This window comes from Gasterosteus aculeatus, chromosome 6 (genome assembly GCF_964276395.1).
Source record: "Gasterosteus aculeatus chromosome 6, fGasAcu3.hap1.1, whole genome shotgun sequence".
Lineage (NCBI taxonomy): Eukaryota > Metazoa > Chordata > Actinopteri > Perciformes > Gasterosteidae > Gasterosteus > Gasterosteus aculeatus.
In genome coordinates, this window is record NC_135693.1 from 15,551,595 (window position 1) to 15,688,158 (window position 136,564).

The 136,564-nt window shown below is 44.5% G+C and overlaps 6 protein-coding genes across 23 annotated transcripts; 1 reads left to right on the plus strand and 5 right to left on the minus strand.

Annotated features, from left to right (window-relative positions):
• Positions 1 to 12,334: 12,334 nt before the first annotated feature.
• wapla (WAPL cohesin release factor a) lies at positions 12,335 to 27,476 on the minus strand. Its single transcript, XM_040178713.2, has 20 exons — positions 27,240 to 27,476; positions 26,023 to 26,418; positions 25,202 to 25,904; positions 22,998 to 23,311; positions 22,718 to 22,848; positions 22,043 to 22,138; positions 21,619 to 21,783; positions 20,737 to 20,873; positions 19,817 to 19,928; positions 19,447 to 19,677; positions 18,848 to 18,959; positions 18,640 to 18,737; positions 18,281 to 18,357; positions 17,735 to 17,910; positions 17,410 to 17,525; positions 17,075 to 17,299; positions 16,337 to 16,553; positions 15,058 to 15,146; positions 14,876 to 14,971; positions 12,335 to 14,036 (listed from the first exon to the last, which is right to left on the minus strand). Exons 2-20 carry the CDS (start codon positions 26,390 to 26,392, stop codon positions 13,971 to 13,973), a joined length of 3,531 nt encoding a protein of 1,176 aa, XP_040034647.2. The 5' UTR covers positions 26,393 to 26,418; positions 27,240 to 27,476; the 3' UTR covers positions 12,335 to 13,970.
• A 2,338-nt stretch (positions 27,477 to 29,814) lies between these two features.
• LOC120820762 (serine protease HTRA1A) lies at positions 29,815 to 47,530 on the minus strand. Its single transcript, XM_040178898.2, has 9 exons — positions 46,206 to 47,530; positions 40,656 to 40,755; positions 39,964 to 40,168; positions 32,952 to 33,146; positions 32,838 to 32,870; positions 32,638 to 32,752; positions 31,934 to 31,991; positions 31,726 to 31,821; positions 29,815 to 30,501 (listed from the first exon to the last, which is right to left on the minus strand). The coding sequence occupies exons 1-9, from the start codon at positions 46,663 to 46,665 to the stop codon at positions 30,333 to 30,335; spliced, it is 1,431 nt and encodes a 476-aa protein (XP_040034832.1). The 5' UTR covers positions 46,666 to 47,530; the 3' UTR covers positions 29,815 to 30,332.
• A 1,450-nt stretch (positions 47,531 to 48,980) lies between these two features.
• On the minus strand, positions 48,981 to 61,984 carry LOC120820763 (pleckstrin homology domain-containing family A member 1). Of its 13 annotated transcripts, none has more exons than XR_005712428.2 (15): positions 61,620 to 61,949; positions 59,036 to 59,255; positions 58,164 to 58,220; positions 58,005 to 58,050; positions 55,799 to 55,896; positions 55,352 to 55,483; positions 54,967 to 55,107; positions 54,705 to 54,773; positions 54,080 to 54,144; positions 53,866 to 53,929; positions 53,690 to 53,779; positions 52,705 to 52,778; positions 51,923 to 51,997; positions 51,007 to 51,259; positions 48,981 to 50,875 (listed from the first exon to the last, which is right to left on the minus strand). XR_005712428.2 is itself a non-coding variant. In XM_040178899.2 (14 exons), the coding sequence occupies exons 2-14, from the start codon at positions 59,174 to 59,176 to the stop codon at positions 50,644 to 50,646; spliced, it is 1,284 nt and encodes a 427-aa protein (XP_040034833.1). In that variant the 5' UTR covers positions 59,177 to 59,255; positions 61,620 to 61,949; the 3' UTR covers positions 48,981 to 50,643. The 13 variants fall into 13 exon arrangements, 7 of the variants coding, with proteins under 7 accessions (XP_040034833.1, XP_077961090.1, XP_077961093.1 ...); XR_005712429.2 differs by having other exon boundaries at positions 51,923 to 52,581; XR_005712430.2 differs by lacking the exon at positions 51,923 to 51,997.
• A 1,077-nt stretch (positions 61,985 to 63,061) lies between these two features.
• On the plus strand, positions 63,062 to 92,816 carry phactr2 (phosphatase and actin regulator 2). Of its 6 annotated transcripts, none has more exons than XM_078104960.1 (13): positions 63,062 to 63,246; positions 81,491 to 81,676; positions 82,037 to 82,111; positions 82,247 to 82,387; positions 83,366 to 83,611; positions 84,634 to 85,105; positions 85,748 to 85,923; positions 86,229 to 86,385; positions 86,780 to 86,835; positions 87,352 to 87,413; positions 87,725 to 87,862; positions 88,514 to 88,590; positions 89,193 to 92,816. In XM_078104960.1, the coding sequence occupies exons 1-13, from the start codon at positions 63,108 to 63,110 to the stop codon at positions 89,206 to 89,208; spliced, it is 1,941 nt and encodes a 646-aa protein (XP_077961086.1). In that variant the 5' UTR covers positions 63,062 to 63,107; the 3' UTR covers positions 89,209 to 92,816. The 6 variants fall into 6 exon arrangements, with proteins under 6 accessions (XP_077961086.1, XP_077961087.1, XP_040034829.2 ...); XM_040178895.2 differs by lacking the exon at positions 63,062 to 63,246 and adding an exon at positions 68,218 to 68,357; XM_040178894.2 differs by lacking the exon at positions 63,062 to 63,246 and adding an exon at positions 74,459 to 74,757.
• Positions 92,817 to 97,393: 4,577 nt separating this feature from the next.
• On the minus strand, positions 97,394 to 98,564 carry sf3b5 (splicing factor 3b, subunit 5). Its single transcript, XM_040178906.2, has 2 exons — positions 98,410 to 98,564; positions 97,394 to 98,076 (listed from the first exon to the last, which is right to left on the minus strand). The coding sequence occupies exon 2, from the start codon at positions 98,045 to 98,047 to the stop codon at positions 97,787 to 97,789; it is 261 nt and encodes an 86-aa protein (XP_040034840.1). The 5' UTR covers positions 98,048 to 98,076; positions 98,410 to 98,564; the 3' UTR covers positions 97,394 to 97,786.
• A 3,977-nt stretch (positions 98,565 to 102,541) lies between these two features.
• Positions 102,542 to 118,394, minus strand: oprm1 (opioid receptor, mu 1). Its single transcript, XM_040178905.2, has 6 exons — positions 117,776 to 118,394; positions 107,490 to 107,839; positions 106,552 to 106,727; positions 105,802 to 105,980; positions 105,375 to 105,558; positions 102,542 to 105,137 (listed from the first exon to the last, which is right to left on the minus strand). The coding sequence occupies exons 1-6, from the start codon at positions 118,030 to 118,032 to the stop codon at positions 105,132 to 105,134; spliced, it is 1,152 nt and encodes a 383-aa protein (XP_040034839.1). The 5' UTR covers positions 118,033 to 118,394; the 3' UTR covers positions 102,542 to 105,131.
• Between the last annotated feature and the right edge of the window lie 18,170 nt (positions 118,395 to 136,564).

Consider the following 136,564-nt stretch of genomic DNA (forward strand, 5'->3'; position numbering starts at 1 on the left):
TCTCATCCAGCCACAGCCAAGTACCCATTTTAGCTGGCGAGCTCAAAATACGGGTTTCAACGACAGTTCTCCTCCTGCGCTTATTTGCAATTCACACAGGCGGTGTAGTTCTTCCCCACATCATACTTGCAAATGATGCATGGGAGTGTTGGCGAGTGGGTTCACGGGGATGTCGGGAGGTGAGCACGAATCCCCAACCAAATCAAAACCAATATTTCACGACTCCATTGAGTAAAGCGCCGCATGGTGAGTTCAGTCGAGGCAGTCGGGGATTTTTTTTTTTTCTCGAAGCCAAAACAAAAAAGGAGAAAGAAAATTTCACTCAGACAAATATTACACACGACATCCGGTATCTTTTCCAATGCGTGGTTTTGGATAAAAACAAAAGTAAGAAGCACTTTGGTCTCATCTGAGCGGAGGACTAATGAGGCGGGATAAAAGAAAACACCTGTTTGGACTAAAGAGGTAGTGGAGCAAACACACAGCGAGTCGCCTTAGATAACCACACTTGACAAGGGTGTCCTATTCGTTTACTTTTCAGTATGGTTTTGGTTTTTGGAGGAGAGAAAGTGTCATATGTGCGTTGTGCGAGATATCATTTCTGATCACATTCTAGGGCATCTTCCACTATTGTTTGTCCCCAATCAATTATTTGTCTTCAAATTTTCAGACGGACCGAAAATGTAACTCAATCACAGCGATGAAAGAACAGAAGCCGGCACGTCGTTGCTATGGTTGCAAAGGGCCGTTCTATTTATCACAATAAATAACTAATAAGAAATACATGCAGTTTAAAAAAAGAAAAAAAAAGAATCTCATCACAACAGCAGGCGAGCCTCTAATTGATTCAGCAAAACAATGTGTGGAAACAGCAGCGAGGCAGAAGCTGAGTGGACTATGCACAATTCACTGCAACATCAGCATCAATGAATCCCACATAGACAGGTCAATTTCACGATGGATTCATCAGAGTGTGCGTTTGACAGAACATCCTTAAGCTTCTTGATCACCGCGTGGCCCCTAAAGCCTGATTCTCCACTACTGCATTGAGTTAGTCGGGGGGGCTTTTTTCTCTCCTGAATCAAATTCCAGTTCACTGCAGGGCAGAGATCATCGTGACTGCTTCTGAAGCCTCAACATGAAAGCTTTTTTTTTTTCATCACTGATGCCCACTGGATTTTCCCAATACATTTGAAAGGCCCCGTGAGGTGGAGCATTATTTTAGTCTAGTGGAGTATGACTTCAGGTGGGGCCCAGAATAAGCGTTGCTGTGATTGGCGTAGTGAGTGACAGCACAGCTATAATTGGGAGACAGATATGGAGATAGACGGGTTCAGAATTACAAACATTGGAGAAGAAAAAGACATGCAGCCACAAATAACACACGGAATCACACCGAAAAATCCGACTATTTATCTTCATAGGGAGCTCGATAGCATTGAACTCCGCACGGGATGTTTGGCACGATTATAAGACTTAATGAAACAAAATCCTCGAGCAGTCAATGAATCATCACCTAATTTGTCAATTCCGTAGGAAGATGACAAAAATGTTTAGTAATGATGAGGTACCCATCAAGTAACAGCGTGTTTCTTGAAAGCTTGTGATGCATCGTTTTATTTGGGGAGGCATGAAACTAGAAAGTGTTTGCGCGTAATAAGGAGGTGGTGATTGAGTATTCCTTCTGTGCCATCAAGTAGGCGATTCGGAGCTAATGAGGAATGATTAGGTGAGAAAATGGTAAGGATTTAAAAATTGGTTCATTAATACAGTGTTGAATTTGTTATCTGGATTACACACCTTGATAGCACACACTTGTTGCTGTATTTAGAGTTACAAGTTCATGCCTGACCCTCTTCTGGACTGGAAATATAGACGGAGGAAACCAGACAGACGCTTAAGTGGTCCACCTGGAATACACAATGATGTCTCCTGGTTTCGTCACAGCAACAATGTGTTATAACCCTGCGTTTCCCATTCCTTCCAGTTTCCAACATTCCCTTTAAATCACAGCCCGTCTCATCACCACATGCCTGCAGACTCACTCCCAACTCCCTTCACCGGGTTCCCAACGTAAAGACCTGCTAACAAACACCGGCTCTTTGCCGGATTACTGTGCCACTGTACCCCGAAGGGGTCCGGCCTCTGATGGAGAACTTTGCTTTCAATTTCAACCACACAGACCTTCTGTGATCCGAAGACTTAAGCACCTGGAGACATTAAGTACTTTTGAACACTTGTACGGCTTGGCTTTTCATTCTTTATAAACGCCGATGGTCGAGCTGAAGCTGGAGCCCATGATCGGTTCTGCGTTACCGATCGTTGAGGCATACGCATCACGTCTTGAGGAACAGCTTTGAAGGAAAATAAGACAAAATGTTTGTGCAGTAAGCACAAGAGTCTACTGAATAAGGTGCCCACACTGCTTTACTATTGCAAAATATTACTACATATTTACTGTTACGTCATTCCGTCTGTGACATCATTTGAGGAAAATCCGTTCTAATTATTGTTTAACTCACAGGGATCATTATGGCATTCCTGAGGCGACCGTAATGAAATTAGTGGTCTGATTAGTGATTTCACGCGGCGCAGTGTACATTCTGTTTCTGTCTGGTTAAAAGCTAATGAGAAGATTTGTCCACTGAATCAGAGCACTCATGCATGTCCTCCCCAGGTGTTCCCCGTACATCTAAAATCCAAATTGTTTTCTTCAACCACAGAACCTCTGATGCCCGATTCGGGGAGTCCAAAGCACCGGCTTTCACTCCAGAGTCTGTGCATCGTGTGCAGTTACCATCGCTGGCGAGTGCACGAGGCCAGCGGGAGGTTTGTCCGCTGATCCCCCTCGTCACATGGTCCCTATGGCTGATTACTGAGCTGAAGCCGAAAAGGGCAACTAAAATAGATGAGAGCATTAATTCTGCATAAGAGCGGTTTGTGCGCATGCACGGTCCAAAACGTGTCCCAAATGTATGTAAGAACACACAAAAGGCATTTAGAAACCCACCGCCAAACATTCATTAAGCATACTTGAGACAAACAGGTCCAGGGGATCAGTCAGAGGAACAGCCCGGGTTGTTTGTCTTACATTAACAACCACCACTGCAGCTGCTGCCATGGCAACCAGCAAGACACCCAGAGACATGATTAATAAGAACACAGAGCACATTCACACGAAAACAGAGTTCCCGTCGACTGGAAGCTGTGTAATTGCATACATGTTTGGAAACGATTGCGCGGCAAAGACATGAGTTTTTTTCTTCTTCACGGTGTTTCATTGATCGTTTTTCCAGCTGTCGATGGCAACACCTTTCGCCGTCTCGGTGATGGCAAGGGGCAGAATATGAGAAAGCAGTTTTCGGAAACGCTGCAAGCGGTGCGATTGTGAGAATTAATAAGAATGTGTCAGGTGGCGGGAAAGCTAAGACAGTGGAAAGAAAAGCAATGTATTCGACTGCCGCCGCATAGTTTTGGGGGGGTTACGGTGTAGCTGGACGAGCGAGCACAATCAGAGCATAAACGGTGAAACTTTAAATGAACTCCGCAAAGTCTATCAGGCTCTTTTCATGCAGGCAGAAGCTTAGTACGAGCAAGGGGAGGCCCACATTGTTGTCTGGATTTACCATGCAAATGTTTTTAGTCATGCATGAATAAGAACAACAAATCCATTTCAACACCGGAAACCTCAAGTTTAATATGTTTTCACGGCTGCACGACCCGGCTCCTGGAAAGGCGCTCTGCAGACAGACGATGCATACGTTCGCCTTCACTCGTAGATAAGATCTCCGCCTGGATGCCGATGATTGTGCGAGACGAATGAGAGAAACTTGCGACATGTTTAAGTTTCCTCTCCACAAAAGCATTTTGATCCAGAGATATGATTAGGATGTTAATTAATTAAACTTCTGTCTTTTCTCCCCTGTAGGTGTTATGTCTCAGACCCAGATAATACCAATTAACGCGCTCAATGCAAAGACTCATTTTCCCCAGAGCCGTTGTCTGCATGGGGCAATGGAACAAGGGAGCTGAGCAAATTAACATTTCCCATGTTCATGAATAAACCCTAGTCTGCTTAATTTACAGTAGCTTCCAATAATCCAGGCTTCTTTTGAAGACATCTATTCAGGGAAACAAGAGAGATTTAATGCACAGAAGGCAATGTATCCATGTAAACGTATCAGAAATGAACGTGTGAGCACTGCGGTTTGAAGAGAGAGGTGAGTTGATGACACGGCTGCAGCTGGTTGGTTAATAATCACTTTGTAGTTTCAAACTGCACAGCAGCCACAAAAAAAAAACAAATGGGTTTTGGCTTTCCGCATTTCCATACATATTTGTTTTTCTCTGCAGCGCATCAGAAATAAACAGTGATGGGTTTTCTTGAGATGGGCAGACCAGGCCATCTTTTTCTAATATGGTCGTTCATCGGCTCAGATGACATCAAGGCCAATAGGCATAGAGATTACGTCTAAAAAAAAAATAAAGTAAATTGAAAAGACCCATTTTTAGCCAAAATTCCGGCATATCTTTTAGGATGATTTACTGACTGAAAAATCTGAACTACTGGGATGGATTGCCATAAACCTTCATGTCATCCTTATAAAAAAAAAAAACCTGACTAATACAACAATGCGGTTCACATTTGTGGATTAGAGTCTCTTTAAGCAGCGGCCCGATTGTTGTGAGATTTTATTTAAATATCGTCAGCCCCGTCAGGACGAATTGAGATTGCTTTACATGTAGCACATTCATTAACGGGTTGATATCAAGTACATACATGTATTTTTTACATGTTTCAACGTTAACAAAACTGAAAGGTTTTCATACTTTGTCTAAATAAAGCCAAATTTCACTGTCCTGAATGTTAGCACTCCAGAGACATGAGCCTTTAGCATGCTAACATGCTAAACTAAGACAACTACAACATCCGCACGTTAGCGTGCTGAAGTTAGCATTTAGCCTAAACTTGTGTACTACCTTGCGTAGCTGCTTCACTGCACTCTTGACTGCATATTGTCTGCATGCCTGGTGCGAGACTGAATGACTTTAACGAGTGGATAGTCTACAATAGACCACAATGTGCCAGTCAAATGTCAAAAGAAACATCCAACCCGGATGCTCTTAAAGCTGGTGTCAGTTGTTGGTTGATACATACATTTATCTTGGTATGGTGGAGTATTAAAAAACACAGCAGACAGCATATAGACCACCGTAATAACACACTTTTGGTACCATAAAGTGTCTTGGCTACAGTACAAAACACTGCAAATAAGTTTCACACCATGTTTGTGTTTTCCCTCATCATGAATGACAGCCTTCTCTTCAACCATCCGCAACAACGCTTTCATTTTTGGTGTAGTGTGAACATTATTTCAATTATCTGTCACCACAGCGCAGGACGACAGTGTGCAGAGATGCCACAAAATCTGCACTCCTCACTCCTACTACTATTTCCGATCTGCCTAAAACTGTCTTGGCTACATTTTTACATCAGACGTCCAACAAATTGTAGGAAAAAAAACGTGAAATTTAGCCAAGAGCAATAGTGGAATGATACATAGTTATACATCAGCGGCATAACCAGCCAAAGACGTTGGCAGTTAGGAAAAGAAATGCAGGTTTTAAGCACTGCATGTCTTCTTAATACTGCACACATTAAACGGGCATCACTGCTGCTTATATGATCTCTTTACTAGACAGGCAGTTTAACCAACTAAGCCACAGCACCTCTATAGATTTTTTTTAAACCAGAATAAAATTGAATTTCTTTTCAACAAAGTTAAAATTATGGAAATCAAGTCATTAGCAACAAAGACCATTGATCATTCTTTTGAATATTACAAAGATCATGGCATGTGGGAGGGGAGGAAGAAAACCTGTGTTTGCCACATATCTTGCTTTCTACAAAATTGCCAGGAAAACAAAAGAAGTGATCTTCATCGGGAACCAGTAGGTTAATGGTTGGTGAAAAACATTCAAAAACAACATTCAAAAAGAATTCAAATAAACAGTCAAAATATATTCAGAAGAATTACCTAAAATATTCAAGAAACATTCAAAAGATTGATTTATTACAAATATTATATATGTAATAAGGGGAGGAAGAGAACCTGTGTTTGCCACATATCTGGCTTTCTACAAAGAAAAATCGGTTTTACAGCCATCGCCATGTCCTTAAAATGAGCATGACACACGGTTGTACATTATGGATCCTTCTTTTAATTGTCCAACAGAATTGAGAATTTTTCCATAATGCACTCAGCAAAGATAGGACAATGAGTCAACTGGAGAGACATCACTTTCTTCCTTAATTCCTTATTATACATCTTGAGGACTAAATTTCAATTTTCTGCAGGACTTAAAATGGAGCAATAAGGAGGGGTTACAAATCCCAAAGGTAAAATCTGAATAAAGTTCTAGTCATGAAACTAGAATGTGTAATCAGTAAGGCTATGAGCAAAATATCACACTCGGGACATGGCGGCCTGAAAGTTTGCCACGCTCTAAACTGTTAACACTCTCTCAGGGAATGAACTATACTTGTGTGCGAGTGTCAGCAGCTTAAAGTGAAATCCAAAATCCCAAACAGTGTCCTGAAAGAAAAGGAGCAAAAACTGTTAAGAAAATCCGACAGCAGTCCAGCAGCAAATCCATTCAAGCTAAAAAAAAAATGCAAAAGATATTCCACTCAGCGACGGAAGATGCAGAAGACGCTCCCAGATTGATGCTTTCCCTTTGTTAAAAAACATAACCACAAACTTTTATTCACCCTCGGGGGGCTTAAATGTTTATAAAAGTTTCATTACCTTTTTCCTTATTTTCCTCTCTTTATTCTTCCTCTGGCTTTGCAGTCGACCAGCTGCATCTCAGGAGTAATGTTGTCCTGCACCAGCCAGGAATACGTTTCCCTAGTTCCACTTTACATAATGTTGCATTCATGATATTCACACTGGCAGCTATTCATTGTATTTATTCAATGTAATGCTGCATTTATCAAGGAATCACATTCATACTCTAGGGCAGGTAAACACATTGAAAGGACGTCTTACATCCTCTGCAGACTACCTTGCAGAGGAATTTATTTATCGCAGGACTGGATTGTCCACATAGTTGGACAACTAAGTTCCCCTGAACAGAGATGAGAAGATGTTCAGTGTCTTTATGTCCTTCCCTCAGGCACGACTGCCTTGAAACGAACCTACTACAGTAAGGGATTAATATTCATTTTGCCCAAATTACCAGATTCAATTATTCAAGATAATGCAAATAGTATTTCGGTTCAGACGTACTTCCAACACACCAAAAGTAGGATTTACCAATCGGAGCTGCATTGTCTCACACGGTAATTTGCTCCGGTGGCTTGTGTGTCTGTTTCCTCTCTGGTAATCACATCGTGGACATGTTGCCATCTGCTGCATATGTATTATGCAACCACATTTCTGCCATCATGTGCAGCTTCGGTATCGAAACGCAGCCTTCGCCTCGTCTTCTCTCGGCGCTGCATTGAAGGTTTTGCCTCAGTGAACGCCAGCCTCCGGGGATGAATCACAGGGACCGTTAGTTCGGAAAAAAGGAGGTCTTCAAACTCCGTTTAGAGGCTTGTGCTGCTGATGTTTTCATTTGCTTTTCTTGAAGCCACGGGGGGTCTCTACTAGTTGGGCTGGCGTGCCCTCAAATGCATCACACTGGCAGTTAATCACTTAGATCTCCAGTAAAAGAGGGGAAAAAACAAACAGCCAGGCTAAGTGAAATAGAAGAAAGTGCACGACAGGGGAAAGAAATATTGCAGGTGGCTACTGCAAATAGAAATATATGATATACAACAATTATTTTTATATAAACTGTACTTTTTATAGATCCCTGCATAGATACCTGCATTTAGAGTAACTTATGAACTTAAGGAAACTACTGGCATTCTCTTGATGAATGACAGGCTGAAGTTATGTTTACTGACACCCCGGAAATTGCAGCTCCAACAGCTTTTAATCAGGTTCGCCAACTGAAGTATCATCTTTGAGTAGCTACTGGCAATACGAGTTACAACAGGGGAACGGTTTGCAGACATGAGAAAAGGAGGTTGAAGTGACCGGTGAGCTTGTGCTGCTTTTGCATTTCAGCTAACAAACCTGCTTGTTGCTTGTGAAATGAATTTGTACGATAGCAACTAACACAAGAAGCTGGTGAATGTCTTGGCACGGCTTAAGCAGCTAAGCTAACAAGCAAAATAAAACTATCATTAGAAATAATATTTCCCTTAATAAAATCCTGAACCTGTGTCAAATTGGTTACAAATGATTTGCGAATAAATGTTGGAAAAAAAGAAAAGGAAGCACCATGGAGGTCTCTCATCTGAAATAAAACCAAACTAAAATAAGATACACTGAAACTGCATGATTCAAATGTCAGTAATCTCCTTTTCCTCACAATGTTTTCAGTAAATCCCCTCAAATCAACCTTCAACAAACGGGGCACAATATCAAAATAATAAGTACGGGCACGCATTGCCTCATAGTTTTGCAGCCAGGAAAACATTCCATGTCATACACACCGAGATGCATTTCTACAAGCCGTGTAAATTGATACCAATTTATTCTCTCTGTTGGACAGATTTCCCTCCGACTCCCCCTCGATGTGATGCTCTCAGGTCCAACAGAGGCGCAGATGCTGTGAATGAGCAAGTGTCTCTGAGCTCCTCGTAACGTCCGCACAACCCAACCCACACACACTTAGGCTGCTCTCACACAGCAACCTCACGTGCAGTCGTGTCCAAAACAAAAGGCAAATATCAACATCTCAATGGAAAGCTTAAGAAAACGAGGCCTTCGTCTGCGGTTGATTAGGGAACGTGCATCTCACATTGTGTGTGTGTGTGTGTGTGTGATGTATACTATGCACTGAAATGAAACAAATCTCTTTACGGTTGATGGAGGGATCAACTGAAGGCGGTTGCAGTCTGCCACACACACACACTCTCTCTCTCTCTCTCTCTGAATCCAGCCCTAAGACATGAACACAGATGGACACACACACGGCAGCCCTGCTGAACCCCCCCCCACTAACCAGCCTCTACAGAAGGGGGGCCGGGTGGGGTAGCAATACCACGGCTCTCCGCTGCTCCTCATCTGGCTCGCCTGTGGACAAAGCGCCTGCGTTAGGAGTGCAGGTCACGCACGCACAGGAATACAGATGGGCTGCAGAGCCTTTCCGTCCCGCCACTCAAGAGAGACTCTGGGTGTTCAGAGCCAGATGAGCAGTGTGAGCACACGGCACTGTGGCCTTTGTTTGCGGCTTTCGTTGCGAGGCTTCCGCAGGCCTGTGTGTGTGTGTGTGTGTGTTTTCATTCGCCTGATTGCCCGTGTGTACATAAACCTGCAAAATGTGTGTGCAAGCAAACAAGACACCAGTAGAAACGGCCTTTTCTGCAGCGCCAGCAGAGGTGCACAAACCTCGCAAATAAATTGTTGGTGGTAAAAAAGAAAATAATTCAGGACTGTGTCCACGAATCAGCGAGTGTCGGCTGCAAAGTACAAAGTTCTTCACTCGGCTGAGGCTCCGGGTCGGCGCCGACGTCTCCTGCAGTTTCCAGATAATACGCTCGGTGCAGCCACAGTTTGGCCCTGTGACTTAATCCGTCTTGACGTCCAAATGGAAGCACGGTGGTTAGAGCTGCTCTCGGCTTTAACAGCAGTGGCGCAGAGAAACAAAGTAACAATTACTAAAGCACCGTTGTTAAGTACACATTAGAGATGCTTATTGCACTTTTGACTCTCGGAACCACCTGGAAAGAGGAAACTAGAAGGCTAAAAAAATAAATAAAGGAAAAATGAGACATGGGGGCGGAGGGCAGCTGACCTCACGGGCTGCAAGGGACCAGATGGAGGCAGAGAACCGTGGCCTTATGAATATTAGACGTTGGTCAGCGGAAAGCTGACTAACTACGACATTAAAATACTGCAAACATGTTAAAGCATCCGTATTGATACATTATTTTAAAAGTAAAAACCGAAAGAAAGGTAGTTGTCCAAACACCTGTGCAATGAGTCGGCTACTCATTTTATGCTTTCAGAGATTTTTCTTGTGAAAAATGCCATAGAAGAAAGCACAGCCAGCCACACATTGATCCCACTGACAATTATCAACTGACCGACGATCCAAAAAGCACCGTGACGTGTCCTTTCATTACGTCCTTCAACGAGTCCTTTACAAGTGCACTACTTCATCGTGACTGAAGTGATTCTAAAAAAAAAAATCAGTAGTCTTTCCTTTAATATTTTGCATTAGTAACAGCGGTTAGCTCGTCCAGTTCTATTATAAAACCTGCTTTCTGTTCCTAAATGATCCAGTTGATCTTCTGAAAGAGAATTAAGTCGGTTTAGAATGCAAAACGTGAAATATGGTGATGTGAATGAGCCGCGTGACAGTAGAAAGCCATTAAATGGAATTGATCAGAAGCACTCGGAGGTCTGATGACTCGAGAGATGGAGACGCTCCTCCACGTCCTCAGCTCGTTTTCTTGCGTCGCCACGGCGACCTCAGACACGCGACGGCTCCGGTTTTCATTTTACTGAACGAGGCCGTCGCAGAACGCCACGGCAACTATTGAGCTCCTTCGTCAGCGTTTCACCGTTCTGCTGAGCGACTGTTTCAGAGCGACGAGGCCGTTCATCTCAACAAAGACAGCAGAGCTCCTGCAGCTCAAGGGGGAAATCAGTAGGCAACTCTACCGATGAGGTGTGTGTAGCACATCTATATGTGGGTGTGTGCACATTACACTTCAGCTGCGGTCAGAGCACTCACACCACCTAGTGGCACCGAGGCCACGAAGATGAAAAGACAGACAACACGATCCGTGCACATCCTTTGAAGCTTCCCATTCACTACAAAGCAAGCGTGAGGTAGAACATCAAAAAGAAGTCACACGGAGTTAAAGAAGGATCATTTTAGCAGGGGGGGGGGCGTTAAAGTAGTGAAAGTGCTCAGGAGGAAAGGCAAAGGTGAAAAAGACAAATAAGTCGAGTGAGGTAGAAACTGGTCCGGAGGGGGGGGAGGGGGGGGGGGGGGGGATGAAAGGGTGAACCGTGGTCGCGCCCCCCCCCCCCAACATCCATGTGCAGCTCTCCACCCCCAGGCCGCGCAGCTTCACAGAGAGGCTTTTTGATTGGCAGGACGGGAGAACCCTAATCCCGTGTTCTGCATCCTTTTGTCCGTCCTTCCTCACTCCCTCCCTCCCACATCAGAGGGAACACTCCGCCTTCAACTTCCTACAGCTGAAGACATGTATGATGTTTAGCGTCTACATAAATCCCTCCCCCCTCCCCCGTGTAATCGCATGTTTGCACGTGGTGGTCTGAGACATAAACACATTATTACGTTATTTGTGCGCCGTGTCAGATTTGGAGCGAGCATCCGTCCCCGACTCAGGCCACATTTACACATAGCCGGGTATTTACAGAAACAAATATTTTTGCCCCTCCGTTTTCCAAAAAAGTTTGTTTATATGAACGCATAAATACGGCCCCGGACGCCATCATAACTACGCCAAACCTGTAGTCGGCAGTGTAACAAGAACGATAAAGACATTCAAACCAATCAGAATTCTCAAAACCAACAAGTCGCATACTGTGACGTTTGACAACCTAAAACGCCGTTGGATCGAGTTCACACGCAAACACAAAAACAGAGTTTTCAGAAATTTCCACTTTGGCCGGAGTTTTTAGAAATGATCGTTTTCCGTTATAAAACCTCCGTTTTTGTGTAAATGAAAAATATATACGTGTTTTCCTGTCGTGTAAACAGGGTCTCAGTGGCATCGCCGTCGACACAGCGGCCTCCTCGCCGGAATCAGTGATGCCGGATCGTATCTCACAGCCTTCCCCAGGGCCGCCCGCCCCCCCCCGAGCTTATTTTCGTACGTTTGACTCCAGTGTGGCAACGTGAATCTTTTTGTTTCCATTATGCAGCAGTCAGTCAAGCCGAGAGCCCGTGGCCTCGAGAGCCGTCACCGCTGAGTGCCGTTAAGTACAGACGTTCACTCCATCCCCTGCCAGTTTGTCAGAGACGCACGCACGCACGCACGCACGCACGCACAACCTTTCACTTTAGAGTCTTGAAGGATGGAAAGGAAAGCTCCAATACACAGTTAGGCATTCAGCGGACGCCACGCGCTTGGACGGCAGAAGCAAAGTGAACGTGACTGGTGTCGGGTAAAGTCGGGTCCCCTCCTGCACCACTAAATCCTGACAAACATTGGACCGAGCCGCGAGGCCGAGTGAAATAAATCAGTCCCGTTTAAAGGATTCAAGGAAGAAAACAAAAACACACAGGGGAGGTGTACTGAAAGTAGCAACTTTTTTTTTTTTTTTTTCTTTTTGGAGATACAACTATTTACATGTAACCAAAGACAATGTCCTTGAAACGGGTACAAACTTTTTTTTTTTTTTTATAATCCTCTTCCTGCAGTTTTTTGTTTTTCCAAATGACAACTCAGAAATATATAAAATAAAAAATATCAGCTTCAGGGAAAAAAGTAGTCTAAGCATTTAGTTTCTTTGAATGTCCATTAATCACTATGTACAGGAGTATTTACATTCTACAATTCCCTCCAGACCAGATCTTTGCAAAGTAATTACCAGTGACCACAAACCAGATAGCGCTAATCTGCTTACCCGGGTACGACTGTCATTCAAAATCCGTGATGGTACGCGTGAGCAGTAAGAGACAAGCGGCCACCTGAAGGTTCATGAGCATCATCACAGGTGAAACGACAGATAAAGAATAAATAAGTCGCCAATGCGGTCACATATGCGATACGGGTAAAAAACGGCGCTAAAACGGTGGCTGGACACACGGAACGTGGAGGCCATCGGGACATCGTCCACAAGTCGAAATGACCTTTATATTAATGACTTTTCCTTAAAATGCAGTTTTGATGAAGTCAAGCCGAAACCGTGATTCAGCCAAGTGCGTTGCGTATTTCCAGCCGCTGAGCCGTGACTCATGGGATACATCTTATCAAAGCGGGATGTGAAACTTTAGACACCAACGGCATTTCACTAGGTTAAGACTCGGTATTCACGAACAAGGAGACAATTAAATTAAATACAATTCTTAAAAAAATAAAATAAAATAAAATAAAAGAAGAAGCGAAAGAAATGAACTTCATTATTAATTCAAAAGGAAGCACAAAAAGCATGTTTTTTTGAGTGAGTCATCACATCTGTTAAACCTGGGAGTTTCAATGCATTCTGTACTTACATACTCTTTGATGAATTGGAATTTAAAAAGAAAGTCGAATGGGGGGAAATTGATAATGGGAGGAATGATGTTAATCATTGAAATTCATAAAAGCAGGTGATTCTCAGGTGCCCTCAGTCAATAAAGAACATTCTATCAGTTGTGATTCCTTTTAAAGTTATTAATAATTCAGGTGAGAAAAGGAAAAAATAACTTTTCAGCGATTTGCTAACTCGCAGTTTATAAAATGAACGGGCACAATCTTTTGCTAAAAATCAAAAGATTAAAGATTCCCTTAAACATTCAAGCCAACTGCAAACTTTTAGTTAAATGGATGTATGCTTTTAAAAATCATTCCACACGTTTCCACAGAGACGGCATTCTAACATCCGTGAAAATGATTGTTGCTGTTGTATTTCTCATGCTAATCAATGATTTCATCCTTAGCTTCGACGATTAAAACGTAACGATGCAGAGGTTCACCCTGCAGCCAAGTGACCCGGAGTGGCAGCGGGACGGGAGACCTCGGCTTCAGTAGCTTGTTGCCGTCGAACCGTCCCAAGAAGAGTCCATCTTCACGCTGGACACGGCGACGAGGGTTCTGAGACTTCACGCCAGCATCTGACTGTTCAGTCCGCGCTCCAGAGACGGAGGGGGGGGGGAGTGGGAGAGGGGGGAATGGGGGGGGGGGGGGGGGGGGCATGCAGCACGTGATACCCCTGTCTGGCTGTCTGTTAACAGTGCTCCAGGTAGTCGATGACCCGCGTGATGGACTTCTGTCCCGTGGTGCCCATCGCACACTGTGTACGAAGACAGAACGGGGCGGGGGGGGACAAAAACAACAGTGTGAGAGAGTGCCGACATGTGCGGATGTACTTGTGAGGTCTAGAGGTGCCGACAGTGAGGATTTTCGGAGCTGCTGTTCGCTTGGAAAGGCGATATTTAGGAAACAGATGGTTCAGCTCTGACAAGGAGTCACTTTTCAAAGCTGCTATAAAATGCACATCTGGGACCTTGTAACCGTTTGGTGTGTTATTAATGCCAGACTCATTTTTATATCACTACTAACTGGGGTGCTTGTGTACAACAGAATCAAATCGATTACGTTTTGGGCACATTACCGCCAGAAAAGTATGTAAGGCTGTATTTACGACGGGCTAAGGAGCTATTAAGATGCTTTTCAATGAGACAATCCTACAGGCTTTTTGTGTACTCTTTGTACTCTTTTCATCTAAATTAAAGTGTTTCCTCAGAAAGGACCCAAATGGTGCCGAGGAATATAGAGAAGAAAAGGCTAATTATATTCCAAATAAAATAAATGTGGAATTAGCCAGTCATTTGATCTAAGCCACACAATGGGGAAAGCCATGTGCTGAAGAGAACAATTGGTGGGCTTTTTGTAACCTCAACAAAATGTGGAGGGAGGATCGCGTGTTCACACAACGTACCTCTGATCTCAAGGTAAAAAAAAAAGGTCACATGGCTTTTGGAAGGGAATTAATCTAATGTTTTACTCCAACGCTACACAATAGTTGCATTCAAATTTTGTTTCAGTTCTATTTCTTTAAGCGTGATGGTATGGCATCATAATCGTGCACCGCTGATGGAAGAAGGGTTAGGACTTGACCTCAGTACTCACAGTGAGGTTCATGAAGCTCAGGAACTTCTTCAGCATTTCTGTCATGATGGAGAAATCCCCTTTAGGTAGATTCTCTCTCACAGTAGTCACATTTGTCTGAGAGGGACAGAGAGGTGTCTGAGCATCGATATCTTCGAGTAGGAAAACAACATTAAATAGTGCGCGCGGTGGGACTTTCTCACCTGGTTTCCCTGGCACAGGCAGCCCAGCAGCAGCGCGATGTAAGAGGCAACGATGCTGTCCTCCATATGTTTGCCTGCATGCTGCAGAGCTACGGCAAACACGAGGGAGAGCGAAAGATTCAGAGATACACATGCATGAATACATTAGAGGGAAAGGGTTTTAAGGGAGGGGGTGGGGGTTGGCCGAAAAATGCTGAATATAAATGTTCTCTGGAAAGAGGATTTTGTTTTTCCTGCCAAACATACTGGGGATCTCTGTCACTGGCCGGCTCGTAGAGAGCTTAGAAACAAATCCACATCCGCAATAACAACTAAATAGAATTATTTGTCTTCAGTCAGTACGAGTGTCTCGATTTTAGATCCATGGAAAAGCAACTGTTAATCGTGAAATCAAGCTGGGAAGCGTGTTAAAAGGACAAAGGACTATATCAATAAAAGAGTTTTTTTTAAGACGAATACTTATTGGGGCAACTTTCCGCATTGAATTATGGTGACATTTTATACATGCCTACTCCAGCTGCGACTCGGACGCCCCTCAAAGCGGTTTATCACTCTGCATGAAGATTTATTACCGGAGATAATTACAATACTCATCATTGTGAGCTGTACGCTACGGCTGGGTGGTGTGCTCTCTCTGTAAGGCCTCAGACTCTGAATTCCGTTTATTCATTTATGAGGCCCTTACCGTTCCTTTTGGTCTCCCTATATTGCTCCGTTGTTTGCTTTTCATGTAGGCCCCTGTCAAGCATGTTCAATGATTGAATTATGCTGCAGCTGCTGGGATTTCATATTTCTGAGGTTGGTGAACCTCATTTCTCTTACCAACAGAAATTCAGAGCTCAAATCACTTTAGTCCTGAAGGCGATTACAGTTTTCTAGTCAAACTTATTTCAGAGTAGCTTTGTTTACATTTTAGTTGAGTAATCCACCTTGTACTAGAATTGCTTTATTAATAACGTTTCATTTTTCATGGTGCCTTTTATTTTTCTACCTCAATGTATGAAATTAAAATAAAAGTTGAATAAATACTTTATTTACTATTCTTATTGGTGGCCATTTTAATAAAAAGTCCAAAATCTAAACATGCATTTCTGTGTTTCCAAGGATTACAACCTTAAGGGGGCGGAGTGGCCAACGGGGGAGTGGCGGAGGTATAAGGGGACCTTTCTAAGCCAGTACAGTTTTGTGAGGTAAAAAACAAACATGAAGTAATTGTCACTGCAACATCAAACCCATCCATCAGGATTATGATTTTTGCTAAAGCTAAACACACGTCTACCTTTATTTAGATCCAGCTCCTCGTCCTCCTCCTCTTTCTTCTCATTATCTTTATTCTCAGGTTGGCTGTCGTTGGGTTCGGCCGCCACCCACTGGATCTCTCCAGACGTCTCCTGCCACTCGCCGCTTTGGTCCAGTGCCGGCTTGGGCGCCTCACTGATGAGGTCGTCAGTTTTAGCCTCGGCCTGGATGGCAGCACGCTCCCTCTCCAGGAAGAGCTACAGTTGGGGGGGGGGGGGCAGATTTGAAATGCAAACTTTTTAATTGGCACCAAAGTACAGAGCAGGTGTTTTGATGAAAAGGGAATAAAAGGATAGCAGTTAATCATGAAAGCAAAGGTATTTCTCCTGGCCAGGTCAAAAAGCAATTCACTAGACAGTTTAAGGTAAATTTTGAAGTTAATCACTACTTTACTTTGAGATTCTCTTCAGGCTTTCAGAAAACTACACTAATAAGTCACTTGGGAGTTTGGTCAAGGAATATAAATTCTAAAGCACCATATTAATAAAATAAGGTATACTATAAATAACTCATAACTAATATCTTAAAAGTCAAATCATGGTCGGCATCGATTTAGACTGGCTTACTACTTAGTGTTCAGACCTTCAAATATTTAAAGTGCAATCCTTTTTTTTTTTATCCCAATGAGTGCTCATCAATATTTCTGCTCGCATCCTTAAAATACATAATTAAAACAGATAACGCTGATGAAAAAATAAGTAAATTGCAACGTTCCTACCTGCACCAGAGCAGCCAGGGCACCGGAGGGCCTCGGCTTGACGGCACCGTCTCCGTGAGCGTCAGCCGTGCTCGGAGGGGCTGACGCCGCGTCGGACTCCGCCGGGTCAGCGGGCTGCACCAGGCTGTCTTCCAGACAGGATTCGTCCACGATGTACTCCATGTCCACCAGGCAGTGGCGGTTTCTGGCGCTGTACTCCACGAGGTTGATTAGTAGGCCCAGACCCTGTCGTACACAGTGAAATGCACACGCGTACATGGAGGCACAGCGCAAACGCGGCTTAGAAAACCATCTTTTTAACGTCTTTAACGGTTTTCTTGCCCGGGGCCTCTTACCAGCACTCGCACGTCAAAGCGCTGCTCCTGGGGGATGAAGCGTGGAACTCGGAGGACACAATTCAAAGCGGTTGCGGTTAGCTGTTCCTGCTCACCTGTCTTAGTGCTCCCCCACTCTGCAGATAAATCGAACAACGTTAATAAACTCATCCTACTCAATACCCGGCTAAGTGATACAGTTAAAGTCTATTTGAGCACATTCAGAAGAACGTCCAAAGCCGTTAACTGTGCTTCATTTGCCTCGCACCGCACAAATAAGACAAAGACTGGCTCCTTGTTCAGCTGTTAATAACCAGAAATGATCGATATAAGCATCGAAGAATACCGTTGTCGTGAGTCAGGTTGAGCAGCACTCCTATGATGGCCCTCATGCAGTCCTCCACGGCCTTGCCCACGTTACTGAAGCTGCAGTGGGGCAGCGCGGCTCCCGACAGAGACAGAGAGCTGTTGTTTAACGCCCTGCTGTATCGCTGAATCATATCCTCACAGTACCGCAAAGCTCTAGTGAACACAAGAAAAACATTCCCATCAGAGAAACGGAAGAGCAAAGTTAGGTTTGGAAGAAAACAAGCACCATGATGACAGAAGAGGAAGAGATTATAAATATCTGGTCTTAATGCTAAACATAATCATATGTTTAGCATTAAACATAAACGTAATCAGAGAACTTGTTAAATTACTGCATATTATTTGGACAAACTTCTTTAGACAAACCTCCAACACCCTTGAGGACACCGTTTGTTATGATGGGTGCAATCGTGTTACAAAAAAGTACAAAGGTAAACTGAATGAACCGTTGTCATCTCAGTCGGGGCCTCAGCATGCCGTCGCGTGCAGTCAATAATGGCTCCGAGCTGTATCTAGTGCTCACCTGGCAGAGGACACGATGAGTTGTGAGTCTTTGTAGGCAATCAAGTAACCCTGGTTCTCTGGATTCTGCACGGTCACCTGTTGGCAGAGGATGAAAGAAATAAAATCAATAGAGGGGAAAGCACACACAGTGGCTCAAAAACTAAATCAAGAAACGGATTATTGAAGTAAAGAGACTTTTGATTTGTTGACTTTCGACCGGAAAGTCGTTAAACGTTTCGTCGCACTCCCAAACACAGACTTTCATAAGAGGAAACACTAAAAGTAACGATCCACGTCACAGTCCTTAATTATTCTTGAGTTTCATTCTTGTAAAACTTTACTGAGAGACAAAGCCAAAACCAACAGAGCAGTACTTACACTCTCGAGTACTCTCAGACACCTCTCGGCCCCCCACAAAGACGCCACGAGGTTCTCCTTGTCATCCTCTTGGCTCAGGTTCTCCACACACTCTTTAACTGTGGAAACACAGAAAACGGACTATTTGCTATCCTAACACATGAAAGTCAACAGCTGCGACAGTGGATCTTGACTATAGGGACGTGTGCTATTCATCCTCGACACCAACCTTTGTCTACAATATGGTCCAAACCGCCGAGGAGGCGCAGCTCTTCTTTGAACCAATCGCCTGCTCTCTTGGAGGTGAGAGAGAGCAATGTCTCCATGGCAAGATGGCCCGTCTACATCAGAAAAAAATAGATTGTTTCAAACCAGAAATCTGACAAGTAGAATAAAAATGCACACATTTTTCATAATTATGATAATATGGTCTGCATTACTATTAGACTTATCGTCACCTTTGATAGAAGGACACCAAAAGAGGCTGTTATGGGTTTTAGTCTTTAGGAATACTTGTGAATCTTCAGGTTGAGTTTCAACATAACCGTCAGTACAAGTATTAATTTCAATACACAATATATTATACACAACAAGGTGCTATGTATTTGAGAAACAGAATAGAAAAGAGTAAAGTGCACTAAAAACAAAGTACTTTTTGCTAGATCATACATTTTTGACGGCTTTAATTTCCAATGAAGGCATTTAATGTATTTATGAAGTCTTACTTGTTAAAGAAAGACTCATTAAATCCAGACACGGTTGTTAAATGATGCACCGGCTACATCCAAAAGGTGAAGTGCATTTTTTCTTCTTCATTTTCTAACCCACCGTGATATTTTCCAAGTCGAGGTGCTTGTTGTGCACCGTCTCACACAGCTTCCTGATCTTCTCCTTGACCTTTTCCACCTCCTTTGCAGTCAGCTGATCCTGGTCGGGCGGGTAGTCGTGGTCCAGCTCCAGCAGCTTGATCATGAGCTCCAGACACTCCCTGTCCAGATCCATGTTAAGTCGATCCCGACTCAGGATGTACATGAGCGCAGCCGTGCACAGAGCAAGGTTCTGATGGAACAACGGAGACAGACGTTTTCAAAAGTGGTGCACGGAGGCAAAACGTGAGTAGCTCCCCACTGTTACGACAACATTCTATTGTTCTATTTCACATTGAAGTAAAAAGGAGACAGCAAAGACAATTACTCACCGGGTGTTGTGGAGCGTCACTGATCATTTTGAAGACCTGCGCCACTTTCCCTCTGGCCCGCAGGTGCATCCTGAAACCAGGCATGGCACACCGAGTGGCCAGGCTGATTATACTGCAGCGGCGAGAGATGAAGAGAAAGGGAGGATTACAGAGATGTTGGGTTGAATATTTAGCACTAAACTAAATATGAATGAGTCACTGTGTGGCACAGGCCGCTTCCAAAACAAATCACGCCATTGTTTTTTTACTTTCCGCCTTCTGCTCTCGGCATGTGTCAAATAACTAATACTAAAGCACTAAAGGAGGCTGGACTCCATGCAGCGTTTACTGAAGTCAAGGCGGTCTCTCCTGAACGGAATCCATTTTCCAAACAGGATGGCTGTGTGATTTATTAGACCAGAGGAAAACAAAATGGGTTTATCTTAGCACATTGCCCCATAAGAGGGAAGATAAAAGGGAGATGCATAAAGAAAAAAGGGCAGAGGATAGCAAAATATAAGTACACAGATACGGCATCTACGGGGTTCAGTATTTTTCCCCAAAAAACTACAGAAATACTATAACTGCTCAACCTCCTGCTGCTCTCTCACATTAGTATCACTTTTTATTGATATAATGAAGTATACAATTTCAAGCTTTGATCACCTAAAGCGAGTGTGTAATTGATTTACAGATAGCCTGCTAATACATGGACAAATGTTAAGTGACAAGTGCTTGTACCATTCAAATCAAGCTAGGGAGGTATTTGGCACAAATCAGTCCAATCAAAATGCCACTAGAAAAAAAGAATAAAACAGGAAAAGAAAAAAAACAGGGAAAAAAACAAAACACTACAACAGAGCAAAGTTGGAACATCTCAGTGGTCCTCTTTGTAATTGCACAAAAGAAAGTCAGGCACTTAAGTGTTTTGTTCCACTTACCTAAGGCATCTTGTGTTAAGTGGCTGACTGCTCTTCAGCCCCGTCTCCAGGTACTCAAAATCATCTGTGAACTCTTGATTCTCCCCAAACTCCACAACGTCATTGAAGTGTTTCACATGCTGCACCACTGTGTACAGCTGTTGAAAAAGGGGAATGGGGTTAATTACAGCAAATCTATCCAGGGTCCCATTCCACTCCCCAACAGCAGCCCAGTAACCAATTGTGTAGCATCGGTAAAACGGCAGAATTTTGTAAATTTCTCCATTGTGGCACTAATAAAGGATTGATTATTATAATAATTAAACGAGGACAAACCAACGCTGCGGGAGAATTGCTTTAATTGTTAAAACCCTCTTTATCGGTTCCATTACCAGAAATGGCTGACTGTGCTAATGCCCCATTATCAATAAAAGATCAGCATGTGGAGTTACGGCCAGATCAGCAGTAGACTGTATGTTTACCACAGTCAACAGTCGTGCTGTGTGTGCACAGCAGGATCCGGGGTTTAGATAACACCAGAGGGTGGTGACAGCTCAGCTTGAGCGATTTTAGCTCAGGGGGTCTGTGGCTAACAGCCTGATCTAAGGCCCAGAAGACCCATCTGTAAATGAGACGAGCTGGAGGAAATTTTAAATTAACAGCTACGGTTCTTATTGCTGCCGCCAATCCACAAAAGGAGTTCAAACAGAACAATGTGCTTGACGTGGATGCAATAAAATGTCATCCCGTCGGTGTATAATGCTGCATCAATGGATAACAGAAGCTTGGCTGAGTAAAAAAATAGAATTCAAATCATAGCAGCAAGCAAACAAATGCAGCAGAAATGAAATAAGCTCCATTTATCAGTAGACGTCGAAAAGCATCCGTGTGCTCCGGGCTCACCTCCTTGTGCTCCTTCCTGCATTTGAGCGCAGTGACAATATCCTGGTTGAGCCGCGTGGGGAGGGTCTCAGATTTAATGACTTTGGGCGGCGGTGGAGGGGCTTTGAACAAGCCATCATCTTTATGGGAGTTGCTGTCCTTGCTGCTGCTGCTCGATAAAATTGCCTGAGGAAAAAAAAGACGGGAAAATGGGGCTCAAACCAAAGCAAAGAAATCTGTTTAACTACATACACAAGACTGAATAGACAGTTTGAACCGGTATACCGCCCAGCCCTAACATCACTAGATTCATACATAATCCTGTGATATGAATTTTTGGCCATAACGCCCAGATCTAATGTATACATTTCAAATTTAACCTTCAAACAAACAAATTAATTTATAATAAATAAATAAATAAATATTTAAAACAAACGCATCTTACCGGAGCAGTCTGAGCTCGAGACAGTGGCGGCGCAGGTACCTCTTCCTGCTCAGGTTGGTTCCAGTGGCGAGCGTTGTACACAGCTTTAGCAGGGGACTGGAACCAAGCAAGAATTTACAAGAACAATTAGTTAATCCGAACAGGGATGACGAGTAAATCCAGATTTATTCATTTACTGATGAATAACTCAACAATGTGTGTAAAACATTTCAGTGCAGTGCTTAAGATTAGCACAACTCCACACATGCATATTGCATTCACGATGAGCCCAGAGCCACTACAAGACATGATTTAGATAAGCGGCGCAAGCACAGTCATACACAAAATATGGCAAATCAAAGCGGAGTTCAGATGAATATGAGGAAATGTTTTAAAACTTCTTCACAGGACCACGTAGGGTGAGCACAAAAATATCCATTCTATTGAATTCCGAACAAATTCATTGTATTTAAGTTTAGCTTCATTCTAGCCGTAGATCGATTAAATAACTATAAACAAGCCAGGCATTATCTTATGTACATGTAATTGAAATATTAACAACATTATAGAAGAACGCGTTTAAAAGACAAATCTTCTCAGACCTGAGATCAACTCTTCAAAGGTAGGACGGACATGAAGGCAGGTGACAAAAGGTCACAAAATTACTTTTTTAAGAAGTCTAGCATCATCGCACACCTTTTTGGGTCCGCTGAAGATCTTTTTGAATCCACCGACAGTGTCCTTGGATTTGTCGCTTGACTTTCCTGAGCGTCCTTTCTGCCCCTCAGCGCCGCCAGGACTGGAGTCCTCGGAGAAGTCAAATCCATCTGTCGGATAAACCACAGAGAGAGAAACGAGCATCAATGTGTGCAAGTCAGGCTACAAATGTCTTATTTACAATATCAACGACTGCTCTGAAGTAAACCAATCAATCAAGAGCATCCAGCCAAGTGTCTGTAGATTAAGAGCGGCTCACCCGTGTTGCTGCTGGCTTGGCTGTCCTGGGAGTCACTGGTGTGAGGGCTGTCCACGCCGGAGCTCAGAGCAGCGAGGGCGGCCGCCGCCTTCTTGGCCTTCTTCTCTTTGGCCTGACAGCTCTCTTCATCGCTGTCACTCTCGCTGAGGTCGTCAAAGCCAAAGTACTTGATCTTGTAGCTGCTCTTGCCTGCCATGGCACCTTCTGGACCCTCCTCACCCCCCTGGTCCTCCTTGTCCTCAAAGCCAAAAAACTCGAGTTTGGTCTCCGTCTTGGTCTTGGTTTTCTTGGTCTTTGTCTGGGCCTGTCTGAACCTGGGAAGATACAGTGAGCTCAAGTATTTCCTGTTTGTATTTGCTGTTGTTATTTTTGTACTCTTGGGGGGGATTGGGAGAGAAGAGCAGGACAAGAAAAACAATAGGCACCGATGTAAGCTGGATAAATAAGCTAAATAAATAAAAAGAACAGAAATAGAGTCCAAACTTTTGTAAAAAAAAGAAAATCAATAGACAGAAGACAACAATTTAGACAACCGCTGCAATGTTATTGTTTTGAAACCACTACAACATGCATAATAGAACTACCATAGACCACACATACCACTTACGATAATGGCAGTCTCTAAAGAGCTGACCTCAGTGAAAGTGAAAATGATTATTCCCTACTCAGGCATGAAAACGGGTCAAGGGTGAAAAAGGTGAGAAGGATATTACCCCTCTAGGGGTTTTCAACTGGTTTGGTCCCAGGGATCATTTTTTGCGTACCGACGAGGGGGGGATGGGAATTGACAACAACTAATAGGGGACAAGTCATTAAATACTCATCATGCATTAAATTGCATTGCATATAATGTGTGCTTGTCAACTAGTCTAAAATTAATTTTAGACAAATTTTTGCGTAGTTTAGAGTGACAAATCGCACCAGCGTACTTTGAAGTCAAACTGCGTATCAGGTTGGCAGGTCTGCTTATTGATAGAACCGTGGACCACTTTACCTTCTGCCTCGTCAGTCCCCTCACCTCAAAATTTACCTCCTCAAAAACGGTAGCGTTAGCTAATTATTTTCCACCGGAGCTTTAGCTAGCTGGCCAACTTCGCGTTCTGTCCTGCTGTGTTAAATGACTCAACTCATCAAGCTGTAGCTAACGTTAGCTAAGTCTATGTCAACAAAGCTCCTGGGTAACTTAACTTAGATATACCAGAAAATATTAAAATTATTGAAACCATCACGCTCCCTTCTGACACGCGCACCTGTTCGCAATTCACTGAATATGAATACCCTACCCCCCCCCCCAAAAAAAAACCTCATCGAATCTACACGATTTAAGTAGGTCACCTATTTTGGTTTCAAAATGGCGAATTTCGCCGAAAGGTGGGGGATTTTCGTGCCTGCCTACTTACTAACATTAAAGTAGATTCAGTCATGGTGGGTAATGTGACATTGTATGCAATACTATTGACATTAGTATCCTGCTAGAAGTATATAATTTACAACTGGGCTATCCTAGTTTTGGTTTAAACCAAGATTTCAGTCTGTTATAGTTGACCAATATTATCAGCTTGCTATATTTCATCCAATAAGAAAATATAATTTTAAAACTGATCCACCTCACAGAACACAGCAAAAAAAAAAAAAAAGATCTCCAACATGCATCTAATTTATCAAGAAGCAACGTCAACTTTAGTAGTGACACTTCCAATGAAATTACATGGCTTATAGCAGCAAATATTCATAAACAATTCAATTCAACAATTCACATCACTGTGACACTGCAGACAATATGACAACAACATACTTGATAATATTTCCTTTCAAACATCAATATTAAGGCCTATACTGCTCTTTGAAACCTGAACAAAAACACTCAGTCCTAAGCCACACTGCTATATTGTGTGTACATTTTAAGAATGAGTGTAGAATAAAGTGTAAGTAAGGGTGATGGTCATTATTTGTGGCAAACTTATTTGACTACGTATGCCAAATACAAAAGAACTGTGGAAGCTGATAAGATAATCAAGCTTATATGACAATCTAAATTATCTATTTTGCCGCACTGTAAGATGTAGAGTATCTATTTTATCCATATCACCCATTCCCACAATTAAGAAAACTAGACTACCATCTTAGATGAAATGATTTCAGACACAAATCTTTTGAAACCTTTCTTCACGATGCAGGCATTGAGAAACATGTAAATGATTTACCTGGTAGAGGTCGATGCAGGAGCATCGGTCTTCTTCTTCATCTGGCCTGCTTCTCCAAGGTCAGCAGGTGTGGCTGGGGTGACTAGTTCGTCAATGCTCCGCTCAACTGTGTCCTGGATGGTGACGTTGCACACCGACAGACAGGAAGGGTGCAGAACCGTGTAGTCCCGTACCCTCCCGCCTCCCCTGCCTGTGGGCTTGGCAGCTGGTTTAGCATTGGCAGCAGTATTACTTGCGCTGGCAGAAAGGGCACTGTTGGGTTTTTCATGGGCAGTCGCTGCTTCAGCAGGCTTGTTGCTATTGTTTTCACCAGGTTCAGATGACGTTTTCTTGGACTGGGTGGGTCGCAGGTATTTCTTGCAGTTAGAGGCCCTTAGTGTGAATGGAGATGGGGGAATGCTGTCCACTGGTTCTGGTTGCGGCTCCGATTCGGCCCCTTTCTTATCCCCCAATGGCAATTCATCATCAGAGGGAGAGGTCTGGAAGTCTCTGCTACCTCCTGGTGCATCGATGGACAGTTTAAGGGAGGTGACTATGTTAGAAGCAGAGGGGACTGGCCTCTGCAGCGCTGACAAGTTATGTTCAGCAGAGGGGACTGTGCTTGTCAAGGATGCCTTGCATGCAGGTTTTTGGTTTGCTTCTGAAGTACTTTTGTACCGGGACTGGGTATTTTTAACAATACCGTCTTCAGATGTTTGCTTGGCTGCGGATGGAGAAAACCGAGCACAAGTGGTTACACAAAACAGCTGGGACAAAATTCTTATCAATTATATAATTGAACGGAAATGTATAATGGAATTTCAAACACACAAATGACTTACTTGCGAACTTGGCGGCTGAGTTTGCGGACCCCTGTGCAGAAGTAACAGTGGCTGTCCCACCGCTCTGCACTGCAGTGGTCTTTGTCACGGCCCCGTCGTGGACCCTGCGAGAGGATAAAATCTTGGACTCATCGTCGCTGTCAAACCCAAAGGGGTCTTCATCGCTGTCGCTGTCCTCAAGCCTGGGCCTTTTGGAAAGCTCAGACGCTTCTGATTTTAAAGTAGGCCTTTTGGCCCCCAACTGAGCCTTGTAGGTGGTCTCCCCCCATTTGGTGGTCAGTGTGGGCTTTTTATTGTTGAAGACCTCGTCAAATTTGGAGTTAGCCTCCCCTCCTTTGCGGTTGTATGTTTTACCGAATCTGGATGTCATGTTGGATGCTTTATGTTACATATTCCCTGTAAAAAAGAAACAGACAATCCAACATTTTAGAAATAAATTGTGCCAACGTCAACAGCGCAGCTATTAAATGAATGTGTGTCTGACTGGTAACGAAGACTAAACGTTAAATGTTGCGCTCGACAAGCGGCACAGAACAACGTGTACATGCATGTAAAACATACAATAACCCAGCGTTAAAGTGGCCCGGTTGGATTCATTAACTTGCCATTAGTTCGAAGGTGAAGTGTGAACTATCGGTTGACAGCACACCAAGTTCGCGTGGCTAATTTAGCTCGCTACCTCGAACAGCAAAGCTAGCTTGCAAATTAACTGGATCGCTCAAATGTGTGAAATACGATAAGGAGCTCGAGCGACGTGGTTGTACTGAAGCAAAACTTTAAGTCAATTACAGTCACACTGAGCAGTTCATTTACCTACGTCTGTTATCCCTGGCTAGGCCCGCTCCAGCTTGTAAAGTTAGTATAAAGTTAGCAATTACCCGTTAGCTCCACCGCTGCTAAACTGCGCTTACGTTAGTCCCTTGTTTACATTTCCACTGCTTTAAATGTTTTAAAATATGAAGAGGTAATTAAAAACACGTTTAAATACAGAGTTTGAGATTCCAAAATCGTCTCAAATGCAAGAGAATAGTGGCACACACAACTCCGACGACTAGCTTAACGTCCGCTTGTTTTTTAGCCAGCCGGCTAGGCCTCATTTCCACTCGCTCACAAATCAAGCGGGTAAAGTCCGTTTAAACAACACCAGAAACACATTGCAAACCCCGAAATGTTTCAACGACAATGTTAGATATCAAATAAAATCATCCAAAACTCACCCGTATCTAGTGTAGTCTAAATATAGTGGATAATCCGCACTTTTTGCATTTTGTAGCGCTATTGACGGCCATTAAAATATCCCCTCCCTCCTCGTTGCTTGGCAAGACCCGAATATACTGCGCCGTGAGAAGGAAAATGGCCAATCAGCGGAAGGGAGGTTGCCCCACACTCCAGGACTCCTTCAGCAAACTGGATTGTGATTGGCTAACAACTGAAACCATAACAAACGATAGGGGTCGCCGGAGGTCCACTTTATTTGACGATTTAAACCTGAAGACGTGCCAAATAAGAGCATTTCTCGCGAGGTCTTTGGATTTCACGTTGCGTAGGAGCGAGAATGATGGCATCTCTTTTTTGATATGTTGTTACTAACTGGAACAACGCAACAAAAGACCCGAATTGGAAAATATTTCAAAAATTACTGTCGTCACTGTGGTTATTGTTAATTATTTTTATATTTGTTCTTGACTGTATTAGAAAAAATAAAAAAGATACATAGAATGCCGCTTCGACGCACACATGAGCACAACTGAACCAGATAAGCAATCCTAAAGGTTTAAGTTAAGTTTTCAAAGGTGCATGACACCAGAAAATATTTTAAAATGTATATATATATATATATATATATATATATATATATACTTTTGAGTTAATAAACCCGTCAACACAAATTTAGGGGTTGATTTGGTCTGCCAAGGAGAAAAAAGTAAGGGGGTAGTTTGTTTAAGGTCGTGTCAATGTAATTGCATTATTAAAGGTTTACGTTCACCACATAATTGTACAAAAATAATGAAAAAGTAGTGCACTTCGTTAATGTAGTCCCTACACATGGCCCCAATACAATATGGTATAGTACATCTTATATAATCAATATAAAATACATTGTGTGTTTATTGCACTACACCGGCAGCATGCTGAAAAACGGAGAATATTTGGATTCCCCAACACTTGCACTGGTTCGGCGCGGGGATGGTGTCAAATGAATGAATTGTGGGTCATAAACAGCCCGGACCTCCAGGGCAAAGGGGTCCCAATTGTATCAGGAATGAAGCATTACTCAGGCCAAACAGACTTCACTAAACCTCTTTCATAGCATTATAAAGATGCGATGTGCGGTCAGCTCTCAAATGGCCGCTCGGACACAGTAGGATGTGCTACTAATTTCTCACGGGATGCATTTGAAAGGTTATTTTCATTTCAATTAGCAATCTGACAAAAAGTCAATGAAATAAGTCGATTGTCCTGTGGTCACAGCTGTTCACTATATTACTTTAATTAATCATATAAATGGTTCGGTCCCAAACCCATAAACAAATGTATTACTGTTTTCATATGAGCAAGAGTTCTTGCTCGCATCATCATCACATTGAACATAATGACACATTTTAAGGGTTCAATCATCATTACGCAACATTTAGATAAAGATGAGAGTATTTTTCTCTTTTTCAGTCAGTGCTGAAGAGACTGTCATGAAGGTTCAGAGGTGGTGAGGTAACAGCCGTGTCTGTGGATGTGCATGAGCTCAGGTTTTGGCTGTTTGACAGTCATTACTTCTTTCGACAGGAAAACCTTACTGCTGAGTCCAAAGCGTTCCGTAATCTTTCTGAATGTGTTGCAGTCATGGAATAGATGGTTCAGGAATATGTGTTATTGCCAAGTGAAATAAAAACACAGAACTTGCGAACAGTTTTGCGTGTAGAATTTGCCTAAAATGTTTATTTGGCATTTGTCTGCAACACTGATAAAGAACCATGAGATGGCAGCAGCACTTCCTGTTTTGCGTCTGTCTCAGCGCTTTTGTTTGTTTGTTTGTTTGTTTTTCAAAAAGTCTTTGACCACAAATTAATTAATGTATCAGTTAGGTGCCCACTATATGATAACATTTAACTGAAACGAGTCAACATATTTCAAAATGTCCACTATAACTTGACAAAATTGTGTGATTGCGATACATTTGTGGTCTGTATAACTAGCGTCGGTTGTATGGCTTCCATGCGGTGTGGGAATGAAAAATGCAATGTGAAAAATAAACATCAGGGTTATTAGGGGCATGGTCCTAAATGCAAATTGTAGCTACGCTGCTACATTACAAAGTATGTTCCGCTGTCTGTAAATCATACTTTTATAGCTGTAGTTTGATTCTTTTATGTTGTACACAGTGGAGCGTAGCAGATCTTTCATTTGAGTAATGGTGGGTTTTAATAGAAAACAACAACATCTCCTGCACATTTCCCCCCGTTTAGTGGCAGAGAAAGCCCGCCTTGTAAACCAAGAAGGTTTTAATCGTGTGTGCTGGTTTGTGTAGTTCTCAGGTCTCCACAACAAAAGTCTCAACCAAAACATTAAATGTATTCATACGAGCCAGTGCATCGCCGGTGGGATTTGGCTCGCACTCCCGTCTCTGAGGTCAGGCTGTTGAGCCCGGCGCCCACATAGGGCCCACAGAAAGCCAATACAATCCACTTTGACATAAATCCTGATTGGTTTCATGTCCCGTATGTGTCCATCCCAAAGTGTGTGTGTGTGACATTGGGGGAAAGAGATATGGAAAGAAAATTGGGAAAGCCAGCACACTTTGTATTAAAAAAAAAAGGTAAACCCTTTATTTTCTTCTCAGTACACATTAGATAATCAACCAAAAACACAATTTCTACAGTACTTTACAAAAGAAATTTAGAAAACAACAATTATAGAAATCCGATTTCCCCAGCGAGTCTCTGAGTTGCTTGAAATTGCAGCGGAAGGCCGCGCTGAGCAGCAGTCCGTATTGCAAAAGACACAAAACAAGAGAAGGCAGATACAAATAAAATGCCAATAACCAACTTCGTATCTTTGTGACCGAACAGTTGCAACACTGATCAAAGCATTAGAGACTAAAAGTTAAAACAAACACAGAGAACAAAGTACAGCACTGAGCATCTGTACAGTCATTTTCTTTCAAGGCAAAGCCAGATTATTCCTGGATGTGTGGCGCCGCTAGCGTTCGGCCACGCGGTGAGGGCGCTAACCGGTTGGAAGCCCCTCTCCCATACAAGGTCCACTGGTGATGAGTAAAACCCAGCTCCGGCTCCTGCGGTGGCATTTGTCGTGGGTCAAGGGTCGATCTCCATGGGAACCACCGTGAGGATGGCGTCCTCGTTTCCGCGCCGCACCACTACCCTCAAGCTGCCGTCCCGCTTGACGGCGGCGCTGACGTCGGTCGCGGATGAGATCCTCTGGCCGTTGACCGAGATGATGACGTCATGCTCTTTGAGTCCAGCACTGGGGGAAAAAAAGAAGATGGACGGATCGAGCACTTAATGTATGAATACCAGCTGTAATAATATTCATTTGAGTTATCTGGGGCCCATTATCTTATCGCATTACAATGATAAAATCTAACCATTTTAAGACAATGTCTTCCCTCTGCTTGCACTTTGTGTACTTTCCTTTTCCAGATTTTGTCAAATTAATTAATGAATTAATTGAATGACCGACAGATAAAGGATTACAAAATACACATTCGTTTTAATCAAGTTCTCCTAATGCGTTTACCGTCTTTATGTGAACAAATCTAACTTGAACTTTGGTCAGGTTCCTTTTGAAGGCTCGTCAGCACTTATTCTTAATCGGCGTAACATCTGTTGGGAGAATTTTAACGGCGGACCAATGATGGCGGGAATGCTAGCGCAGCGAGGTTGCAGGGTTCTCTGCAAACGAAAACACGTTGGCCAAACGTGCAGCCGTGATGGAAGAAAAATAACAAACCAGTAAATCCGAACGCACAGGCAGACCCGGCGAGCGACAGCGGTGATATCAAAAAGGTGCATTCAACGCGGCGACTCAATCGCAGCCACACGCAAACACAGACCACCGCGCCGCCACTCGCCGCAGCGTGAATGCACACAAGGCAGCACAAAACAGAACGAGATCAAGAGCCCGAACGTGCAGCCTGGAAAAATACCACGCGCTATACAGAGCACCAAAAAAAATGTCATTATTCAAAAAGCAGAGCGATTTAGGCCTGCGAGGCCCCCTAGGGGACGCCGCTCTGGAGTGGGCGGGGCGAACGGGCGCAGGAAAACCACGGCGCGGCCGCCAAACCTCCCCGCAGGGGGTTTAAAAGAAACCGCTGCCCTCAGCGTCTTCAGACCGCCCACTTGGAGTGGGCTTCCATTGAGGGAGGAGGGCGACACATTAGAGGGTCAGGCGCTGCAGGCGGGGGGTCCTATGTGGTGCGGTTGGCTTTGTGCGTGTGTGTCTATGCGCATTGGACAGTGAGAGGAGGGAAATAAAAGTAAAAGAAGGAAATTAAATCTGTCTATTTACATTGGACGAGGGGAGCGATGACAGGGAATTACGAGCACACGTGTAGCAAATTAAGACGAAAACAAACAGCCGAGAAAGAAAGTTGCAATTGGGCCCCAACGAAAACAAGATGGTCATTTAAAGTTCATTTAATGAGTCCCGCTCGGGGAGCCATTAAGCACAAAACGTCGTCCTCACACTGCAGCCGGTGTCTTTGCGATGACCTCCATGACGTACGCTCCAGAGGTAATGTCTGGGAAGTCCAGATGTCGGGTCTTCAGCTCTTTGGCCAGCCTGGAGAATCACGGTAGAGAAAGAAAGGTGAATGTTACAATTTTCCATCGTGCACAAACAACGAAGGCAGCCTCTTCACCGGCGACGTGCTTAAATAAAGTGTGCAACTCACGAGGGAGTGAGAGTCATCATCCTCACGCCGATATACTTCTTCTTAGCAGCCGCTCTCCCTGGAGATGGACCACCACACAATACAGTTCAATTGTTCAACCGCTCGGCCTCTAAAAGTCCGGGTTCTCGGTTTTATGAGGGTTTTTTGTTTTCAACTCCGAAACAATAAAAATCCCCCCGGGCATTTCTTTCAGTATGTGAATGACAGACATATTACTTTGATCGGGCGATGGACGGATGGATCATTGGCAGTGTGACTTTTCCAGGGTTTTCATCATCCCGTTCTCGAAATGTTATTTCATCATTTCGGATAAATCAAATCAAAGACCCGACGTTGGCAGTCACATATAAAACACATGCGCGTGCTGTTCCAAAACTCTACGTGAGAGATTGAAAAGCAATAAATAAAAGACGTGCTGGCATTTTCTTCCTAGTAGTTTCTTTACAATGTTATAATCTTGTTGGGTGATGCTGGCCAAGGACTCGTGGTGCAAGAAATGTGGTTAATATAATATGTCAAGGGGTGCAGAGAGATGAAAAATATCAGCCAAAGAAACGGAGTGTGCAATTGCTTGCTCCTTTACTGTGTGTGCACACAATGCCATGGTCCAACTCTAAAAATCTCACTCCAACAGTTCGTCTCAGAGGTTGAATCCTGGTTGTAGAATGATAACGTAACACATTTAGGCAGTGATAAGCTCATACCTCTGGACAGCCTGTCGTAGGCCTCTGCCAGGAACTCGCGTATTTTGTCTGAAGGAATGGCAAAGGAGATGCCGGCCGTCACTTTCAACGTGTTGATCCCAATCACCTCGCCGTCCTGAAACAGCAAAGCCCCGTTTACTTATTGGAATGGATTTAACCGAGTCGTGCGCTCCGCCGCTGATGAATAAACAACGGCTCACCAGATTTACTAGAGGTCCTCCGGAGTTGCCGTACTGCAAACCAAAAAGATCCGAGATTAATATTTGGGGTTTTGAAGAGAAGAAAAGCTTGTGCGTGGAGCTTCGTTAACGCACATTTATGATGGCGTCCGTCTGGATGTACTCCATGTCGGAGTTGCGTAGGCCCAGCTCTCTGCCGCCTCGCTGAGTGGTGCTGACGATCCCCGTGGTAACGGTGTTCTGGAGGGAAAAGGGGCTGCCGATAGCAACCACAAACTCCCCTGGTCTCAGGTTGGACGATCGGCCCAGCGGAAGAACGGGAAGCTTGGTCTGCAAGTGAGAAAACACAGAGGGACGCCGTCTTCACGTCACTGGAGACCACAACAAAAAACGAAAAAGACTAACAAATGCCAGTAAGTAAGAATCGATGAAATGAAGAATATAGGATTTGGAATGAAAGCATGAAGGATACATTTGCATATGTACGGAGAAGGTGTCCTCATTGCATGAGCAGATGGCCCTCAGCTGACTCTGATGCTTTTGTGCATTAAAGATGTAACGCAGCCTTTTAGTGGCAGCTGGTCCGACAAATAAATCTGTTTCAGCATTCATTTTTTTATATTGCAAAAGATCATCCAATGCGACATGTTTTCTACTTTTTTCATTCCGACGTAATGCTGCTTCAAGTGCAATTAATCTTTTCATGATCATTTGTTTTACGAGTAGACAGCAGAAAAATGCTTAAAGCGAAACCACAACCAACTCAAAGCTGCGTGTAAATGTTTCCCAAAAAAAACCAATTATTTATTTTCCATCGCAGTAAGAAGTGACATTTACGCCAAACAACACAACTCAAACGGCTAATTACCAAGATCAAAAAGCTTCTTTGTTTGGAAGAGTGTAGATTCATTCGTAAAGGCAAGTATTTGCCAACAGGCCACAGGAAAATGGGAAGATTTACTGATTCACGGCAAATAATGAGAACCCTAAGCTCCAGTTAGCCCTGTTACACTAGACAGTGGAAACCAGACGAGGGAAAGCAGGCTCCCACAGACAGACAGGATATATTTATCCATGTGCAGTGACACTTTCCTTCTCTAAATGATGTCATTTCTGCTGGTCAGCCTGCATTCGAAGCCCACGACATCACGTCGAGTGCATGCAGGGACCCGACGCCCTCGCGGCAGGACCGGTGCCCAGTGCTCCTCCCATGTATCCATTTTGTTTACTTAGTTATAAATAGAGGCTGCAAGGTAACTGAGACGGCAACACAAGTTGGCACAGACAGACAAAAGAATCACTGTGAAATATGCACAGCCACCCAAACGCTCAGACAGAGCACGCTGATCACAAATCCTACCCTCAGTCATCATTGCTGCCAACGCACGCATACAGTTTTCCATTCATGGATGCGTGCAGGTGGAAACAAATTGATAGGCCGACACATGACTTATAGACTAGTGCAAAGTAAAGTAGAAAATGGGTCTGCGTGGAAAACATTTAAGACAGACTTTTGATTCAGTCACCGGCGTGTTCTACTTTACTGTGAATCAGTTATTCTTAGAAGATGACAATGAGTGACAGCCAGTAACAGAGGGGGAGGACCTTTCAACTTTACCTCTCACACACACACACACACACACACACACACACACACACAGATACACAGGTACCAAAAACACAAATGTCTGAGGGCGGGTTGGTGAATCCTGTGGATTTGCTTGAACAATGTAGGGACGTTCAAACCGAAAAGTGGCGCACACACACACACATGCTGCAGAATTATTTACATGAACATGCATTTCTTGCATGCAAACACACACACAACAAACAGACATCTGAAACAGGAGTAGCAGTCCGTATAACCCCCCCCCCCCCCCCCCCCCCCCCCACCTCCAAGTGAAATGAGAGTGGAGATGAGGGAGGAAGTAAGAGAAACACACAGCTGAGAGAGAGAGGACGTCAGATGGACGTCCGTCCCTGCCAAGACATCCAGGGCTCTGCCGGTCACCATGATTGTGATAACAGTCACTGATACTGCCGCTGTCATGGCAACTGTTGCTATCGGCCGAAAACCTTGCATCTTCAAAATGTCAACTCGGAGAAAGTGCTTTGTTTCCGGGACCCGACTTACAGTTCATCCAAATCCCTTCTGCAATAGTTAAACGAACACGAGTTCAAACACAACCCAAAATTACAATACATTCAGAAGAATATCCTGTAAAACCGGTGTAAAGAAATGATCGGTACCCTCGCAGCCGGACAGCGGCGAGGCGAGAGGGCCAAAACGAACGCCGAACCTGCGGACTGCAAACCTCACATATCACTCATCGCGACGGGTCAGCGATCCGCAACGAGATGTGGAAAACACATCTCGCCACACGAGTCTGCCTCTCTTGACCACCCAAGTGACTCAGCCTACAATTTCAGATGGAGGCGACTCCTAATTTACCCAAAGTCGCTACAGCCCCACTTAAAGGAGGAAGGAGGCAAGGTGGAGGAGGGGAACAAAAAACACCACAGACCACGGGAAGAGAGTCTGAGAATGTCAGACGAATGAGTCAAGCGCAGTTTACTTTGATATCATGTGATGCATGCAGCGCGCGTTTGCCGAGACCGGCGTACGGCCTGAGTAATACTTTTGGTCTAAAACCCCAAAAGGTGGCAGATTGATGGTGTCAAAAAAAAATAGAAAAAAGAAAGAGGTCCAAAAGGTCCAAAGGGACAGTTACTTCCCAAAAAGGGAAAAGAAATCCCAAAGGAACCATTGTTTTCGTGTGTTTGGATAAGAGAGAGAAGCGTCGCATCAGATTAAAGGAGCGAGGACTAAACAACTTTGACCGAAGAAGTAGATGAAAGTGAAACGCGGTCCATCTTCTGTCGCCGAGCTGAGATCTCGATTCAGCCCCCTGCGCACAGACAACACGGCGAAAGGCGCAGTCAGACAGACGAGCTGGCAGACGAGCAAACAACGCCGCTTTGAAAATAGCACAAGAGTTGCTATGGAGATGTGCCGTTGTGCAACGTCACAGCCTCGCTCGTTCAAAAGCAATTTGCACCGACTGCTGTTTTATGACTAGAAGACCAGGTGCAGAACATCTCGGTCGAGCTGAGAGCGACTGTGGGTCCAACGAAGCTCACGTGGTATCACGTGGTCGGACCCTCACAGGCGCAGGTCTGTAAATCTGGCAATGCTTGGATATACAGCTCGACCACTTGGCAATTACGCACGTCCAGACCGGGACGCAGCTTTGAGCGTGACCCCAAACTCGCTGGAAGGGGCGAACTGCTCTTTTTAAACAGGTAGCTTGAAAGCAGGGAACGCACTTTTATAAGTTCCACCTCGCGACGTTCACGTACACACGGAGGTTTTGGGGTTTCACTGTAGACGTGGGCCCTCGGGGGTTGTGCTAATGCAGGATTCAGCACGCTCACACATAACATCGAGCCGGAGGAGAGAGAGACACTCGTGTGGATTTGTCTGCCTGTGTCGTGTGTACGTGCGCGTGTGCCTGTTTCTGCGACAAAAAAAAACAGAAAGGAAAATATGGTGGATGAATGCAACCGCCAATTTGACACACAAAGCAGTAGTCGACACATGGGAGCGGGTCTTTCTCGACGTCAGTGACATCAACGTCTTTAACTCGCACGGGCTGAGCCGTATCCTCGCTGACACCAGTAAGGAAACCACTATGGTTTCCATATGTTACTGGGAAGTTTTTCTTCAGTCGTTTTAAGAGCAAACACATGTCAGTGAGGTCTTGCACGAGAGCGCCGAGGACTCGGGCTAGACACCACAGACACTTTGAACTGCACACATAGCAATGATGAGAGGGTACGAGGTCCTCGGGGACGCTGCCTGAAGCGGGCGAAGAACAACTCTTGAGTATTAAGTCGTGCTTTTGCTTACATGCTCGGATGGAAGACGAGGATTAAGGAAAGGGACGGACATTTAAGTGCTGAAGGCAGAAACACTGGTGGCAAGAGTGAAAAGCGTGGCGGTGATTCTAGTTCCTGTAGGTTTTATATGTCTGCAGAAGCGATATCATTGTCTAAACCCTTCTTTGTATGGGAAACACACTGAAATACGCTCAAGCAAGTCAGCGGGTTTAAAGCCCAGCCGGCATGCGTTGCATTCTCCTAAAGGCAACACCAACTTATTTCCTTGTTTTCCTCTAGCCGAGAGTTTTATCTTTACAGGTTTCAAGATGTATTTGCCTTTGACGTTACAATAGAGATCAATGGCGGCCAAAACATTAAAAGTGACATGTCGTTTATCTCTAGATAATCAGGACAACTGACAATAGTCACGTGTCTTTAGCAGCAGCACCATTTCTCAACTCGATTGGATTCTAGAGGAGGATCACAAACGCTGTCCAAACAAAACAAAAAGGATTTCCATTGTTTTACGTCAGGTTTTTTTTGCCCCTTTCCTCTGAATTTGGGTCCACTTTAAAAAAAAAGCAGGCTCAGAGCATATAATCTGTGCACCGACGTTTACAGTCCGTGTTGTGAATACACTAAAATACACCATAACAGAATGTTACATAGTGAATGTCTCAAATGCACTGTTGGTTCTCAATCACATGACTGTGGTTGATTTGAAGTGTTTCAAGCAGACATAAAGTGACGCCATTGACTGGTAACACATAACAGTTTCAAGCTGCTGGGGTTGGAAAACAATTTTGTAGCCAAAAGGAGAAATTGCATCAAGACCCAGCGGGGCAAAAGAGAGAGAGTGTGTGTGTGTGTGTGTGTGTGTGTGTGTGTGTGTGTGTTTTCCTTGGCCCTGTTCCCACCCAACTGGATCCTTAAGCATGGGAACCATTTTGGTCAGAGAGACAAGAGATGAAGGAGAGAGGTTGGGTCAGTAGGAGAGGAGGAAGTAAATTCATTTCCCCTCTGCGTGTCTCTGCAGTGTCTTTCCACTGGCAATGGCGTGTGTCCTCTTGTGCCTGCAGTGAGTCATCTTAACCCCCCCCCCCCCCCCCCCCACACACACACACACACACACACACACACACACACACACACAAACAGATTTGATAATTGATTGCCAGCAGTGGCATTTGTCTGACAGTACTGTTCATCTAGGGAGATGCACACATCTCGTACTTCCTGGGTTGCTGATAAATAGATGCAGGACCACATTCCGTCTCTTTGCTCTCAGCAAATAAACAGAAACACAATCGCATACATATTCCAATACAGCCGAGTCCAAACCAGTACTGGGCAAAAGTCCCAGAGAGACGGGTTATCCAAATGGTAAGAGGTAACACAGAGAGAGGCGGTGCGGTTGTTCCACGGGACCATAAGGAAATTCCACACTGCAACATGTCATTCAAATATTTAAGCTTGAGGGTTAAATTATTGGCTAATTCATTAAAATCGCCAGTTTAAGTGGGAATTACGTTACACTAGTGTCTAAAATAGGAACTGGAATCGTTCCATTTTGTCATGGGAAATACATTGTATGTACTGTAGTTTACAACACTAACTCTAACATTGACTAGACTACTGTGCCATACTGTGCCAGATTTCCAGCTCCGGTCTACACAAAGCCAAACATCAATGCATTTACTAGATTCAGCTGCAGCACAAAGCACTCAAACCCAAAGTCCATGCAGTAACATTATTGTATGGAAAGTTCCCTGCATAGTGCATTAGAGTGTATTGAAGTGCTTAAGTCCGTCGGGATCAATATAAGTCGATAGGATTAAATAAATGTCCCTGCAAGCCAGCGAGCGTTCACGCCAGATTGAAAGCAGGTAAATCTGAATATGTCCAATCCGTTAAAAGCACTTCTGAGGGAATATTGCGGTGTCCTAAGTGAAATAATGAGAGGCCTCTCCAAATGTGAAGCACAATGAGTTCTATCGTTATTGTGCCAACGCGATGCCCTCATTAGCCTATTAGCTCACATAGTCCTTCAGACCTCTGGGTCCATTTTCCACATTTTCCAGGATTTGACCACATCGCTCGATCCTTTTCCGTCCCTTTTGCTCTCCATCCGCCCCCCCCCCCCCCCATTCCTTCTACACAGGGACTAGTGAGTACGGAACTTCCCCTCCTCCCGTCCCATCTGAAGTTCCATCTGCTGTAGACGGACTAATGTATTCCCCAGTGCTGAGGGGTAGACCTCAGCCCAGCGAATGGACCCCATGGCTACTAATAAACTCCAAGTTCACACAGAAAAGGGGAAAGAAAGAAGACTAAGAAGACGTCTTTTGATTGCAATCAACCTGCTTCATTGGAATCACCCTCGGTTCAAGTCATGCAGGGGACTTCTGCAATGATATAAGAATAAATTATTGTCGACCATGCAGGATGAGATATTTTTGCAAACAAAAATCGGAATATTCCAAACTCTTTTCAGACTTTGTAATACACCTCCGTGCTGCTGCCATTCAGCTGTGTCACCGAGGGAGCGTGAGCCCCGTAAGGCACTCAGCTCTGCTGGGACTCCCAGTCAGGAGGCCCTGAGGCTTTGCAATGCCAACTTGGATCCCTCCGGACCAGTAGACTGAAAAATAAACCCAGACGGGGACTTGGAGAAAAGGAGAGAAAACGCTGCAGATATATCCGGTGACGCAAAGTGTAGAAAAATATGTTTTATTCTTTTCCCTGGAAAAGAAGGCCACATGTGTGTGTGTGATAGTCTCTGCGCGTCGCTGGCAAGTTTTGTAATATCTGAGTTTTTGCAGCACCAACTGCTTGAACGGCAACAGGATCTTGACCGACTGCCAGGCAGCTGTCTTTTAAATACCAATCTGGCTGCACCTGCATTCTCACTTTACTATCACTTGCACTCTGAATAATCTCATGGACCTTGAACACTGTCACGGCAGACTTCAATCCACCAGCCGTCTAATTTCCCAACAGTTTGATGCGAGGTAATGTTTTGATTTTCCTACATGACGGTTGGTTGAGAGCGACCAATTAGCTCAGCTGAGCACAAAGACTGGAAGCAGAGCGTGTGCTGACACCTCCTCGCGCTCATTCTATATTTAGAGAACGTACCTGACCTTAGTCTCGATCTTTTTTCATTTTTCAAGAGGCCCTGCGTCACGTGCCGCTTACTGTCACTGCACTAGTGACACTAGTGACCATTTTACTGGCCTTCGGAGCGCCTGCCGCTTTGACTGACCGGTACGTCGATCTTGATGAGGGCGATGTCAGATTTCTCGTCCACGTCTTTGATTTTGGCGTCGTACGTGCCGCCACTCTTCAGCTCCACTTTCACTCGGTGCTTGTTGGCCACGACGTGGGCGTTGGTCACAATTTGTCCATCTTCTGCCACGACAAAGCCAGAACCGCTGGCCACCGCCACCTCCCGCTTGGAATAGGTCATCCTGTGTGGGTGGAGGGGGGGGGGGGATTATTTCCTTCCACTTCAAAAAAAAAAAAAACTGATAAGACGGCAAAGCCAACGCGTGATGTAACAGCAGTGTAACGCTTGAAAGCGAGAAAAAAAACGGTTGAAAGCATTTAAGCCTCAAAGGGGTTAAAGTATACACACAAACAGTACGGGGGGATGAAAACAAATACACACTGAAGAGTCAATAGAGCACAATCTCAAGGAGGAGCGGCTTTTAAGCAAACCTGAGGGAGAAGCGGCGGAGGAGGGAGGAAAAAGACAAGAGACAGATCTGAGTGAGAGAAAAGTGGAAATCAAAGAGCCACAGATGTGTAAAAAAAAAAAAAACACTTTACGAGCAACAGCGAAACAGAGAATCAGGCGCTGCACCGACTGGTGTGGTCTGGTTAAGTACACAGGTGGGCTTTAAATGCTTGTGTTTCACACGCACACACACACACACAAAGGTGGAGGGCTCTTACTTGCGGAAAAGTTCAATGTGAACAACAGACGGAGCGATTTTCTCCACCACGTCGGCGATGAAGTTGTACTTGTGTCTTGGGCTGTCTGGGTTGTCCCGAGCTGGAAATACAACACACACACACACACACACACACACACACACACACACACACACACAGGAAATCAGATGAGTAAAGGCAAACGAAAGACAAACAAAAGCACTGAAATACTGCATGATGTGAGCGCTGTGCGGGAATAGAAAACCAACAAATAAAACAGTCCTTCATCGTAACACGGAGGGGGAAAGAAAAGACGGCGGTTCCTCCGTGGGCTCGGTCTGACACACAATCCAAACACACTCATTAACAAACCCCCGACCCTGACCCCAAACCTCTCACACAAACGCTCAGCCTTGACCTTCACCCCTCTCACTTTATTCTTGACTGTATGCAGTGACTCTACATTCTTAAACAGACCAAACTTTGACTCATATACACAAACAGACACACACACACACACACACACACACTATCTGACACTGCCAAATTCTCTGGATAAACCCTCCGACCATCTATCCAAGGCAAGTCAGGAAATGTTGAAGGATTTACCTGGTGATTAAGGTCTTCCCAGAAGACATTTCAACCAAAGCTTTGAATCCTGAAACGTTTTGCTGTGAGCTTTTCGTCCTTCTAATGCGTGAATCCTTATTTTGCCACGAGCCTCAAACGATCTTGTCCCACAAGGACAATTTTCAGCTCTTGCAGATCAGAGTTAGGAGAAGTCAAAGGCCCCGTAAAGCCCTGAGATATCGTTGATTGCACCGAAGGGTTAAGGGAAGAGAAAGAGACTTTCCACTTGAGGTGCATTTAAGCTATCAGAGGCATGGAATGAGCACCATCTTGCCTGAACTGAATGCCACTTAATTATACAGCATGAAAAACATTTGTCAACCCGCAGGGGAAACATTTCGGTGTTATATGATCATGCAACTCAACTTTGCAAGATGCAATGCGAGCCTGGACGGTGGCGGAGCGGCGCCTTGAATGCTGCCACGCTGGTGTGATAATGTTCACCAACATGCTTTGTGTTGCATTTGTTTGTTATTATTTTACAGGTATTTTGTCAAAAAAGAAAAAAACACTTATTGACGAATTGTAATTTTGAACCAATGAAAAGTCAAGGGATCATCAAAGTGATTACAGTTGATCCTGACATAAATGTCTACATCTGATTCCTTACTGTCGTGAGCATTTGAGTTTATGATGGCGGATATCCGGCAAATCAAAGCGGGCGAAAAAGTGAAAGAACCCATCGGAAATCCGCACAAATGAACTGTGGTGGAGAGACGAGAACACCAAGCTTAATATTCCAAAATGTTGAAAACAACTGCCCAGGACCAAATTTCATAAAATGGTTGTGCAGACATTAAATTCAAATAACCCTAACCCCAACCCAATGGTCAGGCAATAGCTTAAGTCAGTGAATTTCAACATCTGAGGAGCATGAACATCTGTACAAAAAGTCAAAGCGAACAATCTGTTGGGTGGGCAGAAGTGCTGGACAAACCAAGAGAGCGTCAGAAGATGTTGTCCCTCAAGAGGATCAATCTCTTCAATTCCCCCGTGTTACGATGAGCGTTCTGTCTTCTCACGAACACACGGACATTCACTTCCGGAGAGATGCTGCTTCTAGAGCAGCGCCATGCGACGACGCTAGAACAACAGACCCGCTGGTGACCAGTTGTTTGGAAATAAATCATCATAAATCAGGTGCTCCGGCTCAGTTACATTAGTCGGGCTAAACTACTGATTTATTCTCTGTGTGGGATTATTTCAATGCTGAGCTGAGTTTAGAAAGGGGCTTTGCAGTCGTAGAATAAAGTTGATTTACGAGCAAATGTCTCCTGAAACTGTCCTGAAAGTCATTGATGTGTGGAGAGAGTCAGCGCTTTGGGTATAGCGCTAGAATCCCTGTAATTAAAAGCAGAATCTCTACTTTGTGCAAAATAATTATGCATTTAAAAATGGGCATCACAAGGCCAGAAAAAGGGAGATACCTGAAATAGTAGAGTTAACTTAAACAACTTGTTGTTAGATAGCAATGCCTCATTTGTTATAAGCCAATACAAATGTACTAGCTTTTACTGCATTTACAAGCTAATGGGGACCAGATGAGTTGGTAGTTACCAAGAAATCTGCATTATGTTTTTATGAGCAAGGGTAACTTTACAAGCATTTTACAAGCTAATAACAACCAAACAAATAAAAACACATGCATGAAATATCCGTCCGTGCAAGACAGCTTTTAGCTATTCAGAACAGCTGTGTTTCATTAGCTGTAGTTACATTATAGATTTAAGCATGTGAGTAAGTAACCGAGTGTTTGAGTCATTTGGAAATAAGCTATTTCAAACTTGGTAAAACGGGAACAAAGTGATCATAAGTACTGAGAATATGCAGCGTCCCCTCCTATGCTGTAACAATGTGTGGATGACAAATATGTTTGTTATGTTTGTTTGTTATTTCTGTCGCTTTCAACATCCTGCTACATTGTTCTATTCCGATATTTTTTAACCCGAGCAGAGGTCCAATCAGGGAAATTGATTGGTGAAAATGAACGGAAGCTTTGAGCATCGGTTGACTTCAGATGTCGAAAAAGAAGATTATGTGTGGAGTCGAGCCAATGACAGGAAGTCGCGCAATCACAACATTTTAACACAGAAAGTTCACATAAAGTACTTCTTTCATTTTTGTTTTCTCTCTCTCTCTCTCTCTCTCTCTAAGGCCCTCCACCCTCAACGCTCCATGCACCCATCACCTCCTTCCTGCTCCTCACAATCACCTTCACCACACGGATCCACACTCAACAACTATGTTTTCTTTCTGGATTTTCATCCCCGTAACACCCGCTGATTTATTGGCGCCTGCAGACGGAAGCAGTTTTTTCTGGTCCTCTGGACGAGAATACAGAAAGGCCAGTTCCTCGTTATGCACGGACACAAACACACACACACACGTTCTTTATTGTTGGGCAAACTGAGGCCCTGCAGAGCCATATGCAAAATGTGGGAAGTGTAAGGAAAAGAATATGTTTGCATGCAGTTACATAAGATTGCTCCCAGTACGTCAATGGTTGGCTCAAAACACATGTGTGACTTAAAAGATGTAAATGTTTGAGCTCAAAAGTGGAACATTGTGAGTCATTTAGTTTGGAATGGAAAACCGGCAACATTTCAATTTGGTTTTAATTGTTGCTTTTTGATTCAAGTCTAACAAAAAACGTGTTTGTTCTATCTGATCAAACGCAGGCACACTGTGAGGTAAGAGGTTGTGCATTACACGCAGGATGGAGGGAGACACAGACTACTCTCAAATGTACAGGAAGAAATGCTGATACATGTAACAGTCACTACTCTGGCAGACAGGACATTCAACACTCAGGCGGCCCGAGAAGTCATCGCTTTGTGTGCTTTTATCAGCGGGACTCTAAGGACACACAAACTCCTTGTGGTCAGAATGAGACACACGAGAGAATAGCAGCAAAGGATGTCTGTGAATTAATCTGCAGCAAAGACAGAAGGAATTAATGAGAGAGAGAGAGAGAGAGAGAGAGAGAGAGAGTATATCAGGCATTGTGAAGGAAGGGGGATAGACGAGAAAACCAGACAGAGAAACGTGCAGAAAACCGGAGCGGAGACGGACCGACACAACATAAAAAAAAAAGGAAAAGACACATTTAATATGATGAGTGGCCGAGGCGAGCCGGTGAGGAATGTGCATATTCAGCACATGTCACTACGGAGTCACAGAGTGCATTCTGCTGCAGCAGCACAACTTCCCAGCAGCTACGCCTTTTACTGGGTTCTTAATTAGATTTAAATCTAACCCACTGAAAACACCTGCGTGCCCACAACTTCATGCTCCCAGGCAAATTCTTACATTTTGTGGGTCGTTTCAGAGGCCGATGTATGTGGTTCAGTGTAACACGGAGATGTTTGGGGCCTCCCGTTGCATAAAGTCCTGCATGTCATCCTCCTCTATCCTCCAATTTTTTTGTTTTAAAGTGAGTGAATGACCAAATATTACGCCGCTTCACCGCCCAGACACAAAAAGACACATGCAAGGTGTGCTTGTCTTCTTAACATGAGGCCAAGTTGCAGGGTCTCTATAGAGTTTTTTCTGCAGTCTTGATTATAGTTTAAAAATAAAAATCTAACAGGAGAGGTTCTACTAATGGGACATCTGATTCAAAGAATGACTCCTATTACAGTTATGGAGACTTGCGCCGGGTTCCTTGGAACATCAGTGGCCCTCGCCACAGTCCTGCTCGGCTTTGGACGTGGTCAGCTGCCCGGGCATGACCTAACTATGTAAGTTGCCTACACGACAGACAAACAAATGCGGTCGTGCAGTCTGCCCCACCACAACGCCCGCACACGTAAACCTTTCCCCAAAATATGGGTCGCTAATTTCGTGTTTCCTTCGGCGTCTCTGTTATAAACTGTCTTCAACTGAGGAGGAATTGTGGCTTTGAATTGGCACCAGGCATTCCTGACAACAGAAAGTCAGAGAGCGAGAGGCACGGGGAGAGAGGGAGGGAGAGAAGAGGGGAAGGAGTTGTGCGGTTGAGGGAGGAGGGCGAGCTGACTTTCCGAGCTCTGAGGTAAGTCATCGGCCTTTGAGGACGAACAGGTGTTGAAGCTCTTCATTCAGAGTTTTCTCAACTGCAGATGTGGCGCTGCACTTCAGATGGATGTAAAGCGCCTTTTACCACCTGCGGCCTTGTGTGCTTTCCCGTTGCTGAATACTTTGTACGCGGTCTTGAGATAAATCACGCACACTTGTCGCCAACGATGATGAATGGCCGCCTGATGAAATTGCACAGAATGTGCATTCTCAGCCGGGCGTCTCGAAGAAGGATGTGTGATTATCATCGAGCTGCACCATTTAGGGTGAAATACTTTTCACACGACACTCTGACAAAGTGCAGGTCTCTCACACTGAAAGCAGTCATTGCAAATGTGTCACTTCGGAGCTGTTTCGTGAGGCCGACAGTCTAATCTACTAACGAGGCTTTGGAATTTCTCTTCTGTTCGGGCTTCACTGGCATGAGCTGTGTTGTTTCAAACAATCAGCCGGATTATAGCCGTGTGACTGCTCACATCGAGCTTTACATCAGGGGAGAACTCATGACTTCATTCAGCCGGGCGAAAAGCTGAAGCAGCTCCGTGCTGGAGTCTGATTGTAATGCAGGAGTGAGAGGGAAGCGCGGCTGAATGGCGACTCTTGTCATCCTTTACAAAACGGGGATTGTGTGCCACCGAATGCAGCTTCGAACTCTAACAGCACCAAAGTCCTGTGAGGATGTGAGGGGGGGGGGGGGTCAAACGTTGAAGAGCAAGTTGTGAAGAAAGTGTGCAGATTGAGAAGAACAAACAGTCCAGTGGATCTCAAAGTCAAAGTCATACGTTTGTTTATCTCAGCATGAAGTGTTCCAACTGGACTCATAATCCTATCAAATGATCTGTGTAGTGTTTTGATCCCCCCCCCCCCCCCCCCTCCCAGCCTCACCTTTCCCGCAGGCTCCCCGCTGAATGAGAACAACAGGTGGCTGCTGCAGCTTCTGCGCCCGCCGGCTGACCCGCTTCAGCTCGCAGACATTCCGGTAGGACACCCCGTCGCTTCCGCAGACCGGCTCGGCGGATTTGCAGGCGCAAGTGCCGCTCTTGCTTCTCCTCCTCACGGTGGTGGTGTACGCCACCCCGGCGGAGACCGAGCACTCCAGCCCCTCTCCGCACACCGGGTCCCCGAGTTTACCCAGGCCGCCGCACGCCTCGCCCTCGCCGGACGCGCACACCTGGCAGCAGTGGCAGGCGTCGAGGATTTGCCCCGCCGGGCAGTGCGCCGGCATCCGGGGACACATCGACTTGTCACACTGAGCGGGACATCCGACGACGAACCGGCTGGAGATCTGCGCGTCGGCCGGCGCGGACGCAAAGGCTGCGATTACGCACAGGAGTGTCCAAAACATGGTTCCTTAAAGCGACACTAAAACAAGTTGTAAAAAGTACACGCGTAAAAGAGTTCCAGAAGCTCGCTCTCCGCTCGCAGTGCAACAGGATGAGAGAGCTCAGTAGTAATGAGAGAGAGAGAAGGGGGGGGGGGGGGGGGTTACTTCAACTGGAAAGGCATTTAAAAAGAAACTCCACTGCGCAGCCACTTACGTTTTTTGCTGGCAGCACAAGGCGGACGGAAAAAAACCGGGTGAATGGTTCGTCTGCGTGGAGCAACTGCGGTGTCTTTGTCGCCGGAAGTGTTAGAATTAAAAATACAGAAAGAGCAAAACATTCTGCAGTTCTGTTTCTTAAAGAAACAGCATTGCAAAAGAGTTAAACGTGTATTTCTCAAGCCAACCCTCGTCAATATTGGCCTTGGCCCCGATTTAGTTATTTACCAACAAATACCAACAGATAATGAAAAGGCGTGGGAGGGAAACACAGCACGGCAGTCCAGATGTTCGACATGCTGCATGAGTTTTTACAACTCCCTTTATGAATAAGTTGCTCCTGGCATCCACACAAGCCCTCTGGCTAATTATAACAATCACTAGTGGGAAAAAGTTAGGAGGATTGAGAGATGTGTGGAGTTAATGTAAGACTTATAAACAGCCGACTTTGCCCTAATTGCAACATTGCAAGAGAAACCCTATTTTATGATCTCATCCTGGTTCTAACTGCACCCAGGTTACGGGGAAATAAACAGCATCTAATTGGAAAATCCTCCCAAACTATCCAGCCTATCCGGTTCAAATGTAGATCAAAAAGAAGTATTTAGCCACATACATTTCTCTTGGAAAACTATTGTACCTCTGAAAATGTAACCTTCAAGCAATTCATCTGTTTAAAAAAAAAAAAAAGATTTAAGTATCAATGGACCAAATGTTGATTCCGGCAAATAAATCTGCGTTGGCTTTAAATGTCTGGGGTGAGCCGTAAAAGTAAATGCAGCAAACACTGAGGTAATTAATCAGTGTAATAAAACCTCTCAATATAATGTGAATGATTATGGGAACAGGGTTATTAATGGCTGTCTGGCTCAGGGGAGCACCACTGCTGCTTGGGAACAGAGTGGATTGTGGGATGCAACAGGCAATTAGAGGGGCATGAAGGGATGGAGGGCAGTCATGTGCTCTCAAAGACTGGACAGGAAACGGTGACATTGTACAATTTAGCAGTGAGGCCGTGCATCTGCATCATCGTCATCATCATCATCATCATCATCATCATCATCATCATCCTCAGACCAGAACCTTGTTTTCATGCGTGGTTTCAAGTCCATACATGAAAACAAGCTCATCTACAAGGAACACCCATTCTCAAACGAGGCCAGTGACTCAATGAAGCCATGAAGTCTGGCCTCTCCCCTCCAGGCTGCAAGGACGCCTCTGGCCGTGAGCGAAGGCTTCCAGAGTCCAAACGGGGATTCGTTCCTGCACATCTGCAGCCCGGCCAAAGCGCTTCTTTCTCCAATCAGGAGCTCGGACGAGCTGCAGCCCAGAATGTGTCCCCGCTGGTTATCGGGCTGATTTGAGAGGCTTTACATATTCCGTGTTGCTGCATGAGCTCACTCTGCAAAGCCATCTACACACGCTGCTCAACGCCACAGGCTGCAAATGTAAAGAGGAGCTGATGAAGCACGCGTTGAGGAGGGAATTGATACTGGAAGTATTGAATACATTTACTTGCGTACTTACTCATACTTCGTAGTTTATTAATTATACTTCACTTCTAGTCTAGAAAATAAATGGTAATTCAATAATATGACACGTGATAATGATACTTATATGGTTTGATAAAATGAATGTTTCCAAAGCTATTCCCTCACATTGGGGTACTTCTGCTTTCACTTAAAGCTACTACAAGGAACCTCCATTCAGCGTTGATTCTGCCGGATGACATTGATGAGGTTTTACAGCACCAGAGTCCCTTCAGGAAACGTCTTGTTTTGCTGCAGCAGGGTGGACAGTTTGCCAGACTATACTAATTGTTAAATATGAATTACCAAAATATGAACTTATCAAATACGATTATTCCTGATCTGCTCTGCTATATTTGAAGATTAAGGGTTGCAACACCGGCCACTATTTTCAATTCTGACCACTAAATTATTGCAACATTGATGAAACCTCAACGGAAGGGAATCCAGAAGTTGTGTTTTCTCTCACCACAAGAGGGCAGAGGCAGCCGCACATCAAATAGTCAAAGCTTTATTTTAAGCTCTCATAGTAATTGCGCCATTTGAAGAAATAAAAGCACAAATACTGAATAATACTCCAGATGACCCGAGCACATTGTCAGTGTTTATTTCTTTCAAGTCATCCACGTAATAAATAGACAATTCAAATCAGTAACACCAGACTGAAAAGGGGTGATATAGTTTGACTTGGTTGGGCTGAGAGGAAGCAGGCACTTAAAACAACAAAAAAGAAGACATTGGTGCGCGTTATTTATCAGCACTACAGTGAGACATTTTTATACATAAAACCTCAAGGCAGCTGCCTGCTACTGGGTCGGATACACAGGAACACGAAACGTCTTAAAAGAGGGGGAAAAAAATGTGCTGCACTCGGTTCTATTCAGCACAGAGACGATGACTGAGGGATCATTCATCGTTCTGATTGTTTTCGATGTGAGACGATGGTTAAAAATGTTTCCACGGTGTTCCGACAGCGCTCATCTTCAAACGGCGGACTGCAGGTTTAATCGACTCATCCGAGAGCAATTATTCGATCCATCAGGTAACGGCGATCATCCGTAACGAACAAAGCGCTGTGTTTCCAGCTTTATTACTGTGAATTACAAACATGCACACACGCGTTCTCCTTGGACTGCTCGTTGACTCCCCACGAGATCCAGTCACAAAAGGATGAGTCCACACGCGCACACAGTCGTGTTAAAATGTGGAACAAAAAAAAAAAAAGGTTCATTTAGGATGTGAAGTGATATTTGTACGGTGATAACTTTCATAGTATGTTTTGTGCTGCTGCAAAGAACTTTCACTTCACCAGGAGGTGTGATGAACTGTACAAACTACTGACAGCAGACGTGAGCTACTTTGGCACGTACTCGACTAAAAATCACACCGAGGACACCTTTATTTCATTTGAATTAACCTTCCGGTCAATTAAAAATGAAGACAAAAAAAAGCTTAGAAACATTGTGGCTGCGATACATTTGTTCTTTTTATAGACACACATTTTAAATTCTTTGCATCTTGTCCTGGAACAGTCCCAGATCTTTGAATTACAATTTGCATTTGAGTGAGCCAATGATTTCACACTAAGCTCGAGCCACATCTCCATCGCAGACAAATCCTGTACAATAGTGTGTGTGTGTGTGTGTGTGCGCAGCGCACATGTAAATTAGTAGATAAGGTGACGAAAAGCCAGTCCTCAGTTTGAACTCTGAGTGTTTGCCACCTTTTTAAAAGTTCCCTTATTTTCTCGGTTTACAAAAGCCCTCCGTCTGACTTCTGCCTCCGCGGGTTCAAACGAAGCTCCGTCAATCAATTGTAATCAGCACGAGTTCACTAGAATTTGACAACATCAACTCAGTAAATAAATATGTCATTGTAAATGCGACAGCAGGTAGGCAGAAGGTGGGCGGGGGGCGTTGAAGGGTCGGGGGCGGGGGGGCGTGTCGTCTTTGGCACGCGAGTGCAGTGGCGGTGACCCAACTTTTATCTTAAGCACACCAACAGAGGAGCTCCATACATGACGCGCGCAGGCTTCCCTCTCCAGGATCGTCGGCAACGTCCAAACCGAGTTCTGGCGTCCTGGTCGTCCCCCCCCCCCCCTTTCGGCGGGCTCAGACCTCGCTCACTGGCAGGTCGCCGTCGTCCAGGTCCACGCCGGATTCGGGCACGTGGGGCTCAAAGCTGCTCCGCCGTCGCCACGGCGACTCCTCGGCGCCGTCGGCGCCGTCGGCGCCGTCTGCGGGCGGCTCGCGGCTCACTTGGCCAGACGCGCCTCCTGCAGGGAAAGGCGCGCCGGCGCGCGGCTGTGGCTGGGCCGGGGCAGCAGGCTCATGAAGTGCTCGCTGTCCCACGCCAGGCTGCGGGCGTGTGCCGTACGGGACGGCAGCCCCCCACTCGGGGTGGCATGGTGGCATGGCAGATATGGGCGAGCGAGGGGCGGGGGGCCCCGCGGGGCTGCGGTAGAAATGGGAGCGGCCGCCATGGTCCTGCAGCAGAGACAGCGGGAGAACACGGGGGGGGGGGGGGGGAGAAGACAACAGCGCGGCGGTTAGTGAGCAAAGTGAAAACCCGGACGGGCGCGCCGTGTATTTGAGGGGACGGAAAGTGAGTTACAGACTTGGTGTTAGCGGCAGCATGTGGAGCCGTAATGCAGCATTAGCAGAGTTGGTACTGAAGGTTGAAGGTGCTGAAGAATGTAGCATTGCTAAAGAGGGAGATGGTAGTAGCAGTAGAAGAAGAAGTAACGGGAGTAGTGTCAGCAGGTTTTAGTTATTGTAGTCTCAACAGGTTGCAGGGGGAGGAGCCTTAGGAAGCAGTGGTTGTTGCTGTTGCTCAGTATTTCACAGCTTTTCATTGTCAGATTTCAATCTCTGAAACACAAAACAGACAAATGGAAAAGAAAGAAAGGAAGGAGGAACACATGGCAGAGAAAGTGAAAGCAGGGGGAGTTGCTAAAATGTTGGTTAGAGAAGCATCCCACGTATACAACAACCTCTGTGTGTCAACTTCAAACCTACTCGACTCTGGATTCTCCCACAGATGCATCAGGATACCCTGTAACTAGGGGCCTGTTAAAAACCTGATCTGCAGATCCACAAAGTGCCTCTTAACAGAACACGATTTAAGAATCCGTTTGCTCATACAAACATGACTAAAACAGCCCGGATAACTTTGCCATTGCGAGGGATGAGGGGCGAGAGGCAGGTTGGGTTTCTTTTTTTAATATCGATTCGAATTTTAAGGGCTGTTCAGAAGATCAGGCAACATACAAAACTAAAGACATCCCATTAGCCCCTTGTAAACTTAAATGGGCTCCTACAAAATCAGAGTATTGATGTGTAAACCGCCAGACCGTAATATAAAAACTAAAAGCTTGAGACCCTGGACCCGTGGCTTCAGCTCTGGCGGGACTTCAATTCAAAGCCGTTAAATCATTTAGCACGCAAATTTGGACAGGCGGTCAACGTGGTAACAAGTATCTTATTGTGTATGTATCAGAAAGAGAAAAAACAAAAACAAATAAAAGAACATACAGGCAGCGAACAGGAGGGAAGAGGAGAGACAAGCAGGATGTCACACATCTAAGACAGGTGCACAGCTGCAGCAGACTGCAGAGATAACAGAGCACGAAGGGGAAGAGAAACACAAGGTGTGAAAGACACATGTACACAGTAATACAGACACCAGGTAGAAACAGGCTTTAGGTATTCAGAGATAAGCTGGTAGGTGCATTGCATTGGATTCCATTTGTTACACTAAAGCATCCTAAATAATGGGGAGGACAGGTGGGTCTATAGGGGAGGGAGGCATTCTGAACCAACGCATTACTCATTAACATTTGTACAACTTGTGGCGTTCTCGTTTTTTTGTTCCGTGTCAGCGGCACGTCTTCACTTTGGAGAGGTTCAATCCAGGACACCTCGAGTCCTAGAATTCCTGAACTGAAGCTTTAATGTTTTGACTGCTTGAGCGCACTGGATGGAAGGAGCTCAAACCCTTGAGCGGAGTTTAAAGTGACGAAAAAAGAAAGGAAAGCAAACGAGGAGGAGGGCTGGATGAGGGAAGCAGCGAGGACGAGGCCATGAAGGGAGGAGCGCTGGTTTCGGGTTATCGCAGCCATACATGGTGGTCGGTTCACGAGCAAATAAGGAGCATCAGATGTGCCGTAAGATCTGACCGGCTCTCAAAAGCTCTGCAACCACAGGGGGCGGGGGGGGGGGGGGGGGAGGGGGCAGCCAGTGAGTGGAAAACAGTATTTAAAAAAAAACACCTTTGTTTAAAAGGGGGAGGGGGGGATTTAGAGGAGCTGACATACGTGCTGCTGCACTCCCCGATTCGAGACGTATACCTCTGTATACAGGGGTTCGACAGCCGTCTGGCCTGCCGCATCTGCAACAACACAGTGCAAAGCAGTATTAGAGCAGATGGGCCGTCTGCCCACAGGGAGAGGAGGACGGGGAGAGAATGTGACAAAGGAGGAAGAGGGGGAGAGACAAGGCACAGAAGAGGAGAGGGAGAGGGGTGGGGGCGACTAGCTACAGAGAAAGAGAGAGAGAGAAAGACACAGAAGGGAACTGGAGAGAAATCAACAGCGCAGTGGTGTTGACGGTAATTCCAGTCCAACCGGAAGGGACCGACTGCGTCGGAGGTCGCGCGCTCTCTCTCCCCTCTGCAGTCTGGACAACGGAACGGGTTCGCGTCTCAGGTCCGGCAGCCTCTCTCGGTGCCGGGACGCTGCGGATTCTCAACTCAGGTATTATTTTTCCCCACACGGATCTGTGCGAGTGAACGAGTACGTCGCCACGACGTAGATGGTGACTGTTCGTACAGTCGCCCTACTGATAATAGGCACAACATGGCCAGAAAATAAATAACTACATAAAAGTTTTTTGCGGTTGGGTGGTGACGAGGTGGGACGAGGGGAATGCGGAACAGACTGTGCAAAGTCCTTTGAAAATACAGCAAAGAAAGGCTGTAAAGTAAAAAAAAAAAAATGTGGTGAAAAATGTCCCTTGGCCCGATGCCAGTGCGCGTCTTGGGAGTTACAAGCTACTGGTGCATAGAACACAAAGTGGAACTGAGCTTCAATCTTGTTTTGCGACTGAACCACCACAACAGCTGGACGTGATATATTCTAATTTCCTTAAGAAAATCATCTGGAAAACCCATCCGAGGTATAGAGTCAAACTGCCAATCTGCTGGTTCACAGCTACATTTTAGGTCTCACGTCAGATTCAAGTCAACTTATAATCGACTTGAATCCATAACTATGGGGAAAGTGTACTGTGCAGTATACATACTGTGGCAGCTGATCTCCCTGGACCCCGCTGGGCCACGATGGCCCCCGAGACGGCCTTAATCCAGCTGTGCATCTCCTCTTGGCTGTCCGCCTAGTGGAGACAAAAATAAAAGGACAAGTCATTGACGAGCGAGACAGGGAGAGGGAGAGCGAGAAGGTAGACAGCCATCACGGTACCTGGATGTAAAAAGTCCTGGATGTGGTGACGACTTCAAACAGATTATCTCTCATCATGATGTCACTGCAACGGGAGCGTAAACGAGTCAGATTGCATTCATCTCATCTATATTATCTCTATCAGAGAGGATAAAAGCACCTCCTGCTGATAAAAGCACCCAGTAAAGATGTATTTTTCTGGTGGAATGTGAAAATGCCGAGACATGTTAAATACCTCTGTTTGCACTCGTGGACTTTGTGAACTTCCTTCAGCGGGATCATTCTCAGCGGCTCTTTCTCCTAGAGTGAAGGATATGGCTATTTACATTAAAAAAGGCCCAAACTGAAAAAACGGTACTTACTAAATATGTCTTTTTCAAAAACAATGGGAAAAAAGAGGTTGTGTTGCTGAGTTTTTCCGTTTTATGTGGACAGAACTTTGCTCACAAGTAGCAGGCTGCGAGATAAAAGCTGTGACAGTTGTGACTTTCTTGACCCGGACGTTTGAGACTGCATACAAGGAGTCTGTGTCCTTGGGGCCTGTTGATGGCCAAATAGACAGACAGAGCTGTCAAATAAGGGCAAACACGGACAAGGACAGGGTAAGAGACGTGCAGTATTGTCCTAAGGACACTGTGTATGTGTGTAAGGAGGGCCTGGGGGCGGGAGGCATGACAGGACATGTGAAGTGAGAGCATTGAATTCCACAGACGGCAGATAAAACATGTCAGAACTCGGGACTGTGTGTTTGTGTTTGCCCGGCCTCAGACTGAGGGGTGAATCCAGTCCACATGCCTCAATAAAATAAAATAAAAACATTTCTTAAAAGGCTTTACACAACTTAATCAAAGTTTAATTACCAAATCTGACTTAAAGTAACTCATTGAGTTTTCCTCCAGAAGAAAATAGCGCCGCTTCCAGTTCCTCATCTGGGGGGAGAGAGGGAGGGAAGGGAAGATGCTCAGACCGCAATAAAGCCACAATAGAAATTACAGTTATAAAATATATATATATATATGAATATAAACACACACAAACACGTCTCCGACCATCACCACGTGCCAAATACAAAAAGCGATTGACATTTGCTTCCACGTCGGGGAACTTTTTCTCGGTACCCACCACGGCGCCCTGCTTGACGCAGTAGCCCGACTTGATGACGGTGTGCTCCTGAGTCGGCCTCGCCTGGAAGTAGGGCAGCTGGCTGTGGGAGCGATGCAGAGCCTCACGCTCCGTTCTGCTGGCGCCGTCGCCGCCGTCGTGCTTCAGGGAGAACGAGACCGGAAGTATTGTGATTAAACAGTTCCAAACAGTAAAAAAAAAAAAAAGGCAGTCAAGCTTCAAAATAACAACTTGCATTAAAGGCAGTATCAGGTTACACTTTGTGCCTGTAGTTAGTGACAGCTGCGTCTAGCTGAAGTCTACTTCATTTTTAGACACGTTAAGGGATGCCATGTGCACGCATGCGACCCCAGTAAGCCGTGCAGTACGCGTGCGCCATGTTTACCTGAGTCTGTGTGACGATGGGGACGCCTCCAAAGATCTCCGTCTTGTAGGACACTTGTTTCTTTGGCCCTACGACATCCGGTAAAGCCTTATGGTTCTCTGCGTTCTGCTGCCCGTCTGACAACTTTGGCACCTTAGGAGAGAAAACAGTTTTTTAAAAACACACAAATAATAAAACCACAAGAAACATTTTGTGGAATACAGCTGTAGGTTGGGAACCTCTAACACGTTTAACATGATCTCTTTTCTGGACGGTAAAGGCCTCATGGAGAACAATAGAAACAGCCCTTTGTCCCAGCACTCAATACAACATCCTGTTAGTCACACGGTGACTCACTCCGATCCGGCGTCTTGACAGAATAGTCATTCATTTCTTCAGAAAGGGAAGAAATGAAAGTTCTCCAAGTGGTACAACAAGAGGCCGGCTGGCTCAGTGTGTTGGTCTTACAGTGATCTTGGTGGCATTATTGAGAGCGTTGACCCAGTCCACCAGGTCCTGCTGATCGTTGGCCTGCAGGAAGTACTTCCTCATCCCAGCGTTGATGACTAATGGGTCATTAAAAAGAAAGGAGAGAGAAGCGGGAACAGTTCAAAGAGTGAAAGTATTTTCAGACCCCACTGTAATCTCCACACTGCATGCTCCGATTCACCCCGTGTTTAGCGGGACTCGCATGCAAGTAAGCCCTCGAAGCCCAGAGAGGTGGAAGTTGACCAGCTGCGCCTTTTGGCCCGTTTTCAATGGCAAACATGACTGAGTGTCAGCAGATCAGAACCACGGATTTCTCAGCGAGGAAGAAGCAACTGGGCCAAAGGAGTCTCCCGGCATGTGGACGATGACCCAGCTGCCTCAGTCTGCCGCCACCTACCCGCTTCTCACCATGACGGAGGAAAAGAACAAGCCCGTGGCTACAAATCGCCAAATGTTTCCCGCAGTTTCCCGCTCAAGCAAACAGCTTTTACTCTTTTTTTCTGTTTGAAATCTCAAAGAAAATGTTGGGTTAAATGCTGATTAGCTATGGATCAGGATTTAGGAGCTGAATCTCGTTCGCTTTCTCGGCCATAAATCCTTAAATTGTCCTTGTGTCGCCTCCATCTCCTCATGACAACATGGGAAGGAATTACATTAAAGACGTGGTAAATCTAGCGGGGGCAGGCTGAAAAACCCACTAGGAGCTAAAATTCTGCGATATTCTACCCTGTTCTGTGCGCTTGCTCCGGCTCTGACACACACGCAACACCTTGCTTTGCCCTTTACACACACACACACACACACACACACACACACACACACACACACACACTTTCCTGTAAATACACCTGCCTCTCCGCTCTCATTCCACCTTCAGACTGGCACACTGTGCGTTTGGTAAACTACCCGATAGCAGGGACACTGGGGTGGTCTCTGGTGGGAAGACAGAGGAGGGGTCTCAGATCTGACTCACACATGCTTAAAAACAATTAGTGCTGCAGAAAAACGCAGGCAACCAGGTTCACACGAAACACCCTTTACTACCCCCCCCCCCTCCTCAGGAACAGAGCCATATCCACCATCAAATCACAGGCTGCTCCCAGACCTCCACTGTCTCACTGCAAAAAAGGCACAGTGTGACGTCCATCACCTCCTCTTTCTCAGTACTTGATCTGCCTACGATCCAACTTGCCAGACGCGGGAGGAGCAGAGGGAATCCAAGATGTTCGCAAAACATGTGGCACACAAACAGTAGTTTAAAAATAACTTCATACGGCTCGGATTCAGGTTCCGATTAGGATGTAGGCATCCTGTCCAAACCTCAACAAGGCAATAGTGCACGCACACACACACACACACACTATTTCCTGCTATTGAAGAGGATGAGGGGGGCTTGTCCGCCATAACACGGAATGGACGGTTTACACAGAAATAACCTGAAGATGGTTCATATTTACTCACGCCATTTTTCATTCCTGTCTGGTCCGCACTGAGTAAAAAGACAAGAACTAAACAATATCTGGGCTTCTGAACCGTCCCAGGCAGGACGTGTGGGTGGTGGACGGATGGGGCTGAGTGCATTGGGATCGCTTAAAGCTGCCAGAGTGCGTCAGAATGGCTCGACCCTGGTGGCTGGATCACTTCAGAACCAAACCCCTCCCCACCACACACGCGCACACGCACACACACACACACACACACACACAAACAAACGCTCGGACCAGGGAAACTGGGGCAAGTGTCCAAAATATTCTTTAACTTGTTTTAAACACACACAAACTAATTATTTTACAGGCAGAATGCACCTATGTATCGATGTTAGCTGGGCCTTGAAAGTTAGTGATGCACCACTTTAACAAAAGAAGACCACAAGCTGATTAAATGAGTTCAATAAACGGTTCAAACTTTAAATTTTGCAAAATGTTTTGTGGCGTGGGAGAACTCATTTAAAGTGCTTGAACGGCGAGTTGGTAAGGACAAACTGGTGATGTGGCCGCCTGCATCAAGTTGGTTAAACAGACAAATCAGACACAGCTACTCCATGCCACCATAAAAGGTTTGAGACATCACTGAATCCTTTCCAAGTTGATCTGTAGTTCCCCACTCCTCCAGTAAACAATCAAGCTGGTATTCTAATGCATGAAATCCAAAAACCAAAAGCCTGTCATCTTCTTTGTCTTCTTACCGAAGCAGAACTCGGCCTTGGGCCTCAGCTTGGTGGCGTCGCTGACCTGAAGGAGGACAAAACCCACAATTGTTAGCTTTCCAGTTCGATCGAATAAATGGTTTCCATTGGCGATATTTATTGTGTCAGATAAGATTCAGTGGTAATATTTCTCGTTACCTTAGAGATGTAGGTGAGCTTGAGGGAACCGACGCAGTCTGTGCCGGCAGGCAGGTTCTGTGGGAGAAACAGCACAATATTTAATGCAGGCAGCGGAAGCCTAAACGAACCATTAACCATATTAATAAGGCAGGAGCTTTATCTGTGGATTAATGGCCGCACAGAATGTGGGAGAGGGAAGTCAATAGTTCAGAGAAGCACAGTATTCGTTATGCACTCCATGGTAGTTGCTCTGTTCCTGAAACTACAGGATCCAGATCCAACATCATTAAAATTTCAACTTTTTCAATCTATAAAAAGAAAGACTCGCTGAATTATTGAAAATGTCTCCTGCACAACGTGATTTATGAATACTTCATGTGACAGAGCACTTAAAACTGCTGCATCTCCAAACCAGCGTGATGAACAAACCAAGAGGAGAGAGTTGCACGGTGACACAGAGGGTCGTGGAGCACAAAATCCTGCCCCCATCACAAAAGGATAATCTAGACCAATGGCAGACAAAAGAAAAAAATAATAATAATCTGAGGTTTGCGATCAAACCTATGAGTTGATTCTGACTTATTCACACAAATGTCGGCCGGCACCTAAATAAATATGAGCAGCCCATTAGCCTCGACCTACTCCTGGTGCTTTAATGTGGGTTTACTGCCTTCAGCGAGAATTACATAATCAAGTTCCCCCATCCATGCATGACTGTCTGGCAATGGAAATATTTAGTCGTGTGCCCGTAATGAACGGCGACAGCTTAGCTAGAACCGGCCTGCACTTAAAGCTCCCTTAAGCCAGCGGCCTGTAAATTTTTCATTTTTCCATCCAACAAATTGGGGCCGTAACCCGCGGTGAGCCGACGGGGCCCACGTGTCATTTACCTGCGGGTTGTCCATGAACCACACCAAGCTCCCCTGCTGCGTGTCCAGTATGAAGTAGCGACGCAGGAACTTGCCGCTGCTCTCGTTCTCCTCTATGTCCAGGAAGCCACAGTTGCGGTTCTGTCGGTCCACGTAAGGCATCTCGCCGCCGGGACATTCCCTGGCCTGCCGCGGGCCGGGAGTGGAGGGGAGCTGGGGCGAGGGGGGAAAAAGAAACAACCTGAAGGAAGAGGGAGAGAGGGAGAAAATGAAGAATGTCAGTGGTCTTTGTGGGGAGGCCTGGCAGCGTGACCCACTCCCTCTGTCTCGTCCCCCGTCCACCTGGAGCTCACTAGGCTACAGCCTGCCAGGAGAGATCATGTGACACAAACCCCGCCTGTATCCTTTTATGTACGCCTCACCCACTCTTCCTTTCTCCCCTCTTCTTCTTCTTTCCTCGCGGAATACTCGCTCGCTGCACACCATCACTCACCCGGCCTGGAGTGCTCACTTTCCTTTTTCAGTCCTCTTGCACAGAAAGTCCCTCACGTTCTATGCAATCTCCTCCCAACTGCTCTCTCATCCGATTTGGCAAGCCTCTGGCAAACCCCTTCTATCCCCTCTCGCCCTCCCTCCCTGTACAGCCGAGCACCCACTTGTGCATGGGACACACACATTCAGCTCAGCCATGTTCGACACAAAGAAACAACACAAACGCCCCCAGGATCTGCGCGGAAGATAACGTACAGTCTATTACTTGCGGAGGCTCAACACATCCCTGAACCAACAAAAGGAAAAAAGTGATCGAGCGCGGCCCCATCCGCCATTAACACGCTCGCGTCGATGCCGAAGCCTGTGGGGGCGGCTCACGGAAACTACTGTAGGCATACTGTCGCATCAGCCCGTTTGAGCCACGGCCCTTTTGGACGGAGCCTAAAATATGTGATTGAGATGAGTCTTTGGAAAGCAAAAAGATAAAGACGCTCTTTCTCCAGGACATTATGGGCGCCGTGTGGGTGGACCGGGGGAAACCGAGGGGACAAAAGGCCCGCTTGTTGTGCATGGACTGCGAGCTGAAAGCATCTCGGTTCGCCGCCGCCGCGTCCACCCGAGTCATCGCAGGCACGAGAAAAGAGCAGCACTGTCAGAGGAGCCGGTCGCAAGGCCACACAAGCGGGGATTGTTACGCGAGAGTGAGAGACGCCTCTGTTGGGTTTGGTGATCCTGTTTAAAGAGGCGATGCACACGAGTTCATCTGCATGTCAGCGATGCAGAGTAGATGGTAGAAATAATGCAAAACGGCATCCAAATAAGGCGTCCCGGCACGCTACTTTCAACTCAACGGCCTAATTATTCTTAACCTTTGAGGTGAATAGCAATACTACTGATATTTGAGAGTTTAAAAGCACTCTCAAACGAGCAGCGCTCCCTGTGTGAGTCAAGAAAAAGAGAGTGGAACGTACCAACAGAAACTGAAAATAAATAAATAAAAAATAAGGACAAAAGCTGCACTTTCTGGGTCAAACATCCCCACGGTACGCTCACGCTTTACATTTGCTACAAGGCTTTATCCACATGGCAGCCAACTGGTGACACACACACACACACGTCATAAAACAACAGTAAGGACCAGCAGGTAGGCTCAGGATCAGGGTCAATATTGTCCTTCCATGATTTAGACCACTGCTGTGTCAATGAAAGCCACACAACAGCTGTAAATAACTGGAGCGGAAAGTGGATCAGGTTTTATTGCCTCCCAAACCAAATCCGCGATCTAACCGTAGGTGTTGAGATCAGATGCCGTAGTGCACTACAGCAGCAGTCATGCGTTCACTGTAGGAGAGAGATGGACGAAAGGCCTCTGAGGAGGGGATGAAATACTCCACCGCGGTGGAGGAAACCAGAGGCAGTTTAAGGGACTAGTCAATTAGCTGTACAGATCACCGGTTGGACAGGTCGTTCCGGTTGAGCTGAAGGAGTTATTTCTGCACTGAAAGCGGCAGATGAGGCCAGCGGGTTTGACAGGCTTTGGCCTGCTGTGGTTATGTATTTCCAGAGACGAAACTGATGATCACCCATCGGGGGCGGGGGCGATACCCATTAACACAGGCCGTGTGACTCCGGGTTACCAACGCAAGAGGAGCGAACCCGACGAGCTTCCACAAGCCACACGCGGGATTATAACGATAGAATGACATCGACTCACAAACCGCTGGCGTCGGATACCCACGACAACCTCGGGCGCGTTCACGCCTCAGCGAGTCCGGCCCCCGAGTTGACTGGAAGACGCGGCTCGGTTGCTAGCCCGCCGCTAGCAGCTAAGCTAGCCGACTTCGCACCAACGAAACCCCTTTTCCCTCGAAACGCGGAACATCGCACGTCACGTCGACGTCCCTTTACTCGCCCGTCGTCGAACCCGCTGCGCGAGCCGGCGTTTTTACTAACGTCTAACCGGGTTTGTGGAATCTCACGTTATGGCGGAGAAGTTTCGCCACACACTGCGACCGAACCCGGCTAACGCTAACCCGGCCACTCGTGTCAGGCAACTTTCGCCGTGGCGAACGACACACTCGATTTCAACTGTTACTGTTACGGGTCCGCTTACCCGGGTCGGAAACCGCTAGTGTAAACGGCCGTCGGTCTCGGTGCTGCTCGGTCTGTCTTCTCCGCCTGAGCCCATCTCCACTGGTCCTGGAGCGACGGAGCTGTTGCTAATGGTGACCGCAGATTGTCTATGGCGAAGAGGATCACTCGGTAGTGAAAAAAAAGTTTGGAATGGAGAAAAAGTTACAGTGTCTTCCAAAACCTGTCCAATGTCTAGGAGTTGAAGTAAAAGTATAAAACTGGTGAGGGGAACACTGCTGTAACGCTGTTCACCTACCAAATGTTTTTTATCCAGGTTTTTTTTTTTACCGCCAAGGCAGCCGCATTAGCTGAAACAACAGTCGATACTGCGGATCAATTTATACTAGCGGCAACTGTGCTGCACGCTGTGCCGCATTAATACACAAGGTCACCAGTAACACAAAGCAGTACAGATAACAGCCAGCACAGTACGGTACGATGCCACATAACACACACGCCTAGGAATTAGTTTGGATCAAGCCTGTTAGCCCGTGTTAAAAACAATAATAATAAATAATCACAAAGAAAACCCGGATGTTCACATATGTTGCTTAATTATTGCGATCTTCTTCATTCATAACATCGTACATTCTGGTCTCCGGAAAAGGAGAGTAGAGTGGGATCTCTTGTTTTTTTTAAATCACCTCTGTCGCGTGTGTCAGGTATGAAACGGGCCTTCGGGTGTCACGAGCAGCAGATCTCAGCAGGACGGCGGTGTTTTAGCGACATCTAACGTCTCGAAGCTGCAGCCACGTTGCGCTGTCCCTTTTCAATCGCACGTTGACGTTTTGTCATTGCGTAAACAAAGGAACTATTACTTTTGTAGTGACAGGCCCATCTTGTTACTGCTGCTGATCATCTGTTTGGCTTTCGGAATGGAGACTCCGACTGGGTATAAGCACTGTCTGCATCCACATGCTTCAAGGCTGCACATTGTTTTTGCTAATCGGGCTGAAAGCTTTTCAGTGATATTTTCATTCCAAATGGCACGCTGATTCGAATTATATCATTGCAATATACATTTTTACCATTTTTTTGCGTCGACATTTGCACCCAGGTGAGAGAAATAACACATTACATAGCATTATTATTAATATGCTACAGCACATTATTTTGCCAAAAGGGTCATTTAGCATTTGAAGAGAACGGGTTTTGCAGTCAGTGATGTCATGAACATGCAGCCACCAATACCTTTCACAAGTCCTGACTGTAGTCGGATCAATCTATGTCCCCCAGAGGCGATGGGTGTTAACAAGCACAGAAAACACACACACACACACACACACACACACACACACACACACACACACACACACACACACACACTTTTTTTTTCTGCCACAGAAGAACAGTTTGAGGGGGAGGAGTGAGTCTGCTGCTGATGTTAATGAGAGTCATATCAAGTTGCCCCCCCCCCCCCACTCATGTCTTCACAACGCTGTCCCACGAGCCGACAGAGGAGGCAAAGATGGCAGAGGAGGACGAGGACTCCCACCCGGAGATGAAGCACTTCGCTCTGCCCTGGCCTCTCCCCAGGTTGCGCTCCTTCAGTGACGTCTGCGGATTTCGTTCCAGGGTTCTGATCAGGCTCCGGGGGTCGCGCTCAGGTAGGAGGAACCAATCGTGAGCAAGTTGAGCGTGCCACCTAAACTTCATTCGACCACATGTGTGATGTATGATACCCTCTTATTTTCAGCTGAGCTGTTTCGTTGCATGTATAAAACTGTGGCTTCCTGCTCTCCTACTCAGAAAAAACGTACCCCTTCACTTCCTCTCACATTTAACACACAAGATGTCTATATTTACTCATTATGTACAGTGTTGTCTCCTTTGTTGCCGCCGATTTATTCTCGCAAAACATTATAAACCACTACTTTTGTGGTGAGATAGTTTTTTCCCTTTGTAAGAGACTTTCATTTTGAAGTTCATCATCACAAAAAGCAGTGTAGCTATTGGAAGAAGGGGTGTGTTATAAAACACACCTATCTAACCACGCGAGTCACACAATGGCTTGAATGGAGAAGCTGTGCTGAGGGATTTTAGGTTAAACACACCAGTAACTGGAATTTAAGGTTAAAGTTATTTCAAGTTATTTCAAAGTTCGAATAGTAAAAAATCAAAAAGTACATGCATTTTTTTGTTAATGTACATTAGCGAATATATTTTTAACCTTTACGTCACAGACGGATGTCAAAAAGCTGTCTGACGCAGAAACCCACCCACAGGCATTGTAGTGCATTGGCCACAGTGTTAACCGTGTGCATCCTCAGCGTCTTACTTAAATGTCACCGTTTAGCTGCTTGAGGCCTTCGGTTGTGGAGCCCTTTGCAGGCTTGTATATCATTTCAGTGGTTAGAACCACTTCCTCTCAGCACGTCTTCAGTGTTTAAGCCTCAAACTAACATGGCTGCACTCTGACTTTCACTGCAGCCATGACGTTTTTAATGTACTGCTTTTCCACGAGGGCTATCTTCCTCTGCAGTCTGAATTGTTTTTATTGTAACATTTAGGTAATACTCGTATTAGAAGTTGCAGGTTTCTTGATGGCCTGCAGCAGGCACAGGCAGTGTTCTATGTTTATGGAGAGAGCTGTAATTACAGGAAATGACCATGAGTGGAGCGTCAGGAAATTAGATAGTCCGAAGATGTTGTTTATGTTTCTTGTAGGCCGGGATTTTGGGCTTCATGCTTAAAACGGCCAAAGAGTAACTGAAAATTAAACACTATATCGATTACATAGAGTCTTACATTCTTCATGTGTAACTCTCACATTATCTATTTTAATAAAGGTTCATGAAATGACAATTTTTAATTTTACTGAAAATTATTTACCAGGGAAATCTACAAATATTTCTATGTGAGAAAAGCAGCTTGTAAATGAAGCAGAAGGGGGAGCTAATTCACCATGTGCATTAAAATGGCACCTCACGGCCACGTGATGTCCTTTTACAAGGGGAAGCTTCAAAAGCAGCAGCATTGGGACAAAGCATGCAGAGTAAATCCTTCTTCATGCTCAAGTTCAAACGTAACAGTGTTTCTCTCTAAAGAAATAATTACAGGGCTCTTTTTTTTATATCTCATCATTGTATGTACAATGATGAGATGATAATAGCTGAAAGGAGGGTACGTTTTGATTTCTGCGTAGTTTATTTTAATTGAGCAAGAAAGCATGAGACTACACATGCAATGCAGCCTACAGGCTTGATAGTAAGTCAATAATTTGTTTTTAAATGTATTATTTATTTATGTCCACTTATTTGTTCCCGGGTATTAACGTTGGTCTTTTAAAGCTCAGGAGTTTAAATAAACCAATAATTTCCTCCCATCACTCCACAAATATCTATTTATATGGAGTTCAGTTCTTTGGCTGATTTAATTGATGGTATAGTTATTGCTTCCTCAACGCGTCTTGACCTATTTGTCAAATAATGTTGTTACAAATGTTCAGGTGGACACAAAAGTGTGCAGGAAGATCGACGACATTCAATTCTTCCTTTTGAAGAGCAGACGACGCTGATTTTTCATACCCTGTTGTCTATAGCTATTCTAATATAAGATCAGGATGCCTTAATGTGTGTCTCCATAAGAACTTGAGCACGCACACGTATGCATTTGTGTATGTGTTTGTAAAAAAAAAAATCAATCGGAGATAATGTGTAGGCTGAGATGCTCTTTGCAATCCGTTGTAAATGGTATGCTGTCCTCCGGATGGGCGCTGTAGCACTCTTGTAATTACACAGGCGGAGACAAGAAGAAGAGAAGACAGGGATAAAGACAAAGGAGAGAGAGGGACGGGGGGCCGGGTGGGGGCAATTGATTTCTTCACAAAAGAGAACAATAAAGGAGAAAAAGGGAAGACACAAAGAGAAATTTGAGGAGGCGAAAGAATGATGAAATAAGCGCTGAGAGGAGGCAAAAAGGGGACAGGGTGATTGGGGACAAGGAGAGGACACACGAAAGGCGAGGAGAAGAAGAAGAAGAAGAAGACGAGGAGAGCAGAGGAGTGTGCGCTTGCTGGTACTCTCCTCAAAATAACATTGATTACGGACCCTTTTAGTCAGCTATAACTACTTGTTAAATGTAGTGTAAAGCAGAGAGCGGCCCGCCCCCTTCCCTGCCCACTCACAGTCCATTCTCAGCCACTGGCGTAACCGCGGTAACAGCCACGGATGTACCCCAAAGGTTCTTTAATTAAAGGCCCCACATCATCGTTCATGTCAGTGATTGCCTCAGCGTTTTCAAATCGATTGGTGTATTTTATGTGAGTAAACCGTTTTCAATGTGTCATTTGCATAAGGCCTCGTTTGTAAAAGCTTGAGATAAACAGACCCGTGCGAGGATGCTCTGTGTTTGTGAAAACAGTTTACAATGAACATATAGCAAAATAAATAATACAGTTTAGAGATTCCAACTAAACAAACAAGACCAAGGCTCTACAGCGATGCGATAGGCATGATAAATGCTATGAGATCGCTATGTGCTGAAGCTCACAAGTGGGGCGGGAAGCTCTTTAAAGACTCCTTAGAGACTTTGATTGACGCTTTAGATCATTTTGACGTTGCTTGTTTGAGAATTCTTTAGCAGGAGGTTCGAGGAGGATGACGCGACTTTTAACACGTTTGTTTCCTGTTTCCGACTGACATTTAACAATGGCTTATTTTAACGACGACCGTTGTTGTTTCCCCGCCAACATGGTCATCGATGTAGCCATGGCAACCAAGGTTCCACGTGCACTAACCCTATCACCGAAGAGAGCCCTTAACCACAACGGTGTCAGATCACAAAGGCGTATTTCCTCTTCGGCAGTGGCGGGTAACAGTTTGTGGAGGTCACCGAGCAACGGACGTCTCTATGTGTTGTTCCAGGTGGCACAAACTGACTTTATGATGTAATTTGTTGCCCTGAAGCGACACCATGTGATTGTAATGGTGGCAGACGGCAGGTGATCGCAGCAGCACACAATCAAGGTGTTTGCGCGATCACACGGCTGTGTCTTAATCTCGATACATTTCAACAAACGGACTTTCTCATGTGCATCTCTCTCCTGTCATCACACCCTCTACCCGTCTTTCGGGTGGACTGTATGTGTCGTTCTCACAGTTAATGGTGAGAAATAAGGGTCAGACTGCGTGTCTTTATAAATACCTCCAGAGAATCTAGCAAATTTCATGTTATCACTTTGTGTGTGTGTGAGTGTGTGTGTGGGTGGGTGTTGTTGGAGTGGACGAGCCAGTTGTTCCCCTTCTCGCTTGCTGTGAGTTTTGTCGAACGGCACCAAAAGTTAAAGTCTCACTTTCTGTGTTACTGTCTCCCTCCACCTGTCTTATCAGTAACTCTGCACGGTTACTTGCTAAGCCTTTAACTCCATTAATATTTGTGTCCGTTACGCTGCACTGCCTCAAATAACTCTGTGTACATACGCTGAGTTACGTGCGTAGTGGAAATGAACATCTTAAGACGTCTGGGTTCATTTAAAAATAATAAAGTCAGCAAAACGGAGAAACGTTATGTGCCAAAACAGCAAACATGAGTTTGAAAGCTCTGGGGTTTTTATTACACATCAGAGCGTCGAGGAGAGGATGAGTTACAATGGGTAACAAGTGAGAGAGAATAACAAAAGGAAAACTAGAACGTCTGTACCACAGAAAGAATAGATTCTCTTACGTGGGTCAATAATGTAATGGTTCTTTAATAAAGAACAGGAAATGAGAGATCCACTGCTCTTGATGCACATGCGCTGTAACGCTGCGGGATCCGAACAGTCACTGACGCACAGATGACATATGTGTTGAGTGTGTGTGTCATGAATAAAAACAGAAAGAAAATAACCATGTGTTCACAGCTTCCTCCTTCCATCTCTACGTTAGATGCATTTATAGCGGTGCTGTCTATCTCAGGAGTTTATACTGATTCATTGAGCGTTGTTGTTGCTACCGATGTCGTGTTTCATGATCCATATATCCGAATGGTTTTTATGGTCTTTGGGTGTGTTCAGCATCGGGGGCCATCAAGGCCTTCACATGAATTCATGTTGAGTAGTTTACTTGCTTTTGTGTTAAACACCTGCCCAGGATCATACATTTAACAATCTGTACTTTAGGCTGACACGTAGCCCACATGGCTTCTGTGTTCCGTTATACGGCATCGATAGTGTGCTCATATCTGCCAACTGCACAAAAAGTATAGACGGAAAAGTGCAAGATGGGAAAGTAAACGCGCTAAACATACAGCAGATTTCACGCATCTTCCTGCTATTTTCCATCTCTCTTTCTCTCGCGTCCTCTCCCCTCCTCTCCTTATATCCTACGTTACTGTGGGACATAAACACAGGAGTAAAAAAAAGAAAAGGGGGGAGACTGGAGCCAGACAGCAGCCAGAGGAAGGAGGTAAAACCTGACAGGCAGCGAGATGGAGATAAACGCAGGAGGAGCCTCACGGGTCGGCAGGGAGAACGGGGGAATTGAGATGGAAACAAACATGAACTTTTAATGCTCTTTATTGGAGAGCGGGGAGGATGGAGGGAGGGAGGGAGGGAGGGAGGAGGAGCAGGTGAGGAGCAGACAGTGGAGAGAGAGGAAGTAGACAGCAAGGGAGGGAGAGCGAGAGAGAGAGAGAGAGAGAGAAGAGGAGGGAGGCAGAGTGGTGGCGTGTCGGGAAGAGGCAGGGATCCACTCACACGGCTGACAATATTCCCCGGGTCAAGTCATGGAACATGACGGTGAGTTTTCTCCTCTCACAATCAGACGGCTCTTTGTGTGTCTGCGTGTGTTGACTTTCCGCGGCTGTGTTATCGTAACACAAGGCACAAGGACTTGCTCTCCTGTGCTTTATTTGTTTGTCACCTGTCAGCTGGCGATTTGCTTTAGGTGCACACACACACACACACACACACACACGCACTGTAAATCATTAGGCATTATTAAGTGAATGGAGCAGCATGCCTACAAAGTCTGATTTGAAGATAGGTTTGTAAAAAAAAAACACTCAAAAAAGGGGGTTGAGGTAAATCTAAAACACAGTCAGTATTGCTTTGAGTATCTTTGCTAAATGAGTATTTAACTTTTGTCAGAGATCATCCGTCTGTCAGGTCGCTTCTTAACCTCAATTGATAAATCTGTGGCATATATCAATGACAACAGCAACAACAACAGCGTTGTGCATAATGTACAGGAACACTACTTTAAAGATGGTGTGCAATATTAATAAGATGCTAATGCTGCAAGTAGAACACTTAATACCATTAGGTGGGCTGTAACTTCACTTAACCACGCTCCTGGTGCACTGAAGGCCAGTTTTGACGCTGATATGGTGACAATTACTTATGGGGCAACGGTGATTGTTTGCGCAGCTTTAAAAGCAATTATTGCTTTTCGCAAGACCTGCCTAAACTTGCGTTACATCATTGCAGCTTCTTATATGAGAAAGACAAAGCAATGTAAGTTTGTTCTTTGTTCATATTTCTGCAGAGGACAAAAACGCCGATATTTCCAGGAAGCCATCTTGGGTGCATGAGGCCATTAACTAAGTGACTGATACGTCGCTGCATTGGTTGGTGTCGTACTCAGCTGGAGGAGGCGGGCAGGCTATATCTGGACCATGTTATCTAATATAGTTTAATTACAGTTTGCACAGGTTGTCACCACACATTGTTAATAATAATATAAAGCAGAGCAAATGTTTAGATTCCAGTGTTCTTTTCCCCCCCTCTTGTTGTCTTGGATTTACAGCCATAAACCACTCGTGTGTGTGTGTTCTCTTAAACCAAAGGTTACACAACAAACGATTGCTGTTGTGCGTTTGTGAAACCAAATTTTGCAAGGCAAAGCAGAATGAGTGAGTGCACACTTGCATATGCCTGTACTCATTTGTTTGGGCGTGTGTGTGTGTGTATCTGGGATGAGCACGAATGGTTGTTCACACGTACTCTTCTCTCTATGTTCTCAGCTCAACGTTGATCAGGTCATGTTTTCTGTGTGTTCAGGAGGCAATGTAAGGGGAGACGACGCAATTTACATATTTTCATGTGGCCGTTTGATATCAGTTATTAACACATTTTTGAGAAGTTTCCCATAAGGATTTGGAATTAGAATCCTGAACCTGTGGGTCAGGTGGAGGAAAAGTTCATGTTTTGGGTTCAAATAAACCATAAATGAAGGACAAACCTAATTAAGTTGACAAAACTAATACTCAGTTTTGCGGTTCCTCCGTGTCTTCGTGTTCATCTCTCTCACGCTCTCATTTCATCCCATGTGAGACGTTCCCTGGTACAACAGCACACTTCTTACACGTGGATCTCCTCCTTCGAGGGCTATGCCTGTCGCTCGCTCGGACATCCTCGTGTCAACACATCGTAGTTCTTGTTTACAACCATAAATAAGGGACGAACGCGTCAAAGCGGGCTGCCCTCGCAGACCTCTCGGCCCGCAGACCTCATTCAGTGAAAGCTCGCTAAAACAGCAGCAGCACCTTGCACAAGTGGCGGTCCCCTTTGGAAGCCCTGTTGAGTCCCTACGAAAGGCTTAATGTTGACTGTGTTAAACTTCTGTCCTAAATCCTACTGTGTGTGTATCTGATGTCGCCGTTATTATTTCTCTCTGCTGTGTACTTTCTTCTGCTCGTATTATTATCATTATTATTATTATCACAGAGCCCCCAGTACTTCATCAAGCTTTCATCCATCTCTTTCTGTCCACGTCTCTTTCTCTGTCTCTCCGGAGCATCGCTTTGTCTTCAGCTCTGTCTGGCAGGATGTCAACTATTGATTCATCCGGGCAGCATTTTAGCAATGATGGCAGCTTATGGGTTGTGCCAAACAGAATACAACAAACAGGAGATCAGGTTTCAGGCGAGCTGGCTGGTATTCGTGAAGAGGAAGAGAAATGACAGCAGCCCCTTCTGGTTGTATCGTTCCAGGCTCAAGGGTGTAAGGTTGTTGATACGTGGCAAACTATTATTTAATTGTGATACGCAGAGTTGTTAAGGCAGAGAGAGGGTGCAGAGTTGCTTTTGTGAGGAGAAAGATTTAATATTGGTTGATTTTAGGTACTGCATACGTGCTTGCTTTCATTTGGATAAGGATCAGAGATAAATTGTCCAACATTGTGTTTGCAACAAGCCTTGTAATTCCTGCACACACATGAGAGTCAGTCAGGGTTTCATATTTGGTGGCTGCATTGCAAAAACTGGAAGAATGTTGGTGTTAAAGCGTTACGCAAACCAATAATCTTTAAAATAAGAAATATTTATCGATAACGTTCAATATTTATTTAAAGTCTTTGAAATCCATTGTTTTGTTTTTGCAATGGTTTGAAATTTGTAAAAGTAACGTATGGAAATTAGCATTAATTCACATTTTTTGCAGATGTTAAGAAACCTCCGTAAGACGTGTTCAGTCTCCACACACTGAGTACACAATCAGTGCATGCACGTCATTAACAATTCTAAAAAACACAGAATTTGTAATTCAAAGTGCTGCTGTGATAATATTCCACTGCTTGTTGTACTGAGAGCATTTAAGAACAAAGACGTAGTTGCTCTCTAGTAAACCAGAGGCGGCTCCTCGCTGAGTCACACTCCATGACCGTTTGGCAGAGACGGAGATGTCCGATCACCTCACTCTTCAAAAAGGTTGGCCGCTCCGCGGTGTCACTTCACAAACCACAGGGGACTGAGCCGTCGCCCAATAGGAAACGTTGCTGCTCCTTTCTTCTTTAGACAATCGTTGATGCACAAAACACTTTTTGCAACTTGGGCCCCGATGACAACGGCACGAATGCGTCCTTCCAGATCCCCTGTTTCGGACAATATTGTAAGACTGGCAGTACCTTCGTTTAATGAATAAATCAAGGGGGCGGCAGAAAGTAGCACTTAAACAATTATTACCCCCTTGTTCCGCTGAGGCTACTACTTAATATTTGATGACTCCTTTCCTTTCCTCTGGCCCTCCTCCTGTCTTTACTTTTGCTGTTCCGGTCAATGAAAAAGGTCAGCCCTCCTTAGTTGATCTCTGTTATTTAGTGTCAGGGCGGACAGGACTGGGCTCCTAAAAAGGAGCATCCAAAGGAGTATTGGAAACAAATGCCAATACTTACAGCGGGTGTCCTCTCGACTTTGAGTTTTTCCCCCAAAGCTTTCCATTTTAGATCAGGTATCCTTGCACCGATTTACATTAAAAGCATCACATTGATCTAAACTCCCATCCAGAGGGAGCTTTTGTTTGATCAGTAACTGAACCAGAAGAATTGAGAGGCTGAAGCAGTAGCAGCCCAGAGGCTCTATAGTGAGTTTGTGACCAAAAGTTAACAAAGACACAATACTGTCTTTCTATCTTTGGGTTTTCTGTTAAACGAAGGAGCCCTCGATCTCTGTGTGTGTCTCCTTCACACGTTCACGCATGGACTCTTGGTCATCAGGTCAAATATCTTAAAGTGAATATGCAGTATGAAGGAAAAGGGTTGAAATAAAAGTGTATTTAATTATACCTCGCCAGAGATTTTGTCGTTTGTTTCTAGAAAAACCGCCAGGTGAAACAAAACACTTGAGACTTGAACATAAAAAGCATGCAATATAAATGTGCTTAAATATATTCTGAACTTCCTGCTACTCTTATACATGCTAAACACTATTACATAAGCTGACATGAACGTCAATGAAAGCATATCATTAAACCCGACGTACGTGCACCTCAATCACCATGAAATCAGCATGAAAGAAGAAATGGTTTTCCTGCCCCGTTCTACCTGATCATGTGATATTCCGCTGCCCTTCACCACACGTGGAGCCTCCAACGCACTCAGCACGTGTCCCTGAGACGTCGAGTTAATGACGCGTCCTCCCAGTCGATACTAATGCAGTCCCTTCCCTCTGTTAACGTTACTAAGTACTTCCATCCTCCACCTCGTCGCCGACCTTCCTTCCTGTCTCAATTATCCACTTCCATCTCATCTGATACCAACATTCCTGCAAGACCTCACGGCGGCTCCCAGGTGTGAATGGACCATTGTACACAAACAAACAGGAAGCATTTTGCAAACGTTCTGCAAACTGCTGGTTCCAGTTGGTTCCGGTGCATGAGCCCGTACAGACGCCTTGGTCTGTCTATATGTGACGGTGTCAGTGTCACATGCACGACCTTGTGAATCACATCAGGACGAGAAGGTCTGAATCCGCCACACTCGGGTCGCACAGAAAAATGCAGCCAATCCACTGATGGCAGAGGATTCCGGTGAATGTATCGCATAGTTGTGTCGTGTAATGAGGCCGTGCAAGTGCTTCAGGTACTGCAAGTACATTTTTTTGGAACTAAATGGTTTCGTTTAGAGTTCACTGCCGGTTTTATTTGGCCAATTGCAGCGGCCCCCAGTAAGAATGTCACCGTATGTGATTTATAGACACGCCGACTCTGTTCCTGGCTTCTTTCACCTTAACGGCTGAGCCGGCGGGGAGTTAATGAGAACCGCTATTTAGTCGCTTTGGTTTGAGTGGAAACACTAGATGGCAGTCTTGTCCTTAAAGCGTGTGTGCGCTCTTTGGCCTGTTTCATTTCTTTTGTGGGGGAGATTTCTCATGCTGCCCTTCCTTTTGAGTACACAAAATGCAAATACATCATTACGTTTGTGCGTGATGACCCAATTCATGTTAAGAATAAGCGTATAGTCATGATTAGGATGGTTACGGTAACCCCTCAAGAAATGGATGCAAGTCAATGGAGTGTTACTAAAAGCTCGGAAAACCCAACTGTGTGTAACTGGGTACCAACTGCCGTGTGAACGGGCAATTTAGTCCAACTAAGTTCTGTAAAGGCTCAACAATAACGACTGATAAAGTTGTGTGTGTGTAGTTATATTGAGTGTTTTGCTCGGTTTGCCACATCAGAGCGAGGTGCCGAGAGCTTGAATGTGTAGCGTTGAACAGATATTATTTCTCTGTCCTGCTCTGAGCCATTTCCTTTTTATTTCCCTCTTCATCATTATCATCCTTAACAAATCTTTAACAAATCAAATTGATCCCTTTGGGCTGACGGGCAATTTCACTTTGTATTGAAAATCTATCAACCAAACGATGAATCGACTAAACCAACTGTTGCAGAATTACATCAACAACCATCGTCCCACCATCCCTTCCTATCTGTGTCCCACCTTCAACGCATAAGGCTGGAAGTGTATCTGTGGATGAATTGAATGTGAGATGCAGACATTTGCACTAGAGGTTTTAGTCTGCGCACATAAACTTATATCTGCTCTTAATTAATTTGCACCGGTGAAAGAAAGTACTCATGGAACCCAGGAAACAACCCTGGAAAACCGATGGGTCACCTCATACATTAGACGGGTAACTGGGAGAAGGAAAGAACACGTTTTGAAACAAAAGAACACATTTTCTTTTGTTTTTCTATTTCTTAATAGATGCTTTTCTTTTGAGAGGCTTAAACACTCACAAAAGCCTCCCAAACAGAGCAGCTTTTAAGGGCTCATGAGCCAAATGCTTTTTAATTCATAACACCATATTGTTTTGATGTGATCGGTCGAATCGAAGAACAACATCCCCCTTTTTTGTAGAGTAGACGGACGCTTCCTCAAACGTGTACTTTTCATTGGCTACTTGCTAATACGAGTAAAACTTTCCTCCATCGCCGCGGAAACCAGTGGCTGAAGGTGTCGGAGGTCTCCACCCGTTGACCCCCATCAGCGCCTCTAATCTGCAGCGAGGAATGAGAGGCATTCATCAGCTGCTCGCTCGAGGAGGGAGGTAGAGGAGGAGGAGGAGGAAGGAGGAGGAGGAGGAGGGAGGGGAAGTTACGACGTAGTAGCGACACTCAGTCAGTCAGTGAAGGAAGTTTCCTCCTCAGCCATCCTCCGCTCAAACTTTGCTCTTTCTTCTGCGATGAAGTCACACGGCGGGATTTAAGCGGCGACGGGAGACCTCTGACCTGGGCGCTGTCTTTTCGTTTTTGGGGAGGAGGTGGAGGAAGAGGAGGAGGAAGAGGAGGGGGGAGGGGTGGGTGGTAGTGGGGTAAGTGTGGGCGGGGGGGGGGGGGGGGGGGGGCGGAGGTGGTGTCGCTCCGGAGAAGCTGAATATGGGTCAGACCGCCGCGTCGGCCGCGTCTCAGCCCGCTGCCGGTGAGTGTGTGTGTGTGTGTGTGTTCTCGTGTTTACGTGCCCGGTCGTTTTCTCGCGCGCACGCACGCACACGTCCCGCTATCTTTCCCTCGGGGTGTCCGCTCGTTTTCCTCGCGACGTTTCCCGGGAGCGTCCGCGCGGGCGAACGCACAACCGGAAGTGAACTCTCCCCCTCCTCCCCCCGTCTCGCTTTCATCCAAACGAGCAGCGGCTTTTCACAGCTGTTCTTTCATTTGTTCATATGAGTTTGTGTACTTAACAACCGGTTTGAGTCCGGATCAACAGCCGGGTTTGTTTTTCCCGATCACAACAATATGCTTCACAACTCACACTGAGGCCACGTCATCTCATTAACTGTAACTTTGTTCTATTAACTGTAACTTTGTTTCTATCAACTAACTCTGGTCTATCAACTGTAACTTTGGTCTATTAGATGTCCATCAAAATGTCCCGGATGCGGTTGTCAAATTTCCATGCATTCTTTGACTTAAAACAGAAATGTTAAGAAAAAAATGTTTATTCAGGATTCATTTTTTAGGCTTTGAAAATGTCAGAAAATAGTGGAAGCCCCAAGGGGACATCTTCAAAATTCAAATTTATAAATATAGTCACATGATGGAAATAAAAAAAGCCCTCGCTTGAAGCATGAAATATTTAAATATGTATTTTTTTATATTCCTCCCATGTTTGACTTGCAACAACCCAAGAATAACAAAACAAACCTATTGTAAAATATTCTTGACCTCTGACCGAGGGCCATGCAGGTGTGATTCTCACTGTCGAGGGCCAGTTCACACCTGCAGGTCACAGTGAATCTCGTCGAATGCAATTACAAAACTGCCACTTCAATAAGCATCACGTGATTATGATCCACTGATTCAGATGATACAAGCATTTGACTGGAGAGATTGTTGTATATAAAAAATCACGAGATTCCGGTACATTAAATCCTGGTTTGGATTCTACAGGTTCCAGAGAGATTATCCCTATAATTGTGCCGTTGGGATGATGGTGCCAGAGTGGGCGGTCCAAAGTGTCCCCCCCCCCAAATCTCCTAAATGTAGTCCGATGTCTCCTAAATCTAAATCCTAATCAAGCACTGTTGCCTTTCCTAGTCTTCATGGAGACATGAAGAGTGTAAATCAAGTTGAACTAACGGACGGATACGGTCGTGAACTTGGTGCAACTTGAGTCACTTTGAAGCCTTAAAAGATCAAATGTGAGACTACATTAGCGTGCGAGAACACACTTACAAATCTATTCCTCCTTTGTCATCTGTAGTCCATGAAGCATGAAAGTAAACATTTACTATTTGCTCACATTTTTCACAGTAACGCTTTAGGGCAGCGGGAAGGACGAAGGACTCTGGATGAAAAACCAAGCTGGACTTTTTGTTTAACGGCGCTGTAAAAGTGAAGACTGTTTTGTAGCACACTTAAGCCAACATTCGTAGGGACCTAAGGCCATAATAATGATCTATATACGCGCAGCGTTATGGGTTTCATTATGATGCCTTAAATGCTGAATCAACAGTGCTAAGAGCTGGAGGGGTAAGCGATCCGTCAGGGTTCCACCGAAAGACCATTAATATAAAACCGATAGCCTCTCAGGCGTAATGAGTTATAAATGAGCCTTAAAACACTGCAGCTGCGGTCTCCTCTTTGATTTCTTTCGGGTCTGTTACTCCCGACTCGGCCCGGGCCCTCGGAGTATCATGAGTTGCACAGTGCTCTGCTTCTCCGGCCTGCAGTGGAAAAAAAGTTAGGAAGAAATGAAGTGTTGAAACATCAGCCAGTGCCCGGCGCCGGCCCTCCCTCGTCCGCTCCCATCAAACACCTCTTTTTTTCTTCGTCTTTTTTTTTTTTAATGCAAGCTCCTCTTTCCCGTCCCACATTTCCTCTCTGGCCCCACCTCAGTTTCCACCTCTCCCGATCTCTCTCCCTCCGTCGCCTCCCCTCTTTTGTCTCTCTTCGGCTGTCTCGCGGCGTCCCACGGTGACTTGCAGCGAAGGAAGGAAGGAAGGAAGGAAGGAAGCAAGCAAGCCTCTCCCTTCCCCCCCCCTTTCTTCCTTCTTCCTCCTCAACAACACATGTTGCTGCCATAACGTCTGGAACTACATGCTCTTGGACCGAGGCAAAGACGAGACACACGCGCGTATCTACTCAGCCGATTGAGTCGATGCACGTCAACCAAACGGGAGGAATCTGTAAAAAAAATAAAAAATAAAAGAAAGCGTATCCAACGCTACCGACGAGTCCTCCATCAGGTCCGCAGAGGCGACGTAGACACGCCGGCATTCGCCTCACATTCATTCTACACATCTCAAGGTGTGTGATGATCCCATCCTCTGCTTTGCTCGGGTGGATCCGTCCTGTTTGGCGTGCGGGATTGCTGTGAAACTTGATCGCTGGCAGTTCTTGTGTGTAGTGAATGGACTTTAAGTCTCCATAAATGACTCCGGTTTGCGTAACACTAACTGTTGTATTTATCAGCAGATTCATGACCTCAGGCTCTGAGTTGTTCTGGTTTCATCTTTCCTCGTGGAAGAGGTTGGCCGTTTATTCACGCGTCATGTTGTTGGTCTTTCTGAGGCTTTGCACGTTATTTTTGGTGGTTGATGCTGTCAATTCCTTCACTTGATTTCTTTATTCCTGTCGGGTTGGGGAAGGTTGGGTTTAGGCACGAAATATAATCGGTTTGAGTTTGGGTCAGCTCGTGGTTAGCAAGGTACTTAGCGAGGTTGGCATGTTGACATTTTGCTGTCATGGTTACAATACGGTTAGAGAATTTTTGAGGTCACCCTTTAAAAACAACAACAAACTGAAACAAACTGCGGCCTCCCGTGTCGAGGCCCAACCAGAAGCATCCTCACCTGACGTCCTTCTCCGCTCCTCTCATATCCGCTACGTCTGCAAACCAAACGGCAGTGTCATCGTGGGGAAACTTCCTAAAAGGACAAATGCTGACGTTCTTGTTGGGGCGGGGAGCCTCGGAGAGCAACATTCCTCCACCCTATCAAAATTAAGAGAATTCATTAAGTAAGCCGCTTTGCATTTCCCCCAAATTCCTCCAAAAATAAGTTGCTCATTACGTGTTTTCTCTCACAATGTGAAATCAGGATCAGGAATCAGGAAACATTTATTGCCAAAATATGTCAAACATGGCGGTTGGTGACAGTAGACAGTGTAACAATAGACAACAAGACAGCAGTGCACAAGTAATCAAATAAAATGAAATAATAGCGAAGGTAGATAACAATAACGGGAGGCTCGAGTGTTAAGTTTCTGTCCATTGACCGTTCTTTGCAAATGAACGCTTTGTGTCGTGGAACTGTCGGCTTATGAAAATATCCATTTCCTGTGTTGCAACACCACACGCATCAGTTTCAGATCTCCAAAGGCTGCAATGGTCTGGATCCGATTAGGCTTCAACCAAACAAACAGGGCAAAGATTTGTTATGAAAATAAGCACACGTCTGTCGATAAAGGAGACTGTGTGCGACCGACCATCTTAAAAAGTTCCCTATCTGCTTTCCATTCTCTAAATCAACGTTAATCTATCCTTCACTCCTCTTTACTATTCCTCTTTTCCTTTCTCTTTGCCAGTAACACGTCTGTCCCTTGTCCATATTAGGCTCCCTCTAGAGTTTAATCGCTGGACTAATGGTCACGATAATCGCTGTTTTTTTTCCATCATTAGCTGCACAAAGCGGCTGCTGAAATGCACCTAGCGATTTGATACCAACACGTTAACAGTAAATAAGTGTGCGTTTGTGTGGATGTGTGCGAGAGGGAGAATTAAATTGGTGTCGGGGGGGGGGCATGAGCTGGCTTCTGCACTCTTCCATATCTTTGCTCCCTATTTTCGATGCTTTTTTTATTGCCCCTGTTTGTGAATGTAAAAGTTGTTTAGCGACATCCCTCCACAGTCGGGGTGGTAAAGGTGAGTCAAACATGCACACTGGAACGTCATGCCGGGACATCACGTGCATTAGCGAAACAAACGTGCACTGTTTGAATTTTTTGGAGCCCCACTTTATTTACTTATTTATTTTTAGCAGTTGTTATTAAAGGCGGGATGTAGGTACAAACCTGTTTTAAAATAAAGAATTCTGCTCTGGTTTCCTGGCACACCCGCCACTCCGGCTTCTCCAGACCAGAAATACTTGTGTGGTAAAGATCCCTTTAGAGAAATCACACCTCAATCTAAAAACCAACCTGCCCCGCTTTATAATTCAAGGTGATGAGGCATCTGCTTTCTGATGACATAAACCCCCCCGCTGACGACCAAACGCCCCGAAGCCTTAACGTTTGATATGTTATGGGATGCTCTGCATCAATCCACCATCACCACCGCTCACTCTGATCACTGCCAGCGAGGCGCCTTGAGCACCAGATGGCCAACGACGTCTAGTATCGGCATCAACGGGCTGTCGGCGCTGGTGAGAGCCAACAAATTAACAGGATATTGATTGCTTTTTCTCATTGAGCTGAATTCCAGGATATGGAAGAGCACCATGCGATTAGGAGGTAATACGGATGAGTTCAAAAATTGGGTCTTTCCTTATCCCGGGAGTTCAACTGCATTCTTTCGATTTTACCTTTCAAGCGCTGGCTTTGCGCTGTTGGGCAACAGCACCCGCTAATAATTCTTCCGTAAGGCAGCCGGTTGTGCTCTCAGCTGTTTTTCTTGCTGCATAACCCTCTTAAACGGATTTGAGAAAACGCTGCACTGTTTTCTTTTGGAGCAACCTTTCCCATCGTTTCTGTCGCTAGTCATCGAGAAGGACTCCAGCTGACCATTCTTTGCGTTTTTAAACCCATCGGCGGCAAACCTCTGTCTCATTGCTCTGAGCTCCCGTTTCAACCACAGTTGAAGGTCAAATCCCTCCTACCAACTCGCTCGCTCATCTTTTCATGGATTATACGAGTGTGTGTGTGTGTGTGTGTGTGTGTGTGTGTGTGTGTGTGTGTGTGCTGGTCGGAGAGACGAGGGCAGGTCAGCGTCTTCGATAATGACACCACTTCCTCGACACTGTTATTAGTCTAACAGGGGCCATGATTTAATTAAACTAAACACAGCAGACATAAGGATCCAGTCAGTTGACCCAACAGTGACGGAAAACGGTCAAAACACTATTTAAAATGACCTCAGCTTATGAGGAAAGAGCATGAAGGACGTTCAAATATGTGTGAAATAAATCCCCTCAAATTGTAAATCATATTGTTCGATGTTGCCATGGCGACGAGGCATGTGGCAGCGAGGTTTCTTTCCTAGGTTCATAGGTGACGTCAGTTAAGTCCCTGAGGGGTCAGAGGTCAGGGGGGGGGGGCATTGTGGCATTGGGCCAATCACGCAGATGGGAAAATACTAAAGGGCAGGAAGTGAAGTATCTGAAACCAAAGGAGAGGTTAGTGACACAAAATAAAACAGGAAATGATGGAATGTTGAGATTAAAGTGAACACAACAAAGGGCCAGGAAGAGACGCGGCACTGTGATTGATTGGCAGTAGAAAAATTAAATTAAAACATTTGTGCCCAATACACAAAGAACAGTGTATAGTTTTAAAGTCAGCTTGATTTACTGGCGAGGACAATGTGGAACCGTGCAGGTTTAAGGAGTAGAAATATTTGACCTTGATGGCAGTGTGGCCTCTGACAAATTTAATTTGAGGGATGTTCACTCACTGTCCCGAGCAGCCTCGGACTCAAGCCTCAAACTCTAACTCTATCTCCTTGCTGCTGCAGTGACTTTACATTTTTTGTTGAGGGAATTCATTCGGTAATTTGACGGCACACATGATGATGTTCTGGGGGAAAAATCACGTAAAGTTTGTCAGGAGCAACAATAACCTTCTGATGCCTGCCGGGCTCCCTAGAGCGAGTCAGCAGAACTGTAACAACAAAACCCTTCCTCTGCTTGAATCTGAGGAATCACACACCACCCCTCTTTCCTCTGAAAGGTTCCGGTATGACGCACGCACACACACACACACACAAACACACACACACCATCTGCACACTGCCTGAAGTCTACCAGAGGGTTCACAGGACTTCTTATCTTTCAACAGGAAAGGACTTTTGGAAGGACAGGGATCACACACACACACACACACACACACACACACACACACACACACACACACACACACACACACACACACACACACACACACACACTGTTCCTGCCGAGCCGTTGAACGCTGGGAGAATGTCTTTTTCTTTTAGCGTTGGCGCACCATCGTCGGTTAAAACAAAGCCTGGATTGAGTTCAACAGAAGAGGAGTCTTTACATGCGCACGACTTCATTCAAGTTGATTGAGAAACTTTTACAGTTAAAGAAAAGTGAAGAAAAAATACACAACGATTTTTCTCTTGCTGAACAGCTTCATTCTTGTTGGCTAACCCCTGTAGCTCAGTGCTTTATAGTCTCACAGGGAGGTAAGTTGCGATATTCATCATGAGTTCTCCTGTGATTTCACCCACATGCTTTATTTCACACGATAACGGTGGTAATTATGAAACTAGTCAGTGTTTCGCAACACCGACAAGTGAAAAGAACGCTTTGTCTGCCCGAAGTTAATCTGGATCCAGTGTTCTTTCGGACACATTTGAGTCCAGCATCAGCCGTTAACGGATCACAAACGTCGATTTGTGTGACACCTAGAGAACCTGTGTTTGCTCCACGGTGCTGATGTTCTGTTTTTGTATTTTCTGCCCGCGTGTCTCGCAGTTGATGGGCTGGAGAAATCGTCATCGCTGGCCAGCTGCGACGTGGTGGTGGACAACGCCGCCGGTACCCAGAATGCCCCAGCGACGCGGCAGCAACGGGGCAAGCTGTCGTCACTCGGGAAACTGTTCAAACCCTGGAAGTGGAGGAAGAAGAAGACCAGCGACAAGTTCCAGGATCTCTCCAAAGGTGGGTCGGTCTTATTGGCATCCTCGTTTGAGCCGACCGTCCCTCCAATAAACAGTATTTCGATCGCGTGCATGACAAATAAAACCACCACGTTCTCACATCTGAGAGGTCATTTTGTGTCCGAGGTCACTTTGAACCTGATTGATTCCTAATGAGAGAAAAACAGCAGCTAGTTTATTCACAACGGGGTCAACAGAAGTGGCTCAGAAACTCATCCGTGACCGTGTGGCGGTCACCCGTGACATTTAGCAGTAAGAAGAGGAAAGCGGCTGTTGCGTAATGCTTTCTTAGAATTCGGTGTGAATTGTTTGCTGTATCCAAAAGACGAGGTGACGGTTGCGATCTTTGTTGGTCTTTCAGTCCTGGAGAGAAAAATCTCCACCAGACAAACGAGGGAGGAGCTCATCAAAAAAGGAGTTCTCATCCTCGACCAAGGTCTGTGGAATCACTCGCTCGCGTGTTTCTCCTTTCATTCATTGGTTGCGTTGCGCCGGCCTTCACACATGAACTTGAGCCGTTTTCTAAAACATCCGCCTGTCGGCAGTAAAAGCAAAACTTTGTCTCTTACAGATGAAACGATCGGCAGCGAAAATCTGAACGGCCACGCCACATCCAGTGTGACATCAGAGGAGGTTAAAGTTGACGTAGAGTCTCCAGAAACGGCGCTGGACCACAAGGCCTCCGGGCCCGACGGCGCTGAGGACAAAGCGGGTAACTCGGATGCGTCGCTGGGTCCAACGTGGTCCACCGCTTGTGACACTTTTTTGGGCTCGTTGGTGTCCTTAACGGTGTGACCTCTGACCTTCAGCCCTGGAATAATAGTTTCTCTCTCGTTTGCTTAGATGAGCAGGTCCTTTATTGTCGACATTTGTCTTGTTCTTGGATTTGACAAAACTCAATTGTTTCAGTCTGAAAGCCCCAAACAGACAAACGGCATTAGCCCGATCTTTGTGGAGATTATAGAAATTACAAAGAGGTTCTTTCTCTCATGTTTCATCATGAACTCCCATGATTTGTTGCATGCTTCAAGCATAAATAAATATTTGGTGTCTAAGTATAATTTTCTTTCTTGAAACACAGATAGTCTGTATCCACAGTTAGATTAATCCAGTAGAGAACAAAGATGAGTCCGCTTGAACCAACGCCGCGTCTTTTTAGATGCTTTGTACAGGTCTTTTCCTCTCAGTCCTTTGTACTTTTAGCCGTTTCTTTGTCCGGGGGTCGAATCCTTTGGTGGGTCCTCTGACTGGGATTCAGAGATAGATATTTCCATTCCAGTGGCCGTCTCCTAATGCCTCCATCGACCTCAGGAGAGCGGCCGCTCTTCTTCTGTCTGATGCTGCCTAAGTGTTGTGCTGTTCTCATCTCCACCCTGTTAGCATTGAACCCGGAGCCATTTGTCAATAATCAGAGAGGCACAGGCAACAAACAGTAGCAGAACAAACATGCCTTCACAGTGGGGGGAGGGGGGCAGAGAAGGTTTAATGGGTTGTTTTAATATCCCCTACCTAACTGATCAAACGGCGTCTATCATCAGCAGCGTCTCTGTGCAACTCACCTCTCATCCATCGCTGTCTCTTTGCTTTGCTTTCACCTCCATTTGTGCATCGGTTTGCCCAAATCCTTTATCTTGCTCCCTGTCCGTACCCTAACCTCTAAACACCACCCTGCCTCGTCTGCTCTGCTCAGAAAGGTGCGATGCTAAACCCGTCGCCCGGGCAAAGCAGGCGCAGCCCCGAGACGTTCAAGCTAAAAAACAGCAGAGCCCGACTCTGCCCTCCTCTTCCAAACCGCCGGGTGCCTCTGCATCCACAACCAAGCACAGAGAAGGCGCTTCGGGGACTAAAAAGACTGCCAAAGCCACAGGCAAGACAGGCCCGTCCACTCAGGCTAAAGCTAACCCACGGAGCACTAACAGCACTAGTCGCGGCATCGGTAAGTTCAGCTAGTTGGGCCTGAAGCCAGTTTGCCTCCTCGGTGTTCCTGCCTGCCTCCCTGCATGGAAAATGTGCTCATGTCGGTGTTTGAAGGGTGAACCATGTGTTGTAAGGCAAGCTTCTGTCAGTAATAGTCTATATATATATATATATAGAGAGAGATATAGAAGCCTCTTGATTGCGTCCTCTTGATCACAACAAATGTCCAGTGAAATGTCAGTAACTGGAAAGAGTGTGTGATATCCGTTTCTGAGAAAGCAGAAGTGAAAATGTATTTTCTCAGCTTTGTAAACGCCCAATAAGTGTGTGTGTGTGTGTCGGAACACATCAGTGTGACTGAGATCTGACAAGTGGTTTTGATTGCAGGTATGATGCTCGGGCGTGATCAATTCGGTTACTCTGTGTGTTGGTGTGTGTGTGCACGTTTGTATGTTTGTGTACTACATGAACGTCCAGCATGGTGGACCTAAGACAACACTTGCATGTGATGTTCATGCTGTCTTTTCTGGAGGCATCTGTGTAATTTATTTTGAGTTATCAGGAAATTGGGACGTTGTTTTCTTGGTATTTTGTTAACATTGAAAGTCCTTTAGTTTCCTTCGGCTTCTACCAGCAAGCATCCTCAAAGACATTTAAAGGACTATTTTATTCAATATGGCTTTAGGAATTCCATATTCTAGGCAGGTTTAATGAGTGATAATTATGGGAAATAGTCATTGTAATGCTCATGCTTTTTTTTTTAATTACATGTCGGTGTGGTCGTTACTCTTCAATACAACTTCTGCTGACGGGACAAAAAGTAGCATCTATTCCCCCATACACCTTTTTTTCTTCTTTTTAAATAACTGTATGTTTATAAAACAAATTGAACAAGACGTATACATTTAAGTTGCACTAAATACTAGTACAAGACATTCAATATTTATAGATTGTTGTGTCTTCTGTAGGAGGAAATTGGTGGAGGAAAGAAAAAGTCTAATATTTCACTTCTGTCTTTCTGGTGCTCATGTGTTTCCTCAGCAAAAACCTCCCATCTAAAGAAAACAGCAAAAAACTCCTCCACCTCCACCCCTCGTTCCCGTGCATCTAAGGACGCTTTAGCGCAGACAGAGGGCCCCGATGCGAGGACGAACCGGAAATCAAACCCTCCCGGCTCTTCCTCCGTCCCTCAAAAGGCCCCCGCAGAGACTCCTGCTCAGCCTGGGGAGTTAAAATCCTCGCTCCTTTCCTCAAACACCAAGGCGGCCTCGTCCAAAGCCTCGGGCAAAGAGACGGTGGGACCTCCGGCCGCCTCGCGACCCGCTCCCAATGCCTCGGCTGCGGGCGAGGAGACCGGCGGGGGCGCGGCTCCCGGACCCGCCGGTCAGTCCCCCCACGTCAACAAGGCCACAGAGGACACCTCCTTCACAGTGGGAGAGACGGGCGGAGAGAAACGGGGGAGAACGGGAGGGGAGGGGGGCGGAGAAGAGTCTGCAGCGGAGAACAGCCCGAGGTAAAAATGTGGTCCGGACGTGAAACATTCCTTATGTTTGTCATACTTCAGTCAGTACATTTCTACAGCGTCCCACTGGAGTCGTATGACACTTATTCACAGGAGGGCGACAATACACTTGTGTTTTTGATTCATTCAGGGCAATTTAATATTGACAGATCAGACGTTTTATTCACTTCAAGAAAGGACTTACTGCATTTGGTAACACGACAGGATAGAAATGAGAAGTTGGCAAAACCAACTAAACAAAAACGAAGTAACAGGTTTGTGGTGTGTGTGTGTGTGTGTGTGTGTGTGTGTGTGTTAGTGGTGCTGCAATGCAGTCTGTTGTGTAAAGCTCCTGTGTGTGTGTGTGTGTGTGTGTGTGAGGTGGGGAGAAGCAGTTGGAGGTGTGAGGTGGAGAAAGTGAATACAGATGGAGAAAAAGACAGAGGGAGGAATGAATGTTATTTTCCTGGCAGGCATTGCTAATGCCGTCTCAAGGTCCAACCATTTTTTGATATCTTGTTTTACATCATCGTTATTGTTTTTAGCATTACTATATTTAGGCTTTTTATCATGGCCATCCCCTTCATTTCCTCATTTCTTCCACCACAGTTGCGACGCGTGAGTTCACGCTCTGTTGTCGATGGTCCCCTGCAGGTCCGCCGAGGCCCACGACGAAAGGCCGGCGCGGCTCAGCGTGAACACGGACCGGGCCCTGGTGACGGTGATCCCCGACAGGCCGAGGGACAGCCAAACCAGCGACTCGGACTCGGACGGGCCGATTCTCTACCGGGACGAGGAGGAAGACGAGGAGGACGACGAGTACACGACCAGTACGCCATTCACTTTGCGCTCTTGCACTCGTTAGCAACATCCGCAGAGAAGCCCATGAGCGCGCTTCATTAACTTTGACGCGGCGGTGTGTGTGGCTCTGCGGGAGCACGTTCTGTTTATTTTGTAAACACTGATCTAAAACCAGAAGGAACAAGCAGCTCGTGGCTTGTATTTCCATTTGAGATGTCATCGTTTCGCTTGTTTGTGATATACATCAGGGTGACCTCTGTTTTGCGAGGGTCTCGCAGGGTTCGACGGAGCCCGTTATGAGCAGCTCCCTCACTGCTGCGTGTCTTTGTTGCAGGCGCTCTCGCCGTGAAGATCCAGCGACGAGACACCTTGAACATCAAGCTGGGGAACCGTCCCAGCAAGAGGGAGCTGGAGGAGAAAAACATTCTGCCGCGGAGCTCCGAGACGGAGAGACACGAGCGACGCCAGCTGATCGGCTCCAAACTAGTCAGGTGCGCGCACACACACACACACACACACACACACACACACACACACACACACACACGGCAGAATGCTGTGAAAATGTAGCACGCTGTGAATTTTTAAATCAGCGGGGAAACAACAAAGGTTGTTAATTCTGTCTTTTTTGATTGTGTAGTTGTGGGATGCGCACTGGTGCAAACAATGCACTTTAAATATCCGTCCTCCAGTTTAGTTTCTCCTTTTCTTTAAGAGGCAGAACAGCTGGTGGCAAAAAATAACAAAAACCAAAAGTGTGTGATAAAATGAGTATAAAGGTCTAAATACAATACATAAGAGGTTGAGCCATTTTTTATATCATAACGGCATTATTGTGCAAAAAGTACTGTATTTGTAGTGTGTAATGCAGTTTGGTCTTTTCAGAAGCCTGAGCCAAAGACCCACCACAGAGGAGCTGGAGCAGAGAAACATCCTCAAGCGTAAGTCTACGAGCACCTTAAAGAGTAACATGCACAAGAATCAATAAGGCTCCACAGACTCGTGTGTGCAGTTGCTGCTAATTTAGTTACTAGACTTCATTCAACGTTAACAAATAGCAGGTAGAGATGTTAAGCGAATGCAATATGCAACTCTCCAAATGTTTAGGGCATTTCTTCTTAAAAGAGGCATTTAAGCTTCGAGATTCAGACCGTGTCTACCTTCCCAAATGCATTTAGTAACTGAGTGTGCAGTAAATGTTATGAATCCACGAAGACGCCACTGGAGAGAACGCTTTGCAGATTCAACTCGCGTGTTTCATTCTCTCTCCAGAAGCAATCGCAGGAGATCAATTCCCCTCTAGCCTTTGTCAATGTTAAAGCAATCACACTGTTTCACAGCCACGGACACATTTCACTATAGCTAATCAGATCTGGCTGTTTATGAATAGAAGCAGCGGCCTGTTGCAGACGCCGTTGTTGTGAAGTGACTGACGTCTTTTTTTTTCCCGCATGCAGAAAAGAATGAAGCAGAGGAGCAAGAAGCCAAGCAAGAGATTAAAAGAAGACTCTCCAGGAAGGTACTGTGAACACCAACCACACAGACGCAGCAGAGACAAAACTGAAAGTACGCAGCCAGTCTAAATTTAGCCACTCAACCATTATGCTCCACTTCATGAGTCACCTCAGGAGGCAGAGAATCTGCTTTGTGCGGAGATAGCAGCCCATCTAGTGGACGCGGATGGAACTTGACTTTCGGGTTCTTGTGATTAAAGATCACGATACAATAATGAAATCACGCACCAGCACATCGGCAAATAGAGTGTGTTAAACCAATTTCTCTTTCTCTCTGTGTGTGTGCCTTCACGCGTATGCACACGTGTGTGTGTAGCTGAGTGTGAGGCCTACGGTGGCAGAGCTCGTGGAGCGCCGGATTCTCTGTTTCAACGAGTACGTGGAGGTAACGGACGCCAAAGACTACGACCGGCGGGCGGACAAACCCTGGACCCGACTCACTCCCTCCGACAAGGTGCCGACGTCTGATTGAATCGCTGCATTGTTCCTTATTGTTTGACCCTTTTCCATCGATATGTCATCCAGCTGTTCGCATACGAACATTATGCATTCAGTAGCTTTGATATCTGCCTGAAAATGTAAGTAAACTGCATGCGGTTGTAAAAGTACACCACAAAGGGCCGAAAGTACTACACCTGAACACAACACACACATGTAATTGTACATTTCCAAGATCTCGGGCATTGTTCTGATGACGCAACAGAGTTCTTTTGTTGCACTCGATGAAATCCAGCTTTAGCTCCGCGAGGTGAGACGATGCACGCAGGCAACGTACCGCACAGACCTCCATGTGTCTCCATAGAAGCAGAAAGGCCCTTATGGTTCACTGAGGGGGCTTCTACCTCCAACCGGCCCTCTGCTGCTGACGTTTTAGACCACACAGCACGGACCTCCTGATCGCTGAACCCTCGCAGACTTTCATCTGCAAGAGGAAAAGACTAAATACAATAATCTTTTATAGGTTCTCACAAATAACTCCAAAGGTCCAAAAACACATAACGGTTTCGATGTTGTTTGTGTGTATTTGGGGAACCGGTGGCCTCGTCCTGCTAGTTGCATTTTTTATGATTTCTCGGTGTGTGTGTGTGTGTGTTTTGCCTCTCAGGCTGCTATCCGTGCGGAGCTGAATAAGTTCAAGAGCCAAGAGATGAAGGTTCACGAAGACAGCAAACAGTTCACCAGGTACTCGAGTCAACATCTCGTTAGTGATTCATCAGCATAAACTCTGCAGTTTACCAATTTACATTGGTCACTTTTCTTTATTACTCTGATGCTCCAAAGGACATTTTCACGACTCCAGTGTCATTTGTCCACCATAAGGTTTTATCTTATCATTTAAGAAGCTAATACATAATGAAACACCTTCATCCTCGCCGCAGTGTTTCGATCAGTCATAAATCTTTGGGAAAAAAACCTCCGTTAACATTCTTACAGCCAGGCACATTTCATCTCTCTAAAGCAATTGGCAGCAGCTGCATCTATCAATTTGTTTATTTAGGTGAAAGCCGTTTGATGGGTTCTTTGGATCAAAACACAGCAGCAGTAGAAAATCAGATGCAAAACTGTAATATAAAACAGTGCCGATTCAGATTTAGCTTTGGGTACATTTTGTTCTACCGAGCACCTGCTAAAATCAAATTCATTGGATGTGGTTTAGGGTTTAGGGTTGTCACTTCAAATGGGGACCAGCAACCCATGTAACATGTCGAGCATGTATGCATGTCGAGTGCACATGTGATTTGTAGATGCTATGTCATATTGTGCATGCGTGTTTTTATTTCCAGATTCCACCGGCCCTAAGTGCTCCGGCAGCCAGCTGGACGTCGGCCCCCAAAAGTCTCCGGTCCACAGCTCCCAGCAGCCCCCCCACCTTCCCCGGCCCTCCAGACCCTCGGACCCTCAGCACACCGCTCAGTCCATATTGCTTTATGATCCTCTTGCAACTGATGATATTCATTTCTGTCAGCAGCAACAGTAACAGGTGTGTTGTGTAAGGCCGTGGCCGTCCGCGGACGCCAGTGAAACATTTGCACATATCTCTAGTGAGAACAGTGGTATGCACAGCGCTCTGATTCGATTATTTATTGTAGATGGCCAGAACATGCTGGTATGAGATGCTTTTTGTTTATTTGTTGTGGACCTCTCGGTGGAGTGGAGGTGGCTCGGCTGCACTCAAGAGTTTGTGTACTTGCCTCCTAGGACAGGGAGCGCCGGTGATTGGACGGGTTGCCCCGCTGGTGTCACAGATCACAGGGGAGCAGAAGCAGTTTGTTCTGCTCAGATGTGCCTCTCCGAGTTCAGCCTGTAGACGTATTTGAAGCACATTGCCACTAGAGGGCATTGGAGTTCTAGTCTGCGAGGACAATGGCGCGAATGTAGACGACGGATATTCTGCAAGTGTTGTATTTATATCTGCTGGGGACCGGCGGGCACCTGAGGCTCTTAACAGTGAAGTGCAATATGAATTGGAGGCCCTTTCGGATGAAACACGATGTCCATGTGCCATCGTAGGCTGTATCTTACAAGGAGTTATTAAGTGCGAACCTCCGTTCACAAATGGCTGGACTTGTTGTTTCGTGGATCCAATTTCCAACCGTTGATGTTGGACTCTCGGCTCAGGCTCTATTATGGTGCCAAAGAGAAGGCAGATGTTTGATTCCATGTCGGTGTTGTTATTTAAAGTGACTTCCTGTGGGGGCTTCGTGAACAGCGAACAGGAACTGAGCGCTTCCCACTCAGTGAGGCAATCGGTCTTCTTGAAGAGGCCCAGAAGTACTTTGTTTTCTTCCTTCAACGTGCTCTTGCAATTGAATCTGTCAGCCCACGATAGATACGCAAGGAGAGACCTGCTGACAAGTGATCCTTCTACATTTTGCCCCAAACGCGCACTTTGAATCCAGTGGTAAAGGTTAGACCTTTTTCGACACGCAGTTTGTTTCATGAAAGGCATGCAAAGCAAAACTAATATATCCCTGTGTGTTATAGTAATCGATCAGACACATGGGAGGTATGAAGCAGCACAATGTATTTCTTGGAAATATGTTTGGACTCCAGATTTATGATTTGTCCATAACGTGGAGGTGGTTTGGTTTTAGGTCGGAAGATCTGCAGAGGGCCAAACCTGACATTATAACTATAGAATAGAACGGATAAGAAGCTGGGGCAGAAATAACACAAAACTCTGCCGAGACTTTCATATAAGAATTACACATGGCGATGTTTTTCTTGCTAGAGACGATGGCTGAAAGGTGGTTGAAATATTAAGCTTGCTGACGTCCAGAGGCGTGTGTTCCCGTAACAGACCTGCAGCCTCGACCAGAACTGAAAAAGATAAATGTGTTCTTTCTGCTCCTGAATGTGAATCAGCTTGTAACACTCAATTATGTATGGTGATGGAAAATAACCAACGCTGATCATCCACGTCAACGTCCATGTTGCTATGTTGATTATTTTGTACACATACATGTATATCGAGCATGTGCATACATTCAAATCAATTTGACTGCCAATGTGACCCGACGCAACGTTAATGTGAATGTTTTGAAAGAAATGGAGCGTGCAGAAGATACTGTTGCTGTGCGGTTTCTAGGCAGCACGTTGCCAGCAGTATGTTAAATTACTCCCAAACCTACCTGGTACTCAAACACACCATGGACAAGGCAGTATACAGGAAGGTAGTAATATATCTTATTCTATTCTCTTCCACCTTCGCTTCGACTGTTGTTACGCGGCAGGTTTTTCACGGAGAGAAACGATGTTCAAAAGCAGTTTTAAATCCTCTCTGGACTTCCCCTTTGCTTCATTTCTCCAGAGCGCCGTAGGTCAACTTGCACAAACTATAAAAAATACAAACAAACAGGAAGTGACCTCACATCAAATTGGCTTCAGGCCCGGTGTATAATGCAGATGCATAAGTGAGTCAACATGATTCTGATTGGTTTCACATACAATGAGCTTTCATGGAGGGGAACATAATGCATCAAAGACTGTAATAAACCATTTAGATACACTAAGTGTATAAAGCGTTGGTAGAACAGCTCCCGATGTGGCCGAGGGAACATAAATGAGCTGTTTGCGTCCCCGCAGAAAGGTTCATCCCTAAAGCATTACTGGTAACCACCCAGCCTATTTAGCGTTTACACGTCGTATATAGTTGATGGGTAAATGGTTGTGTAGGTGTAAGCAGATATAAAGACATTTAATGCTACCACCAATGTTTTCTATAACAAAGGTCCCGATGCGAAGGAGGTAGTGATCATTAACAGGTGAATCTGCAGCTCCTCTGGGCTTTATGGGGCTTCTGCAATGAGTTTATTCACCTTTACCGCCGTGGGAAGCGACCGGCTGGGGAACGCAGTGGGGGACGTCCGGTAGAGACCAAAAACAGCTAAAAGAGAGAGAAAATTAGATACGTTACTCTGTCGACATCGATGTCGGCCTCAACTGAAGAGCTGCTAATCTGCAAAACAATATTATAACGTATTCCTCGTTTTATATAATGATATTTAACACATTTATACCTGGTATTAAACCTGTGTGAATGATTTTAAATGTTAGTGAATAGCCCATAGTTACAGTCATTAAACGTCAATCATTCATTAGCTGTTTATACAACAATTATGGATGATTAAATATAGTTATAATCCTCGACAAAGAGCATAAACATTTAAAAAGGTCTTTATATTTGCTTGGAACTACATTATAAGTAGTGTGTTAATATACTACTTGTGAATCGACTTTCTGATACTGAAACTACTTCACAGGGACTCCTGGTCAGGCCATTTGATGCATAAATCCATATTCTAGTCCAGACTGTTAAATTATAACCGGTCAGTATTATTCACAAGGAGCAGGTCCTGTAAAAACGTACAGCTGCAGTCTCTTTCATCTCATCTGGCGTGGAACTGTGAAATAATCCCAATAAAACCAAACAAAAGTTCACATAACTTTTTCTTCTTTGCATCGGTAAAGTATTAAACATACAATTCCTGACATTATATTTATTTATTCTGGAAGAATCAGTTTGACGCTTGTTTTTCTCAGGCTGCTGCTTTCAATCTGCCGCACCGGAGGCTTTCAACACGGAGATGGAAATGTTTACATTTGAGGGCGTCTGCTGTTGTTGATGTGGTCGTGTCTTCGTTTAACCCCCCCCCTCCAAAGAAAATGAACGATCCATAATCAGACCGCTCCTAAAAGCCTCCATTCTACAACATGTGATCACACTCACAGTAAGATTATGGTGTCAGTCACAATATAACCCCCCCCAGCTCTAAATGCATTGGAAGTCTTTGCTTTCTGTTGATTGATCTTTGAAGTCGTTGGATGATGTCGCGTATCCCCAAAACACCTACTGTTACGTTCAAACTGTGTATATTGTTTTGTATATAAAGAATCATCGGAAAACATCTGATCTGTCCGCTTGGTTTTTGCTCGTCATATGATTAGTATTACTGTTACCAAAAATAGGTTTGAGCGTGCTGAATTTCTACATAAGAAGAGAGAAATGTTTACAGATAGAAACACGCAGTCGGGTAATGGGATTTGGTTTTATTGATTCCGAAAAAATATTTAGACATGCCCAACAGGCCTGTGAGAAGACGGGATATTTGATGAATTACCCTTCCCTCTTTTTCATTATTATATCATTGCCGGCTACATTTCTTAAAAGTGGTTTTAAGAGGCCATTAAGGGCACATTTCATGAATCATTATCCCGAGACAAACTGCAACGACTCAGCATGGGTTTATTTTTAGACACATTACATCATTCCTTTCAGGTCTCTGGGAATAATTATAAAATGAAAGATCTCCAGCCTAGAAATGAAAAGTGTGGCGATAAGTGCCAATTAAGCCTTCCAGGGATATTACTTTAATTTTTTTTTATGAAGAAACCCTTTAACGCCGCTTGTCTCATCACCTTCCTCCGGCCCCCGAATTGGAATAATTGTTGAGGAAAACTGCGCGATGACTCTTTAAGAAATATGCGTTCAATCTTGCTCTGCTTTTTTGTCTCGGCCTGAGGTTCTAATAACCGGAGGACAAACTAACGGCTGGATGCATTACTGTGAGATTTATCTAAACGTTCACTCCGCCCCCCCGGGGAGGGAATCACAATGGTTTTGGTGATCCTCCGAACACGTGACCTCTTCGCTTGAGTGACAAGATGGATTATTGTTAGATGGATTGCAATGAAATTCAGACGTCCGTTCCCTCATAGGATGAACAGTACAAGCATCCCCATCATCATGTATTACCTGTAAAGCTAATTACATGCTCATCAGCTGTGCTTTGTGTCCAGAGGGAAATGTAAAATGTTGAAACTATGATTATAAGCATGAGAATAAAATCAATAACGGCTCTCGTCTAGAGCAAGTTGTAAATCGGCTTATTTGATGAAAGTGTTTGTATCCTTATGGTTGAAATGCACTTATTGTAAGTCAGCTGACACGTAATGTAATGTGAGGATTATCAACATTTGGAATCAGCTGATGACCAACGACGTTAAAGATATCAATTCACCTTAAGCAAACACTCTTCACTCTGCCGCGCATTTAAAAATACATTACGCCAGTTTGTCTGTGGTGTCAGAGTGCAGCGCATCTTATTTTGTTGCCAGCGTCCCTGAAGCTTTGAGCGAGTGCCTTGAGGTTTACATGGGAGGATCTCTATGGGAACAACCATCAAAGAGCCAGCCGTAATTCTTCCACCCATCCAGAGGACCAGGCGGCCTTTTAAAGAAGGATGTGGCTGTAATGGGTTGATGCTGAAGAAGCGCACAAAGAAATGAAAGCTGGAGAGGGAAGGAGACACGGGACAAAGATTCATAGATTTAGATTTGGTAGGAAATGAAAGACAGTCTGACTCGTCAATTACCTCCTACTTTAATGGCCTTCTCTGATAGCCTCTTACCTTTGGAGCTGATTTAACAGGACGTTTGTGCAACAACTTGACCTCAGCGACAGGAAAGGCGTCAAGTAACGTTTTGGATTTGCTTCGGATTCGTTTCTTGTCGAATAATAAGATACGACAGTGGTGGCGGTTTTGTAGAGCAAAGGAAAGACAGCTGCTGCTTGTACCTGAAAGATGCCCTCTTGGACCTCAGCGACCATAAACCTCCTGCCCTCTCTCACTCACTCACTCACTCACTCACTCACTCACTCACTCACTCACTCACTCACACACACACACACACACACACACACACACACACACACACACACACACACACACACACACACACACACACACACACACACACACACACACACACACACACACACACACACACACACACACACACACACACGCGCGCGCGCTCCGTAAATCCTCAGGTTGATCTCAACAGTCTTTGGAGTCAGCTTTTTGATTCTCTGAATGTGGGAAGCGAAGGTGCCGACCTCTGGTTCAAAAGGTCAAGCCGCCTTGGTCATTTGCACAAAACTGACACAACGTATTTCATCCCAAACACCCGGCTTACAGTCGCTTTCCTCTTCTGATGGCCGTTATTCCACCTCGGTTTGCATTTAGGCAGCGGAGATGATGCCGAACACTCTACTCAGAACAACACAATTTCACACACACAGTCATTTCTTGCGGGTTTTATCTCGGGTGCTTTGCATCCTCTGGTAAGCCTATCTGAGCAGTGGAGACGCAGAGAGAGAAAGTGGAAGGAGAGGATGCGGTTGAAAGGAGACGGTGGGGGTGGGGGGGGAGGAGAAGGAGAAGGAGGGTGGAGGCAGACGGATGAAACAGGAGGCCGGGAGAGACGGGCACAGATAATTGGATCGTGCAAGCGTTCATATTTGATGAGGGCGAACGTGCTTCCTGGACCTGTGCACCGAGGTCCCGAGTAATCAGGGAGCCAAACGAGACATCAGCGCGAGCACGTATGGGGCGACGGGTCATTTGGAGTCGCCTCTCACTTTATTAGGTGCCTTTAAAAAGAAAAAAGCAAACATGCGACAACGTCATAGCACTTTCCCAGAGCCACTTATACGTTTAACAGAGAGTCACATGCAGGGAGACAATTAATTGCCTCGCTAACAGGGTCCTGGGTGAGCACAGAGGTGGGGCGGTAATGAACTGCCACGTGAGATTAGGTCGACGCGGCGGGTGTTGAGCTGGGAGATACTTTAGTGGGTCTGTTGTAACTAAGCTCGGTAGCAGCGAGGGGAAAAAAATAGAGTTAAGCTGCTTCAAACGGAGCTAAAAGTCTCTCTGTGGGTTTCAGCTCGAGCACCTCGGGAAATTAGGAAAACAGTGTGGGTGAGGGGGAACAAGTTCAGCATATATACCAAATGGTTATTAATTGCAAATGTAGCAAATTGAATGACGGTAGTATTTGAGTTAACTCATTTGCTTCCAGAAAAATCATGGAATCTGTAGTCTCAAATTGTGCTTTTCTTTCTTTTCTTTCACTTATATTTATGGGTCTTTTGGATTTAGATTAACAACCTCAACACCAGATGGTACAAAATAAAAAAAGCATGGAAGCATTAAATATTTCTAGAATACAGAAACAAGAAAATCTTTCATTTCATAAATATTGTTTGAGACTTTGGTATTCACCACGTTTATCTTCAAATGTGTTTGACCAGAACGAAGGGATTGAAGCTTTGAGAGTCTATAATAAAAACACACCCACCTGTCGGCCGTATTCCCATAAAAAATGTCCATCACTGCTTTCGCTGTAAACTGGAGCAGCCGTCTATTTATCTGCTCAGAGACAACCAGTCGAGCATCTAATGCAAGGGTTTAATTTGTGTGTGCGTGCGTCACGCTGCTCTCACGCCTCACTTGGCAGCGTCGTCTTCACGACTCTCGGTGAAGACAGATGGCGGGGACACACCCCACCAAGTGGCCCTCCGACACACACAGGGATCTCCAACGCGACAACTTCCTCGGCACCCACCGACATGTCAATCCGACATGAGTCACGCACAGCATCCTCTCCCATAGCGCGTGTGCCTGTTCGGGCTGGCAGCAGCAGCGCTTCGACACACGTGACCTGGCGTTTTAAGAGTGAAACCTCAGCGCCTGCTGCTCCTTTGCAGACTCACTTCGACCCCGAAACAAAAAGCCTTGTGCTGCAGCAAAACTCCAAACACCCACTCGACATCAAACATCCCGAGGAAATTTGCACCGTGGAAAAAACAGTGTCTTGAGTTTGGTGACGGCGGACACTGATGATCAAAGCAACTGAATCATATTCAACACTGGAATAATTTAACGTCTGACATGAGCTCGTTTGAAAACAGACGCCGCTGCTCGAGGCTCTAGTTTGCACTTTGGAGTCTGATTTGCAGGTATGCAAATGAAACCAAGATGATGCGATTAGAAGCTTCATCAACCACAAAGTTAATTATGAAAATCAGCAACCTCTTCAAATTACACCGCGTGACTCGGGGGGAAAATTCTTCACAGGTAACAATGTAGAACTTCACTCTGCATTCAGACCGAATGAGGCACAGCGTTGTGAAGATGTGTGGATCAGTCATGATCTGCGTGCACTCACAAATGTGTAGGCAGGTGATCGAGTGATTGAGTGCGTGCAGTACATGTTTGTGAGGCTGTGTAGGTGGTGAAGAGCTTGTCAAAATCTGCATGGCCAAACAAACAAACGAAAGTCCTTCTGTGCAGCGTAGACACATGCAGCAGATACTCTTGACCTGTGCAAGAGGCTTTCAATGTTCTAGCCTGTCATTTACGTTTTCCCCAAAAACACAGATACCAGACAAAAAAAAAGGTGTAAAATGACCTTTTATCAACATCATTTTGCACTGCTCTCGGGCTCGGATACACAAAAGTGTTTTCTACTGTTTCAGACTGAGACTTCCGGCTAAGTTCCGGCTTCCATTTGCTTAAATTGTTCTCCTAAATGGCGTGGATGTAATTAAGAGATGGTAATTAAAAGAAATGTTTGAATAAGTAGGAGAGAGAAAATGTGAGGGATTTGTAAGGGTCAATGACTACATAAAAAAAAATTGTAGCATATGAATTTTAATCAAAACAGAAATTTCAAACAAACGAAAGCATACCACCATCTTTTGCATAACCTCTTCTAATGTTTAGATCATGAAGCCTTTTTAGTTTGCAGTACATTTCTCGGAGTCAGAGGGCAGAAAACAATGTTTTCAGAGGTTCAGGAGCAAACAACGTAAACACTTGTAGTGCGGTATTGACTGTTGTAAAACTGGACAGTCCATTCACTGCTGGCAAGATCATACAAGGCCAATTTCAAAGATCAGAACGCTCAAAGAAGCGTAACATTGAATATGTTGAGCGGGTAAATCAAGTTGCATGTCCAAAATTACAAAAAAAAACACTAATGCAAACATTCTGTAAAAAAACCCATCCACAGCTCACTTGAGAGCGATCTAGGCATCGTCGGGTTTGTCTGCCGGTGGTCCACACGGTTGGAGCATCTTCTCCATCAGGTTGAAGCGGACTCTGGCTTTGCTCTCGTTCTCAGCTACGGAGAAGTAGTTGAGCAGGTCAAAGTGTCCCATGTAGGAGCAGTAGGAGTCTCTGTGCTGGTTGACCAGCCATTCCCACTTGCTGGTGTCAGCGTGTCCTGTGCCGATGTACTTGGACTGAAGATGCTCCAGCTGACTGTGGATGTTGTATCTGTCCGTCATTCTCACTGAGAGGAGATGAGCCCCAGAGGCTGTGGACAAAATATCAGTTCATGAGTCCATGCTGAGGCTAACTGAGTTTCAACGCTGCAGTACTATTTTGTTTAAACGTTTAACGAAACACCTGTTCAAATCGACAACTTTGTCACTAAGACATTGGAAAACTAACTACTCTCTATACGTTTGGGATAGTTCGTTCAATTTAACCGTAATATACACGTTTACGAAGGAGCCGTTAGCATGCTAACAGTGCAGCTAACGTTAGCTGCATAGATGTATCCTGAAACCGCAGCTTATAACTGCTCACTTGACTAAATATGTGTTCGTAAGTGATCACTTTATTTTAAAACGCAAAATAGACTTACTCGATCAAATGTGAGGGGTTTAGAGAGAAGGCTGAAGATGAAATTCGCTGCGTCTGAATTTCGTCACAATGCAACTGAGACTTCCGGTAGGTTCCGCCTTTAAAAAGAGCCGGGGAGAAACAGAGTCTGTGAGTCTATAGGTCCTCCTCTCCAATAACTATTCAAATGTGTTTTCAGAATAAGCACAGTGTGGCCTTGCCCTGTTTTACCTGTCTTGATAATAACCCACTTCGGATAGAGAACTACAGAGACATGAAGCTAATCTGAAAAAAAGTTTTTCGAGGAGACATAATAAATGCTGTTAGGCTTTTTCTTTGGCATTTCCATTTTACCCCCACGTGTTCAAAATGAAGTTTTAGTCAGAGTGTATTAAATTCTTGGCCATTTAAAAAAAAAAAGAATTAAGGATGCTGTTTGGCAACTTGTTTCATAATTGGACCAGCTAAATGTTCTCCTGTCAGGTTTTTGCTGACCAGGCTAGCCATTAACACATAACACTATGTTCCAGACATAACATAGGATCTATACTGAATGCCTTGATTCAGCAGGTTGGGGTAAATATATCATTAATAATGCAAAAAATCCAAGCCGTTACACACAACTTGGTTGATTGATGCCTTTAGTCATTAGGCGACAAAATAAAAAACAGCTTTGGAAAACCTGTTTTCTTCAGCACTTTTTGTTTGATAAAGTATGAAAAAAACAGAGTTTTAATAAATGTGTCTATGTTCAAATTAAATTGTAAGAAAAAAGTGCCCTCGAGTGTATTGAGGCAAAGGCCATTTCTTGTTTCTTATTAGAAACAGCGGCGTGGAGGGAGAACCAGAGGGGAGGGGGGGCCAATAGTCCTTCTAATAGGAATCAGGGCTGTTCTCAGCAGACACCATCCACTGAGTCAGGCTACCATAACAAGATGTGGTACATAAAACCCTCATCAATTTAAACGTTGTAACAATTTGCTGCCGTTTGACAGGAAAATTACTGCTTCTTCTCCCTCTAGAGCCATGTTGAATCATTTACACCATTTGTTTTCCTAGCTCTCCTTGGAAGGCACAAGGAGGAAATCTGCCTGAACATTCAGCAGTCATGGTGGGAAAGCGACGAATAGAAACTACAAATCCAGAGAGAATCATAAAAGCTTTCTGGGATAATGTATTGCTATCAATAGTACATCAATGCAGTCAGAGTTTTTGCCGCCGACATGGTAAATGCTGGACATTTAATTTGATAAAAGAAGTTTAACTAAAGAAAAATCTTCCATCTTAAACACGATCACATCACTGAGCTTCACCTTCAGCTCGGTCCCATGAGGACTGCTGCTCATATTGATTGTCTGTATGGCTCACCGGCTCAGGAGACAAACACACAAGGAAAGTGAAGGATAACCGTGATAAGATAGGAACACTGCACCATTTACAGGGATAGAAATTTCATTTCATTTCTGATCACATAGAAGGAATGAGGTAAAAGAGACCTTATTAACTTCAGGGACAATTTTATGTTGTTCTGATGCCATTAAAGAGAAAAAGCCGAAGTGCTCAGAGGAGCCTTTGTTATTTTCCAAGGCACACCTTTCTGTCTTTATGGTAAAAAATAGAATCTCCAATCCCTCGGTATAAGAGATACTACACACACAATAAGGGAGGCAGACAGGAAAAGGTGTATGGTTTGCATCTGGATGATGGTAAATACGCAAATATACGTGTGTCATTATTCTTTGTAAATCTCCTTGTGAAGGAGAAGAAATGACATTGAAGAGGAGACGAATGAGTTGTGCATTTTCGTTAGGCTTCTATTTTAAATCATCTCCATTCTCTGTGTGGGACTGTGATTTCTGTTACCATGACTATTTTGAGGCCAACGTTATTATGTTCTGATCATTGGGAAAAGAGACAGTTGGGAAATTCTGTGGTGTTACTGCAATAGTATTGGTTTGGGATCTTTTTTTTTGTGATATTTTTGTACCTGAATTTTTTTCAAGATTTTTAAAAATCATTTTTCCACCTTACAGATTTTTTCATTTTTTCCAAACTTTTTTTGTCCCATGACATTTTTCATACGCAATGTAGTTTGACTGTTTTTAAAATATAAATAACAATAATAAACATTAATTTTCACCCCATAATTAATTAATTAATTCCTTGCACGAGACGTTAGATCATATTCAGCGTAAATCCTTTTTAGTTATTTTCATTTTTACAGGTAGATGTAGTCTTTTGTCACTTTTTTTGGGGGGGGGGTCTACATTTATAATAAAATGATAGTCAGTGGTGCAGCATCAAACTTTGATAGCCAGCCTTACAGTCGGGAACAGCAGAGCACTAGCTGGAGGAAAAGCTAATGAAATCAGGTGGATGGATGTGGCCTGACTGGATCGCTCCGGTCACCCACACTCCCTCTGAATGATGCCGTTGTAAGAAATGCAGTCAGCAATACTCGCAGTGATTTAAACAAACTGCCTGAGATGAAGCCATTCCAAACTTCCAGGCGCTAGAGGTAGATAGAGAGGAGAAGTAAAAAGGAACTGCACCGTGCGGGGTCGTTACAGCAGCGGCTAGTTAGACGGAGGACGAACCGAGGAGGCTCATTGGTCAACTTTCAAACTGCCGGTTTTTGCTGTGTGGCCGTGTGGTGACTGGAGGCCTTGAAGGACTCAGCGGTCGTTTGCTCACTGATGCATTACCTTGATCAACTGACTGCTGGGTTTTCATGGCTTGTTTCCTGTCTGTTTTCTCAGGACCATGCAGGACTTTCGTTCCGCCCACAACATCTCGACGGCATCACCTCCTGATCCGCTCTGAACCACGCCGGCAAAAGGCAACGTTCCCCTCGGTCGGATGATGGGATCCAGTTAGCAATTCATCTAAGGTGTGAAACAGCCCGAGGAAACTGCTGCTCTGTGGCCGTGCTCAGTTGCAGGGGTGTCAACGCTGCCGGGGCTTAAATCCAATTTGGCCCAGTTCTGAACATAGAATCTCACTCTTTCTTGGGTATCGTGTCTATATCCACCTTAAAACTCATTATTTTCTCCCTTGGTACTTGCTAGGTTCAGTCAAGCTCCCGGTTAAAGCCCTAAAAGATGAAGCAAGATTGGGAGCACCGCGTGATTTTCTCAAATGAAGGAATCACATTTCCTGTAAGTACAGATGAACTTGAAGTGCATCTTGCAAACAGCATGTTCCTTACAGGGAAAATAAATCAGCCATAGCTCATAAAACAAAAAAAGGCTTTGCGGTAATATAACTTTGGTTTGGTTGATTAGCTTAGCATCGGTCGATCAGCGTACCAATGTCACGCGCCGAATTGGAGCATTGTCTCTGCAGAAAGAGGGGACATTCAACGGCACTTGTTAATAATCGCTGCGACAGCAGCAATCATGCTGCCAACTCCGATAAGGCGACGCCCGTCTGTCCGACGGGGATGGAGAGGAAGGCGTGTGCGCTGACATACGCTCGGTGATGCGCACGCGCCCTCCTGTGAACACTGCTCAAGCATGCGTGCACATCCAGTCCCCAGGTGACCTCACGGTGAAATCTGAAGTTAAATTCTACAAGAGCAACTCAAACTTTAAGAGTTTGTTTGGAAATCCCTTTTTAACGATCAGAGAATCAAGGATTACTTTCATGTGGTCCCCAGTAGGGACCACACGTCCAGCGCGTGTCCAAAAATTCTATTTTTCACAATTCATTTGTGAAAATGGTCTTGCAGAACAAAACGTTTCATTATTACAAACTTGTTTGCCAGAGAGTTTATTTATGGATTCATCTAAATGTTCAAATGAAATCAGATTTAATAAGGAAAATGCCAGAATGCAGGTAGGACCGGGTACAGTTGAAACAGCAGACAAATCGACAACGAGACAAAGAACACACAAAAGTAAGACACACAGGGAAGATTCAGGTGATTGGACACAGGTGGAGACATGAAGGGACAAACCAGACAATCACAAGGGAGTGAAAAGCACAGTGAAGCTAATCCGCGACACGAGAAGCAAAGAAATGCTTTCAACGAATGATTCGCTTTTTATTGCTTGTTATTTGGACTACCGATCTCTGATTTTAGAAGGAAAGCTGTGTTGAGTTTCAAGTTGGGAAAGGAAGACATACTTTTATCAAGTGCAAGAAAAAAGGCGTTTGTTGAGATTCAGAAGTACATTTTATTCCATACACATGAATAACAACTTTTATATATGCATCATGTTACAGATTGTTGTACATAAAGTGTCTTAATATTACATTGGATGACATTTACAAGTCATGATGTGAGTTATGGAGGCAAGCGGAGGAATAAAAGGATTATTCAGTGGTGGCACGCGTACTGATCATGGACATTGTTAAATACATTTCATGTAAATATATGTAAACTTTGTATCAAGGCCAATTGTTCTTGAGTATTTGTTTGATTTTTTTAGATTTAATGGTAGATGAATATGTTTTATAAATGCTACAGTGATCGTTGCTAAGACTTTGTAGCTTGTGCTCAATAAGAAATGAATTTAGATAAAAGCAGGCTTTTATATAAATGTTTAATCTATTTTAGATTTTTGCACTGAGACTCTGCGTTGATGATTCTTGGAAAAACAAAATCAAGCATCGGTGGACTTGCTAGCATTACGTGTATGGGATTGAAAATGTTTTTTCCTCCTCAGAAAACCCAGTTCAGCGGCTGAAGTATCCAAACTGTGTGCTTTTTACTTGTGTTAAAAGGAGTTTAAGGTCTGAAATATCTGAGAAGACGTGAAACAATTCGACTGAATCGTGGATTCAGACCGCTGAACTGTTCTTTCACCACTTTTCACAGAACATATTTTTCATTAGAGGCCTGCAGGTGATGCTCGGCGATTTAGCGTAACGCCTCCTCTAAGACCACAAGAAGACCAGAGCACAAAGCATGAGGGCTTCTGTTGCTCAGTCACAAGCACTTACCCACTTATCACAGCCTGCAGCATTTCAAAACACAGAAGGATGCTTCTTTTGGTCCAGATGTGGCCACATGTTTACAGACTTTTCTGTTGCGGGTTTGGAGAACTTGAAAGACTGAAAATAAGAAAAGTCTACTTTATATTCTTTAAAAATGTGTATCAATCTGCTATACTTATTAGCGGATAGAAATATGTTTGTATGTACAAAAACCCCCAGTTGAAGTCCCAATAATTTAAGATTTTACACACAGCAATGTTATAATGCATTAATATGCAACTCTTCAGCAAACAAGGCAGAATCAAGACGATAAAAGTTACTTTCAGAAGCACAATAACTGGTGCACCATGTTTTAGAGATCATTTTTGGATTATTATGATTTCCCGTTCATTCAAAAAAAGCAACAGAATACTTACACTATTTTACATGGGAGATCAATACAATCATGTTCAACCGTAAACACCGTACAAAAAGATACGCAGAATATTGAGTAGAGCTTCTGTAAAGGCAACTTGCAAGTGCAGCATACAGCACGACACGTAAGCACAAGCGATTCTAACGGTTACCACAGAGTTACAATCCTGCTCAGACGAGAGGAGACTTTGTGAAAGACCACAACTGCTGTTATGGCTGTTAAGCTTCACCACGTGCCTGTAGCACCGTACGTCCCACTATGTGCCACAAAAAGAAGGCTCCAAGCGGCCGATGCATCCTGTTTGCTGTTCCAGAGCCTCCACACCTCGGCACAAGCATCCACTGTGACAAACGGCTGGTTTCCCTTCCGGACAATCAGAAGTTTGTTAAATTCTGCAGAGAGAAGGGCACGGGGTGCTCCACTGCTTGTCTACATTGCGACAAGTCCAGTAAAAGGGTAAACACTTTTCTAGAGAGACACGATGAAAGGGGAGGCTGGAGGCTGGAAGGGGGAGTAAATGACAACAAAAGGCTGGTGGGGAGGAGAGAGCCCGTGTGTCAGTGCACTCAGCCTTCTTGCAGAGACCAAAGCCAACTCAGTATAAGGAGAATGGTGCCGATAGGCTTAAATCCAATAGAGAAGTTGGATCAGAAGCCCGATTTGTTCTGTGAGTGTCTTGGCATGACGCCTCCTGTCCACGGATGTCTTGATGTGGTCAGAGAGCCATCGAGGCTTCGGGCATTCGGAAGTCCAAAATCAAATTACAGACCCGTTACCGTCTCTGACGCCGTCATTTTACTAGTGTAAACAATTTGAAAACAGCATTTCTGCTGGAAAAAGGGACATTGGAATCATTGCAAATAGGATCATTAATTGTTTTTTTTACAGTCTAGAGAATTACAGCTGAGGCTAAGATCAATGTGGCAGCTTTATTAAGAGCAAACGGAACAAAACAGCATTATAAAAGTGGATTTTTTAGGTGCCTTTTATTGATTTTTCTATACACTAGTCTTTGTTTAGTGCACTCTTTATTGTTATAGTGATAATTATAATGAAAACTAAGTGGTAATAGCCTTGATGCCCAATTTTGTGCGGAAGCTTCTTAAATTAGAAGCAGTCTTGTAATCAAGGTTTGGAGTCTTTGGGATCTTGACCCATTTCTGGATCTGTTTCATAGCAAAAGCCTCAATGCAGTTGGTACTGACGCAGTGCTGCAGTTTAAATGCTATGTGACATCAAGTCTCCGTCACGCCTCTTTTTTTATGCATGTGTCATTTGCGTCTGTGCGGTCAGAGCCCCGTGGTGACCTGCGTGACCTCCGAGCTGAAATCGTCGTTGGAAACGCCGCCGCAACAGTGAGAGTCCACCGACGACCCCTCCAAGGCTAGTCATACCTGAAGGGAGGAGTTTAAAGAAGAGGATGTTATTTATTTGCATTGTACTTATATTTAGACCTTCGTGAACGCTGTTCAAAGACACCTTCGATGCAGATTGATACCAATGTAACGTCTGACCGGGAAAAATTTGAAGCTATATTTTTAGCCTAGCATCGCTTTGCAAACAAGTGTCTGTCCAAACGTCTTAATCAATTCATCCCAAGATACACGTAGTGGTACACAGACAGCAGCTACCTGTTGATTGGACCGGTCTGCTGTGTTGGCGCTGTTGTGTTCGCGCTGTGGGAGCTTGCGGCTCGTCACGCCGGTCCGAGACGAGTTCTGCATCTCCAGCGCAGAGGGACTCGGGGTGCAGAACTCACGGAAACAACGCTTGAAGTTCTCGTCCAGGTAGCCGTAAAGAAGCGGGTTCAGACTGCTGCAAGAGGCAAAAAACAAGGTAACGGTTAAAAAGCTGCACTGTAATATTTCGGTTATTTGCAGTATAATGCAAAAATCCGCAAATCTAAACTACCCAAAAAAGAATCAATAGCATTTGATCTAAACTGTAGAACGTTCTTATCACCAACACTTTGTATTGTACCTCCGCCTGAAACATTACGACAAACAGTTTCAATGGGCCGGTAAATGTATTTGTCTGAGGACGATGCGCCTTGCAAACCTGTTGGTGTATCCCAGGGCGATGCAGAAGTGCCAGGTGATAGTCTGCAGCGACGAGTTGGGGATATTGATCAAAGCTGTGATGATGACGAAGATGTGGATCGGGGTCCAGCACACGATGAAGACGGCCACCACCACCAGGACCATGCGGGTGATTCGGCGCAGGTTCCTGTCCTTCTCCTGTGTGAGTGAAGAAGCTCGGAAGGTTTAGTGTTAGAGACACTAAATCAATATGACGGGAGAGAATCAAAAGACAGAGGAGGGAAAAAAAGAAAAGCGCTTTAAATGAGCAGGAACATTTCGTGTCTGTAACCACTTTGATGTCCCATATTTATGAACTGTAAATGAACACACCTTCATTAGCATACGCACATGTTTTTAAGCCAGCGTTTAGTATATTTTCTTAAAAATATTCCTCTTTGTGCATCACTGCCATGAATTAAGCCCAAACCTCGGGCTTAAGTTGTTTTTCCCTAATTGCTTCCTCCCGAGAGCAGTGAGTGCATTTGCATTTGCATGCGAGCTCTGGGCAGCTTTGTATTTTGCTTCATTACTCTGTGAGATGAAGCAATTAGTTATTGTGTAAATATGGCCGGCCGACCCGTACGCCTGAGGTTTCTCAAATCCCTTCAGCTTGAATTCTAAAATCTACATTCGGATCCAAATAAAATCATACGGCACAAAAACAACAGCACAGAATGACTCGCTTCGTTTGCAGAAGTTCGTTAAAGGAGTAGAAATCTGTCGTGACCTGTGACCCCGACAGCATGCGAACGCTCTTCAGCCGCAGGATCATGAGGCCGTAGCAGACGCAGATGATGAGGACGGGCATGATGAAGGCGAAGATGAACACGCAGATCTTCAGCAGGGTGTCCCAGTACCAGGAGGGGTGGGGGAATATTAGCATGCAGTCAACACTGCTGGAGGCTGTGGAGAAGGGGGGGGCAGATATGTTAGCAAGTAAATACAGATGCAGCTATTCATTACTTCCTCAAGGGATATTTCTCTTTTTGCTTATTTTCACGTTTTTAGTTTCTTTTAAACTTCATGCGATTCATAACCTTGAACAAACTGTATTCAGAGTTTCAACTAATATAATTGCTTTCAGTAGTTACATAATAAATAGTGAATGGTGACTACCATCTTTTCTGTCTTCTCTCTACTGTGACGAATCTCTAATGAAACAAATATTAACGTCATGTCTGATATATAGTAAATAAATCTCTTATTACCGCATTTTCATTGTTGGATTTCTCTCTGCGATCTGTGCAGTCGGTTCTATTAGTCACCACCGAGGCTTGTAGCACTTAAATGGTTATTTGGTGCAACAACACAGAAAAAACGAAGCAACTGCTTTTTTATAGAGCCTGCTCGAGTCCACAATTGCTCTTTATAACTGGAATGCAGTGAACGGACTCAATTAGTTTTCTTCCTGTTTGGTGCTTAGATTTCTAGCAAGACCTTGTAGAACTCATCGAGCTCACCAAGGACGCCGACATGCGTGTTTGCTACATGGATGCAGTATTTTTACATGATTGCTCTATTTGATTATTTTTCGTTTGGAAACGTTGGGATTAGCTTCAAGAAAATTTCTCCGAAGCCAATTCTAACCTTCTTCTGTACGCGGCGTATGGAATTATACATCAGGCTCTGATTAAGAAGAGGCCTCTCACGTGTGCACATACTTACGAGTGACGGCGGCGGAGGCCAGGAACATCACAGGCAGCCCGATGGCCGAGGAGAGGATCCAGTTGCAGACGTTGACGATTTTGGCGTTACGCGGCGTCCTGAAGTCCAGCGCTTTGACCGGGTGGCACACGGCGACGTAGCGGTCGATGCTCATGGTGGTCAGCGTGAAGATGGAGGTGAACATGTTGTAGTAGTCGATGGACATCACGATCTTGCACACTATGTCCCCAAACGGCCAGGTCCCCATCAGGTAGTTGACGCTCTGGAACGGCAGCGTGCTGGTGACCAAGGCGTCGGCAAAGGCGAGGTTGAAGATGTAGATGTTGGTGGCGGTCTTCATTTTAGTGTATCTGCACAGAAACCATGGATTTGTTAGGAGACACCAGTTGCTCCTCCCTAGGAACGAGACCCAGATCGACTCAATTAAGTCTTTTTGTAGTTTTTTCTCTGAGTGGTCGCTGGGAGTCTTTTGGCATCTTCTGTGTCTCTTTATTACTAAAATCTAAATTACTCTGCAGTAATTTATCAGTTTCATTTTGAGTCAACGCTGCTTCGTATGGATATGACTGCTACTTAACTGATGTAAGTATTTTTCAAATTTAATTTAAGATAAAGTTTATAGAGGGAGGACTCCTCTCTTATACCTCCCAAACTAGAAAGAAAAACACAGTGGTGTGAAAATATCACATCCACCAGTAAAGTATTAAAGTCCCTTAATGTTATGGCTCCTGAGCCACTGGAGCAGCGCCCAAAACAACCTGGAAATTATCCAGAAAGTAGCAATAAAGACCTACATAAAGAAGATGGCACTACAAGGACGCAAGTTGAATGCCAACAAATGATTGCAATGTGTTGTTCTTCCTGCACAAGAAAGGCCTCAGTGAATAAACACCTTCCTTTTGAGCAACAGTCGCAGAACTTGGATGCTACTGCGTGTGTGTTGCAATCATAGCGGAATGGGCCTCGTGAGCCGGATATATCCCCACGATGTTCTGTGAATTATTCAGGCTCGTTTTGAAATAGCAACCGCCGAACCGTTTAATCAGTTTTAAAATAATCCGTCAACAGGAGTAAAGTCCCAGATTCCTTGAGGTTATAGAAACACACCACAATTAATCCCAATATCATAATATTCCAAGATTGATTAGGCTCACACGACCAGCTCTACCAACCAGTATCACAATATCAACAGGTTTGGGGAAAAGTTACATGTTCAATAATGCGGTAATATCTTTAGAGTAATCTGGATGGACAATGTGACAATAATATTTCATATCGGAGCACTCGCCTCAATATTCCCAAATCCTATTAACCGCAGATGAGTGAGTTCATTAAATTTTGATTACCTCTGACTGTGGTAGATTAGTGTGTTTGTTATTTCAGGCTTCGGGGGCCGAGACACCGTGAGCTGCAGTGAAAGCCGTCACCCTGCACAGGTAATTTCCAACATCCTAACAACAACAGCGCCTGTCTGAAGCTCATATCGACATTGAATGGCCTAATCAAAAAGCTGATTAATTAACACTGTTTTCAGCTTCACCTAGATCACCCACTGTTTCAAAACGCTCCGATTACATAATATATATATATAAATATATTTCTTTATCCTGTTCTGAAACATGATGTATTTAAAAATATACAGTGGAATTAAATATTTAGTGGAAATGAATAGTTAAAGAGGCACTTTTTGTTAAGATTCTTGTTTTGATATTGTGTTACAGGCAACTTTTCCAACAATACACATTGTGTGCAAAGCACAATGAACAATAAACAGAGGTCCTCCGCCCGAATTCTACTGGACTGCCCCTTCTGATAGTGAAACTAGCCAACAGAAACGTTTTGTATCACAGCGCAGTATTTAGATATCCAATGCATTTAAATGAATAAGACTGACGCTGATTTTCTGTTAAATACAAAATACTAAAATGAGCGGCCAAACATACCTGGATGGCCGGTGCGCAATTGACTTTAGGTCTGATGGCAGAGGAATATCTGGGCCACTGACTTCCTTTGCTGCACGCTGCTCATTGTTTACAGTCCTGTGAGCAACTTGACAGTGAAGCCATAGAGACAGACGACATAAGTGACTAAACTGCACTTAACAGGAATCTGCTCAAAAACGACCTTGATTCGGTGGTTTCCTGGACCACTGAAGCACGGAGGTGGCCGATAGATGTGCAGTAATGGACCTTAAAACCATGAGAAACAGTCCTTTCAGTGAGATCATGTATGCATAGCCTTCCATAAACCCATTAGCCGCGAGTCCCACCTCGGGCAGTGAGATGCCTTATCATTCCCTCTGTTCCTCATGCATCTTTATTTATGCTTAAATCAGAAACCGAAACCTGATTTGGTGACATTAGTAAGTGATCCCTGTGGAAAGTCGGATAAGAAAATGCTTTGGCAAACCATTGGTTTTATTTTCCATATATTTTAATCCTTTCTTTTCTTTCCTTTGCATTAAATAACGCTATATTAGGCTATAATAATTGTTTAAGACCCATTAACCCAATGGCGGAGTTTTGGGTAATGTGTAAATAACACTAAATAACTGAAAACCCATCTACTGTTTTGAATAGACTCGGATCGGCTGATGCTTTTCGGTAAATCAAACACCCAGTACGAACACACTCGAGTTCGATACAGAAACACTTTAGACTGAAGTCAACCCACATGGGACGCGGCTGGAGTGAAAAAACATGGATGTGCTTCACCATGGCAACAGCAGGGTCCGAAAAAGAATGATATTTACAGACTATAGCAGGACCCCATGAACACCAGTGTGAGCTTTGTTTATCTTTATTTGGAACAGACTTACTATATTTCAACAAATGTCAAAAAGAAACCCGCTCCCTTCAGGTCAACAGATTGAAGCAGCTCGCTGTTCCATCTTTTTTTCACGGCAGCGGTCACACGGCGAGGCGAACATAATTCACCGCGGGTCTGTGATGCGGTGCCGGTGCAGGTGGAGCCCTGCGTGTAATTCATGGGCTCCTGCTGGCTGCAGATAAACCATTAGGGCCTGGGTGCCGGAACAGAGGCTGCTCGTGTGAACAAACATCTGGATGCCCCGGGCTCTGAGCATTAGCTCTGTTGGGGGGCTTGATGGATGGAGCACGACTGTGTGCGCGTGTCTGAGTGTCGTGCATTTGTTTGTACGCAATGATGGTGTCGAATTCAAAAAAATAACCCACCATGGCGTCTACCACCCTGTGTTATCTTGATGTGTATATATATATATATATATGTATAGGCTATAATCACATCGTACAATGATATGTCAATATTCATAATATAATTCTAATAGGCGAAGAGAAACCAGATGGAACTAGACGTATAGATAAAAATAAAGGGGATTCATCAGCGTCAGTGATGTCATCATCTGGGACCACGAACAAGGTCTGAACTGAATTACAGTTCGATCCTTCCAATAGTTTTAGAAGTATTCAGTCAGTCACAACCAAAGAAGAGGACCGACGTTGCAATGCAAAAAGCCCCGTTGTCAGCGTGAATAAAAATAGTTCAATTCAATCAAGTTCAATTCAATGTGAGGACAGAAAAGGTCGGGATGACTTAAAGGGTACATCGTGTTGTATTCTTTATTTGGCACTTGATGTTGAATAAATTGTTGAAATGCTCGATAGAATAGTGCCAGCAAATAATTTAATATAGAATCCAAATGCAAGAGGATACTTTTAGATTCATTAGCGTTAATGTGTTTGCAAACAGCGTTTCCATTGAAGCAAATCCAAAATGTTGTATTTTTTCACCTAAATCAATGGAAGTCATTAGACACCGCTAGGAATATGCAGCGGCTTTGAATGTCGGTAAATGGCTCCTAACGCAATGTCGGAGGCCGTGGCAAATTGGTGGAGATGTGGCACTTTGACAGTGATAGAAAGGCTCTTAGAGATGTCTGAAATGCATCGCGACGACACTCTAAGCTTCAAAGGGCCGACACGTAAAATATAAATCGGCTCAAAGGAGAAGAAGATAGTAATGATGAAAGGCAGTATTTCTAAAATGAGGCAGAAATACCTTGAATTTTAGGCCAAAACATGGCTCAATACTTTACTAAAAGCACACAATGAAGTAGAAACACTTTGAGGCTTCCGTCATAGGAACTGTGTTGTCATAGAAACTCTCAACCTTGAACACTTGGTTTCCAAATTTGATGAAGAGAAAAATAGAATATTTAACAACTGTTCACTTTGATAACGAAAGTAACCAAGCACACTTGTTATTTTCCTCCGTGCTAAAATGTCTGCTGGAGTGAAGGAGGAAGAGGAGGGTGTGGTGACACTCGTCCTCTCAGCCAGAAATACCTCAGCTTTTTGGGAAAGTTGCAACGTATTGCACTGCTTGCAACTAGTCAACTAAATCCATACACAATTACGTGAGTGCAATTTGTATTATACAAACTAAAACATCAAAAACAGCCCATTGAGATAGTTGAAATTGTGATCAGATTGTGGTTGCTCTGAACGTGTTTTGCCCTCAGTAGGAGTTAGAAAAAACACTCGAGGAACTTGGCTCTGTTACGAGCTGCTTGAATCTAGAATGAAAAACACTTCAAACGGCTTCCAAATGGGAAAATTGGTCTAACAAGGCACAATCACAATCCAGCCACCGTTGCTTAGCGCTCTGCTCATTTGAAAATTACTGCCCAGTTTGTTGTTATTTCCATCACTCGAAATACGAGAAAAGGAAACGGAAAACCAAATTTAGCCAACAACATTGTCCAAACTATGCAGAGAAAAATCTGCGTCACCCTCTGGAGCCTTGAAATGCCAGCGTCCATGACGGAGGACATGTTTAGCCATACCTGTCATGGAGTATGAAGAGCAGAATGGGGGTAAGAGGGTGATTCAGCTGTGATTGACAGATGGATAAAAGAGCCGTGAGCACCCATAAATCATCAAGCAGAGAAAACACACAGAATCTGTCTTTTGTTCCCTCGACTTTGGTTAATCATCGTGCCTTTCGTGTCGTCTCGAACTCCCTCAGATAAATACCTTTTTAGATTTGACCCGTGTTCCTAAGCATCCACAGCAACCTTAATGAAACTGGTCACGAATGAGGGATGTGGTCTTTCTAGGTCTCTGTTGAATCCAGTAAAAAGAACATAAGACAAAAGACTTCCTGTTAAATCCAGACTGACAGGGCTCTAGTTCCCCGGCACTGTCCAGTGGCGTTACACACACACACACACACACACACACACACACACACAGGCTAATCACCTCTCTACACTTGCTACTCATAATTGTCACCCAACTAGAAATGAAGACTTTGTTCCACCCGACTGTGAGGGAGGAATTCAGAAGGCGTTCCATGCAGAATACTCTCCTCTCCTCAGTCTCTCACTGAGCTGTCAAACTCTTTTCTTTCTGCTGGATGCTCAGGTCAAACATTTCCTCTCCATTATGTGATCATCAGAAGTTATTTTACGCCCAGAGTCAGTGCTCTAAAAGCAAGTAAACTGCAGCATGAACTCGGTCGCTTTTAACGAGCCGTCCACTGGTTATTGCGACAGAAATCCTGGACGGCTGCAGGTTCATTACTGCGCGGCGGAAGGAGACGGACGCCGTGAGCGTCCAGGAAGGAATTCCAGCTCAGGGCTGCTTATCTTCACAACTCCTTTGTGTTTACCTAAAAGAAACCAACAGGCCTCGGCGTGTGTCAGCCTCAATGTCTGCACAATTACGTACCTTTTGCATGCATGTTGATGTGAATACAAAAGGATAGTTTTAAAACGCTGTCATCAAAGAGCCGGGTTGGTTTTTATGCAATGAAAAGAAAGTTTCTGCATATGGACAAGCCATTCAACAAACTCCATGTTAATTGTAATCGGTAGTAAGTGTGTAAACCTCTAGGAATTTAAAAACAGTTTGGCTCTTTGTTTTTGCAAGTGGGGCTGATTTAAGGTTAGTTTTGGTAGCCTGTCAACAAAAATAACAGATAAGCATTTAGTTTTTCGCTAAAATCGTCCCTAATGGCCTCAAAGAAATATCTTTGTAAAGCGCATCAATGTGAGTGATGACGCATTGTGAAGATGCTCAAGATGGTCTCAATTATAAAAGTATACATCTTTAGTTTTAGTCTGTTATATATAAGCCTTTTCCTTTGACTGTTAACCTCAAAAGGCATTAATGTTCTACCAAAGGTTTTATCCCCCTCAGAACTGTACAGTAAATATGTGGATGTCACTATTGTTTCACAGGATGTTCCTGTGCAGGATTTATTGCAGGTCATTAACCTGACTGTCGACAGCACATCAAAAGACTTGGGTTCAGTTGTTTGGAACTCAGCCTGAGACACATTTGTCACGTCGGGACTCGGATGACAAGAGAAACCATTAGAGGTGAAGCGATAGTGGGAATCAGCCCCGCGGAGCCCATTGCCTTTGACGCTCATCATAACATCGTATGTCATGTGACCGGGTTCGGGCACAGATGTTTGGAAGTTACTCTAGCATCACAGAGCCGGCTGGTGGGAGATTTCTGGAGGGGTATTGGAACCTTTAAAGTTCACATTTTATTGTGCTGCTACACGTGGTACTTGCACCCATTTACTGCCTGCCGGCGCAGAATTCAGCTTCGGGCGCTGGATGTGGCCAAAGCTGCCGGATGGTGTATCGAGGCATGTGGGGGGGGGTTGAGGAGGGGTTGAAGTAATTTTTGCAAAACGCCTCCCAGTGTTTCCATGGTAACAGGAAGCACTCTGAACTGAGAGTCCTTGTGGAGCCCAGCAGTTTGCAACCGATATTTCCGATTTCCGGATCTTTTGCTCGTGTTTGCTTGCTCACGCAGGTGGACGTCAGTAGGTGCACGTTGAACCGACGCGCTCGATGGCTGCGGGGTTAGTGTCAGGTGAGGGATCAGGCACCCCTCATCCCCCCCCTCTAGTGTCGCCATCCATCCATATTCGAAGCCGCTTATCCTTCAAACAGGGTCGCAAACAACCATTCACACACCTGCGGGCGACTTTAGAGTCACCAATCAACCCGCTCCCCAGCGCATGTCTTTGGACGGGAGGGGAGGAAGCCGGAGTACCCGGACTCCACACAGAAAGGTCGGACCTTCTTGCTGTGAGGTGACAGTGCTGACTACTCAGTGCATTCAAGGCCACGACTGTAGAGTGAGAGTTCACGACTTCCATTTACAGTAAATATTCGCTGTAAAACTTTATTTTCCAAGTTTTCAAGCTGGTTTTATAATTTTATAGTTTTCTTTCTTATACCTTGATCTAAAATCCACAACTTCCGTGAATGCCTGCACACACACACACACACACACGCACTGCTGGTTGAGTCAGTACCATTCCATCACTGTTGAGAAGAGGCACGTAAATGTTGGCCTTTAATCGGTTCAAACAAAACAGTCTAGGATGAGAGAGCTCGAGCTCAAGTTTTGTCCCTCGCATCTATCATCTGCTTTGTTGAAAAACTACTCTGGAATACATCATGCACGATTGTATACCAACTCATACATCATGAGCACTATTGTACCTCTGCCAGACAGCCGGAGACATAAATTCAATCCTTAAAATGATGCTGGTGCATAATTTATACTTCTAAAGCGTGTTTCACTTCTGTTTGCCCGCTGCTCTCACTCCACTTCACTGGAGTGGGCATATTTCACAACATTTAAAACCCAAATATATTAAAGTGGTTGTTTTATAAGTATTTTTTAAAAATCAATATTTTGAGTTGCATTGCAGTGTTTGCTACATTTTGAGTGTTATTTATTACAGATTAAGAAATGCAGCAGAAAAATAATCAGCTTTCCATCTGAACCCCGAAGGGCAGCGAGCTCCTTAACCGGAGAGTTGACCCTGCACTGACCCGCATCACTGGCATTGTAAATGAGATTAGCATACGTAAAGAAAGCACGGGCTCCTCAATACTTAATCAATGATTTGTTGCACCACCCGGTGAGGAGAGACCCAAATCAAACACACCCGTACACGCTTTTTTCACAATTCCGGTCAACGTTGTGAAAGTTGAGCAAAAATTCATCCTAAAAGGTTAATTTCTAAAACTTGAAGGGCCCAGTGGGACGGAGAGGCCTGGTGGACCGGTTCAGACGCAGAGAAACTGAATATATATTATAAACTCAGAGAAAGTGTGTTGCTTGGCAGAGTTGTGTTTGTGCCGAACACGCAGCATGCAAAAACTTCACAGGTTTGTTTGTGGGGTCCGTACTGTCTAAACTTCTTTATGCTGCTGTTATTCGGATATTCTAAGCTACTTTCATTTCCCGTTGATTCTAGCTCTCCAAAGCAGTGGTGATTTGAATTGATTTTTATCCTAATTTGTGGTTAATTCTACAGAAGCCACAATGAGGGAAGTGGTTGTATATTAAAAATTAAGAAGTTGCATTCACAGGCTGCAAATGTTGGTTTACGGAAAAGGACTGTAATGCTTGTTTAGACATTAGTGGTCTGTGGTCATTCAAATTTATAAGCCCATTAGCCATAATCCCATTATCTAAATCTATAATTTGCCTTTTATATTGTAGCATTAAAGTGGTTTCCAATTGAATAGTTCAATCATATAACATCGTCCTCATATACCCTCTTTAAAATGACAATACTACACTATCTTTACACAAGTGATTTTGCTTTTACCTCAGTAAAATCTATTTAAAGCAACAGTGCTTGTACTTGAGAAATGTGTTCTAATACTTTCCATCCCGACGGGGCAGATTTGCTGTTACTCATTTTAGGCAGAGAGCATTTGGCACAGATGCGGAAAACTTATTGCATTCACGTCTGCATTTTTATCAAAACAGAACTATTTTGGGGAGCACTCAGACTGAAGGGGATGATGTGTGCAGTCTGGCAAAGGAGAATTTCCTCAATGCTGCATTGTGTATGTTCTTAGAGGTTATTAGAATAATAGCTGTAGCAAAGTAAAGATGGTTTATTACAGCAGCAATGGAGATGTAAACCGAATGTCTTCCCTCCTTTTAACAGAGATTTATAATTGGTGTCATTTTAATTTCAAAGCCATTGAAGCAGCTGTCTGACAGGTTGAGTTCAGGGAACCACTTCACTGGTTATATCACACCTCCAAAAAGGCAAATTACAAGGACGGGGGAGAAGGTGGACCAATCTCTCTTTCATCTTGGGCCTCCTCAGCCCCCTCAGTGCTCACCGTCAATCTCTCTCCTCCACTGGAGTTCAGCTCTTTTCTAAGTTCGTCGCTCACCTTCTTTGTCCTCCTTCTCTTCCTCCCATCAGCTGGAAGATGCTCCTGTAGAATTACGTAGCTTCTGGAGGACGGAATCCATATAAATGGACGATTTTCATGTGTAATTGAATGCACCATTGGTGAAATCTACCTCAGCTGATGTTATTAGCCCGATAGTGCTGCTTTGGGTGGATGTAAATGTATCTTAATTCAACACAAAACTATATATAGAAACGTATAGATTATGTGAGACCTTCCTCAGTTATTTCCACCTGCAAGCGTTTTTAGTCAATTTGCTTCTTAAGGTTAATGTAGTTTGTAAAAGGACTGAGATCAGCAGAAAGAAATTGGCCAGTGATTTTATGTGTGCACCACTGATCATGTATTATTATCTCTTACTTCTTATGACAGGTTATTAAAGAGAATAAAACCCCTTCCCGTAATGAGCTCTTGCTTGACATTTTTTTAAAACACTTTGAACATCTATTAATGAGATGTCGACACGATTCATCTTGAAATTGGCCTGAGAGGAACGACATGTTGGAACTTCTTTTAAGTTATTATGATAGAATAGCACTCAAAGTTACCAATATACTGGTCTTTCGTACAAACCAGTCATTTTATAGTTGAGTCTAAAGCAAGACCAAAGGTGAAAACTCCCATCTAAGTAGAATAACCAAAGCCCCAAACAAGGCACTGAAGACGAGCAGCATCTGCCCGGATTCATTGTGCGTGATGCTGTTGTGCCGCGGTTTGTTTACCACACCAGTGTGACCAGTAGACTGGGAACATGAATTATTCCTCTGTTGTTGCTTAAAACACATTTCGTCCCCATTCCCTCACGTGGCAGCCTTTTTTTTTCTTCTTTTGCGCGCGCCGGAGAAACTTCGCCGCGAGGCTCGGAGGCATTTTACGCACGAACGGCGAGCCGAGCTGGCAGCCTTCTAAACACAGCATTCACATGGTCTCACGCGCACACGCACACTTTTGTGTACCTACAGTACGACTAATACGGCAAGACAGCAACAGGTCGCCGTAGAGTTCTTCCTCACGCACAGTTACTAAGCGTAAAAGTGCCACGCGGTCTCACCTGACGATGATGTACATGACGAGCACGTTTCCCACCAGCCCCACCACGCACACGAGGGAGTAGAGAGCGGTGATAACGATCGCTATGATCACCGGGTTGGCGTCGACCTCCATGATGCCGGTCACACCGCGATTGCCGTCGCATTGCGCCTCCGCGAAGCCCGCGCTGACGTTGTGGCCGTCGGTGAAGTTCCCGCAGAAGCGGCCGCTGTCGTTGCGCAGCACCGGGAGCTGGCTCAGGTTGTTGGCGCTCTCCATGGTCCTCGGTGGAAGGGTTTCTTTCGGTTGTAGCCGTGGGTGCCGGTCGGGGTTCGCCCGTCTGCGGACTCGGTTGCGGCGACGCGCGTCCTCTCTCGCGCCAACTGATGCCCCCCCCCCACCCGACGCGCCCCCCGATGGGTGTTTACGGTCGTAACGTTGAATCTCAACTGTGTTGAAGAATGCGGCGCACGTGCACGAGTTTACTAAACGACCCTCGCGCGGCGCGGAGATCCTGCACAAAAGAAGCGACGACGTGAAAATGAGAGTTCGCTCCCTTCACTCCTTCCTCGGCTCCTTCCCCTCTTTCCTTTTTTTTCAAAAGCTGCTCTCTTTCCTCTTGCTCATTCTTGGCGAAGCCTTCATTTCACCACCAGTTGTACTTTTCTTGGTATCATCTCAAACGTCATCTTTCTCTCCTCTCTGTTTCCTTCACCAAACATTGCTTTTTCCTTTTCTCCTTTCCTTGTTCCTCCTTTCCTTGCCTTTTGTTATATGGACAGTTTTGCAAAGCCTTTTTTCATTGAATAGCACATCACAGCTAATAAAATATACATTATACCACTAGATTCTCCATGTATTGACAATGGACTCCTAGCAGTTCATGTTGTATTCAATGAAGAAACGCCAGAGCATTAGTTCAATAGAATGTAAAACATGGCGAATAATGACAGCAGCATGTCTCCTGCATGGAGACGGTAATGGACGGTGCGGAGGAGCCCGGGGATCGTCTGTCAAGTTATCCATGTGTCTACATGTAGCGCTTTGATGAGTCCTCTCACTCCGGGTTCCTGTGCTGTATTCTAATCAGTGCAGCCGAGCGAGGGAATGCAGCACAGTGTAAACCCAATGGGGATTGATTTTAATCAAGATAATGTCCCTGCCTGTCTCATTACAGTTTCAGAGTGGCGCGGAATGGGCAAAGATCATTTACTAAACGTGCTGGAGGCCCGTTTGGAGTAAAACTCCTCGACATGAGAATAAAGTCATTATTGCGAGTTTGTTTTTACAGTCGCTTTAATCAACAAAATCCACACATGGAAAAACAGCTCATTCTATTAGTGAGTTGGCTGCAGAGACGGAGGCTTTCTCGTTGATGATCACTCTGAAGGCACAGCGAGGTTTGCAAATAACCAACAGGGTTTCATTCGGGATGTGACGTTACGCTTTTTTGCTTTTCACATTTCTGAGCTCGATGTTTCACCAACAACAGGCACCGCCTGGGGGGGGTTTCATGAACCCTCTTTTCACTGAGGTCAGCTTCCAGTTGTACTGTGTTTTGTTCTGATAATACAATTCAACAATGTGAGACCAAGAGGCGCTACAGTCCATATTATATAACGTAAAGAAGGCACAGATGGAATGATGAGTTTGAAGGAAATGTTCCGATTTCTCAGGTCCGTCTATTAATATAATAGTGGATTTCACAGCAAGGAGACTGTAACACTGGAAAATACTCTTCATGTGTTTGACTCGTATCAGATCATTTGTTAGTGCTCCTAGTAGAACATTTGTAAAGGAGGGGAAATGTTGGGGCGGGATACTCGGTTAAACAACTAATATGCAATCTTCCTTCATGATTAAATAATAAAAAACATTGCAACCAACCATGTGAAAAATCCAAAATAATTACAGCCCTGCTTCGCAGATGCCAAAAAGATGAATGATTACAGCAGCCAATAAGTCTTCTAATGTACACGTGGGAATGTGAGCATCATTTTAAGACACATGAACTCAGATATTTACAACAAAGACACTTGAAGAGAGAAGCTGCTGATGATCGGTGCTTTAGAAAAGGAAAATTAAAGCTAATGTCATCGTCTTTACTCCGGAGCGCTGATGTAATGTTTGTGTAACTCTGGTGTGGTGAAGCGGTTGCATTTCAGAGAAGCAACATCTTCAGGTCTTCCACAGGTGAGCCGTGTGTTTGTTGCGGGGTAACCGATGCCCCCCCCCCCCCCCCCCCCCACCCTGCAAACGCATTTAGCATACGAGGACAACCACCATAGCAACATGTTAATGGAATTACTCTCTAAATGTCATCTGAAGAAAAACAGAAAACATTTTTCGCATCTATTCTATTTGATCCATTATGCCTATATTGCCCGGGATGCAATTAGGGGGGTTTGACTGGGGTCGCAATGACCCCAATGCATTTGTATTTAAAATCATAATTTAAAAAGGAAATCATTAAGAGAGGAAACAAATATACTTGATGAAATCTGGAACATTATTTTGTATAATATTTTAAGTTTTAAGGTTATTCCTCATTTAATTTTATTTTTCTATGAAAGTCCGGGAACATGTCAAAGTCTTTTCAAAATAAACCTCTGGTTTCACAGAAAACAGTTAAATTAAGTAATCTAAATGAGTTATTAATCATTTACTTAGAATTTATAAATTATCTTATTAATCGTCTACGGCTCTTCAAAGAAAGGAAATACAATCCTAAAATATTATTAACTTATTTAGAGGTGAGTTATTCATGCATCTATACATATAAGGATTTAGATATTTATGCTTCATTAATGTCTATCAATATTGTAACGCAGGATTAATTCAGGTAGTTTGTTTTTAATTCAAGTATTTGAAAATACTACAGTCTATTCTCGGTTCTTCATAAGTTGAGAAGTCTAAACATCATTTTCTTCATAAAGAATATCACAGCCTTGACATTCCTTTATATGATCTTGCAAGTTGCGTTTGAAAAAGTTCTTGAACAAACAACGAATGATTAAAACTGGCAACGTCCCGAGCACAGAGACGTACGCACCAGTTTACCAGAAGTATTCTCCCAAAAGACAATGCTCTGATTCCTACCTCCTCGGAAAAGACAAATATTTATCCCATGGTCACATTGTATTTGATCCAATATGTTTCATCCTGCAAGGTTTATGCAGTTAACCGTCCGAACTACAAAGGAGCTGCAATTGACGGCTTTTCTTTAATGTCGACAACACGATGGACAAAGGAGGAGACCGGCAACTACAAGACAAAGACAAAATCTAGAAACAATAACAACTCTGAGCCAATTTGCAGCTTTTGTCGGCTCAATAAAAGTCCAGCGACCAGCACGGCGCTCTGAGCATAACACAGTGCTCATCTTCAGCCAGACTGGGGGGTTCCTTCAAACAAAACTGCTGATTTACTTGGCAGGCCGACAGTTTAAAATCTCTTGGGTGACAAACCCTGACAAAGAAATCACCGACGCAGAGGAACAATGTGCATAATTAAACCAATCAGCACCAATGAATCATAATCTAATTCGACCAAGAGAACCAAAACAGTGAGAATATATTTGAATTATGCCCGAAATAAATTCTGGGGTTGGGTATTATGCATGTTAATGGTATCGTAGTCTGAATAATAACAGGATCAGATGAACCGCTGTATTATTCAAATTATTTAGATCAGTTTAAATTAAATTGATTGCAATTGTTCTATGATTGCAATCAAAATCAAACCCTTTTTCAAACTATTAACATAGAATGCAACGAGCCTATATTCATGCTACTGACTCACTAAATGCCAACTATGATATATTTGCGGATGCACCAAAGTGGACCAACTGTTGACATTGACATTGAAGCCCTGCTGCGAGCGTCGTGATTGTAATGTTTTATTTTTAACTCCATGTGGTGGCACAACCACCATCCAGACAGTTTGTACCACATGAGAATATGACGTAATTCTCCTGCATTTCATGGAGCCCGTCGATGTGGGAAGAGCATCTGTGCACTTACTTATTAGTTCCCGAGAAGAACATCCGCCTGTGCACCGTCTTGGACTCGCTGTGGTATGAATGATTTCAAACAAAGCCAGAATGGCCGGAAGGACTTCATGTTGTGCCCCCCCCCCCCCCCCCCCACCCCCCTCCTTCCCTCCTTCCCTCCTTCCCTCCTTCCCTCCATCTGTTTCATGCACCAGTAAAATGAAGCAGAAGGAATCATTATTCACTTTCTCCCCGTTGAGCTCCATCCAATACGGTTTGTATCGATTCCGCTCTTCTCTTTTCCTACGATCCTATTCATGTGTCATTTACCTGCAGAAGGACATAAATGAACTCCTAAGCAGCTAAAGAGACAGATCTTTTCTCTCGGGAGTTGCCCGGAGATCTGTTTGGTTACCGACACATTATGTTGCGTTTGCAGCTGTTTTACACGAAACCCAAGAGTGCAAATCCATTAAAGCTGCTGATGTTTTGAATGGAAATCGTGACGTCTCCCTCTCTTTCTTACACAACACATTTTGAATGTGAGATGTAATGTTAATGTGACCTTTCACGCTTGTGGATTTATATTGCGTATTTGGTATCTTCCCTTTTAGTTTACCTCAAGGTCAAATGTCACTGGATTCACACACAAATGAAGACACATGAGCGCACAATCACTGTGATTTAGAACTTCTGCTCTACATCACCCAAAGCACTGCAGTATTGTGACTTATATTTCACTTTGTCATCAAACCGCCTTCCCCGTGGATGTCGTTGTGCTGCAGCCCCCCCTCTTTGACGTACTGGAGCCCCGGTGACTTCTTCTATTCTTTTGTTAAGACCAAAAATCAGGAAAAAGTCATTATTTAAGACCTTTCATACTCAAAGGAAAGTCATCTGAGGAGAAACATCAACGTCAATTTGTGTTGTGGTTTTTGTGTGAGCATCAGGCCCATAGCGGAGGCTGACGTGGGGGGAAATGACAGCGCTCGTGCACAGTTCTATTTAGCAAAAGTGTCCTTTGTTGCAAGAGAATCTGTAGAAATCAGTCAGCTGTAGAATGGCCTCAACTTTGACAGCATGACGGCGGAATCAGAGTGACTCATGTTATATATAAATGAGCCTCAATGTAGCCTCCAACATTAGTAAGGGTTGAGTTTTTAAGTCATGGATGAGCTTTTCCGCCGTGGGCTGAAAGCAAACATCTGTCAGTTTGTCAAATAATCCTCCTCTGTGCGTCAACTCAGCAATCGATTGTGGGTTCAGCTCTTATGTGCGTGTTCCCTCTCCCCGTACACATGAAGTCATCCAGCTGCACCACACATCCTGGTCTCGCGTGCAGATTGTGCGTTGGGAATGAGAGGATCGACCGCACTGCTTTTGAATATTTGATACACATGTTTTTAGGGAAAATAAGATAATCCTTGATTAAGAGCGGAGATGTACAAATTCATCGAAACACTTTTCTGCAAAGATATATGTTCAACAATAAAAACAACTTATTTATTCAACACCACCACAAAAATCTCTTTGTTTTAAGATACTTAAAACAAAGAGATTTTTGTCTACATCACGGTTGACTTAAGATATTATATATGTACATGTGTTTTATATAACTATTATTCTAAATATTAGCAGGTAAAATGTTTGTGTTTGGATAAAAATAAGCAGCCATACTCACTTTAAGAAAAAAGCCCCATAAATGCTGGTTTCCTAAAGCATGTGCTGCCAAAGCGTCGTATTTTTATATCTTATTTAGACGGATTTACATTGAAGCTCACAATGTGTTTCAAAGTCATTAGAATCAACATATCAAATGAAAAGGAAACAACATCATTCACTACTCGCTCTCTTATGTCCTTTCCTTCCTTTTTGTATTCATGCCATGAATGCACGAAGGGACCTTTGTGCTTTTCAATATTCGCTCCCATCACTTCGACCTTGTGCTTCTCATCATTTTATGTTTGCAGTGAAGCCAATAAAATAACAAAAGGATGTATTGGCCAAAAAGAGTCAGAAAGGCCCGCGTGAGGGGACTTCGCTCGCCGTTCCCTGTTGGAGGACACTCGAGGCGTGACTCAGCACGCTTCGGATAGCGCAGTAAACCCACTCAATGGATCCGTTTAAGCATCATCAAACATCTCTAACAACAAACAATATTGGAACCGTCACTACAGTTCTAACGAAAAACAGGATCGCCTCGACACCAAATGCGCTGCTGTTTAGAATAAAAACATCTGGCCTCCCACACATCTGGGCCTCGCGCAGAGCAGCTCGACGCCGGGCGCCTGACTGGTCCCAGACACAAACGCCGCCTGACAAGATGGATTTTTGTTGTGATACGTGACCTGGTGGGAGGCCCGCAGACGTCTCCCAGCGGCCGCGTCATTGCGGCACTTGAAGTCCTGGAAGGGAAAAGAACGCAGAGCGGGAAAAGAAGTAACACGCACGTTTTCAGGCCTTTGTCCAATGTCTGTAAGATATGAGTCTCCCTGCAGCTGGGCTGTTACTGTCACCTCATTGTTTCTATAAGCTGTGATGTATTTCTATTATTCGTCGAGATGGAAAATATCTGTTTAGCATCGCAGCTGACGACAGATCCTGCATCATTGTTCATTTTGTCACACTGTTTTTAGTATCCTGTCTCTCCTCCCTTTGACTCTAAACACACACAAACGCGCACATGCTCGTAGACGCTGAGCTAAGTTTGCATCTTGCATAAATCTGTCAAAGCCACTTAAGCCGTTTTAATTAGTAACCTTTAACAGAGTTCACAGAGTCTTCATCTCAGTCGGACGCTGCTGATTGGACAGATGCTGTTAAAAAACAGCTAATCAGCTAATTATGAGCTCGACATTTCATTAGTGTTCATTACATAATTCAGTTTAATGTGGTGGCTGTTACCGGGCATTGGTGGACGATGGCCAGTAGTCGACACACACTCCGGCTTACGTTTGGAAAAATGCTTTGAGAAACAGTTTTAGAAAACTAGGAGGAGAGCTTCTGCATCTCCAAAAAAAATGATGTTGCAGATTTGGAATAAATCCTGTTAAAACAGATTTTTTTAGCCAGACGTGGCACAAGGAGGACGGCAGGTGAAATAAAAAGCCTCAGATGTGTCAATATGTCACAGGACAACTGGCGCGTCCATCTGGTCCAATAAGATAATGGGACCGAGTGGCAGACAAGCAGCTCGGCAGCCATTCCCTGCAGAAGGTAATCCGATTATTATCCACAACAACAATCAGGTGTCTGGTGGTGATTTTTTTTTAAAAAGCCTTCATTATCAAGCCTAACCAGAAGGCCTTTACACTGCTTTTCAGTAAGTGAAGATATATTTTTACAAGTCACGCATTACTTTTGATGGGTAAGGTTAAGAAGGGAAATGGTCAGGGAAAGACAGTTAATTATAAGCTTTAAAAGAAATAATACAACATGGGTAACTAAAATACTCGCTTGATAAAAAATCAACATATTTGAAATCGGGGATTCGCTTGTTTCACTTTGTAACTCATGATTTATATATTTCTTAAATCCAGGGGACCGTCTTTCAACATTTATGAGGCTAAATGTGACACAACAAAAACAGGAGGAAAACTGGGCTTTAGGAATGTGTGTGTGTGTGTGTGTGTGTGTGTGTGTGTGTGTGTGTGTGTGTGTGTGTGTGTGTGTGTATGATCTGTAAATGGCCTCAGCTGCAGCTTCTTGACCCATTTGTGTCCCTCCCTTAAAACGGGGGTCGTTGTGGCGCATGGGGTAGAGCAGGTGAGCTGGAGGTTTGAGTCCCGGCTGCCCCATGTCTCAAGTCGAAGTGTCCCTGAGCAAGACACCTAACCCCTAATTGCTCCCTGGGCCAAATGTAAAAAGCCATGCGTTTAAAGTGTAATGTAAGTCGCTTTGGATAAAAGCGTCTGCTAAATGACCTGTAATGTAAAAACAAACAAACAGACAAACGACAAACGTTCAAGTTCTCCTGGGTGTATTGAAGTGTTCCCCTCAGTCAATTCACTCAAAATAAAGTTAAATATGAACTTAGCCTCACCCTTCGCTGGCTGCAATCAGGAATCCAAATTCAATGTGTTCTGGTTCAGAATTTTCTCACTGCGAGCTGTGAAGCTTTTACTGACACTGTCTCCTCCATCACTTATTCATTTCACTAACTGTTCCGTTCCGTGTCACTGCATCCGAGGGAACATTGGATACTATTGGCAACCAAACATGTGTGATGTGTCGGCCCCGAGCGCGATTACACACTAACCGGTCGTCAAACTTACGCTTTGATGGAATTACCATGTTTTATCATATATTTATGTAAATTCCGGAGCGGCATTTAAATCCCGTGACCTTGCATTGGCTGCATCTGTAGGAGTAGTGGTGAGAGGACGTGACCGGCCTACAGTGAGCCTCGACCTCGACCACCGTTCTGCACGCTCGCTTCTCCTCACGTTGAGAATACACAGGTGGCCGTGTTAAGTGCACCTTGTTACGTAGTACCTTTTGCTTTAAGATGCAGGTGAATTCATTTTTCTCCCCCTTTCCTCTCAACATCCAACGCGTAAGGAGACCTCGAATGCCTCAAAATACACAGTGCTGGTGTCCACTTTGTTCATATCATTCTGATTATATAGTCGGAGACAGATATCAGGAGGAGAAGGCGGCAATAAAAACAGCCAAATGTCAGCTCTCTGCATGCGGAGGCTCGGGATGTGAACAGATGATGATGAGAGTGGAAAGCTTCGGTTAAACACGGAAACAAAGCTGCGGCATCAAATATTTATGACGGTTTTTGTTTCACGTCCTCTCCCACCCGCCACCTGTGGGTTTTTGTGTTGAAAGTGATTTTGTGGGGTGGATACGAATTACAGGGTATTTTCATAGAGATAGATATGAGAACATCCAGGAACGTTTCAAATATCCCAGGTGTACATTTTCAAGAAAAGATTCAGGCTGTTGGTAACGTGTGGCTGCATGTTTCTGTCTGCAGCCGTATGGGATGCATGTGATCGCCATCCTTTCCAGGTCGTCAGCGAATGCACAAGCAGTCAAGATCGTGAGTGAAAGTGTATGCGTGTTAATGTTTGCTTGTTGTTAATGTTAATGTTAAAGCTTATCATGCGGTGTGAGAACTGACAAGCAGATTTCCTGCACTACGGCTCGGCCGAGTGACTTATAGTGTGTTGGTTGAATAACCTAAATCCAAAGGGCTCGAAGAATCGTTGCAGCCCCCTCTGATGGTCATTCTATGTAAATAAAATAAAAGGGAAGTTTAATACATGAGGTACAGCTTATTATAATAATTGTTACCCACAAAGGGAGTATTGTGTTTGTAGGAGGGTGAAGTGCATGAAAAAGAGTGTGATATGCTACAGAAACACATGCAGTCACACAAAGCGACACTGAAGAAATAGGTGTCAAGTTGGTGTTATAATTCTTCTGCTTCTTGTTTAAATTCTTCATCTTAGCCGTCTTCATGCAGTTCACTTAAAAACATTTTAGTTTTTAGTGAATCTGGTAATTTTCCACATGACTTTCAGGAACCGAACACAACCGATGTATCTTACTGAGTGTCACCCTTTCAAGCCCAGTTCCATTGGCAATGAACCATTCAGCTGAGACCAGAGGATTTGTTCTTTTTTTTTATCAACTGAAGTGAACACACTTATTTCCTCTGCAGCATTACAAGAAGCGTTTTCAGAGAGTGAAACTCCCTAGTTACATTTAGAAATTTCATTTATTTTAATACAGATATTGATTATTGCCCTTTAAGTAAAATATCGGGACAGTCTTTATTCAGAAGAGAAGTGGAACAATCCTCAAGGTTTCACGTGGTAGTGAGGCTCTCTGCATACAAAACATCTGCATTCTCAAAATAACCCGGAATGTGCATTTGAGGAAGAATCTGAATTCGTATTATGACTGTTCCTCTTAATACTTTGTTATGATGTTTGTGCAAAAACCTCCTCCACTCTTCATAGAATGCAGAAGGCTGGCTCGGCTCCACAGTTGGAACCTCTCTTCTCGGTATGCAGTTTTAATTAATCCTACGTGGCCAGCAGCTCTTGGATGTGGCTCAACATCCCATTTACTGCTCTGTGAACTCAAAACCCTCCAGATAATGAGACATACCATCGAAGGTCACCGGCTCTGACAACATCCTGAGCGATTCTGCACTCGTGTATCCATGGTAACAGCACTACTTCTAACCAGCTCAACTTATCTGACCAAAAGTGAAGTGTGCACGCATGTCTCGTGGGTCTTTGGGCGGTTATTTTTCAGACGGATTCCACACGCACACACACACACGGCAGCATGCACACATTCAGTGTCCTCTGGCCCTTAAAAGGAAGCGCTGCCAACACCACATCTCATTTCCTTCTGCATGTCACCGTGTGTCGGCAGTCTGTCTTCTGGCCGATTGGAGCAGACCCTGAGGAGCGATGAACGCCTCGTGGAAAGCCGCGTTATATTTCCACTAGGCAGCAAGCGGGAAATTAAATTCAGACTTTCCTTCTTTCTCACTTTTCTCTCTCATCAACATGTTGAGGTGATGGCTGCAGTATTTGCCTCACAAAACAATCCGCTTCCCTTCTACTCCAGCGTTTAGATTTCAGGTGGGATTTTTACAAGAAATGTGAAAAATCTATTCAATAAAAGCTCTTTGATTGGTGACTTTTTGCAAAATAGTCTGTAAAGGCAGTTTTCTAAGCCATTCATTTTACACACATTGTTAATATATGACCGCTAAACACCGCAGAGAGACACCTCTTCAGACTCTACCTTGACTACAAGACTAACAGATTGTAGCAATTAAATTATACTTATAATGCCACTAACCTATAACAAATTGTAAATTGGCTTATTTGATGAAATTGCACTTTCTTGTTTCTTGCTCTTCTTAGTCTGTATCCCTATGGTTGAATGCACTCATTGTAAGTCGCTTTGGATAAAAGCGTCAGCTAAATGTAATGTAATGCAATGTAAACAAGATGCACGCAAAGACATATTATATATGCATTTACCAGTATTCTCGGAATACTTTTGAACATTCAGCATCGACAGCACAAATAAGACTTTCAGCGGCTGGGGCAGTTTAGCCGAATAGGGCCAATGGGTGGTTGCCCGGGCAACGATAGACCCTCATGCACATCCCAGGAAAAGAGAGGGACGGCGAGATGGTTCACAGAGATCTAACAGGGTTTCCCGGCATGTACAACAACCCTCGTATGGACAATACACAAATGGACTTAATGTGTTCCAGGAAGTAACGTCAGGGACTTTCTTCTAATCACCTCCACCGGCAAGTCGCCGAGACGAAGGCAATAATCCCCAAAGGAAGCTGACTCATTTCATTGATGAGTGCACACACACACACACACACGCACACACACACATACACACATGCGCAAATAATGATAAGCTCTTCTGTGTTTTCTCCGCTAACGCTGATCTTTAATCAAAATATATTTCCTGCCCATGCAGTTGGAGGCATGTGGGAGATTTTATTTAATTATTGGTGAACCCAGGTGACACTTCCAGCAATAAAACTCTATCATTCCCAAAATCAACAACAACAACATCATGTAATAACCTGCTTTGTGACGGATCAAAGTTTCCACGTTCATGGTAATTATGTGAAAAGATTTTAAAACAAAAACGCTGTTATAGTATTTGTTTGCAGCACCAGAGGGATACAAAGGAACAAAGAAGACTCACTTATGTCGAAAGCAGAGTTTAACCATTTGAAGGGATTTTTCAAATTGCTTTTAATTAACTAAGGAGTCAGACTTGACAAATGGACATTTGTCAGCATTTTAGAATTATGTGGGATTAAGCTTCCAGGCGGTAACACTGGGACAGTGTGAAAATATCCCTTGTCTTTGCTGTGATGTTTCATCTGAAATCAAACTTTTGACTAGTTTGTTTTAAAAAAACAGCGGTAATTTCAGAATCATGAAGTAAGACGCTTTCTATGAGAACAATGGAGATAACACGCATACCAATGACTGCTCTTTTATATCAAAATATAATGTCAACAGCCTCAATGGTGGATGAACTTTTACTCTTCTAGTCTGCCAGTCGGCCAACTTTCCATGCGCCGGCGGCAGGACGTGCCGTCGAAGGTGCCACGATGCATCAGGACTAACCGAGCGTTCACACCCTTCCGCACAGCGACGGCACACCAGTCGGGAGCAACTTGGTGTTAAGTGTGTCGCCCCGGGAGGCATCGACGTGGCCCAGCGCAGCCGGGGATCGATCCGCCGAGTCTGTGATTGAAGGCCGACAGTCAGTGTACCGCTGAGCCGCAGTCTCCCAGGATGTGCAGGTGGTGGAAGAGCTTCACGCTTCCAACCTTCAAAAAATATCTGTAATATCTCCAGTTTAGAGCGGAGATAGTAAATTAAATTCATTTTTGTAGATAAGAGCGTTGGAATCTGCAGGTTTATTGCTCTTCCTCCCTGGTGGTATCACCCACTTTACGGTTCTTTTCTTTTCTTTTTTTAACAGTTGTTATTTTAAATAACAATCACAATCTGATTATGCTTAAATGACAAATGTTCCTCAATCGTTCTTTGTAAATCGCCAAAAAAAGAAGACATTTGAATTCAACCTTACAGTTAAACCTATTTAGATTCATGAATAGACTCTCGTTTGTACTAAAAGTGATGTGAAAAAAAATGCTCTCCTTTTAAAAAGATTGTTGTTATTCACACTTACAAAGAAGGTTTTCCAGGATATCTGTGTTTTACGGTACTTAACTATTGGCTGTTCCTGGAAATGCTGCATGAGAACCACGCTGAGTTGGCGGGTGGATAAACTTTGTCTCTCAACAAGAACTTACACAACATTGCCCTGTTTTTTTTTTTCCTTCCCTTTTCAGAACCACATTACGTGCAACGGGTCGATATGTGAGCTCCAGACGTGCTGGTTATCATCCTCCCCCGAGCAAACATTTTGCCGTTAGAAGAAAACAATTCCAGCGGAATGTGTTGCGATGTGACGTCTGCAGAGCGACCCGTCCTCCTACGAGCTCTGTGCTGAAAGCAGCAGACGGTGAAGTGTGAAGTCTTTATGTGAAAATGGGCTTTTTACTGATTGGGCCTTCGGGGGCCTTTGCTGCGACAAGGGCCCCCCCCGAAAAACTGGCCTCTGGGCGTGATTTATTCTGTCTTCTCTTGCAGATGTTTAGTAGTTAATTGGTTCGTTGGGGTCTGAAGAGGTTGTTACAGTTGTTACGGTAGCGGAAGCGATGCAGGTACCTCTTCGGCTCCGTGCTCAAAGCGGCCGCCTCGCCGTCAGCAGTTTATCCCCGCTGCACGTCCCCTCGCTCTCTCTGCCCCCAGTGGGATGACGGGGGCTCAGATGAAGATCGTCCCTCCGGTTTTAATTAAGCTTTTTTAATCAAAGAATAGAGACACTTTTCATGGGAACTTTTGCAGAGGGAGTGTAACTGTGCACACTTTCAACATCTGCAAAGATGAATTTCAATTTCCTGTCAGAGCCTTGAAAAGGTGGATTAGGGTTTGTCAGGTTTTACAAGAAGTTATTCTTTCACGTGACGTCAAATATGCTTTTGAGGAAAAAAAAAAGCCCCTGAGCGAGATCTCTGATGTCATTTACTGACCCTCTGTCTGACCAGGCCTGTGGCTGCAATGATGTGGGCTGTAGTGAAAGACCCTTGTGTTTGACTTTCATTTTCTAATTCAGCTCCAACCACCTGTTGCTTTTTGAATCAAGCGGCATGCTGGTGGATTTTCACACCCTGACCCTTTACACACGTGCGTTGAGGAATGTAAAGAGGACTAAAGGAGCCGGGGGAGGAGAGGGTCGAGGAAAAGGCCAAGGCAGAAAAGAAAAAAAACGATAAAAGCAAGCGAAGATGGCGAAGGCAAAGAGCAGGGATAATGAGAAACGTAGGAGGTGGAAGTTGTTCCGACAACAAATAAAGACTGGCCGGGGAAAATACAATAAACAGTATATTATTAACAATATCATGAATAAACGGGAGAACCTTAAGGACTGAAGAGAGAAGCACATGTCTGAATAAAAAACAAATACAAATAAGAAAGTAGACTTCTCACCAACGTAAAAGACAACAGTTCAATTATTGAAATGAGAGAAAATGTTATTTTACAATTTATTCAAATATTTATGTCACATACTCCTACTATTGAGATGGACGCATTAAATCGTTCATATAAATGTTAAAGGTTAAATGCATAGTGTCCTTTCAAAATAAACTTAAAGGTGATGTTGTCTTCACAGCAAAATGAACTTTCACCATCAGATCACACGGGCGAATAATCAGAGGCTGATTATTGTGCAAGACACAAATCCACAGCCGACTTTCTTCTCTGTAAGTGGACTTTTTGGTCCTATTTAACTCTTCAGAGCAGGTCATTTGTATCATTTGTGTGAAACCTGGAGGCCCACAGGAGAGAACATAAGAATTGGTCGGGAACACGGGAGGAGGAGCACAGCTAACAGGTAGAACGAGGAGTTGGAGAGAACGGGGAATGAGGAAATCATTAGTTTATTGATGTTTTGTACCCTCGGGCCGGCGAGATAGAAGCGGGCGTAGCCATGGAAACCAACAAGTATGAGTCACAGTTCATAACGTTGGGGTTGTGAAGGTGGGGGGTGGAAAGAGACAGAATGACGCTCACTTTATAAGCACAGGGAACATAAAACAAGTAACATTGCATCAACAAATCAAACTGACCCGCCTGAGCTTATTTCAGGTCTAAATGCTAAAAACTGCCAAGACGGTCTCATCCGAATGTACTGATTTGGTTTCATCCAAAGGTCTCGTCTCCCGATAATGAGCTAAGGCGACGGGAGACAAACAAAAAAATGAATCCTTATGAGAATAAGGAGCCGAGGTCTGCACCTTGTTTCTCACAAAGTGGTGTTGTGATGGTGAGGAGGAGCCTTATGATGGAGGCACAGGTCCTAAAAGATACATATTCACGTTTTCTATCATGTTCTGTGTTCCTTTTTTAACATGAATGAATACCAACATTTTACAAGTTAAGGTAAAAGTGTGTATTTTGCATTAAAACCAAAGACGTTGCACACAACACACCATAGTTGCACACCAAAAACAACCTAGAAAAGGCCCATAACATACGGTGTACCTGTGTTAAACCTCCAATTAAGATGATTTATGTCTTTATAGTTTGCTATGGTGACGGACATCTGGGATAGCGAGTTAAAGCTGTTGCTCCTTTGAATCCCCCAGAGAAGAGAAGGATGATGGATGCATGGAGAGCTCGCGATGATACACGTTGTTACCGCATTGTTAACAGTGTTGAGTATAGTTGAAATACATTACCGGCATTATACTGTTATTTAAATGACTGATTTAATGATCTGCAGTTCAACTACCAGCACGTCACACAGAGACTTGTGCATGAAGAGATGCTGACAGGTGAAGGCTTGTATTTAACCTCTGAGGGTCATGAATGAAACATTTGGGAGAAATGTTGGTTGAAATGGAATTCAGGAAATGATGTGCACAGTTCATGTTTCAGGGAGCTACTCGGGAGGAAAATTAAGATCTCATTACAAAGGCTGAATTTTGATTGAAAATATCTGGAATTTTTTGTCTGCAAAGTTTAATGAAGAAAACAGCATAGGTGATAAAAAAAAGTAGTTTCTTCCAGATTTGCTAATCAGTCGTGGGCAGAAGGAAAGCCTCATCATCTTTAACAACTGCTGGGGAGTATTTTGGCAGACTCAATGAATGATGAATTTTAATCAGAGCTTCACAGCAATGGAAATTAATTATTTAAGGAGGTTTGACAGAGAGCCTCAGAGGGAGAAAACGAGGGCCAAACAGAGAAAGCCTGTCATGAAAGGTGATCAAAGAAAAGGTTTTAATAACCACCAATTATTTTTGTGTAACTTAAATTACGTACTATTAACCTTGTTTCAAATTGACAAGTTATCTTGTTTAGCAGAGAGAGCCGAGCGTTGTTCCCGCTGTGCAGGACGGCTCTCCTTGCTGCAACTTCATATTTCACTCCGTCCACCTTACAACATAGAAGGATCATGGTTCGAGGGACTGGAGGGGGGAGAAAAGGTTTCTCCGTTCCTATTTGGAAAAAGCCTCAGCTTTGAATGCAATGAATTCTCTCCATGTGGCTGACTGTTATTTTCATTTGCCTGCTACATGCAGGATGTATCTTTGCACACGTAAGTCACTCTTTCATACGTCTAACTTGGTTGACCGTTCACTTCAACCACTTTTCTCAGTCAGAGCTTGTTGATCTCCCACTTCAGAGTCAGATGTACTGAAGCAATTTTCCACTCAAGAAGTGATTCGAGATTTTTTTGGCAGAGCCCATTTTCCTCATGTAGATATAAAAGATGAAGCAACGTACCACATCTAACATTGTATTGCCGTATAAAACATCAGTAATACTGCACCTGTATCCTGGCATGCAAGCCAATGCCCGAGGGCGCCGCATGCAGCCGTGTGTAGCGTTGAAATGTGAAAGAGCAATTCCACAGCTGTCACGTTGTCTCCCAAAGATAACGTCCCCATCAGGAAACCATTTTGAGTTTGTGCTCAGCCCGGAAACAGTGTTATTTGTGTCAAAGAAAGCAGAAGCAGCATGGAGGATATCGTTTAAAGCTCATACACTTATTTTTGCTCCTACATTTCAAAAGTTGGCCTGTTCGGCCCAAAAAATCGGAGGAAGTTAAAGTGATTTAATGAGTAGCGCGTGTTACTACAACACATGATTGATGTCAGCATTCAGCTGGAAAAATGAAGCGAATATCAAATGTATCAAATATGCAGTATTTACTGTAAACTGAAGGTAAGTAACACAGACGATGACTGCAGGTTCAGCTAAAGGAAATTCAACCACACAGTCAGTGAATTTATCAACCAGTCGTAAGTCGTGATTCGGGTTTTAAGAATATACAAATGATTAAATACATAAATAGGCAATTGGTCATGAATAAAAGAATAGACGGCTGAAGAAAAAAAATGGCAATCCATCTCCTTGTGGACTGCATCGCATTACAGAACCACACGTGAATAAAGATGATCAGATTGACAAAAGATATGTAAAAGGCTACATCTAAATTTGCGGATCAAAGTAGAGAAGATCGCTGAAGACGGTGTTTAGCAACCGCGAGTAGAGATTGACATGCAGAGTGTCTCGGTGAGGGGGAATGGATGAGGGGGAAAACAAGTCTACACACAAGAAAACCTGCAGTTTGAATGGCTGTGTGATTGACAGAAGGAGACGTGTGAGCCGTCCTTTTCATGAAAAGGGTATAAACTCTTCGCGTTCATGGGAAGGCTTCATATCTGTTACTGACAAAACGCGGCTGAGTGCTTTACCGAAGAGGAGGCCTTCAAATGTGACAGATTTAGCGAGAGGCTCTTGCATCTTTAACAGCCTTCTCATTTCTTTTTCATGAGGCGGGATATTTCTTTGTGTAAACTTAGAATAGAAGATATTTGCTCACATATGCTGCAGCTGTAAGGTCGAGAGCTGAGTTTACCGCTCTGAGCATTAATAAATCACCTGTTACTATGGCCCGTGTGCAGGGGAGTAATGTCCACATGGGCACAGAACTACGTCACTTTCCCTCCGTGTGAGTTGTTATCCGAACTTCTGCTCGCTTTGTTTGCATATAGCCGGGCAGGTCACGGGTGCTTTTTTTAGTGCATGTTGGTGACATGCTGATGTGCGAGGGCGTGCACAGCTGCAATGCTCCCGCAGGCACAGCTGGTGCTGCTGTTCAGACCAGCAGCACCAGCTGTTATCCACTGTTTCCACACAGAGACCTGTTGATAGGCCATTTAAATGTATATTCAAGTGGACACAAGAGACTCTGTGTAACCTATTACTTGACTCCCCTTCGATGTTGTTTTGGTACTTTACTCAACCAGGTGAAAATGTTTATTTTCCCAGAGTGCAAACCCAGTGCACATGTAAGAAATACCTTTTTTTTACTGATAAAATACACTTTTATGGGCACAATGTTGCACTCCCCAGCAGGGGGCAGAGGTTGCGGTTGTTAAAGTTGTCTCCCCAGTGCTGCTACAAGTCAACTTTTGTTTTGTAACAGCGTAAAGAGTCTTTTTAAACCATTATTGCCCACACTATTATTTTTTCACACACTCGCTGTGTGTTTATTGGGCTTTTAGTGGTATTTAACGGTAAAGGTCAACCATTGTGGATTAGTGCCACGACGCTTTAGTAAATCAGACCTCATGAGTTCTCTGTGAGGCTTTCAGACAACCAGAAGTCCAACAGCATGTCAGTCGGTCCGCCTGCCTCCATCCTTCTTTGTCTCTCCCTCAACTCAAACATCCAGACAAACAGCAGTCGAACAAATGGACGCCAGAAAAAGCCCTGTGAGGCCGAGTCGATAAATCACACTCTCAGTCCTACAGCGAAGGTCTTACGGCCTGTGAATGTAGCTGCGGTTGAAAGGACACGCAGCGGTGTGACTCGATGCCATTCTGTCCACACTGAGGACATCTCAACAACCGTTGGATGGGGTGCGTTTCCCTCTCTGTCTCAAGCAAAGACGCAGATGAACATCTAAACAGGTAGTTTCTTTACAAACACAAGGATGTTCGCAGGCTCGGATGTGTTCTTGAATGTTAATCCTTTCCATCCGTGCAGCTTTTCATTAGATGTTTCCACATGACTTACTGTTGCGTGTTTCAGCGCCGCGATGAAGCAGAGCGTTGCTTCTGCACTGTAACAAATTGCTGTAAATTTACGGTGCATTTCTAACGGTATCTTACAGTATGTCATAATAACTGTAACATACAGTTAAATTTCCATC

Coding starts and splice junctions, on each gene's coding strand:
- wapla (XM_040178713.2), bottom strand. CDS start 26,392: ATGACATCCAGATTCGGTAAAACATACAACCGCAAAGGAGGGGAGGCT. Junction 16,554..17,074: donor CCCTGGCTGCTCTGGTGCAG/GTAGGAACGTTG, acceptor CCCCAACTGTAG/CTCTTCCTGGAGAGGGAGCG. Junction 14,972..15,057: donor GCCTGTGCCAGGGAAACCAG/GTGAGAAAGTCC, acceptor TGTCCCTCTCAG/ACAAATGTGACTACTGTGAG.
- LOC120820762 (XM_040178898.2), bottom strand. CDS start 46,665: ATGTTTTGGACACTCCTGTGCGTAATCGCAGCCTTTGCGTCCGCGCCG. Junction 40,169..40,655: donor CACATTGAACTTTTCCGCAA/GTAAGAGCCCTC, acceptor CCACCCACACAG/GATGACCTATTCCAAGCGGG. Junction 31,992..32,637: donor CTACGACAGGCTGTCCAGAG/GTATGAGCTTAT, acceptor GTCCATCTCCAG/GGAGAGCGGCTGCTAAGAAG.
- LOC120820763 (XM_040178899.2), bottom strand. CDS start 59,176: ATGCCTTACGTGGACCGACAGAACCGCAACTGTGGCTTCCTGGACATA. Junction 53,780..53,865: donor CCAGGACTTTTTACATCCAG/GTACCGTGATGG, acceptor TGTCTCCACTAG/GCGGACAGCCAAGAGGAGAT. Junction 52,779..53,689: donor CAGGGAGATCAGCTGCCACA/GTATGTATACTG, acceptor GTGTTGTTGCAG/ATGCGGCAGGCCAGACGGCT.
- phactr2 (XM_078104960.1), top strand. CDS start 63,108: ATGGCAGAGGAGGACGAGGACTCCCACCCGGAGATGAAGCACTTCGCT. Junction 85,106..85,747: donor GCAGCGGAGAACAGCCCGAG/GTAAAAATGTGG, acceptor GGTCCCCTGCAG/GTCCGCCGAGGCCCACGACG. Junction 85,924..86,228: donor GGACGACGAGTACACGACCA/GTACGCCATTCA, acceptor TCTTTGTTGCAG/GCGCTCTCGCCGTGAAGATC.
- sf3b5 (XM_040178906.2), bottom strand. CDS start 98,047: ATGACGGACAGATACAACATCCACAGTCAGCTGGAGCATCTTCAGTCC.
- oprm1 (XM_040178905.2), bottom strand. CDS start 118,032: ATGGAGAGCGCCAACAACCTGAGCCAGCTCCCGGTGCTGCGCAACGAC. Junction 107,840..117,775: donor GTCATGTACATCATCGTCAG/GTGAGACCGCGT, acceptor GTTTCTGTGCAG/ATACACTAAAATGAAGACCG. Junction 105,559..105,801: donor GCCCTGGGATACACCAACAG/GTTTGCAAGGCG, acceptor TGCCTCTTGCAG/CAGTCTGAACCCGCTTCTTT.